A 121,688-nucleotide genomic window follows, 5' to 3' on the forward strand; every position below is an offset into this window, starting at 1 on the left:
TTGATAAAGAAAATGAGAAGTACGCTTAGCATGAATATATTTAGTAGGTATATTTATTTAATTATATACCTATGTCATAAATGATAAATATATTTAATAATGTCATTGACGCAATGATTTATGTGCCTCCTAGAGATGTAAAAAGTCGCTAGATCGATTCTGCCCAATTGGTTTATTGTCGTACGCCCTCCTAACACATAAGTGATAAGCTTAAAAAGAGGGGTAAATAGGAATATTAGCAATTTCTAAATTAATTTTGAGGTATTAAAAATTGTATTTTTAAATACGAAAACAGTTTGTTGGATAAAATACAGCCGTAGGTCACCTTATTTTTATTAAATATTAACAAATTATATACACAAACCTTCTTCGTTGATTCAAAATCAGAAAATTACTTTTTGAATATCATACTTATAGAGATTACATTTGCACATGTTTAAGATGCAATTTATTATATAACTACATTACAAGACGTTATAAACCGCTTGATAAATTTTAAAAAGTGCATTTATTAATTATTTTTTGTATTTACAGCACTCGATAGAATGAAAAGCAAATCCAATAATAGTCAAGCACATACCGAGTTTATAAAGTGCAATAAAATTCAGACGAGTCGTTTCGAGTCTAGTTTAACAAATGTCACATACAAACGTACATAAAAATGTAGCACTATTTGTTTGGATAAACGCATTGTCTCGTTCGCTGTATTAGAATATATCTTACTGGCTTTCTGACTCGACTTTACCTGGGTTTAAACTGAGGAAATAAATAATCGTTTGTAATAAAACATTTTTATTTTCTAGACCATGATAACCCGGTTAACCCGGTAACAGTGTTGGAAATACGTGAATCTCAATCGAAAATCACAGTTTCAAGGCCGAGTGATTTGATATCTCATGCACTTGTTTTTTTTTGTATAACTAATAATGTTGTGTGTATTTGTATTACATATTAACAAATTATATACACAAACCTAATAATATAATTTGTTAATATGTCTTTTTGTAATTCTTAGCTTGTTTCATCTTATAACTTTGAATTAAAGTGTGAATGTGTTAAGGAAGAGCGACTTCTTCTGGCACGGGAGCTCACGGCACTCAAAAGAGGAAGTCAACCTTTGAGATTTTATTGTACTGTCTTGGTTATTGATGAAATAAACATTTTTTTTTGTGTGTCCATCGGAGTGGAGGTATACATTACTGAATCTTTTCAATAATGTTTGCAGTCAAAAGGATTGAGACCAGCAGTGGACATATACAACTTGTTACTTTACTTCTAAATATTGTAAATGAAAAATATCAAATGTGCATCTCGGGACTTATTAAAATTGATAACATAAAAAAATAATCTGTCCGAAATACGTCTAGCGAGGGTTGGAGTGAGATAGATGATGCTTATCGTTTCATATTATGCGGAAAAGAAAGGGACAGACTGTAAAGTAACGCGTTACGTAACGCAGCTATGTGTCCCACAAGAAGTTGTCATTTAAACAGAGTTTAGCAAAATAACATTTATAATATATTTTTAAAGTATAAATTGTAAAGAAAAATCTGAATTGTGATTCCAGAAGGTTGGTACTCATGGTTCTCGTATGTGTGTATCAGAATTTCAATCAATATATGCGGAGTCGAATGTTTATCTCCAGCGCCGAGCACTAGACTACCGTAAACATACTTACATTTGTAACAGTATTCCTTATAGATATAGAAAAGTATTACACTATAGCTATATTTCTTTTAGGAAAATTTAATATGGATTCTCAACATCTCGTACACACAAACATGTGATAACGTTTAAATGTGTGTGTAGATATAAATATATAAAAAGACGAGACCCTTTGATGTTCTACTGATTAAAAATCTCGTATTAAGAACGGTTACCTATCACGCGCGAGAAATTGCTTTAAGTTAGAAGACTAGTCTGAGTCGAGATGGCCCAGTGGTTAGAACGCGTGCATCTTTACCGATGATTGCGGGTTCAAACCCAGGCAAGCACCGCTGATTCATGTGCTTAATTTGTCTTTATAATTCATCTCGTGCTCAGCGGTGAAGGAAAACATCGTGAGGAAACCTGCATGTGACAAATTTCATAGAAATTCTGCCACATGTGTATTCCACCAACCCGCATTGGAACAGCGTGGTGGAATATGTTCCAAACCTTCTCCTTAAAGGGAGAGGAGGCCTTTAGCCCAGCAGTGGGAATTTACAGGCTGTTGTTGTAGGAGGCTAGACCTAATAACTTATAACAGTTGTGATACTTTAGCTTTATACCGGTTATCATAAGATCGCATATTAGTAGAATAGGAGAACAAATGAATAGCACGATTTTATTTCGTTGCCAAAGTGATTATTTTTAATAGATGCATGACGACCTCCGTGGTCGAGTGGTGTGTACACCGGTTTTTATGGGTACGCCGCACCAAGGCCCCGGGTTCGATTCCCGTCTGTCGATGTAGTTTAACATTAGTTTTCTATTTTGTCTTGGGTCTGGGTGTTTGTGGTACCTTCGTTACTTCTGATTTTCCAAAACACAAGTGCTTTAGCTACTTACATTGGGATCAGAGTAATGTATGTGATGTTGTCTCATATTTATGTATTTAATAGAATCGACGCCTTATTTCACTTACCCGATTCAGAAACCAGAATTTTAATGACCAATAAAAACAATCTATTTTAGACTTTTTATTTTTATCAAATAGTTTATATTTCTTCAGTACAGCTCTGATTTGACTGCACTGTCGCGGAATATTTGTCATATTCACGCGACGCTACCTGGGGATTCGGATTTACGTCTAAACTTATAAAGGAAATGTCATTTGCATAGCTTACTTTAGTGCAAATAAAATTTAATGAGAAATAATAAAACGTACCATTTGTGTGACTACGAAAAATTTCCTTTAAAATATACTAAAAAAAGAACTTTGATAAATATAGTATGATACTCAATACGAGTTTTTATCAATGATAAAAAAGGGGAATTAGAGAAGAGATATATGAATTTAATTTTTCTTTATCTAATTTGACAACTACTAAGTTTCTTGTCAGTTATTTTTCAGTAGAATCTAATTTCCGAACCATTCATAGCTTTTAATTCATTCAAAATTCTAATAGGACTATTCAATAGTCATTTTATAAAATGAAATTAATTGCAAATCAACCATTTAATCTGGCATTCTGATAAAATGACCAAACATTATTTAATTAATAATAATTAAGAGTAATTATTATTTAATTAATACTAAATAATCATTTATTAATTAAATTACACATGTGCATTCCATATATACAATTTATATACCACACAACGAATTCATGCCTTTATGCTTAGCTATTTTTTTATAGAATATTAAATTAACTATTGAATATAATATGTAATTATCCAGTTCTTAAACTTTGACGTACAAGTATATGGAAAAATCAATAGCAAATATCACACATCTGGGTTAGACAAGCGCGGTGTGAGTATTTTCTAATTTTTATTTAAAGTATCTATAGTTTTCTGCAGATAAATATAATGTAGAAAGAAAGTGATAAAATAACATATATAACCGATGAAATTGTTTTGAAGACCTCAATATAATACTCGTCGGTTGTCATGGCAACGCGTTGATTAAAATTTTGTTTAAGATTATGATTATTCATGAATTTCACTTGTTATAAAACATGCAGCTATGGGACTTTTAATAGAATATAGTTTCAACAAAAGCAGTAATTTCAGTGTGCGAACAGGTTCCACGTGATGTATAATAATAAATGATTCTTGCTTTTCCCCCTGGAAGCCTCGAATGAAAGTCACCATCTGTAGTGAACCCCTATCACACCGTGTTCGCTCCTACGATTTTTAATTTTATTATATCTATAAAACATAAACATCTAAATTAATTTAATTTTAATTAACATTATTTTACTATATATATAAAACCTTTTTATACAACGTTCAAAAAGGAAAAGTAATGTGTAAAAATCGAATGTTCGGTGATCTTCATTTTGTTTTTTTTTTTTTATTCACTTATTAACTACTAATGACAACGTAAACAATGTACAATTATATTGCAAGAATATTAATATAGACTGGTTTGAAGGCAATTTTTTGTTTAACTGACTTCGGATTATTTGAGTTCGAACTCCAGTGTCTAAGTAATAGACACACGGTATCATTGTTAAAAATATTTTTTACTAGTAGTCGCCCACGGCTTCACAAGTGTTTTAGAGGGTTGATTGTCATTTGTTAGGCAAAATAGTAGCCTATTTCCTTCCTTAAAGTTTAAGATTTATTCACACCAAATTTCATTAAATTCGGTTCGGTTTGGTTATTATTATTTTTTTTATGTTAAAGGTAGGCGGACGAGCATATGGGCCACCTGAAGGTTAGTGGTCACCATCACCCATAGGCAATGACGCTGTAAGAAATATTAACTATTCCTTACATCGTCAATGTGCCACGAACCTTGAGAACTAAGATGTTATGTGCCTTGTGCCTGTAGTTACACTTGCTCACTCACCCTTCAAACCGGAACACAACAATAATGAGTACTGTTATTTGGCGGTAGAAAAACTGATGAATGGGTGGTATCTACCCAGACGGGCTTGTACAAATCCCTACCACCAAGTAAATATTAGTTATAAAAGAGCGACAGACAGACAAACAGACACAGTTACTTTCACATGTATAATTTTAATAATATAGATTTACTTAAACTTCTCAGAGATGTATAACATTACTTGTAATTGAAAAGACTTTTTTTCGTAACACTTGAGTTTACTAACATGCCTGACACTCTAAAACTAAAATTTTATTTTTACCCATAAATTTGGCAAAAAATATATAACGGTAATAATTAAAATAGTTTTAATTAATTAAATATAAAATATTGTTACAAAACACATGAGCTGAGATGACCCAGTGGTTAGAACGCGAGCATCTTAACCGATGATTTCGGGTTCAAGCCCAAGCAAGCACCACTATGTACCTATATGTGCTTAATTCGTGTTTATAATTCATCTCGTGCTCGACGGTGAAGGAAAACATCGTGAGGAAACCTGCATTTGTCTAATTTCATCGAAATTCTGCCACATGTGCATTCCACCAACCCGTATTAGAACAGCGTGGTGGAATATGTTCCGAATCCTCTCCTTAATGTAAAATGAGGCCTTAGCCCAGCAGTGGGTAATTTACATGCTGTTACTACTACTTACTTACAAAACACACAACATTCATAGGAAATTTATTAAAGTTTAGTGTAAAAATATTCAAGACAAAAGAGACAATATTTGTCACAAAGCGAAAAAGAATTAATATTTTTTCCAAAAAAAGGTAGTCGGTGTACATTGTATCCATGTTTATTTAGTAAATGTGTACGGAACACCCACGTGCTTCGAAGACAAATTAGGACAATTTTTTGGGTCCGGGTTGTGGCGTTGGTATTTAATACTAAGTAATATTGTGGGACCCTGTTAATATTTATATAAGTTATTACCTAAGTGGGTTTCAACATGAAATGTATATAATCATAAGTATTATTTAAAATCAGACTATGACATTTATTTATGAAATAATTTTTTATAAAGAAATATTTCGATAAATTCTATCATATTCTATATGTACAACTGTAACACTGAAAAATAAACATAAAAAGGAAAAAATACTCGTTTTGTTCCGGATACGATGGTTGAAATTCTCGACTTTATTATGCATATTTTAAAGAATATACCTACCTTCATATAAAGTTTTCTCTCGAACCTCATACATTGAAGAAAACCGCATTAAAATCCCTTCAGTAGTTTATAAAATCTAAGCGTTTAGACGACGGAAAATGACTTTTTTATTAAGTTGATATTATATAACAGTAAATAGAAAACTTTTTTATTGCTTTTATAACAGACTACACTAAAATTTTTCGGTTTGTTATTTGTTACTCATTTTATAACACAAATATTAAACACTGTGTACGACTAAGTTAAGTGGTACTCCTATTAATATTACTAAGCGACGAGTTTTATTTTGTTTTTACGTCCTTTCTTCGCGTAGCAACTAAGCAATGGGATCGACGTAGTTTTTTTGCCTGTGGATAGTTAATGGACCGGCAAGTGACAGGCTTTGTATCGCGAGAAGACGCAGGTAAAAGCCATTTAAAAATATATATCATTTTATAATTGTTGTGCAAATATATAATTTTTCAAAGTCAGTCAGTCAGGTCAGTTTTTTTAAGAGTCGAGATGGCCCAGTGTTTAGAACTCGTGCATCTTAACCGATGATTGTGGGTTCTAACCCAGGCAAGCACCGCTGATTCATGTACTTAATTTGTCGTTATAATTCATCTCGCTCTTGGCGGTAAAGGAAAACATGGTGAGGAAACCTGCATTTCATAGAAGTTCTGCCACATGTGTATTCCACCAACCCGCATTGGAACAGCGTGGTGGAATATGTTCCAAACCTTCTCCGCAAAAGGAGAGGAGGCCTTTAACCCAGCAGTGGGAATTTACAGGCTGTTGTTGTCATATAATTTTTATCAACACTGTTTCTTTTTAGATCTGAGAATTTTAATTCCTGGGCACTAATATATGTTACGTTTCCAATACAAGTAACTATACTGGCTCACTAACTCTGTGATGATCGTATAAAATGAGACAAACAGCATGCACATGCACAAAGCTGTATCATCAAGTCGTACATTGAAACGTAATGAATTTAGCCTTGACGCTAAAAATTCAAGGATGACGACGAAACACAGTACGAGGCGGAAGAGGGGACCTGTGTAAAGAAATGTAGGATCGTTACCCCATTTTATTTTTATTTCAATATTTACATTAATATTTAATTATTATTATTATTTTAAGTATATATGTAGGTATCCCTCATGTCTCATTTTACGCTTTACTCACACTGATTGCCAAATACGACTTTTTCTTCGAGGTTTTCATTGTTAATATTTAATCTTCGTAGACATATCGTTGCCTTTTGATTTAGATTATCTATATTCACTTATTCGCTTCACTTGGTGAGAAATCCAAAACAAAAATACGCATAATACGAAAATCGGGAACTTACGAACTTACGGGAAAGGGAACTATTCTTCATGAGCGAGGATCAAATTCGATACCATTTCTTGCATATAATTATATGATCATTGCGCTAAAGATCCAAGTTAATTAATAATTAACACTTTTTAGATACAGCTAATTAACAAAAGTGTATAATATCGTATTGTATTGAACTGAAAATAAAATCGATAGTACAAATAAATTTTTTAAAGATATTTCTAGAGACATGTACTTCAACGTTGTAATATGTTTTACGACGTCATAATACCAGATTTAGTATCGCCATAAGGCTTTTACGGTCGTGATTCCATTAAATGTGATAGTTCCTAATAACCCTGTTACGTACTCCGAGATTGAATACGTTCATGGTGTTTGGAAAGAAATGTACTTTACAGAAATTACTTCCCATACCATTACATGTAATGTACATGTCACCGTAAGATTACAAGATTCGTTAAATGACAATCTGACGGGACAGATTGTTATCTGTCGAAATATTGTGAACCGTGAAATATGTTTGAAATTTAACGCATTATTTTTCGCTGTTTGCAATTGTAATATAACAAATTTTGCAATCTTAGGGTGACATATATAACAGTTATAATATAAAACAAAATTTCGCATGTCTTTCTGTCTGTCTGAACGAAAAAGGCGAATATTGATAAGGTTTGCATCGATAGATGAAGATATTGTAGTATAATTAGTTATAGATTTCATGTTAATTGACTTATTGACATTAATTGTTAAAGGTGTTGGAAACTGTCGAAGGAAGGAAGGTGTTTGAAAAACGACCGCGATCTTCAATGAAGCGCAGCCTGTATAGCGATAGTTATTTGAATTATGATATTAACATTTTATACGCCCTATTATATTGTACCAGTGTAATGCTAGCCCATCCCATACCTGGTAGCTAATTAATAACCACAAGTAGTATCAACCTGTAAAAGGCACACCCTCCTCTCTTTTGGTACATACGTTTATGAAGTATTACTTATAGATTATTATCTATTACTTATTATGGAGTTTGAATATATTATTTTAAAATGAAAAATAATAAGTCAGTGTGGGCCACGTCTTCCAAGAAGACGACGAGCTAGAAGTCCAGCGAAGTGCTGCTAATGTTAAGTAAAAACATAAAATACCAATATGTATTTATTTCACACACAAGTTTTGTTTACATTATTTAATGTCAGCCCTGATTTCCAAACTAGCTTTCGCTGTGTTATGTACGATTTTGCGTGTTATGAGTGTGTATTTAGTAATATGTGTATATAAGCAACAATTATTTATAATTCATTTCAGCTCTCTAAATTACAATAGTCTTGAGTCAACAACTGCTCATTTTCCTTAAAATCATAGTTCGTAAGCCATTCTTTAATTCTTTTTTTAATTTGAAAGTATGCATAAATGTATAATGTATACTCTACAAGCATTTTTGAATAAAAATACAATAAAAAACTAATGTATATTTGTGCTGGGACTTAGCAGCCCACGATAAATTTTAGTGAGATGGATGTTCCGTGATCGTCTTTTGTCAGAACGCGCCTTAGCATTGAACGTTGTCGATATGAAGTGCGCTATGCAGAACACGTGCGGTCTATATGTCCGTCGACGATATACCGCTAGGACCCGTTTCCGCTGCCAATATAATAATATGAAGTTTTATAAAAGTCTATAATACAATTTACTTTAAAAAACTTACCTAGAGGCTAGAAACTCTGTATGTCATCACTGCTACTGCGTTCTATACACTACAGTACAGTAACAGCCTGAAACTTTCCCACTGCTGGCCTAAGGCCTCCTTTCCCATTAAGGAAAGGGTTTGGAACATATTCCACTACGCTGTTCTAATACGGTTTGGTGGAATACACAAGCTGACGATGTCTGTTCACACTTTTTAGTTTTTTTTGAGTAATAGCTATACTCTTTTAAACTAATATATTTTTTAAATCGCATTATATTACGAAATTTCAATCAAGAATCCTAGTTATTTTTTTGTACATCTACAGCTGGTGCCCCTCAAAATCACCATAACCGATATTCAACATGCTGCTATCGTCCCTTAATCACATCATTATCACATCACACGATGAGCCCATTTTTATCCACTGATGGACATAGGCCTCTCCAAGTGCACGCTACTGTGATCTCTCTCCCGCTACTCGCATCAAGTTCCTGCCTGCCGCCTTGCGTATATCGTCAGTCCCCAACTAATTTCGTCCCATAATCACTGGGACAAAAATCCTATGCTATTAATATAATGTATAAGATACAAAACTATATACATATATTTACTTTATACACACTATGTTCGAGCGCAGGCTATGTTGCAGATACGACCAGGTAAGTCAGGCACGCGTCAAGCTGTCGCGCTGGAGCTGTATATGAAATGTGGTCGTGTACGCGTCGAACATCTGCGGAATGCAAATTATCTATTTTACCGCAAATCAAAGCAACTGCCAGGCCATGTTAATGTTCATTTCAATCATTTTCAAATTTAACTACATGCTGTTTTTCTAATATCTTCATGATATATTCTGGAAATGTCCTACAAAGGGCTAAGGAAGTCTTTTTGAGAAATTTCTTAAAGTTTTGGAACTTATGTCACCAGTTCGTTCTAATACAATTTGTTCTACATAAGTTGACGACCTCCGTGCTCGTGTAGTGTGTAAATCGGTTTTCATGGGTACGCCACTACGAGGTCTCGGGTTCGATTCCCGGCCGATAATGTAGATTATCATTAGTTTTCTATGTTGTCTTGGGTCTGGGTGTTTGTGGTACCGTCGTTACTTCTAATTTGTCCATAACACAAGTGCTTTAGCTACTTACATTGGGATCAGAGTAATGTATGTGATGTTGTCCAATTTAAAAAAAAAAAAGTTGGATAGATTATTACTTTTCTCATTAAGGTTTCATATGCACTTAGGAGCGCAAATGACCATGCCATTTCAGTGGTACTTACACGACTGTCTTTACGATAAGGGCATACTGGTTACGTGTCCAAACTTAGGTGCCCCCGATAATCATATTGTATTTTTTTGTGTCACTTTACTGGCGGTGTGTCGCACATGGGGCAACTGTAAGATAAAAAAGGATCCCCTAAGGACACGCAGGACACATACGTTAGATACGGCAAAAATAATTTTGATATATTATATCGTTACGAAATTATACGTAAAGTTGAGAGAAAATTTTAGTATACTTTTTAATATATGTTGTCAAATTCATTGCAGTTTCATTATTTCATTATTTGTATCTAAATTCTAAATCGTCATAGTTACTATTTATTTATTTTGGTTATCATTATTTACAAAGATTTAACTTTAAATACATGAATTTAATTTTTGTCCTTTTTTTTAAATTTTATTTTAGATTGATGGCAAGCACTAAATAAAAAAATATATAAAACATAATTAAGAAGAAAACACAATTATAAGTATGACATAAACTTTATTTCAATACAATATATAGATATATACATAAAACCATGAAGTTGCAACAATATTAAATGTTTGAATAATTAAAACAAAACAAAGAAACGACAACGAAGTGTATTAATAATTACAACAATATCAACAATAATATAAAATATGAAATAATTAAAATTCGAACGACTAGATTGTAAGAGTGTTTCACACGAGCGAAACGGAAACGCGGCGACAGACGGCAGTGCTTTCATGTTAGTCGTAAAACAATCGTCAAACATTACATCTAAACTGATAAACGACAGACACATTTAAAGGCAAAACATTACGTAACATGAAGTCCAGAACACAATATTAAATACGATTTGATTATCCTTTATCTAGATATGACTACAAGATATGCTATAATAAGAAAGTCGATAGTGAAAAGATTTCATAGCATACACTCTAAGAGTCGAAAATTTCTAAACTTTGAGCTTCAATATGGAAATCGAATATTCATATGATTCTATTAATGACAAAATTACTATTACATCTTGAACACACACCCAAAATTAGATTAATGTGACGTTGACGTGAGGCCTATCACACGATTGATTTGATTTCTCGTCCATTTAATAACATGTTTTGCGTTGAATTTAAACGCAGCGATTTTTCGTTTCGTGTGTTAAACCTTGATGCCAAATTTCGTATTGATGGAATGTACTTTGCCCTTTAAATTTTGGGCACTGTCAATAGGGACTGGGTTTAGAAGCTGGTTCTTCCAAATATGTAGTTGCCAGCTGCATTAGGATCTTCGGTGGAGAAGTACTCCTTCCACAACTCCTGGAACTCTTCCCAGGAAACGCTCGCCTTACCCTGTGTAATAAAATAAAATAATTTTAATTGAAAAATATAAGTATTGGAAGAATATGTAAGGATGGAGAAAAATTACAAAATCATTGCCAATACGATAATGTAATCGATGGTAAAAATAAGTATGACTCTTGTACATGTGGCAAAGTGGTAGCTAAAGACGTAGGCAACAGTTAACTCAAAAGTAACCTTAAAATTAGTGGGTTTATTATATATCGTATACATGTTTGTCTTAGGCCCGTAAAAACCACTGTTAATGTTTTTAGAGTTGGTCAAGAGATCGACAAATCCAGTATCCAGCATAATTTACATATTACGTCAAAAAATGAGTGAGATTGGTGAATCATAAATTATTTACAGGTTTCGCTTGCTCACCTTAGCCATCTGACCGAAGGCCACCTTGCATTCTTGTGGATCGATGCCATAGGAGGAGCAAACGGTTGTGAATTCGTCACAATCGATGGTGCCATCGGCGCTGGCATCCTCGAGTTGGAACATGAACTGGCAGTACAGTTGCTGCCATTTTAAAGCAGCTGAGGGATTTTGTGCATAATCATTCCACATTGACACCCATTCTTCAACTGATACCTGTGGCAAAAAACAAAGATTGTAACAAAAAATCGAATACCTGAAACAAATCAACACTTCTGCTTTGTATCATCAGTCCAGATTTTGGAATGGTCACACCTCGGTTCGGAGTTGAAAGCTTCAATATTAGGTGATGTTTGTATAGACATAGTTCCGTAAGGTAAACATAATGTCTGAAGAAAAAATTATAATAAAAGAGAAATAGAAAATGTTAAATAACAATGAGAAAAACTACGCATTAACAAAGATACAAGATATATTAATAGTCTCTGTTTTATTTGCAGATTTTTTCAATTCGTAAGATGTTTAAAAAGTAATATCATATAGGAGCGGTAAGATCGAATAACATAAATACCGGTATTCAAATTAAAGACAAACAACTCGAAGGTAACCCTTATCTGTTTGATACCGTAATTGAATCTTTGTGTACAAGAAGCAATATTGCAAACAAACACGAGAAAGGGTTAGACTAAAAATAGGGGTTTCATAAAAATGCTAATACTCAACCCGAAGGCGTGCATTAAAATGTCAGCTTTATAAAAGGCTGAGTGTCCTCTGTGACTGATATAGGAAAAACAAAGGTCAACCCTTTATACGGGGTGTTGATTTAACAAATTTGTAACTTAAAATAATAAAAAAGACAATAGCTAATGTTCGGTATAATAAAATATAACAAAGATCTGAAGCGTATCACGTTACAATTCTGTTTTAAAAGAAGATGTTGATTTGGGAAGGCTATGACTTCTGTAACGCGATCTAAATCATCTTTTAATAGTTAAGGTAAGCTATGTCTAGAAAATATATACAAATTATTATTCCAAGAATTTGATTACAATTCTTATCATTGATAAGGATTGACTTAATTGATCTTTGTACCAATTTAGGAATGCCATTGTTAATTGCCTAAAACACAAAACGTTTTGCTTAGACTATATCTTCGCATCCTGTTATTATATTTATACTTATATAACATGTATTAAATATAATAATATAATAATAAATATAATCTAGTAAGAGCTAAAAGTATAAAGTTGCCTTAAGTGATATTCTCTTAACTAACAATGAAAACCCTGACGCAATAAAACCGTCTTATAGGGTTGTGGCAACATAAAAACACTTGCTTATACTGCGAAAGATATTTGTCCCAGAAAGGCTCAAAAATATTCTCTAGAGGCAGTAGGCATAAAAACTGCGAATACAAAACGATATAACAAATAATAGATACGATCAACTTAATGTTTGATATCTGTAAATGCCACTTGATGCCAATGTTTATAAGTCTTCACGTAAATAGCCTTTAAAAAATTGGCAAATGTATGGAATGCATTTCATAAAAAATGAGCCACCTGATGGAATGAAGGCACGAATACATTGATTCTGTATTTGAGTCGTTCCTCTTGACATACTATATAGACTATAGTAGAATAGACCTTGGGAACTGAGATGTTATGACTTTTGTGCCTGTACTTACAACGGATCACTTGCCCTTACTAAGAACAATATTAAGGTTTGATGGCGGTTGAATATATGAGCTGGTTTTAGAAAAAAGCCTATACATGGAGTTTTATTGTGCATTTCTCTCGAAATTCCTACTGTTTTTGTTCCATTAATGTCGATATTAAATAACTTATAAGCAGTTTCTGAAATTTTAATCAAACTAGGATTGAATAATCTGATTAAATATTCAGTGTTCATTGATTGACGATTGCGTCATAATTAGCCACCAAATTCAAAATAATTACTGACATGATATGTTGCTTATATTATAATATAAGCAAATTAAGATTTATACAGTAACTAGTTTTAGTTCCTATTTGTATATATTTGTTTATTGATTATCCAATATGTAATGTAATGAGAAAATGAGCGTTAAAAAGTAAGATATTATATGAAATATTTTTGTAAGGTATCATTAACAATCATTTAAGATTTAAAACGGCTTGGCAGCAATCGTTTCATTCCTAAGGTATAACGGTTGGCACAAGAAATATTGAAAGACATGAGTAAAACCTGTGTTAAAACCTGAGTTGACATTTTATTAAATGGTTGGCAATCATTTGATTTCAATGATATGATTTAACAAATTTATTACTTTACTTTTAAAATGGGCTGGGATCCTTTTCAAAACCATTGGAAAACAATCAACAATAATTTGGATTGGCGTTAAATAAGTTCATCAAACTTTGATCAAGGTTATAAATAAATAACTCGCAATTTTAGTAAGTTACATGTAAACTTAGTAGTTCGTCCTTGAACTTTGCGAATTATTTCATTAAGGCAAAGGAAGATACCTACAGCTTGAAATCTCTGAGATGTGACAGTTACTCAGTAATTCTTGTAATGTCACTCGACTAATGAACTTGATCTGAGTGAGAGGCATGACAAATGCTTAATCCATTAAGGAAACGCTTCACTTACTATGTAAGAGATGAGTATGTTTTACTAATTAGCAAAAAATCTCTCAGGTAATGTATTGTTACTTATCACGCTGCGCTATTTTGTTGGATGTATTTGTTGCTTTTACGTCACGTAAAAGCGTCGTCTAAAAGTATTAGATGTATAATCTTTTTTCTTGTGTAAATGTTCTTTTCTATTCTAGTGAAAGTATTATGTCTTTTTGTATTATGATAATTTTCCTTCAATAATTAATTATTTTGGATCGATAGTTATGTTTATATCGTTGCTATGTTTGTTGTATTTCATTTTTTATATTGAGCAAACTTACAATTGTATAAGAAAGTTATACTTAAATGTAGTTCCTCCCCTTCATTATATAGATTCATAATTATATACGTGTGTACAATAAGAATAATAATATTTGTTATTAAATAATTTTTATTTTCATTTATTTAATTGACTACCCTTTCAATAAATGAATATACTTTCTTTTACTTTTCGGATCTATATGGGCAGGTTTCAGTAAACTTAAGTTTATATTAGTAACCTAATAAAAATTGTTCTATATAGAATATACGGATTAAAAATAGTTATATTTAAATATAATGAAACCATGGACGAAAATATATTGGTTAATAAAACTGAATCATAATTTATAATTAAGATTTTGGGTTCAAACGAGTACCTCTAAATTTCTACGTACTTAATTCGTGTTTATAATAATTCAACTCACGCTCGTCGTCGAGTATTATATTGTGGTGTAGCCTACATTAAATCTGGTATATAACCGCATTGAAGCGGCTTGGTAGAATTACCTTTTCCTCTAGCGCAGTAGAGGGTCGATCCCAGTTACTTACAGACTGTTATAATGTAAATATTCAATCCACCCTAAGAGGCCCTAAATTTTAATTACCGAATTAATCTTCAAAGGTATTGTATGACTTGTAAATCGATCTAATTACTTTAACTTTGTTCTTAGCTTACCCTCATCTCCTGAGAGTGATACGATAGATCTAAGGGGGCTGAGAGCGCTGTGAGCTTTAGCACCTTTAATGGGTTTATATTAGCTCAATATATAATGTTAAATTGTTAACTAAACGATAGGACGTTATACTGTAACAATGAGTTTCAAGATTAAATAAATGTGACATTTAAATTGAATTATCGAATTTTTGAATTACAGAAGAATACATTAAAAATAATTTTTTATCATGTAACCATAAAAATTTTGGAAAATATTTTATTTTTAATAAAAATATTGTATTTATCATTTTAAATATTTATCGGTTTTTTTAACAAAATATCGATTTTTGAATCGTCACCGTCGTTATATTTATTATATCATATCAGAATTATATGACAAATGACATGGAAACAATATACCTTCAAAAGAAAAATTTGGGATGTTTATACAAAATTTGTAAATCTTAAAAATTCAAAGGTTTGTTCTTATTATACTTGCCTGTCCATCCTTATTGGAGTCAGCCCTCTTCCTCAGACCATCCCAGATCTTAATCATGATCTCGTGTGTCTCTGTATTCTTCGCATCTCCGGGTTTCCAGCCTCGAAGGCTGCAGATTTTCTACGAACGAATTACGATTAATTTTATGATTTTGTTAAGATAATCAAGAAAATTCTTAATGTAAGATGAAAAGGCGAAATTCTACAATGTAATTATAATGATAACATTATTGGTGCAATGTTCAACACTTAATCAAATTGGTTTCCACAATATGTACCTTGGTTGAATTATAATAATGAGATATTTATAGAACTAAATTTAAAGAGAAGGTTACACCCACGTACATCGATTACACATTAGACCAATATTTTTATTTTAAAGAGTCTTTAATTTAAATTATTTTAATTTATTCTGCTTGTATTATCATGTTATATGTCCTTATATGGGACAGATTTTAAAATTCGAACCTTCAATAACAAAAAAATTGTACGAGTACAATTCTTTGCGAAGAGAGCTTCGGAAGTACATAGATATACTAAAAAAAAAATAACAACGAAATTACTATACACTGTGGAATAAAATTCTTCAAACTGTTTTCATATTTAATTTGAAACTATTTGATCCTAGTAAAGTACTAAAACTCTTTGATCTATTAAGCTAGAAAATACCTTCGTCAGCTTAAAGGAGCGGCGATTCCGATCTGAGCTACTTTGAAACTAATTATCGAGAGAGAAGTTCCATCGGATAACTTCGGAAAATCCGGAAAAGACTGTACAAATATTTGACGAACAAATTCCATTTTGATGACTTATGTCATCTTCCCTATACTGGCTCAGAGACCATAAGGTAACGAGTACGAATCTCGGACCCATAATATCCTTTTTATGATATTGTTTGGCGGGCGAGCATATGGGCCACCTAATGGTAAGTGGTCACCATTAACTCTAGACAGTGATGCTGTAAGAAATATAACAATTCCTTACATCGTCAATGTGCCACCAACCTTGGGAACTAAGGTATCATGTCCCTTGTGCCTGTAGTTAAATATAATTATTTATTTTTAAAAGACAATTATTGCCAGAGACATGTTTTCAAAATTGAGGTACCTGTACCTTATGTTACTCTAGTCGTGGGGAATATCATCTGATTGATCAAGGAGATTTATGTGTGATAGTGTGATGGCAGAAATCATTCATCTATTACTTTACTCTCTGACCAGCTATCTCGGTAAATAGTAATTTATTACAACATGTAAAGTTTCGCAAAAAGGAACGGGAACTTTTTAAATTTACTTAATTTATGAAAATATATTGTGAGCGTTAATAACAATTTGTTGAAATTGGATCTTTAGAGTTATAGAAATAATTAATGCACCAACCTCGATAGCTAGCTCGAAATCTTTCCTTTCAATGGTACCGCTCTGATTGACATCTGAAAAAAAAATTGCTTTAATTTTTTGTTTAATTGGTGGTTATATTAATAGTGCTGTCTTTGTCTTTTAAATGACCAATTAATGAAGATAGGTAGAGATAAAACTTTGTTTAACGACTCACTCAATGTATTTAAATCTCCGTTGATATTATAAAAAGTCTTTAAAAAAGACATTTTTTTGGTTATTATTTGTGAAACGACACATGTAATTATATGGCCGAGCTTGGATCTAGATGCAATATATATGTACTTTGCAGTTGATATTACAAAAATTTAAATTTAACTTGAAATTTTAGGTTCTAGCTAAAGGATTTGCGGAAGTTGAGGCAAGATCAATATCTAAATTTATTCTAGCTACTTACAAGCAGTTATGTATCGCTATTATACGAGATTATATCAAATTTATAGTTACCAACAACAGAATTTGAGAAGCCTTTATTGCCTAACCAAGCTTACCCGAAGTTTGGGGCTTGCACAAACTTTACTACTTTCGTTACTTTCCGTGTAACTGTGCATTATATACTAAAAATTCTTCTGGAGCAGTAAATTTAATCCAAGGAGATTTTACCTAAAATTGTTGCTAAAATAGTAAGCATCGTTCGAGTGACGTCATCGTAGGCATCAAAAAAATAACACGCTCGACTTTCATACTATCTATTGATCATATGTTCTACCAACGATTTGCAAGATATATCAGAAGCGCTAGAGCTAAATACCGAAATAATAATTATTTTTCAGGCATTAAATAACATCTACGTATATTAATAATTGATTAATATACTTACCAAAGAATACATTGAAGACATATAGCAGCTTCTTACGTCTAAACGCAGAGATAGACATATTTCTCTATCTGTAACAATAAAGAGGCACAATTGGAAAAATTGCATTTGTATATGGAAGAAATATTACAATGGTAAAGAACTTTATCCCATCTTTGATCTCCTTTGAGATATTTGGTAGATGTTTGTCGTGCATTCGAAGCGTAACTGTGCGAACAATCTTTACGTTGTGCCAAAGAAATATCTTGATTGCTTCAATTGTGAATATTACACATTTTCTTTACAAATTCTTATAATATTTTCTCGAAAATATTATCTTTTAATACATGTACGTAAAAGGCTGTTATCATCAAGCAGTCTTTGTATAATTGGGGTCTTTCTGTTTGCCAAGGTCTAGCGCCTACTCTAATTAGTGCGAATACAAATTGTCTTTACGTGGTACACTATGGCGCAGGAAATAGGGTAATGCAATGTTCCTAATGAGCATTGGGCATGGGGGGGAGGGGTTTGAAACAGACAACTAACTACGAAAACATCATAACGCACTTTGTCATTAGTGAGAATTTACTAGCCAGAATACATAAACGAATTAAAATCGTTTTCTTTTATACACAGAAAGTATTTTAGCACGAAGTTAACAAAACATTTTTCAGATTATAATGTTATTTAAAGATTAATAAAACTTAATTTGATTACGAATGTTATGGGTAATCTTCGCAAGTAATGATGAAATTGTAAAAATGTTTACGGGTAAAATTAGTCCTAAGGTAGTGAGGGTTTGAGGTTACATTATTCCTTTATTATAGAGTATTATGTGTTGTTGAGGATGAAAGCTATATTTAGTAACTTAATTTGGGCTAAAACTTATTAAATTTCGAAATTATGCAATATAGCAAAATGTTACTATGTATATGACACAATTTATTAATCTCAATCGAATTTACGAACATCAATTTTTATACATAAAAATAAGGTTTAACAAAACATTAAATAAATATATAACCATTGAATAAAAATAGAATTCTATGCAATTTTGAAACGATTCGATTCGACGATTCGAGAGAAATAAGATTTCTTTAAGCACACCAATAAGAAAATACGGTAAAACGAAGTTGGCATTTTCTTAATTAGCATTTTTCCAATATAATGCCAGTATTGGTCTGAAAAATCGTGGCTAGAAAAATTGTACTGGAAAGTCCCGATGGAAAATTGCAAAATAATTAAAACCACAAAAGATTTTATTTTCTACACGGCGCGTTTTTATAATACATATTATGTTCATATCTATACGACAAAGCTAGTTTAATTATAATTAAAACTGATTATTTTTTTTCAATAAAATACCAGAACCACTAAATAGTTCAAAGAAGAGAGGTTGATTTGACACAGTACTAACTAATACTTACTTACTAAAAAGTGAACAAACCTGGGACCTAATCTAATAAAATAAAATCGTTTCGGAAAGCGAGAAGAATCGGCAAGAATCTCGATACCGCATTCTACCTATGATACCACAGTAAGGCATGATATCACCAAAGTATTACTATTAGGTATTAAATGAGTAGTACTAAAATCGAAACTGCTTTGCTGATCTTATGACTAGCCGCTGAATATCAGTCAAACCCCCAGGTCGGACTGATACAAAGTTATTGGGTTTCCGTCAAAAGAGTGTCAGATCCTGTCGAATCTGCTATATCAACATGACATTTTCAAAATTACTGTACTAAATTCTGGATTACAATCTCAAAATGGTTATCCGTAGTAATTAGGTCACTATTATGGACAAATTGCTCAAATACAATCAGACTAGCCAATAAACCCAAAATCCCACTCATAATACTAAGGAAGATTATTCAATAAAAACAAACTCGTCTATGAATAAGTCTTCATCATAAAGTTCGATCCAATTGTCATTATCCCAAGTCCTTATCCCAATTTTACTTGAGATCTGCGCAGCATGACTTCTTCTTCCATAGTTTTTTGTCAGACGTCATCTTACAACTAACTTCCTTTCTAACCATATCGTCTTTCACACAATCCATCCATCGTTTCTTTGGTCGTCCCCTACCCCTATATCCATCCACATCCATGCTCAAGAACTTGCTCACATGGTACTCATTCCTCCATTGTCATAAATTTTGAGTCCAAAAATTTATTTGTGTGTATGGCAATAAAAAAAATGCAAGCACACTTAAATAACATAAATATTACAAATAAGATACAACAGTAATAAGTAACATCACTAAGATTCAACAAACATCACTGAAGTTGTCAAGAAGAATATGTACGAGGCATTTGTTTCAAATTCTAATTAAGTTCCCATCGCGATGTCTAAATAATTTATAGAATTAGTTACATTTCGGATTTAAATCTAATTTAGAACGTGTTCTTGGTAACTGCACAAAGTAATTAGTAAATAATGTTATTAGAGTAGCATTTGATAAGTTGCAATAATTAGTGCGTCAACCACAAACCTCGAGGGCGGCAAAATCCAATTAAAATATAATTGGGAATAATTAACTTTGGTGTGATAAAAAACACGCAATAAATCTCCTTCTTTTATTTATCTGTTCTAGTTAAAAATAATTACGAATAATTACAGACTTTTATTTCCGTTTCTTGGCTGTATTGATGGGAGAAAACTAATTTGTATAAAAACGATTTAAGAGCCTTTTAGAATTTTTTTTTTGAAGGATGTCATCATAATTGATTGACATGTAAATAATTATCAAATATTACGGATGTAGGTGCGGTCAAGTGTCATTGAATTTTTGCGTGATAATAATCTCATCATCATCTCGTGATGGAAAATATCGTGATGAACCGGCGTGGCTTGGATGAAAATCTACCACGTTTGTATTCACCATCATATCAGTAAATCTTTATGAAATAATTTTTCAACGTTCTCGTGGTGAAATGGTTAGTTCAAGTATTGGGATATCTTAGATTATAATATAAAACAAATGACAGATGAAGCGCGCGGACAATTACTTCAAATGAAAAGCAAATTGATAAATTCAAATTTCCGGTAGTGCGAAAAAGGTTTTTTTTTATTAATACGTTAAAAGTTCTGTCACCTTTATTATTAATGTTATTGAAGTATTAACAGAAACACAAACTGGTTTCGCACTACGGGGAATCAAAATATATTTTATATTAACAATAACGGTATCCCAAAGTAATACAATACATACTTAGTTTCAGAAGAGCCCGATCAGGGAAGATAAATTCTAATTATATAAAATACAAGCGCAAATAGGTATCAGATAGCGGGACTTTAATTAAATTTGATAAGCATCCATTCATAGAACTTAATTCTTTACAAAATACGCTGAGAAATTTATAAGGCCGCGGTAAAATTTACTGATAAAGATTTACCATTAATAAAACAATGAAAATTCTTATTACTTGGAAAATTTATAACTTTATTGGGCGGCTGACATCGGGCCCTTTTTTAGCGTACTGAAAGTACGAGTATTAAATATAAAATTATAGTACGACACAACTTAGATGTAGCATCGGCAAAATTCGTAAAACCGATCACATCCGAATTAAGTACGCTAGTCCAAATTATCAATATCTATTTCTCATGTGAATATGATCTTTACATAAACGTAATAACTTATAATATCATACGACTTAATATATTCGTCAATTTCACACGTCGATTTACATGCAGTTGTTTTCTCGGGTTGAACTGACGCGAGAATCTATAGCGACGAATAGCGTCGAATGGCGCGATAGGGAGCTATTTCTATTTGTCGTGTAAATCGGCATTAATACGTTTTATATTCATTTCATTGCATTTTCCGATGCTACATCTAATTTGTGTCATAATATAAAAGTGGCAAGGTTCAATTTAAAGTATGGTATCACTTTTGACATATGACCAACTAGCTGTCGCCCGCGGCTTCGCGCGCATTTAAGAGTGTTGGTTGTCATGTGTCAGGCAAATAAGTAGCCTATCTCCTTTCTTGGAGTTCAAGTTTGCTTCATACCAAATTTCATCAAATTAAGTTCAGCTGTTTGGTCGTGAAAGAGCGACAGACAGAAATAGTTGCTTTCTCATTTATAATATTAATATAGATTGTGTTTAGTATTTGAATAACATTATGTAATTTTTTGGAACATCTCGACTCTAAAATTTTTTTAGAGTCGTAATGGCCCAGTGGTTAGAACGCGTGCATCTTAACCGATGATTGCGGGTTCAAACCCAGGCGAGCACCGCTGATTAATGTACTTAATTTGTCTTTATAATTCATCTCGTGCTCAGCGGTGAAGGAAAACATCGTGAGGAAACCTGCATGTGACAAATTTCATAGAAATTCTGCTACATGTGTATTCCACAAACTCGCATTGGAACAGCGTGGTGGAATATGTTCCAAACCTTCTCCTCAAAGGGAGAGGAGGCCTTTAGCCCAGCAGTGAGAATTTACAGGCTGTTGTTGTTGTATGTAATTTTAGTTAAATCAATAAACATACTAATATATTGTTAGTACTTTAACTTGGTGGTAGGTCTTTTTGCAAGTCTAACTGTGTTGGTATTACTTCTCGACATATTCTACTACCAAGAAGCAATACGTATTGCGGTGTTCCGTTTTATGAATGAGAAATCCAGTTTAAGCAACATTACGTCTTATTTCCCATGGTTCGTTGATGGTTCTTATGGCACCAATGTCTATGACATTGGTTACTTACCATCAAAAGACTTACCATGAGTTAAAAAAAAATCATAATTGTTATTTTTTTATAATTTTCATACCCATATAAAAACAAATGAATATAACAAGTGATTAATAACGAAAAATACTAACAACTATATTAGCAGGCGTTAATTCATAAACATGTGACTCTTTTCGCTAACAAATGTTCGGTCCGAATGATTGATGTCTTTAATAAAACCCCATTCAATTCCGGACACGCTGCTACAAGTGAGAAAGTACTACGTGACCCAAATAAAATGCCATTAAAACATTCTGGAACAAGTGCAATGTGATGTTATGCAAAAATATGTCCTAAGATCATAGTAAAACACATATCCGAGTTTATAAGAACTGCGTACGTGATATAAGGACGTATAGAGAACTTATTCCTTTATCACATAATAATATTTACTGTTTTTACTAATTTAACAAATGGTAATACAATGATTTTACATTATGTTACAATACAGCGATTTTTAAATATTAATAATATAAATACCAATATTTATTACCTTTAGTAGTACCACAGACATTTTTAACTTTGAAGTTTCATAAATTTAAATCATTTGTACATAATACATTGGTGAATAAGGCATATTAGTCAGTACCAGATTATGCAGACGATAAAAAAGCGTAGAATTATTTGGGAACTTCCAGGCAGGATAAATTAATTTAAATAATTGTATTAACTAAGATGACTTTGTATTTTTTAAATGTTGAAAAAGAGCAACTACTGATTTTCTTGCCGGTTCTTATCGGTAGAATCTACTTTCCAAACCAGTGGTAGATTCTCTTAAAATAGTTATTAAATGACGTTTATAAAGTGTTTGTAGAAGCCTACTTGAATAAAGTATGTACATATATTTTAATTTTGACTATGTTTAACGAATCGTTATTGTATACTAGCAGATTATTTTAAGTCACATTCGAGGGACTTCAGAACTTACAAAAGAATTTATATAGGACGCTTTTAAATTACATGTCCTAGAAACTTTTATCATCCGCGAGGAAAATCAAATGTTTCTTGTACAAAGTCAGCGTTTATTTAATAACTAGCTGTGCCCGCGACATCGTGCGTGTTTTAATTTACGAAAAAAGTTATTGTTGTTGCCTACGTTACTCCTTATTACATCAGTTATTGTACTATTATTATTTATGCTATCAATTGTTGGCAAGTTTATTTATTTTATTTATTTATTTATTTATTTGGGAAACAAACAGTAACATGATACACAGATATATGATTGAAAAAGATAATACAGATACCAATTAAGTTTCCACTTACAAATAATACAGAATTAGAGCAATTTGAATACAATGATATGAATTTAATTAAATATATTAATTAACTAATCTAACCTTATATAAAATCTGAAGAGAAAAACATTTAATCAAAATAAAATAATGTTAACAATAATAAATTAATAAATAAAATACATCAAATTACATCCTCTTTAAAAGTAACTCTAATTACGATTATCTAAAACATGTTTAATTAATTTTTTAAAATAATTTAGTGAGGTTACAAATAAGTCAACACTAGAAAAGTATTTGTTATAGTTCCTACAAGATCGGAGTATAAAACTGTTTTGTGTGAATTTGGTTCTTGTAGTAGGTACATCAAATAGCCACTGGTGGCGAGAACTTAGTCTTGGACATTTAAAATTTATGTTATATAAAAGGTAAGGGGAGTCAACTAGATTCCTTATAACTTTAAATAAGAAAACCTGATCTCTCAATATGCGTCTGTCGGCCAAAGGTGATAAATTATAGGAACAAGAATCGAAAGCACTTTGTTGTACTTTAAACTCAAGGTGTTTAACAAATTTTTTTTGAACTTTCTCTAACTTGTCAGTGTAGATATTATATTGAGGATTCCAGATCACGGACCCATACTCGAGAATTGAGCGGACATATGCATTATATAAAATAATTAACGTTTCTAAGCCTCTGAAGTCTTTGCCAATCCTGAGTACAAATCCAAGCATCCGATAAGCCCTTGCAACAGCATGGTTGATATGTGCATTAAATGTGAGTTTACTGTCAAGATATATCCCCAAATCTCTCACCTCGGATACCCGTCTTAGACTTTTACCATTTATGTGATAGCCGAATTCTATCGGTTTTCGTCTTCTCGAAAAAGATATTACATTGCATTTATCAATATTAAGAAGTAACTGGTTATCACAGCAATATTGAAATAATCTATTGAGGTCTTCTTGTAGATACAAACAGTCAGATTGTGATTCAACCTCAAAAAATATTTTCATATCATCAGCATACAAAAGTGTAGTCGAATGCTTGATGATGCTCTGGACATCGTCAATAAATAAATTGAATAGTAATGGTCCGAGGTGAGAGCCCTGAGGAACACCTGAGGAAATCGGAACAAATGAGGAGCAGTAACCTCTTACCGCAACCGCCTGACTTCGATTTAATAAATAGGAAGAGAGCCAACGAAGCAGATCACCGTGTATACCGACCTCTTCCAATTTACGAACGAGAATGAAGTGTGAAATTTTATCGAAGGCTTTGGAGAAGTCGGTATACACAACGTCTACCTGGTATCCTCTGTCCATACTGGTTACGACGCGGTGGATTAATTCTGTCACATTAGTTTCCGTAGATCTTTTATCAATAAAGCCATGCTGTTCTTTAATAATAAAAGGTCTCAGCATAGGGTAGATGGTGTCATATATTATTTTTTCAAAGAGTTTTGCTATTGTGCAAAGCTTAGATATGGGCCTGTAATTTTGGACAACGTGTTTGTCACCAGACTTCAATATGGGAACAACGTATGAGCGCTTCCACAGCGCAGGCATTTCCCCCAAGTTTAAGGATTTGTTAAATAATAAATAAAGGGGCATAGCAAGAGTTTCAGAGCATTCCTTCAAAAATATAGGAGGCAAACCATCTGGCCCATAGCCTTTATTAACATCAAGCTTTTTGAGGTATTTCTTAACAGCTTGCAGTGAAATGCTTATTGATCCTATATTTAAGCTATTAAGAGACAAAGCTTTTAGGTGATTGTTTGAACCTCCAGCATTCGACGTGGTGAAAACCGAACTGAAATATTCATTGAAGGTGTCGCATATATCAGTGCCTCCGCTAACAGTCCTACTTCCGTAAGTTAGGGTATCGGGAATACCATTCGCTGTCTGTTTTGACTTCACAAAACTCCAAAAAAACCTGCTGTTACTTTTAATTTTTCTTTCGGATGCAGCAATATAATCGTCATAACACGTGACTTGTGCTCTCTTTTGACGCTCACGTAATGTACTGAATGTATCGTAATCGTATAACCTGCCATATGTCTTCCATTTGCGATGAAACTTAAGTTTTTCGGCTATGACTTTAATTAAAGATTTGGAATACCAAAATGGATATCTATTGTCATATTTAATGGTTTTTGTCGGGATTAAGTCTGTGATAACAGTATTAATAGTTTGATAAAATATATCAACTGAAGAAGATATATTAGTATCATTTAATAAGTCTAACCAATCAATATTTTCTAATACCTTGTTAATAGCTTCATAATCCGCTTGTCTAAATAAGCGTATAACGCGATTGGCACTACGAAGAATCTTCGATGTGGTAACATTAATCCTTACATTCAAAGCAGGATGATAATTATCTTCAGCTACTAACGGAGAAATTTTAGATATTTGACACTCACTATTGCTAATAATTAAATCGAGATACCTATCATCCTTATTGGGAACGCAGTTGAATTGTTTAAGATTATTAAAATTAAGAAAATTATATAAAGTACTGATAAATATATCGTCCTCATAGCAGTTTGATAATTTCATAAATAAACCTTCATGAACCCAAGACGCTGTAGAAACATTAAAATCGCCTACAATTAGGATTATATCATTAGGATTTGATAGAAGGTCTTCGGAGACTAATTCAAAATATTCACACAAAGCTGCATAATGGTTTTTACCATGAGGTGCGTAACAACAGTGTATATGAAGTAATGCAGAGGATGGCTCCAAAGACAGAGGCATAGAAACCCTAACTACATCAGCTGCAGAATTTAGTAGAGAGAGAGAGGCGGTTGATCTTATTAACAGGTGAGCTTTTACAGCAATTAAAACACCACCACCCATTTTACTACCATGCGCAATGTAGTCTCTATCGCTTCTGTATACGCTGTAGCGCGAGTCGAAAAGTTCCTCATTAAAAATATCACCATGAAGCCAGGTTTCACTAAGACAGATAATGTCATAATCTTCCTGTATTAAGTTCCTAAAAAAAGCATTGGTTTTAGTTCGCAATCCACGAACATTTTGGTAAAATATATTAAGATTCATATTGATCGTGGTAAAATATTATAACACATAAAGATATAAAAATCACAGTTTAAGATTAAAATAATAAGACCCTTAAAGAATACATTAAAATGTCCAAAAATAAATTCTACATTGATTAACAAAGTCCACCAGTGTAAGCTCGATTGGTTAAAAAAATAATATAGTAAACAAACACAAACCTTATAATAAAATAATAAATACAAATAAATATCACCGTCTCGATCAACATGCAAATAAAATTTAATAAAAACTATCTTAATTAGGCACTTATGCATTAATAGAATAATACTTAAACAATTTTTTTTAAATCATTACAGTCGGTAAAATACAATACAGAGCTAGAGTCATTTCGACGCGCCATTATAGAACAGTTCTTAACCCACACGAATCTGTATCCCTTTTCTTTAGCCGCTTTTTTCACTGATTGCAGGAGAGCTTTATTGGAACTTGTTAAGTGATCATTGAAATAAATATAGTTATTATTAGAAGTAAATCCAATATCACAGCCTTTTAGTTTTAATTTTCTTACTCTCGCTAAAAACTCATCTTTCTTCCAACGGCAAAGGAACCGTATAATAACGGGCTTAATTTTTTTATGTTCTTTATTTTTGGTAGCTACTCTGGTTACAAAGTCAATATCCGTATCACAGTTCAGTTTGAATTCAGCCTTATCCGCTATTTTTTGCACAAGGGATATTAAGTTTTCATCCTTTCTCTCTGGTAGACCATATATTTCAATATTCGATTTTCTTGCCCACTGCTCACGATTATTATTTTCCTTCTGTATTGAATCTACTACCGTTTTAAGCTGGCCAAATTCTGAGCACTTGGTTGACAGTATTTTAATGTCAGATTCACATTTATTTATTTTATTGCTAAAATCATCGAATTTATCGTTAACAAAATCTAAACTATCTTTTATTTTGAGGAATTCATCCTTTAATGCCTTTAGCTCGCTTTGTAGTGGGGTTAAAGACAATTTGAAATCGGTTTTTAAATCAGCGATTTCGGCAGAGATTATTAGACGAACTTGATCCAAGAAAGAATCACCATTAGTGTCTGGTGTGAATGCAACCGTTGACGAACCGCCCCTGCGCACGGTGATATTCTCGTTACTATCGTGGATCTTTGAACCGTAATTACCGCGTACTGGAGTATTATCTTTTCTAGTTTGTCTTGGCATCGATAATGAGCACTGCGGGCAAAGCCATTTAGTTTTAACATCGTGAGGTAGGACCACATCGGACTCAGTCGGATATAAGCATTTGTAATGATAATTATTTCCACATTTTGTACAAATCATCCTCACAGTGGCGCCTTCTGTTGTTAAATTGCAGCACGAATATTTCATTCTTACAATATTAATGAGAATAAATAAATATAGAAACGAAAAATTGTCGGTTCAGCTGGGGATTGAACCTGTACCGTACTGCGACGATAGGGTGTAAAAATCAAGCCCCTATACCACAGGGCCAGCTCCGACTGACTTGATGGGTCGAAACTTGTCAACTGGTTTGTAAAGTAAGCTCACTGGGTTAACGCTCTTGATCAAGATCCTTTGTTTCAATAACACACGCAAGGTCACTTCAAAGTCACTCACAACTCAAAAATTAAGTTATTTTACGTAAAAACAAAAGAAATCGTGAAATTTAGTCTAAATTAGACCTTAAATCGGATATGTTACACACTTAAATCACAATGACAGCATTTAAAAACATTTTACATAGGTTTATATATTAAAAAATGAATTTTAAAGTGGAAAGGAATTATAACACGTTTGCTCTAAGTACCTGGTACTGACTGAATGAAGTTAATAAAGATAACTAAAAATAATATATAAATATATATTTGCATATTATATAAATACATACATACATATAAATATTATCTGGGTTTCAATTCCTAGCTTACTTCTTAACTTAAGAAGAAATTCTTAACGTCACAACAATTTGTATTGTTGTGTTTTGGTTGGAATGATTTTATTAGTGTATATTCGATCTCATGGTTGGTTAGGCTAGCATTAACAGCATAAGAAATGTTTTTTCTTAATATGTCCATTTGCTTATCTGTCTTTCAAATATAAATTGAAAAAATTATCACATATATTACTTAATTCTGAAACTCATTACCAGTATGCGCGATAAGGAACATTCAACTCCATTCCATAAGGGTACATTTCGATCCTATATACCTAATATTAGGTACATAATATACAATGTTAAATGAGAGAAAATTCTATGTAAATTAAATACCAAGAGGATGTAAGGGTTTGAATGGACCAGAAAAGGTGATACCCGAAAGGTATTTAAATTTGGCTGGTATTTTTCTCTACAAAACTACACATTGAAAACAAATATTGTAAAATGTACTAAAAAGAAGTAGTTTCGAGAAAGACATTTTTCTGTAAATTGACTCCCTCAATACATATGTTTAATTAGATCGTGATTAAAATCTTTGAGTAATGGGTAGTACGTGATATGAATAAAAAACTTGCGTGTCCTTGTGTACGCGTGAGAAGTTCTACTTCTTCGACTTCATTAAAAATAGTTTTTAATTGCATGTCAGTAATGAGTTACAAATAAATAATATTATTTATTACGTTAAATGTTATTTCTTTTTTCTAACATCGATAACAGTCACAAATTTGAGCATGCTCGATTTAAAATCGTAATAATTTAAACAGTATAATATATAATGAGGTGTGAAGTTATTTATTTAAAGCGACTTTGCACTTAATTGGAGGCTTAGCGATCAAATCCATCGTATAGATTTCCTGTCACCGTGTAGCATCATAAAAATTGACTCTTATTAATATTTTGTCGAAAGTCAAATGGTCGAGTGGTGTGTGCAATGGTTTTCACGGGTACGCCACTCCGAGGTCCCGGGTTCGATTCCCGGCCGAGTCGATGAAGATTATCATTAGTTTTCTATCTTGTCTTGGGTCTGGGTGTTTGTGGTACCGTCGTTACTTCCGATATTCCATAACACAAGCTTTAACTACTTACATTGGACTATTTAAAAGATATGCAAAAAATAAACTTGTATATCAAAATATGCTTTATTTAAGTAGATTAGTTTTATTATTATAAATAATTCATCATCTTCATTATTTTATAATGACTTCAAAAACGACCAGTTTACAGTTTCCAGCATTACATTACTGATTACAAACACAATTTATTATCAGAGGAACTGCGATCAAAAACCAATTTGTAAACGGGTCAAATTTTGGCCAGATAGTATTATTTCGATAAAACATTACGAAGCTACTAACTCTTGAGCGTGAGAACGAAATTTATAGCCTGTGTCATTGTTTGCTTGTCGATTATGGGCTTAAGTTGAGCCGAGGAGTGGTATCTAAAACCGAAAGCAATTTACTGGGGATATTGCGATTATGAACACCTGACGCGGCCGGCTTTTAGGCTTTTAAGCGAAAATAAACTACCAGAACTAGCAATGTCCAAGCTTGATTGGCTTTACTGAACAATATGACCAAAAATTTTGTGGAGAGATTTTGCAGTATATTTGCAAGTATCGTTTCAAAAGATCTCTTTTTAATTTATAATGGGTGATAGCAATTGGAATATGTTCCATCTTTCTCCTCAAAGAGAGAGGAGGCCTTAGCCCAGCAGTGGGAAATATACAGGCTGTTGTTGTTGTCATTGATTGTAATTCGTAAAATAAAACCCACTGTCCTCTCTTGGATGTATGAAATTACATTTATGATGTATTTGCGCCATATCATCTTATCATTATGAGTTCTGTTCGTACATCGGAATATATATTAACATAATAAATTATATTTAGGTAATAGCGTGTATATAGCCCATTGCTGAACTAAGGCATGATATTCGTTTTGAGAGGATTAGGGCACGTGCTGATCCCAAAGTAAGTAATTAAAGCACTTGTGTTATGGAAAATCAGAAGTAATGACGGTACCACGAACTTTTCCTATACGAACTCGGCCGGGTATCGATTCCGTTAGGTGCCATAACCATTACGTACCTATGAAAACCGGTGTACCTTTTGAAAGGATTGTAGTGTAATAGACAATGCTCTTCCAATGTGATAGATATGTGGCAGTATTTCAGTGTAGTTAAAGACATAAAGAAATCCTGGATTAGCTTCTTTGTTGAACGATATAAAAGTAGATGAGCACCATCTACCACAAATATCAAGCTACAGCAAATTTAGTACCATAAAAATCTCCTTAGGAATAAAATACATAGCTATATTTTTCATGATCATTCAAATATTGTCCACTGATGTACCATATTTTGATAAACATTGTGTAATATTTCAAACAACATTTATTGGAAGTTCCCAAGAGAGATTTACCCATCAACCATCAACAAGATTTTTATAAGTGGTAGTGCCACGCTGTATACCTTCGGGTTACAGCCGAATGGGCCGGCACGCCCGGGGAAGTACCACTCTCTCACTTAAAATCGGCGTAAAGTGGTAGCTATGCTACCGCGTTTCGTCCGGTAAGTGAGAGTTCCGGAGGCCCAATCCCCCTCCCCCCCAAAACTTGATGGTTGTGCAGAATTTGGTTAAATTACCCCAGGAGGGTACCATCAGCGACAGCGGTGGAGAATCCCTCTCTGGGCATCCATGCTCAGGACATACACCACCTGAGCAGGGATGCCCAGGCTGCCCTCCGAATTCTGGGGGGGGCAATTTTGCGCTCGCCACTGTTCGGGGCAAGCGGAGCAGGCATCATAAGGCAACCCCTACCACCCTCGCTGTGGACTTCTGCAACATAAGGGGACTCAACTCCAACCTCAACGCCGTTCACTACCATCTGGAAACGGCGAAGCCGGCCTTGCTCTTTCTAACCGAGACCCAGATATCTTCTCCTGCTGATACGACTTTTCTCTCGTACCCTGGGTACAAATTGGAACATTCCTTTATACCACGAGCTGGGGTATGCGTTTACGTCAGAGATGATATCTGTTCTCGACGCCTCGGCAGCCTTGAAGGACAGGACCTATCGATTATCTGGCTGCGTGTAGACTGCGCTGACCATCCGCGAATCTATGCGTGCCTTTATAGGTCCCATAGCGGTAATGCCGAAACCGACCGACTGGTTGAGCACGTCCAAATGGCTACAGATTCCGTGCTTCAGCAGGTTCCATCCGCAGAGATCATTATTCTGGGTGACTTTAATGCTCACCACGCAGAATGGCTCGGCTCACGCACCACCGATCATGCGGGTAGATCTGTTCTGGACTTCGCTCTAGCATATGATCTGACACAACTGGTCAACTCGCCAACGCGAATACCGGATGTGGAGGATCATACACCTTCCCTGTTGGACCTTCTGCTGACTTCGCATCCGGATGGCTATCAGGTTACCGTCGATCCCCCTCTGGGCTCGTCGGACCACTGTCTCGTCCGGAGTACAGTGCCGGTTGTGCGGTACTCACGGCCTCGCTTTGTTGGGTGCCGCCGAGTATGGCACTACAAGTCAGCAGATTGGGATGGGATGCGGTCTTTTTTTGCATCTTACCCATGGGGGCAGATTTGTTTCTCGCCGGATGATCCGAACGCTGCTGCTGACTCTGTTGCCGATGTGGTGCTTCAGGGTATGGAACTATTCATTCCTTACTCTGCAGTACCCATCGGTGGCAAGTCCCAGCCTTGGTTTGGTCGCTTCTGCAAAACGGCATCACGCCGAAAGTGGGAACGCTATCAAACCTGGGCTAATGCATCTGCGTCTCGTGATGTAAATACCAGCGCATTTAAAAAGGAATACAACTCTGCCTCTAGGTCCCTCAAAAACGTGATTGCTAGGGCGAAGACGGAGTATATTGGCAGAATTGGCGAGAGACTGGTGCGTCTCCCTTCAGGATCACGAGCGTTCTGGTCTCTCGCTAAGGCTGTCTTAGGGAATTTCTGTCAGCCATCTTTTCCATCTCTGCACAGAGACGGTGAGTCATTGGCCCATACCGCGAAAGAGAAAGCTGATCTTTTAGGCTCTCTCTTCGCGTCGAACTCGACTCTGGATGACCAAGGAAAGTCTCCACCAACAATTCCGCGGTGTGATACCACGATGCCGGAGGTTAAATTCCGGCAAAGTGCAGTTCGTAAAGCACTTCTTTCCTTGGACATTCATAAGTCGAGCGGACCCGATGGTATCCCTCCAATCGTGCTACGGACATGTGCTCCCGAGTTGGCACCGGTCTTAACGCGTCTTTTCCGGCAATCCTACACATTAGGCGTCGTCCCGAATTCCTGGAAGACAGCTTTGGTGCATCCGATCCCTAAAAAAGGCAACCGCTCAGACCCGTCCAATTATAGGCCTATAGCCATCACCTCCTTGCTCTCCAAGGTAATGGAGTCCCTTATTAACTGCCAGCTCCTGCGGTACCTAGAGGAGAATCAGCTGATTAGTGACCGCCAGTACGGTTTCCGTCGGGGTCGCTCAGCCGGTGATCTTCTAGTTTACCTTACTCACAGGTGGGCTGAAGCAGTTGAGAGCAAGGGGGAGGCATTAGCAGCCAGCTTGGACATAGCGAAGGCCTTCGATCGTGTATGGCACAAAGCGCTTCTTTCGAAGCTTCCTTCCTATGGGCTTCCCGGGAAATTATGCAATTGGATTACCAGTTTTTTGGCAGATCGGAGCATCAAGGTCGTTGTCGACGGTGCATGCTCTGACTTAAAATACGTCAATGCTGGTGTTCCACAAGGCTGCGTTCTATCACCCACTCTGTTTCTTCTGCATATCAATGATTTGTTGCAAATCGGGAACATTCATTGCTATGCAGACGACAGTACCGTTGACACCTTATACACCGGCCGCGCTAATATTTCTCGGGAAAACGTCGAAGAGAACCGGAACAAACTTGTGTCTGAAATCGAGTCTTCATTAAACGAAGTCTCGAATTGGGGCCGGCTAAATCTAGTCCATTTCAACCCCAAAAAGACGCAAGTTTGCGCGTTAACCGCTAAAAAAACACCATTTGTCGTATCTCCACGATTTGAGAACATTCCGATAGCCGCTACAGGTAGTATCGGAATACTTGGCGTTGATATTTCAAGCCTCGTTCAGTTCCGCGGTCAATTGGAAGGCAAAGCCAAATTGGCTTCAAAAAAGCTGGGCGTGCTCAGCAAGGCGAGGCAGTATTTCACGTCGGCCCATCGCTTTAAACTTTACAAGGCGCAAATTCGGCCTCGCATGGAGTACTGCTCTCACCTCTGGGCGGGTGCTCCCCAGTACCAGCTCCTTCCATTTGACCGCATCCAACGTAGAGCGGCTCGAGTTATCGACGATCAAGCTCTTTCCGATCTCCTTGATCCTTTGGCTTTGCGTAGAGATGTCGGATCACTCTGCATCTTCTACCGAATTTTCCACGGGGAATGTTCCGAGGAATTGTTCGGATTAATCCCGGCTGCTGAATTTCACCTTCGGACATCTCGCCAAAATTCTAAGTTTCACCCGCACCACCTTGATGTCCGAAAATCCACAACAGCGCGATTTCTCAGACATTTTCTGCCTCGCACAACCACTTTGTGGAACCAGCTTTCGCCGGCGGTTTTTCCGAACCGATACGACATGGGAACCTTCAAGAAAAGAGCGTACTCCTTTTTGAAAGGCCGGCAACGCACCTGCAAGTCCCCTGGTGTTGCAGGTGTCCATGGGCGGTGGTAGTCACTTTCCATCAGGTGAGCCTCCTGCTCGTTTGCCACCTATGCCATAAAAAAAAAAAAAAAAAAAAAAATACAAATGCGATTGCTACAAAATCTCAATCGTGACGTATATTTCTGAATATAAATTGTACATTTGCCAATTCCGTTCTTGGTCGAATATATATTATTAAATTTGTATGTATTTGTTTTTTATTAACTAATTGGAAGTCAAAAAAGGTATACGTAAATCGAATTATTAATTTGTCCAAACGAACTTGGTACATGGAGTGGGCGAGTTCAAAAATCCCGAATCATAAATCCTTTTTCATGCCCTTAATTTGTTTTAATAACTTATGTTATTCTCAGCGGTGTTAAACCTTGTCACAATATTTGCTATTTGAATGAATGTTATGTACGTATCTGTGTGAAATTATCTTCCTCAACAAGAGAGTCCATATAAATATCCCGGGATAGATCCTATCCCTGTTTCCAACAATGTACAATTATGTATAATGGCCCACTAGAGTTTATACAATACCATTATTTGTTACGACTTCGTAATAAAAAAGGGTTAAAACTATAAATAACAGTGGGTCACGAAATACAAATTAATTTAAGGATTTTGTAAAGTTTCGGGATATTGTTCGAAGTTATTCGTTTGGAAAATACATCTGAACGTGATAAATATTCTTATGCTATTATATGTATCTGGGTATTTATTTTTAAATTTTCATGAACCTAATAATTTTTTTGACACTCCTTATTACTTCTTGAAAAAACGCATTTATGTGATTTCCCTGGTCTTCTCCGGCGGAGTGAGTCAGCGGCACTTTTTCTCACGCACTCTATCCTCGGTTTCCTTCTGCGTGATAACGTTTCGTAGAAGGAGCTAATCTTCTCCTTCATATTCCATACAATGCCATGGAATTCATCACACCGGTGTAAAAATGCCGGCATGTTGATTCCGGCCCTCCCATGTTGGGTAGGACGTATACTTATAGCTACACTATTGTATATGGTTAGAACACAGGAAGACAATTAAGACATGGAGATGGGCTAATAAGGCCAATGTCAAGTTACTATGAAAAAACTGGTGGTAGAACTTTATAAAACTTTTTATAAAAGTATAAAAATACTAGTTATGTTAGTTAGTTGCATTTCTATGCAATTTATATTAGAACTGTACTATATATTTATTATTTTAAATCAAAACATAACAGTTATAATACAAAATCAACTCCCATAAAAATGTCTTTTTATTTAAATTCATTCGTAATAATGTCGTAGAAGCATTTGCATATGAAGGGAAAGAATTTCTTCCATCCGTATTTTCCCAAGAGCCTCGCGACACTTTATTTTCCTCACAACTTAAAGGTAATGAGATATTTTAAACAAGCATTGAGGAGGCGGATGGAGTGATCGCCCGCCCGGAACGCGGACCTGACGATGAACTGCCAGATATATACTAGAGTTTAATTAACTTTGAAGTTGATGTATATTTTAATTAAATTGTTTCACTTAAATCGTCTTTCTTTAAGAAGATTGATTTTTGACTGGTACGAAAAAAGTTGGCTTTATAAATACTTTTATTTTTAATGAGATATTTACTTTGCGTTATATTGTTATTTGTTGAAGTAATACAAAAAATATTTTTGCTATAATGACAAATGTTTTTTTTAATTGTGAATACGTTTACTATGCCAACAGCTAAGGCCTTCTCTAATCTTTAAGGCGAATGCTTGAATCTTACTTCACCAGTTAGGTTGTTACCACCCATCAATAAATACTCTGATTTGAAAAGACGAAACTTCTAAAATTATCTGAATTATTTTACTAAATTCTCAATGTATTATATACAAAAACCTTCCTCTCGAATCAATGCCGGCGTTAGAGGGACTGATATCCTGGGCAAGAATATTTTGACGCCCACTCGGCCCACTTAAGGAAATCAAAATCAGGTGTTAAGTTTTTTTTTATGACCCTTAAACCAATGTGAGCTTGTATTAAGAATTCTATCTTTCCTTTAGCGTGACCCAGAGCTAACGACGTGGACATAGAAAGTTATATAGCTCTTATTTTTTTTTTAATTTAATATTTTTTATTGTTTGGACGAAGTATTACACCAGCCCCATCGCGCCTCTCCCTAACGGCGACACTGTCATCTATAAAAAAACCGCAACAAAATCCGTTACAAAATTTTAAAGGTCAAACATACATAGGGACAGAACAAGCGACTTCGTTTTATACTATGTAGTGAAATATAACAGCAAAATAAAACCTTGATGGATTGACTCGCTTTTCTCAGAACATTCGACGACCAATCTGCGTGACAGGTACAGTTTTAAGTCTCGCATGGCACATGCAAGCGATTCTTGATTAAAAATTGTGTATAATCGAAGTCTGTAACCTTTTCTGTGCCATGTCGCCGATCCTATCAGGCTTACGAGAACTAACAGTTCAACAATAATTTAACTATATCTTACTAAATTAATGTTGCTATATTAAAATTAATTTTGAATATTTTATTTTTATAAGAATAAATATATATCGTAAGATTGGTATTTTGATAATTAATATTATCAAAAAAAAATTATTTTAATAATATTAAGTATTCCTTTATTTTTTAAATTAATATGCAGATTAAAAATAAAAAGTCACAGATTAAATACGATTATATTAACAATTTTCAACACGATTTTCTTCAAGTAATCTTATAGAATAATATACTTAAATAATAACTTTAATAATATCGACTTAAAATTCATGTTTTATATATAGAGACAAATATTATGTTTCAATGCGTATTTATATTGTAATATATTTTACATTTAAATTATATGTTACAATTATATGAATACAGATCGAATAATACAAATCCATGTTGGCTGTACAGATTATACAGCGCGTTGTAATAATTTAAAATTCGAACAGCAAAAGTATGTGTGCGTTTCCCGCGTCCAAATATTAGACTCTCCGTTGCGTGAGCTCAATACGGCTTAAACATATCATTATTATGTAAACGAGTAAATAATATAGGGTTAGGTTTTTTATTCGTAAATTTTTGTTTCCTTCTACGTTAATATATCACGCGAAATGTTAGCACCAAATATATAATCTTTTTTTTTCAGCTCAGCATTTTATCTACCTGATTGGAAGTGGTCACCACTCACCACCGCCCATAGACATTCTCGGTAAAGCATAAACAGGCGATTTTGGATAGCTACATTTTTAATCAGTGCATCTGTGCTATCTATTGCTACCAAGTTACGTATTTTTTAATCGGCCCTCTTAACAGTTTCTTAAAAAAAATCAAACCAAATCAAATCATTTTTTTTTTCAAGTAAACTTGACAATGAAGCGTTTTTTAATTGTCGATAATTAAATACTACCATCGTTTCAGAAAGCAACCTCTAGCGTGAAGAAACGGTAAGAAACTCGCACAGTTGCTGTTTTTAAATAAACAGATTGAAAAAGTTATTATTTACAATGATTAGTGTCCTGTGATGGCACTCGAACCTAAAGAAATTGTATTGAACAATTAATTAAAATTTAGTAAATCTATACATATAACGGAATAAGATATACAATTAAAATAAAATACAGTATGAGAAAAAGAAGTAGTTTTGAAGAAAACTGAGCTCCTGGTGAGCCCTAATACCTCTCCTGGCTATACTGCTGACATTGCAGAACCTCTTCTTAGGTACTTTCTAAGAAAAGATATAACTACACAATGATAAAGGCGGAGTACTAAACGTTTCATATTAAACAACGTATATCAGTTAGTTTGCAAGAATTTTAAATTTCAAGTAAAAATGATTTTAAGGTTAATTATTAACTAACTTAAAAACTCTGTTTTAATATGATATAAAAATAAGTAACTTTACCTCGTTGAAGTTTAACTTGAAATTCATAATTCGAATTTTTCACATGTTGAAAATATTTTAAGTAAGCTCAAGTATGCTGTAAAAATTCACTTTACGCCGCTTAAAATAATAAAGAGCTTCGGAATTATGAATTGGCGGCTTTGAAAAGGATTTAAATAAAAAATTCAGCATCTATGTTATAAAAATGAAGATTGAATTTCAAAAATAATTTGAAATTCAGCGCGCGTTCTTTCAGACTAACTGTTAGTTACTTGATTTAAATAGAGAAGTAATAATTTGTTAGTACATTAAATCATTGTATATATTTACGATTAGTTACAAGTTGCATAATAAATGGTCGTATGATTTATGTATATAAATTAATACATAAATATCGATAGTAATAACATGAATGGGATGACTGTGAAGCTTTCACCTCTAAACCACTAAACCGATCGTGAAATTTGATTTGAGAGCTTTTATTGCAATTAATTTGAAGTATATAGAACACGTGATGAGAGGATGGTCTCCATACGTGCTGGTACATAACCATAGTCCGTTTATTTGTTGAATTTGTTACGTATGTTATTTATATATGCAGATACCAATACCTGGCGGATGTCCTGTGCCACAGCGCCATCTAGCTGTAAGTTATACTGATGTGTTTGGTTAAATAACCTTTCCATATATTTATATTTTATTATTCACCTTTACATAAAACGCAGTTTTATTTCTGTATAATGCATGTTTAATAATTAATACAGACAATACTTTTATTGTAATTACTTTCTAGGCTGCCAGTTCACAGACCTTCATTAACGTAAATTCAATTATAATAAAAAAAGAAAAAACTGACCTTTTGTTCTTATTAAAGGTAACTCAATTAATATATCAATTCGAAGGTAATTTATTCGTACTAAATTATAAGACGCCTAAAATAACAGCAAAACCTTCGTAAAATATTGTTTTTTGCTAATTGCTGATAAAAGGGTATTATTTTATTATACAGCTAAAATGGTTGGTTAGTAAAGGCTATAAATATAGGCATAAAATATGTAGTCTAATTAATCTGTCGCGTTAAGTTAGTCCCTACGGCTTTTTGGACAAAATGTATCAAATTATAAAATTAGACTAGATTTATGTATTATTTTCTCATAATATTTGATACATATGTTACACATTTGTAACTTACACTTTATTTTTTTCTTTGTGGCTTTTATTTGTGCCAAAAAGACACAGATTATTTCGCTAATGTCACGTGCGAACGTAACTTACACGTATAATACCTCATTTATTAGAATGACAATAACCCACTGCGTGATTAAGTTTTATAGGTCAGTTGAGAGAAGTCAATGGTAGAAAATATGTCAGTGTTACTTTGTTGATCAGGTCTCTTGGTCTTGGGACAACTGCAGAACCAGACGTGCGTACTGACTGAATTAGTAAAATCAATATATCGGACGACAATAGTGATCATTTAGATGTGCTATCTATGTCATTCTACGACATATGTACACCAAATCGCAGTTTAAAATTCTGATATTATATGTTATAACTAATACCTTAAACTGAGGTGAGTTTATATAAAAACATAGCTATGTGTATAGTAATATTTGGAAGGATTGATCACTTTTATTATTAGATAATTATATCAATCAAAAATATCATAAAATAACATGCGTGTTTTATATACGAGTGTCACCTAAGTCTTACGATACGGTCATCGACTGTCGACGGCTTTGCTGAATATGTTTGAAAGCATCAATACTTGGGCTATCCAAGCCATAAAGTCGTTGGCAGCACGTCTAACTGCCACTTGGTCTACTGGAGCTAAAAGCGATACAAGTCCAGGTCAACAGCGAAATGGCGACTCACTTTGAACTCAAAACGATGCCGATGTCATATTTTTCCCTACAGCTGACGATTGTTTAAATGCAGAGATGATTCAATACCACTATACATAAATTTGATATATTTTATTAAGAAATAATATTGTTTAGATAATTTTGTGTGGATATGTTTGTTGATTTTTACGAAGGAAATAAAAAGTAATAATTTTGGTGTCACTAATAAACACCTAAGCAAAATAATTGTATACAAATAGTATCAAATGTTGTTACATTTTAAGATCTACATTCTAAGATTTTTTTAACTTCTTTTTGTTTAATAAATTGTAAGTATACATATACATACGCTGACACACAGATGCTGTAAAATATATACTAATCATTCCTCATATCAAAAAATCTCCACTAAACCACGGCGCTATTATATTCCTTTTCGCTATACTTCCACTGGCATACTCACCATTTTAATCGAAAAATAATATTAAATATTATTATGTGTAGGGACGTAACTTTTTGCTGAACGTATTACCCTTTTTTAAATTATATTAACAATGCATGTATTTCTTGCTATTTAAATTCCATTATTCATTGTTATATTAAAAGCAAAATAAAGACGATAAATCTATATCCAAACCATACATAGAATGAAGCGTAGGAGCGTAAGTTTTTAATTATTCTTCGCAACACAAATAGTAGCTTCTCGTACTTGAAAACTTTTAACGAAACACTATCGTTCGAAATTAACCTAATTAGACTTTCAATGATCAGAATAATTAAACAATGCAATGAAGAACAAATGAGAAACTTCAAAACATTCCTTATTAGTATTATCTTAAATTCATTTGTTCACTTCTCGACGAACAGAATAACGCGGTTTTGTTTTCGGGCCAACAACGTTACCTTGTTTGAGTTGAATTTTCAATTTCAATTTTATCAACATTTCATTTTCACCAATTTTTACATTATGATTTTATGTTTCATATAATTTTTTTTTTAGACAACATCACATACTCTGATCCCAATGTAAGTAGCTAAAGCACTTGTGTTATGGAAAATCAGAAGTAACAACGGTACCACAAACACCTAGACCCAAGGCAACATAGAAAACTAATGACAATCTACATCGACTTGGCCGGGAATCGAACCCGGGACCTCGGAGTGGCGTACCATTGAAAACCAGTGTACACACCACTCGACCACGGAGGTCATCAGTCGTCGTATTATGACAGACATATTTATGATCCAGCAATATACTTATATGTTGCTTGATGTTAAGCATCTATGAGAAACTAGATTGCCCTGTCGTTAGAACGTATCTTAATTGTTTAAGATTGCCAGTTCTAATCCTGGTAAGCACCATTGAGTTTCCATATGATTAATTTGTTTTTATTAATTCTTGTGTTCGACGGTCAAAGCATCGTAAGGGGACGTGCTTGGCTCCAATTTCTGAAATAATGCTACACGTGTATCTTTCAACTCGAGTAGGATGTTGCAATTCTCTACAAGCAGCTTTCTCTTAAATACAGCAGTGGTTCATTGTCGGATTGTTTTTAAAAGTTGTAAGGTTATTTTGAGAGAAAAGTATTGTAATGAATCATATTGCTTTAATTACTTTGGAATCAAAATCTACACGTCTTACAGCGTGTTACGTTCTATGCCAGCTGTTTAGTGTCAATACCTTACAAAAAATAAATACTCTAGTAAGGATAACTTGGTGGTAGGGCTTCTGGGTAGTTACCACCCACTCACCAGTTATTCTACCGCCAAATAACAGTACTCAGTTGTGCTCCGGTTCACAAGGGACATAACATCTTAGTTCTCAAGGTTGGTGGCACATTGACGATCTAAGGAATAGTTAATATTTCTTACAGCGTCATTGTCTATGGGTGATGGTGACCACTTATAATCAGGTGGCCCATATGCTCGTCCGCCAACCTATACCATAAAAAGGAGGTGTACATACAAAAATTAACCTAGATATCATAATATAACCTCAGGGGTAAGACCGACTCATGCATCAAGAAGACAAACGCCATGTCGCTTTCATTTACCATCATGGCCCCTATGTTTGCTTGATACGTATCGTGTACTGACCATTCCATAGCTGTATATTATTATATGAATAAACAAATATATATTATTTACTTAATTAACACAACTGTAATATACGTTTTTTTTTGCTGCTTTATTTACAAACTAGCTAGAACCTGCGGCATTACCTGAACGAAATTTATAAAACAAATACCACAAAACCCGCCACTATTTTTGCGCACTCGAGGCGTGAATCAAATAAAGTAACCAACATCCCTCAGGTTGAAACGACCTCCGTACGTAATTTTATCTAAATAGGTTTAGTAGTTTAAGCGTGAAGAGATAACATACAGAGTTACTTTCTTCTCTCTTTTGTAATATTAGCATGGACTAATACAATATATCTTTATATATTTATAAGCGTAGTCATCACGAAATGCCTTTGCATTTCGTGATGACTACGCTTTTTCAATGACTTAGTAATTTGAAACATTATTCCCTACATTCCGTTTTACGATATTTTATTTATGATCCGAGCCTTATCGACGGCACTCGAAGGAGCGAACACGTAAAATATTTACGCACAACTTATACTGTATAAAAAAATTATCTCACTGGTATATACAATGAAACAAATAATAATGTATAGTAGTTACTGTACATAATAACTTAAAAAAACCGGATATTTCCATAAAAAATAGGATAAAAATCGTTTAATACATAAATTTTAATGTATATACAAAACATGTTCACGTAAAATCAGGGCTGAATTAAGGAGAGGGTAAACGTCCTGGGGCCTCCACATGAGGGGGCCCCGCAATAGTGATTGTGACATGTTAAAAATTTTGATGTAATTTGTGTATGCATATTTTTATGTGTTACATATATTGTATCTAGGTATAGTCAAATTATAAGAATATTACTAATAATTGTTTCAAAAGTTATCGATACCACAACAAATTATAACTTCTGTCAGAAATTAAGATATTCAAATTAATTAATAATATAATTATAAGGATCTGCATGCCTTTGTTGCTCTAGGGCTTTTATCCTTTTTGGCCTCAGGGCCTATAGACCTTTAAATACGACTCTGCAAGAATATATAATTTCCAAAATGAATTCCATTTTTAATTTTCTGAACTAAATAATAATCTTTCGATTTTCCAAATGCTAGAAGTCAAGACATCGGAGTTTTATAATTCCTCTTAATATAATATTTTATAAATTTTTTGTCGAAAGGAACATGTTAATTTTTTGTCCAAGGAGTTTTCATTTATCGCCATATACGCTGCCAGCATTATATATATATACTGTAATTATGTTCAAATCTTGATACGTGAAATGTATTTACCGTAAAAAAACTTTATATTTTCAAAAGATCAGAGAACACAAATATATATTCTAAAAATTCGTTTATTAATGTAGTTCATCTTTCTTCATTTTTACGAAAGGACCGGCACATTTTTCGACTAAATAATCGTAATTTATTCGGCTGGAAGGCTTTCTGCCAAAACGTATACGTAATATACGCATAATGGCTATCGTTAGATCAACAGAAAAAATATATTATGCGAATGAAATTATAGGTTATTTTATATAAAGCAGTCCTGGCAGCACATTTGCTTAACGGGGCTCATCAGCTAAAAATGCTGGTGTCATTTTGGAGTGAGATTGGTAAGCAAAATTAACCAAATATATTACGACGTATCTTAAATAAATATCGACGAAAGCAACCTTGACCTATTTATTATATTAATTTATCGATTTTAATTGAGTCATATTATTTTACATAAACAAAAATAATATCCTGTCAATTTCCCACTGCTGGACTAAGGCCTTATTTCGTTTTGTGGAGTCGGTTTGGAGGATATTCCACTACGCTGCTCCAAAATGGGTAGGTGGATCATATTATTTTAATAAATTTATATGCTAACAAGAGCTGAGATAGCCCAGTGGTTAGAACGTGTGCTTCTTAACCGATGATTGCGGGTTCAAACTCAAGCAAGCACTACTATATATATGTGCTTAACTTGTGTTTATAATTCGTCTCGTGAAATTCTGCCACATCTGCATTCCACCAACCCGCATTGGAACAGCGTGGTGGAATATGTTCCAAACTCTCTCCTTAATGAGTCCAGCAGTGTGAAATGTACAGGCTGTTACTTTTATTTTTTTTTTTGTTATATGCTAAATACTAATTTTCTTTTGCTTTAGCTTTGAAAACGCAATTTACGGTTCACATTCTCGAGTTTAAACTTAAAACAAGTAGCCTATGTCCTTTCCTGGAGTTCAAGTTTGCTTCGTACCAAATTTTATCAAATTCGGTTCAGCGGTTTTGTTTGTAAAAGAGCGACATACAGACAGGCAGGCAGACAGAGTTACTTTCACATTTATAATATTGATAATAGAGATATTTTCCCGCACCACCTTGATGTCCGAAAATCCACAACAGCGCGATTTCTTAGACATTTTCTGCCTCGCACAACCACTTTGTGGAACCAGCTTTGGCCGGCGGTTTTTCCGAACCGATACGAGATGGGAACCTTCAAGAAAAGAGCGTACTCCTTCCTTGTTGATGTCCATGGGCGGTTGTAGTCACTTTCCATCAGGTGAGCCTCCTGCTAGTTTGCCACCTATGTCGTAAAAAAACCTACGTATATATAAACATGGGAGCTATTGTTATTGTAACTTAATTAAATACGAACAATTTAATTTGACGTTATCAATTTCAGCAGAAATGCAAATTAAAGTAAACTGAGGAAGTTATAGGATCTACGGAATAACCCGACCCTTTGTATGTTTGTGGCAACACTATAATTAAGAGGGACTCATTTGAAATGTAAATAGAGGCGAATGTCGCTTTGGCCTTTTGTGGTGGAAATGGAATCACATAAATAACTTACAGATTGTATATGTTCCTCTAAATTTATATAATTTCGAAGCAAATTTTAATAGATGATGTTTCATTTTGTTAATGTTTTGTTAATTACAGCTCGTGTAATTCCCACTGCTTGGCTAAGGCTTCTCCAATGGAATTTGGTTTGAGTTTATTTCACCAGGCTGCTCCAATGCAGGTCGCTGGATACACGTGTGGCCGAATTTCGTTGAAATTAGACACATGCAGGTTTCCGTACGATATTTTCCTTCACCGCCGAGTATGAGATGAATTATAAACACAAATTAAGCACATGTAATACAGTAGGTTTGAGCCCGCAACCATCGCTTAAGATGTTCGCGTTCTAACCACTGGGCCATGTCGTTTCTGTATTTGACTCACCGTGTAAATTGCACAATATAAATTAAAAATAATCAATGAATAAAGATCAATGCAGTTTACACTATATCACTTCGCCTTCAAAGCAGAACACTTAACTCAGTATAGCTCTCGGTAATGTATGTGTGATGTGTGGTTACCTACCCAGAGAGGCTTGCCCAAAGTTCCTAAAATACTACTATACTACTACTATTACTTAGTGTTATACTAAGTAAAAAATATATATATATATATAGAAGGATTTAACGAAGAAAAGGGCACTCGGTTTATATAGCACAATAATCATTTTAATATACATGTGTTATATTTATAATGATTTGTAGCAGAAAATAAAAATGTAATTCAATCTGAATTCCACTGAATTAACTTGATATTACTACAGACATATTTTGTTTACGTTTGAATTTGTAATCTTTTTTATCGAAGTACACAAAAGTTGTTACAATCCGAGATTCTTAATTTGAATGTTATGTAACATCTAAATTCCACTTCACACCGAAAATCTTTTTCTTCTCGACTATGGTGACATTGAAATTTCAGCTTTATTAAAGTACCTATACAGTTCTTTTTTAAGTGCAATTTATTTCACTTGACTAATCTATTCCAACACACGACTGTTTTCTCAATATTAAACAGTACGCGTGAAACAGTTTCAGGATCCACATTTGAGATTTTTGGTTTTAAATTTGATTATCTATTTCTTTGAGCGTTGATGTTGTAATACAGATTGTTATATGATATTAATATGATTTTAATACTTATAGAATCGTCCGACTTTTAGGATTTATTGTTGGGTTAGTTATAAAAAAAGCTATATAAAGTAAGTAAAGTAAAGTAACAGCCTTCCCACTGCTAGGATAAGGCCTCCTCTTCCATTAAGGAGAGGGTTTGGAACATATCCCACCACGCTGTTACAATGCGGCTTGGTGGAATGCACATGTGGCAGAATTTCGATAAAATTAGAAACATGCAGGTTTCCTCACGATGTCTTCTTTTACCGCCGAGCACGAGATGAATTAGAAACACAAATTAACCACATACATATATATAGTGGTGCTTGCCTGGTTTGAACCCTCAATCATCGGTTAAGATGAACGTGTTCTAACCACTGGGCCATCTCAGCTCAAAAGAGAAAAAAACAAAAAAAAACAAAGGCTATATACTTTCTTCAAATTTCATCAAATTCAGTTCACCCGTTCGTTGATAGCATAAAATACGGCCAGTTACTTTTGCATATATAATAATACTATGCGAAAGTAATAGCAAAATGCATTTCCATATAGATATAGAAACGTTTAGAGTGGAACTAGTAATAATTAGGAATCGCTTGCATCCTAATGACCGAACACTTTAAATATGCATTTGCAGAGAAACTTCTCGAATGTTGGCAAAGTTTGGGTTAGTATTATCACAGATAATATCCCTCAGTTAGATATTTGAGTAAAACTTTCTCAAGGTAAGTTAGGTGAATATAACGATTTGTTATTATATAAATGTTCCCTGATTCAATCTGACTGATCAAAGTTAATATTTCCATCTTTTCTCTAGATATAAATTTATCAATAGATCTTGCTTATAGCGTTAATATTTTGAATAAGGCTTTAATACAATACTCTATGTTTTTATTATTAAAAGTTATTTATTTCGGAATATTTACCATGTTTTTTTTTTTTTTTTTTGACGACCTAACGCATTGACGAGAAAATAAACTTCAGTCTCGTGAACAAGACATTCGTAGATAATATCGAAATATCGAGCTCCTCCGAACAAAAATAAAAAACATGGTAAATATCCCGAAATTAATAACTTTAATTATAAAAATAACCATGTTAATTTAAAATATCTATGTTTTTTATCAGTAAATGAGCAGAGAATAATGACGATATACTAATGTGCCTCAAACATGGGATCTATACGTTAACTTATAATCGATTCAATAAGTGGAACGATTCCAAAACCTTAGTCTTTTACACCAATAGAAGAAGGAATAAAGAAACCTTAGATTTACGTATGTATTTTTATTTAATTTGTTTATAATTCTTCAAATAGTATTCTTAATGTATTATGCAATACTAATCCATTAAACAAATTACATCAAATTCAATTTACTTCCGTAATCCGATAACATCTTCATAGGCGTTCATAACGCAACTTTTTCGAAAATCGATAATTAATGACATATATAATATTAAAGTTTTCGACCAATAATATCGCGTCATGACTTTTTCCTCTTATGGCTGGAATAACCTATAAGTTCTTAAGTACTTTTTAAATAATAATATTAAATTTAAAATACTTTGGTTCAAAATTTAAATTCTGACTGAAGATTTTTTCACCACTTAAAGATAGGTATTGTACGACACAACTATGATGTAGCATCAGCAAAATTCGTAAAACCGATCACATCCGAATTAAGTACGGTATCTTAAATTATCCACTTCGTCTTATGTACATGCACTTGCTTTCTCGGGTTGAACTGACGCGAGAATCTATAGCGACGAATTAGTGTCGAATGCCGCGATAAGGATAGCGATATTTCTATTGGTTGTATAAATCTTCAGTAATCGGTTTTATTGAATTTGCCGATGCTACATCTAAGTTGTGTCGTACTATACGTTCATAATGCGACAGTTTTCACATTTGTCTCAAATTCCATTTAAACAATATCGTTAAACGTCTTCAGACAATCCAGCCCAAATTAGCTCATCTGATTATCGCTAAGTACTCTTGAGTGTGTAAGGATTTGTTTAGTAAACATAACTAAGAAGATTACGGACTGTGATGAAATCACAAATATAACTCCTGTTTCGCGCCCGGATATTCAAATTAAGTTTTAAAATTTGCATATTTCTGGATTGCAGCTATTATTTTAAATTGTACCCTTGTGCGAGTTCCTTAACAAAATTGGATTCTGTAGGCTATGGAATTCTCGGAAATTTTGAACGAAATAATTTATTGTTATAGGGTGTAGTACTGTTATATTATTTAATATAATTTAATTTGAAGAGAGAATAAATAGCTTGTTAATCGTAATTTGTTTCTTTGAAAAGTTTTTTTTTTTTTTTTTTTGATATAACCAAAAATCTAAAATCTGTTTTCTAGAGATGCTGTAGATTTCTGATGTAAAACAAATATATAAATTTTTGTCAAAGTAAAAACTACAAAAAAATTGGAGAAGATAAAAAAAAGGTGTATTCTGTAATTTCTCAACATTTTTAATAATAAAAACAATTAGGCAATCATTAGAATTTCGAATCAAAACGTGTATCAATGTATTGAAAATCTGTTCAACCTCAAACATTGAATGGTCTAAAATTTAATTCAGTTTTCGGCTGACGGTTTTACCACGAGGCTTGTTCGTAGTGTACGATTACAAGGTTATGTAACATTGTTCCGCCTTGCATAAACTGGGCAGATCTGGTTACGTAAATCGTGCAGGTGTACCATAGCTTTTGCATCGATGCAGATACCTAGATCACTAATGTCATTCACTCGACACAGTCACTCAATTTTGGCCTTTGTTGTCAAACATAGACGAACAAACTTTGAAAGATTTTTGTATGCAAGAGCAACTCATTCATCAACATACACTGATATTACGAACATTTTGCGTGATCGTTATTCAGGTCCAGGATTTACCCTTAAATCACACTCTGCTGCACAGGATTTAAATACCTTCATAACTCAAAGCTGTATATTGACAGGTTTTTGTCAATATATAAAGATAAATATTGAAGAACATCACATATGGTACATTACTCTGACCCCAATGTATGTAGCTAAATCAATCGTGTTATGGAAAATCAGAAGTAACGACGGTATCATATACACCCAGACCCAAGTAATAGCAATGAACTTTTTCTACATCGACTTGGCGGGAATTAAGCCTAAGACTTTGGAGTGGCGTACCCTTAAAAACCGGTTAACACACTACTTGAGCACAGATTACTTGAGCACAGAGCGTCAAATTATCACGATCAACGAGTTATTTATATAGTTCCTATATTATTGACTGCCTAGTTCTAATAACTGTATATATTAAAAGGCCACAGAACCCGAGGCTTACAGTTCCAACCCGAGGATGGTAGGATCAAAAGTTTTTTTTTTATTTATCAAAATATTTTCAGTAGCAACCCGGTGTCGAAGATTGAATTGAGACTTCCGTGACTCTGAAAGAACGAAAACTCTTTTAGGTCGTGTCGGATTATACCACCTGATTATTCGTGAGGAAACAAGTATGTTTGCGTACATAGTTGTACACTATAATAAGTACCTAGTAGTTTACTAGGTACTTATTATAGTGCACACTTGTGGCTTGAGAGTGAGTGCCACGGCCAACAGTCAAGACGACAACGCGAAAATTATGAGATCTTGGCATTTTTTACGATTATAATTCATAAATTCAATGGTATATACTTTATAACTTATATCATGGCGCAGATGTATTATTTTACACGATTCACATATGATTACGTTTATCAAAAGCCGTGAAATTTTACATGACATGAATAATTTACACGAGGGCGAATTTATCGCGGTCATAAATCTTGTGAATATCGTCAAAGTTTCAAACGGAAGGGTCGATCACAAGAGTTTCATATTGAACTACATTGTTACCGAATATCGTAGCTAATGACTTTATGATAGCAGATCCTGTTTAAAATGCTTTGGAGCACACGCTGTATCTCATACACGTTTAATTATTTAATAGACTTTGTAACTAACAATGTATTTTATATCAATGGAGTTTGTCATGAAGTGGGTTTTCGAAGAATTCAATACTTGTTAGTTTGGTAGTAGGATATCGAAATAGCTTTGCTTATATTTGAGAAATGTCAATAATTATAATACATATATTTGTATATTCAACGTATTGTGGTATATTCTCTTTGTACAACCTTTGATAGAAACATGAGTACATAACAAAATCTAAACAATGTTATATCCAGTAATTGTTCAGTGTATATATTGTTTACGTCTCACAAACCTGAAGCTAAATCAATCTAAATAAATCATGTTACTTTATTCATTAAAGACGCATTACATTTACTTAGGTAACAGTCAGTAAAATTCCCACTGCTGGAAAAATGGGCTAAGGCCTACTCTTCCATTAAGAAGAGGGTTTGAAATTTATTCCACCACGCTGGTCCAATGCGGGTTGATGGAATGCACATGTTGCACAATTTCGATGAAATAGCAGATGTTGACACATGCAGGTTTTCTCACGATGTTTTCCTTCACCGCTGAGCACGAAATTAATTAGAAACACAAATTAAGCACATATATATAGTGGTGCTTGCCTGGATTTGAACCCGCAATCATCAGTTAAGATGCACTCATTCTAACCACTGGGCCATCTCAGCTCTAACACTTACTTAATAATGATGATGAATGATAGTGAATAGTAAGAACTGGCGAAACAAACTGGTGTGTGTGAGTTATACACTGTGATCACTAACCATCAACTGTTATTTTTTATCTTCTAATTCTGATGATAAGTAGCTACTGCATGTTTCACAGTGCCATACCATTGGCACTGTGAAACATTTTAAATCTTCCCTACACCAGACCATAGCATCGTTGTCCTTGAAAACTAAGATGTCATCACACTGGCTCACTTATACTTCAAACTGGAACACAACAATACTACGAGTAAGTATAGCTGTTTTTACTGAATATATTATAAATTTGGGCATGCACAAATTTCCGTTGACCTCCCCATTATTATGTAACAATAAAAAGAATTCTAATTATGTTTACGACAGTTAAGATAAACTAAAAAATCACTATAAGTCAAATGATAAATGAAAAGAATAATGCCATCACAAATGATAAATATTTATATGAAAATGTCCAAACATTCGTCCTGAATGACAATTCAAAGAGAATCAACGTTGAAAACAAAACAACATCAATTGCATTTTATATTTGGTCGAGAACATATGAATAAATTTCGACGAAATGTTAATTATAAATACGTTTTAATTTCGTAATAATGTACGTCCACGGGAATCTCATTATATTTATAACGAACTACAAAGTGAACAATAGTGATGACGATGTATACGAGTATGACTCAGCTTATTGGACATGTTAATTTAAACCGATTATCGCCTTTTAAAAACATGGTAACACTGGCGAGCTTTAATGAGCTCGACTTGTGTTTATAATTAATCTTGCTTAGTAAAGGAAATGATTATTATGAGATAACCTACATGGATTGAATTAGCTCATATTTATATAATAATGCTTTGGCTGGTTTCACATAATAGGTTTTGGGTATCACCCACCTCTCATATATCTGATAGTCTCTATAACAGAACACAGTACACATAGCATGTTCTACAGTTAATAATGCAGAATTCTATTATTACTATTATCCTCACGAAGAAGTCCCTAAAGGGAAAGTTGCATTTTTGACAAAAATGGTTCACTTTTGGATATGGGGGTTAAAATTATTGCAAATAGTCACATCTTTCACCTCCTAACGGATATACGTCGAACTACCAATAACCCTGTATAACGAACCACTACCATTTCCCATCAGGTGTCCTGTCCAAACCAAAATAAATCAATGGTAAAATGGATCAGTGGTAAAAAAAAATTAAAACCGTCCCCCATACTTAATAACTTTATATTGGAGAATATTAAGACATGTGCGTTACAGACACATGTTACCACATTGTATGTGTTAACTGTATTGCTTCTCTGTGACTCAAAGCGCCGATAGTTAATTCAATGCTACATGCAAATTAAGGAATAAATTTGTTTATATTTGATGCTGATCAGGCAGCAAGAGGCACGTTGACGATTACTGCCAAAAATCTTGTTTATATCTAGGCGATCATAATAGTATTTGGTAACTTCTGAGTACTGATATTGAGAATACATGAGGTTAAACTCACACTGTGTTAAATGTTTCCTTCCCCAGAATTCAAAGTATTTTCATCCTCCTGCCCTCGTTCCAGACTTCTCTGTCTGACGTCATCTCACAAGTAACATTCTTTCAAGCCCTGTCGTTTTAACACAACCCAACCATTGTTTCTTTCCTCTATATCAATATATATATATATATATATATATATATATATATATATAAAACTCTTCCGTTACTGAGTGACTGACAGACAACGCACAGCCTAAACCACTGGACCTAGAGACTTGAAATTTGGCACACGTCCCAGGGGTGCACTAAGAACGAATTTTTCAAAATTCCCGCGGGATAGCGAATAAATGGGATTTATATTTTCGAACCAAAGTAGCTCTATCTCCATAAAGGGATTTTGGAAATTAATGTAATATTTTAAATCAGTCTATTAAGTTATTTATAGCCATATTTGACGCGAGCAAAGCCGCTGGCAACTAGTTTACATATAATCTGATTAATATGTAAATGTAATTTTTTTTCTGTATATATTTGTTATTTAATATTTCAAATTTTTTATAAGAAATACTATAGTGTACAATAATAAAGATTCGACGCTAAACTTACAACGTTAATGCAAGAGATTCCAACCGAATTAACGTTATAGCTGTTGAACGGGTTAAATTAAATGTTTTTACTCATAGCCTCGCTCCGAGACATTTGTTTACACAAACATTCGTAATGTAATCGGAATTGCAATTTGCGTTGATGATACTATCAGTTGAAATTGTGTAAACACTGTCGTTTATTTAAATTAAGATATACATTTGATAATGATGTTCGAACCATTTCAGTCATGGCTACTAATCCCAAACAAGACCAGCCAACTACGCATGCCATGTTATAATGATACAGTCGTCAGAGTAAGAAAACCTTCGTCAATTTTCAAATTAATTCCTTTATCAAGTCTTAAACTCTTAGTACCTTTTGAATCTAAGCATCGAATCATTGCGACGCAATATGTCATTTTCAATCTGTAAAGCAGATTATCGCTCATACTGAGCACACGAAAATAGATCTTAAGACGAACCCTTTCTTACCCCGAATGTGCATAAAAGTCTAATCTTGCTGACTTCCAGGCAGGATTTATTACATACATATATAATTGTATTTAACTAACATGACTTATATTTTTAAATGTTAAAAAAGAGTAACCTACAGACGGTTTTTATTCGGTACTTTTAAGTTGTATTTGCATTCTCAACCGGTGGTAGCTTCACTTAATATAGTTTGTTAAATGACTATTCATAAGTCCTTGAACAAAGTACAGTGTAGATTTAGAATTGCGAAGGACAAAAAGGTGGGAAATTAATGATATTAAATCGATGTATAATTTATGGCATTTTTTATTATCGAATTTACTGAATTTACTTCTAATTTTTATTCGAGATTTCGTTTACTTCGAATTTTTCTGTCTACATAAATAAATAGAACAGAGGCACAAGAAACAGAAAAGTAGCTTTCGTTCGAAGTACCTAAGTCGTAAACCCACACTGACAGAATTATCCTCAAGTAAATGCCCTCTCCAATTGGACCCATTAATTCCTAGAATAGAGAAGTTCTTTATCTTACCCAAACTCATTGTTTAAACATGTTAGACTAATAATGTCTATTTTTCAATCCTTTGTTACTTTGCCATCGGTTCAAATGAATAGTTTTCTAGGGAGACTTGGAACTCTGTCTCCGGTATCAAATGGATGGTTTAAATTGAAGTCATTTTTGAAAATAGATATTAAATTTAGTGGTTATTTTGCTTTCCGTCGTGTTTATTTCTTTGAAGCTAAATTGTGCTTAATTTTTAACGCATTAAGGAAGTAAATTACTTAAACATTTATTTCATATGCGCTCTTTTGTCTTCAAATTTTACAACTATATGTTAGGTGTAATTAATTTTTTTAATTTCAATGAATTTCCAATATTTTAAAAATATGTTACTTTGTGTTATATAATCAGCTCAGCTCTACATAATTTTTTAACATTGGGTTGACTTGGACCTCCGTTGCCTAATGGTCTAAAATTCAATTTATTTCTCTAACAAAAAAAAAAATGTTTCAAGCAAAAATGACGCGTTACCAAAAGATGTTAATGAAGGAATAAAAATTCAGAGGCTTTTATTAATTCCATACTTTTTACTTTTAAGGATAAAAGCAACTTTAAATGAAACGAATAAATTAATTTATTTAAAGACACCCAACGGACGAAATTAATTTATTCCGAAACACTTTTAACACCATTCCGAATAAAACAATTAAATAATCCTTTAATCCTTAGCCTGCCATGAGATCATTTTCATTTCACTGTAAAAATAACATTTTCGGAACTGAAAAGTGTAAAAAAATATTACAGCTCTATTATTTTTAAAGAATAAAATGCTGAACCAATGTAATATCTATTCCGTGGAACATATATGGGAATAATTTACTTATTTCAAAAATAAATCACATAAAATATCGTTCAAATCCACACGTACATGTTGTCCGTATCTTATCTTTAATTTTATTTTTTCTTCTTTCTTGCATTTTTTGTTATTAATAGTCAGGACATTATCCCTACTAAATTGTTAGGCTTTACGTACTTTCTTAGGTACGCGTATGTACACACTTCTAACTTTCAGACTTCGGTTTGTGAAAAACTGTTTATTGGTCTGACCTTGGTATTCGAACCGAGAACATCAGGATCTGTGGTCTTATATCAAGCCAATGTTTGAACAAAATACTACATCAAAAGTTATGAAAGGTGTCCTTCTTAACCACTCGAATAAAAAATGATTGTCTGATTCATTAATATATAAATATATAATAATTAATAATTATATATAATAATTAATTTAACATGAAAACGTTTTACATTCAGAGCATTTCAAATATATAAAAATTTAAAAATCGAAGTTTTCTAAATAAACGCTTTTTTCCATCCTCTAATATTTGTGTTATCAGATAAAGCCTACTTTCTTTTTAATATAATCTTTTTAAAATTTATTAAATACTAAAGGCTCGTCCTGACTTCGCTTAGGTATATTGCAGATTCTGCCACAAATTGCAAAACTTTAACCGCTATTCGCGGCGCATGTAACGGAAGCTCTCCAAAGGAGGAATGTTCACCGTTTTGCAACATTTTTTATTGATACTCTGCTCCTATTGGTCGTAGCGCGACATAAAGCCTAGAATTTTTCAAATTGGACCAGTAGATCCTGAGAATGGCGCAGTCTACCAAATATCAAACGGTTCAGCTTTAAAATACTAGTATGGATATACATATGTACATAGGTACATATAAAGCAGTAACATATCTGTAGGTCTAATCGAAATACACCCGAGGTTGTCTATAATAGATAACTACTAGTGATAAGATTGCCTTAGCATGTAATTTATTCGTAGTAAATCTTGTTAACTTGAGCAACCTACCTACCTATCTTCAATATTACGTTTGTGAGTTTCAAATCTTTTTAAATTGACATAAAAAATTCCATTTACAGGTAATCTTACCAAGATATATAGACGAGCTACTCTGAATATCTATGCGTTCCTGGTACTAAATTATAATAAATCTCGGAAAGGTGATAAATCATACAAATGCTCAATGTATATGATACATCCCGAAATTGGATTTCGCGATCCCAACGATCCCCTGGATAATTCAGTGAGGGACTCGAATTTGACATTTATCAAAAGGTATATATGCCTATGAGATTAAATTCGTAAATATTCGAAATCTAATGAATTCATCTATATTCAATGACTTCTAACCGAAGTGTTTGTATTGTACGATTATACTTAGTAGCTTTTGACGACCTCAGTGGTCGAGTAGTGTGTACCAAGGTACGGTAAGTTTATGGCTACGCTATTCCGAGGTTCCCGGCCAGCTCGATGTAGAAAAGGTTCATTAGTTTTCTATATTATGCTGGGTCTGGGTGTTTATGGTACCATCCTTACTTCTGATTTACCATAACACAAATGTTTTAGCTACTTACATTGGGATCAGAGTAAGCGATGTTCTCCGATATAAAAAAGAACATAATTCCTAATTCCTTGACCGTCTTATTTATTTGTTCTAAATTATTTGTTTAAGTATTTCCTGTATTTAATATACTAACACTTGTAGTTATTTTACTAACGAAATCTAAAACATAAACATACATACATTATGTATACATACATTCAAGTTTTATGTAAACAGACAAAGATCTAATATCTAATCCAATTTATTGTTAAGTGAAATTCGAACTTGATTCTCGTCGATGGCATTTCTATAGTTCATTAAAGAAGTTTTATTACAAATTGGAAAGCGAATCTAAATCAGGATGTTCCAAAACAATTGGATTACCGAATTCCAGTACGTAATTACTGGAATTGTTCCCGCAAGTACCAGATTAGGTTAATTGAACCGGTTCGTTGACTCACGATTTATGTTTAACTAGAAATTTACATATATTGAAATTAAATTGAACGTTCACCTCGCGAAAAGATGGAATGCTGAATAAAAATGGATTCGGACCAACATATATATAAAATTGACGTAAGAACTATTCGAATACCTAAATGTTTGAAGATTTGAATTGACTTTGTGTAGCAAATGTCACCAACTAAGTATCAGGTTGGTATTTAGCTGTTCCGTTTGTTTCGAAGATTAGGCTTATGCTTAGACATTGAACAAATTTTCAAGAATTATACGAACAATAACGGACAAAACAAGGTATTTATAATTACAATGTATAATACCCATAATATAATATTTTATAGTTCCAAGCATGTAGGTACTACTTCGTTTCTTGATATTTATTCAGAGGACACAGAATCAATAGCTTTAAGTGTTTTAGAAGACGTTGTATACACTGTTTGCTACTGAACTCTAAACTATAACAATAATACTATATTACCCTGGCCCAGTATTTTTTAATGCAATTAATAAATTTTCATGGAATCTCCTAAGTAATTGGAACTTGTTTTGATTTTCATTGCTCACGACTATTTAAGAAAAGGTAACAATGAGAAAACGTATCTTTCATGCTACAAGAATTAAAGATACGTATTCTATACGAACCGTGGCTTAGGAACTACGATTGTAAGCTAGACCAATACTTTATCAGTATAAATGGTATCTTTGGGAATTGAGGTTTAATTCTTAACTTCAAGCCTCATTTCTTAAAAGCAACGTTTTGGTGCTTAAGCCCTTCTTCCAACGACGAAGTAATTATTCTGAACGATTCGATTTTGTTTTTTTTTTTGTTCGAGAAAGCTCTGGAAGATATCCAAGAGTTTTTTTTAACGAAAATAAATTAAACAAATCTGCTAGAATAATATAATTCTAGTTAAAAAGGAGACTAATACTATTAAAGTGTTGAATAACGAAGCATAATTGTTCCCACGCAAACATGGATGAGCTAAGGCTGCTTTTAAACATACGTGTGCAAACATTTCAACGTTCAAACAGACTGTTAAACAATTTACTTATTTTCAGCTTACTGAACAAAACAAATGCCTATTATATAACCCTGAGGTTATAACACGTGAATCTTAAAACAAGATTATCACAGAATTTTCATTTGGTGTATTGCTGTTTATAAATCATTTTATGCTCGCCGTTAAAGGAAAATATTGTGAAGAATCCTGTATACGTTTGCTGTACATCTACTTATGTCTACCAACTCATATTGGAGAAGCATACTCTTGATACTAAATCTATCTCCTCAAATCAGAAAAGAGGTCTTAGTCCAGCAGGAAAATTTACATTTAGCTGACATAACTATGAAGGATATATAATGTTATAGATACCTTAGGAGGATGTATCTATGGAATTCATTTTCAAACGTTTCTTGTTGCTTCTTCTTCATATAATCTACGTTCAAAACTGGTAGATATTTAAATTTAATATTACGATTAAAAAGTCTTCGTAAGAATCTACAAAATAATAGTTACATTTCAGTTTAAAAGATTAAATTTGAAGAAGTGTTTCTTTTGTTATAAACTATGTATAATAAAATTGATGTTTGATGTTCTTAAGACAGATTTATGTTACGGTAGCCTTTCTTACGAGAAGCTAAGTAATTGCTTAGGATGTGATAGTTCAAGAGCGTGTACCGCAAACAAAGATGCACTCTCTATTTAATTACTCTCCTAATCCCATGGGAAGACACTTTGACGTGATCGTTAAGAGCCCTTCTTGTGAGTTTTTAGACAAATAAATTTTCGTCTATGTTTGATATCCTTTTCTTCAGACATTTTTAACTTTACCGTTTGGTAAATTCAAATCGTTTATAAAAAATACATTAGTAGAAAAGGGATATTTGATACAAGATTTTGTAGATAATAAAAAAGCTTGGAATTAATACCTGTTGACTTCCAGGCAGGATAGATTACATACATATATAATTGTATTTAACTAATATGATTGTATTTTTGTGAAAATGTTGAAAAAGAGTAACTACTGCGTTTCTTGCCGGTTTTTCTCGGTAGAATCTTCTTTCCGAACCGGTAGTAGATTCATTTAATTGTTCAATGACGATTCAAAAGTGCTTGTAAAAGCCCGCTTGAATAAAGTTTATTTTGATTTATTTGGTTTTATAAAACACGAAAATTGTCTATTATTTTTTGACAAATGTTTAATACTTACATTAATAAAAAATGTCACGATTCGTTTATTTCTATTTATAATATATTTTATTTACATAACGTTGTGTAATTTTATAAAGGAAAAAGAATAACTACTCAATAACTACTTAATTTGTAGGTAAGTCTCGGTAAAGTCCACATTCCAAATCATTAGTAGGTTTCCGTTCATTTTAATCCTGGTCACATGGTTCTAAATTGCTTAAAATAATATTTTGATTTTAATACTAAACCATTACGCTTATCGTTTTGGCGATGGCTTATGTCGTACTCACGCCGTTATATTTGCCAATTCTGAAGTTGGCAAGCGTTTCCAAAACTTGTTTGTGAATGTTATCTTTAAAATATCCTGAAGTTCAGTACGTAAAAGTAAAGTATGCACTTTGAGATAATTCAGTGGGAGCTCGGCTCCAGAAACAGGGTTCTAAGTGAAACTGCTAACGACGCAAACTTTATTTTCTTTGAGCGAGCTTTGATGTACTGTGGTTCAGATTTTTCAACTACATTTTAATGCTCTGCAAGAAATATTTTGATGTATACAGGGATGGATCCAAGACTGTCGTTTTGGTGAGGCTTCACCTAGTGGAGGAACAGTTTTAGCAAAGGAAACCTTAAGAAAGCAGGCACTTTATTATATTTTAGGTATTATGATGCTTCATATATAGAGCCAAGCCTTTTGGAAAACCTAGAATAAGCTGATATTTTTGATTAATGCTAAAAAGTTTCATTGGAATAGATAGTTATAAATTTCACTTAAAGGTTTATCACAGAAAACCTCCGATGCCCTTGGAAGTCTTATGTAGGGAACATAACACCTTACTTGTTTGGTGGGTGGTTTAATGGTGATTTGAAGTATAATTACTATTTCTAAGAGTATAAATTATCATATTATATATTATAATCTACGGCTTGTGACCCCTTATCATCAGGTATCATTTGTCAGTCCACCTAACTAAATAAGACATAAAAATATACAAATTATATATATTTTCATTCTAAATAAGCTTTATATATAATTTTATACATTAAAATATTACAGTCGAACTTATCCTTTACTTATCATATATATGTATATATAATTGTTCCTTCTCCTTTTATTATAAAAAAGGAGAAGGAACTACAAAAAAACTAAGTACATTTTTTCATTATCATTCAAAATTTAATAAATAAAAAACCTCAAAGAGATCGTGTATTTCCAAGGCGTATCGTCTTTAAACTCACTATTATTGTAATAGCCTTTACATAATTTAAAAATAATGAAATATAAATAGAAAAATCCGGCGAATCCCTTGAAACAATAGCATATTTCAGATCTAATATAGTAATCAAGAAGTAATAAATTTAGTTAACACATTAAAGCAATTAAAAAGCTGTTTATACAGGGCATATTAAAAATTAATCTTGATAATTAAGCGCCTTTAATTTTTACTGATAGATTTAAGTCTTTAGTTTTCTATTCGAAATTTAAATCAAAAAATCTTTTTTAACACTTTAGGTCACACTTAAAAAATAAAGTACTGGTCTAATAAAAAAAAAAAAAACTTGTAATCCTTTATCGGTGAGAGACACAGTTGACATTTGTAATATTTTTGGTTTTTACATTAGGATGTACACTCGAAGAAAATGAGTCTGGAACGTCTACATTGGTCTGTGGAGATCGATTTATCCAATAAGTCTCATAACTATAAAAACGTGCCCAGAAAACAAAATTGGTCTGAAGATTTTTGATATATCGGTGGAACATCTTTTAGCCAAAAGCGACGATAGGCGTTGCTTTTGCACGGCGAATACTTTGCGCAATATCGACCAGACTCGGTTACGAGAAAGTTTTTCTTAATAAAACTTGTAAGGAAGTATTACAATCTTAGTATTACATAAATGTAACAGATTGGGTTATTTAAGAATGTTATTATACTAATGTTTTAACGTTACGGTAAAGGAATTTGTGCAAACATAAATAACAGGTTTCACTAATTTTTGGCTGACATATTATCGGGCTTTGATCATACGAAAAAAAAAACATTTGTCAATTTCAACGTGTGTTTATAAAAATGTTTTACTTCTATATAAATAAATAAATATTGGACAACATGACATACATTACTCTGATCCCAATGTAACTAGTTGAAGCACTTGTGTTATGAAAAATCAGAAGTAACGACGGTACCACAAACACCCAGGCCCAAGACAACTTAGAAAACTAATGAATTTTCTATATTTTCGACTCGGCCGGGAATCAAATCCTCGAAAGTGTATACACTACTCGAAAGTCGTATATATCTGTATTGTAACTTTTATATCGATATGGTATGACATATTATAGCAAGCTAAAGTGAAAATGTATAAGAATTCGAGAAACAATTTCGCAGAATCGGTAATTCAACCGCTCTATTTCGTGAAATCGTGGTAAGAATGTAATGTGAGGTAAATGCTTGCTTCGATAAAATGTTGCCTTCATTTCTTTGTGTTTGATTAAATTTTAAATCGTTTTCGACGTTGAAAAATATTTTATTAAATGTCAAGATAAATAATAACCAATTTATTTTTGTCTAAACTTTTTCCTTTTTAAAATAATGTGTCAAAAATTCACGCAGTAAATTTTCTTAAGAAGTTTTAATTTATCACAAGTAATGAAATTAATTACATAGGGACGAGGCTGAGAATTCATTACGGGTTTTCGTTTGAATAAGGCTCAAACAATTTATATAAGAAAATATCAATGCTGTGGAGGCATTCTGCAAGAAGAAAATCGAACTCACCGCAGAAAACAAACGTCAACTGTTACAATTTTATATGCGATATTGACTATGCCTAATTATTATATAATGTATACGATACCACGAACAGCGTGATGGAATATGTTCCAAATCTAAAAAAGGAGATGAGACCGTAGCCCAACAGTGGGAAGTTTACAGTCTGTTGTTGTTGTTGTTGTATACGACACATGAATCTAAATCGTGTATCATCTTGCGTCAAAATGTGTCGGTTGAATTTTTTTTACAGAATCACTCTGCTGGACTCTTGACATTATTGCTATTACAGTACGTGTGTTTGTGTGTTTACAAGCATAGGTATGCATGTATGGGTGTATGTGGCGTATGACTTAACTGTATTGGTGTATGTGTATTGCATATGTGTTAAGCCATTAATTTTTTATTACCATTCTTTATTTTTTTATCGTCCTTTTATTACTCACAAACGATGTTCATTTATTTCATCGTGCCTATTATGTAACATATAATATATATTAATAGGGAAAGAAACTTCGTTTCAATATAATTCTTAAAACTTTTATTTTATATTATGAGATTAATTGTTATTGGTATATACCTATATTTACCTGCAAAGCCGTACTAATTCTATCTAAACAACAGAAATCTTTAAAAAAAACATATCTATATATTTTTGGTCTATGTTTAATCTTATGTTACGCACGGTAAATATAATAAATAAATGATAAATTTAACCTTCGTAATAGATAAATAGTTTCTTTGAAAAAGTATTTTATATCTAGAGAGCTGAAAAATATTAAATAAGAAAGAAATAAAATTAATACATACATATAATTAATAATACTTATGAATTTATCATTTAATTATTTCATGACGACTTAGTTACGATATAATAATGAATAGATAAGGTATTTTTTTTTCATCGAATCATGTATGGGTTGTGTGTGTATGTTTATAAAAAATCTCATTAGTTGTGAGATGCTATAATTGCATTTTTCTGTATAAGATGTGCTTGTAAAGTCTAATTCGTTCGTTAATTAAGTACCGGATAAAGTTGTTAAATAAAAATATTTCAAGACTTATCATACTAACCAAAGCTATGTTAATATATTTAAATGTGTGGGTCTTTTATAGTTCACTAGTTTTCGGAAATTGTCTATGTGTGAGTGAGGAGAGAAGACGTATATTAGATACATTTTTCAGAGACAAAATGTTGTACTGTTCCAGACAGAATTTCGTTTCAATTAGTCACATGCAGGTTTCCTCATAATGTTTCTTTCACCGGCGCGCTCGTGATGAATTACAAGCACATGAAAATTTAGTGGTGTTTGCCTAGGTTGAACCCGTAATCATCGGTTAAGATACACGCGTTCTAACAACTGGGCCATCTCGGCTCTAATTGCATTTATATTTACTAAATTATAAACTAACCCAAAAAAATGTCAATTTAAATTAAATATTCTGTTAAATGTCCACGTCAGAATTGATTCTTATCTTACATCAAGAAATGTTGAAGTCCGCCGAGGGAAAGCTAAACTCTAAGTGCCTTCAAAACTTAACCAGACGTCTGATGTTTCCAACTTCTATCGTTGATTAAACATTTGTGTTTATAAATCTGCGTCTTAACTTTTCCGGTCTTGAAGATTTTACGTCCATTGGATTACAAGAGGAACTTTTGGATTGGACGGCTCCGTCGTATTATGAGAGAGGAAATTGAGAGTGCATTACTTGTTGGATATAGTACTTGTAGAATTACTTTCCGCCGTATCACCCGTGTTTGAGTAGAGATTAGGGAGGGGGACAAGATGTGATCCATCTCTGAATTCTTTCTAATTTCAGGGACACAATAGAAATTTGCAACACTTAGGAAGAATTGATGATATTGTTTTGGTGCTTTCGGTCACAGCACACACTTCTCTCCACAGGAAACCGCACAAGGATTATATTACAAATGTGTTTGTTTTGTTTCAGCACACGTCGATTTCCATAGTGTGCTGGGACAACAATCCAACGTGAACGAAAAAAGAACAGGCATAGAATCAACTTATTTACTTACTATCCAAAACAGAGGAGATATCTTGAAGATTCGAATACAGGAACACCAAAAAATAAATTGATATACAATCTGTAACTTTTTGAACCAAGTCAGATCAAATTTGGAACGACAAATCCTCAGCCTGATAAACTTGTCATTGATACGAGACTGTCAAATATTAATGGCATATTTGACTAGGACTTATTGACTAGTAATATTATAGTTTATGTTTGTACAGAATACTATTCAATCGAACTATCAGCGAAGCTTAGTATTCGGACAAAGCAAAACACTCTAATTGGAGAAGCAAATAGCAGTGATTTCTAAACAAGTCTATAGTGGGCAAACTTCAATCAGGCTTAAGCTGGATACCGTCCAATTCTCTGTAGGTATAGCTTTTGAACGGAGAATTCGTGGACATTTCTGATAAAGCAAATATAAATATATGCTTCGTAAATGTTTAAAGGTAGTTTCTCTTTAACTACGAAGATACAATTAAGCTCTTTGGTAATTGTATAATTTCGAAAGTAGATTGTTGCATTCGGCTGGTTTATTGAAACTGTCAACTCCCTTTTCCCGTTCGCTTGGCGTAAATGAAATTGAAGTAGTATTTTTAAATTCAATTTTACCATACAAGCTGTATGTTAGCTAGTATTACATTGTTCATGGCTTATAAATATTAACACAGCTTTAAATATTTAGAAGTAAATAGTAATTATAACTGGCAACAAGTAGTTGTGATCGTTGAAAAAATGAGTATCATAAGAAACTTTGAAAATTTTCCTTGGTCCTTTGAAAATACTAAACTTAAGAAAAAAAATACACCAGAGACGAAACATTGATCATTTTTATAGTAATATAATAATGATTATTACTGTGCTCACCAATCGATGTTTTTAAACATTTATGCACAAATAAAGGAAATTTAGTATTGATACTTAAACATATATTTGTTTAATTCTCAGTAAATGCTAAAATAATTTGAGAGATAGCTCTCTTACCAATTAAATCGCCTTCGTATTTCTTACTTTTTTCTACTTTATACTTTCTTGTACACTACAAAGAGAAAATAAATAAATAAAACATGGATACAGCCTAAATAAAAGAAGCGTAAAATTTTCTTACCTCATTACAATGTTATTTAAAAAAAAGAAATATTTTTATTTTTTACTGTCACTTATCTACAGATGTTATCATTATTTTTTTTCTAATTTCCCTTTGGTTTTACTAAAATGATGTTAACAATACTGTTATCTTCTTTTAAGTGTGAAATCATGGAAGAGAGAAAGAGATAAATCATTGTTTATAAGTTAAGTTAACCGTTTGCGATTTCGAGAACATTGTAATGGCTTCTTTTTAATATTGTTTTATTTGAATCTTCACAAAAATGCTTTCCATTCAATCTATGTACATTATGTAAATTTTTCTTTGTTATTTATTGCACATACGTATTTTTTTACCAGACAGCGTCACATTTTAAGTTATAGGACCTTTTTTGCATTTACTGCCAATGTATTAATTAAGTATTCCATATTTAAATATGGTATGTAGTAATATAATCGTACAAAGTTAAATATAATAGAAAATAAATCTTTTGAAGTAGAATATAATAATTCTAGACTTACTTGATTTGCGACGACTTGCTCGAAGGAAACCTGCAATCAAAAAATCATAACATTAATAACTAGAATTTAATCGCGGCTTTGCTTGTATTTTATCAGTCGGCAGTTGTTAAAAATAAAATTATAAGTATATTCTTGTAGTTCAAGATTGCCTTGCCTTGCTTGCTTGTAGAATTATATAGTAACAGCCTGTAAATTTCCCACTGCTGGACTAAGACTCACTACGTTGCACCAATGCGTGTTGGACACACATGGCAATTGACAAAAAAATCTTTGAAATTAAACGCATACAGGTTTTTTCACGATGTTTTTCTTCATCACCGAAGTCGAGATGAATTATTAACACATATTAAGCACATTAAAATTCAGTCGTGCTTGTCTAGGTTGAACCAGCAATCATCGGTTAACCACTTAACAATTGGGCCATTTCGGCATTTATAGTGTTAGTATACAATAAAACGTCCGTGAGACGAATGAAAAAAATCATAAATTTAATTACAACTGTAACCTACATGAAGCACTCCCCAGCGGTCACAGTTATCCTGTTTTTTATTTATTATAGTTATTTCCCCAAAATACGTTAAATGAATACAGAATAAAACATTAGAAATTTAAATATGTATATAGCGTTCCCTAATACTGCGTCCACAGCATTGTTACATTATAGTAATACTCGTTATTTTTATATTTTATTTTATTTATTTTATGGAATAGGTTGGAGGATGAGCATATGAGCCACCTGATGGTAAGTGGTCATCATCACCCATAGACAATGACGCTGTAAGAAATATTAACTATTCCTTACATCGTCAATGCGCCACCAACCTTGGGAACTAAGATGCTACGTCCCTTGTGCCTGTAGTTACACTGGCTCACTCACCATTCAAACCGTAACACAAGAATACTGCGTATTTTTGTTTAGCGGTAGAATGACTGATGAGTGGGTGGTACCTACCCAGGCGGGCTTGCACAAAGCCCTACCACCAAGTGAGTATTAGTATAATACTAATAGTCGCCCGCGGCTCCGCTCGCATTTTAGGGCAATGTATCATATGTACATGTATCAGGCAAAAAGAGTATCCTATGTCCTTTCTTGGAATTCGATTTTGTTTCATACCAGATTTCATCTTTTTCGGTTCAGCGGTTTGGTCGTGAAAGAGCGACAGATAGACAAAGTTACTTTCACATTTCTGATATTAATAAAGATTAATTATAAAAAAAATATTGTTTACATAATTTAATTGTGACTGTGCAGGATTATGGGCAATATCCTCTATATGAAGCACTCACACAAGCCACGGCCCCCAGTTCCCGGCAGCCCCGCTATTCCTCGTCATGGTGGCGATGATGGTAACGGCGGGACGGGGGGTGCTAAGAATCACCGGGCTACGGGAGGCCACCACAACCGACTGACCCTTGCGACGTACAACGGACGCACGCTACGGCTTGACTCGCATCTGGCGCAACTTGAGGTAGAACTTGGGAAAATTAGGTGGCACATATTAGGGTTATGTGAAGTCCGGAGAGAGGGAGAGGACACCGTAACCCTCGATTCGGGCCACCTAATGTACTTCCGAGAGGGAGACCAACAATCCCAAGGTGGCGTTGGGTTTCTGGTAAATAAGTCCCTAGCTGACAACGTTGTGGAAATCTCCAGTGTGTCGAACAGGGTTGCGTACCTCATAATAAAGCTCACCGAGAGGTACAGCCTCAAGGTAGTGCAAGCGTACGCACCGACCTCGACACACTCGGACGATGAAGTGGAAGAATTGTTCGATGATATATCGAGGGCCCTCCACTTCACCACGAAAACCCACTACAACGTTGTCATGGGGGACTTTAACGCTAAAGTGGGAGTACAGAATTGCAGCGAATCGGTAGTAGGACCCCATGGATTTGGAAGTAGGAATCATAGGGGGCAAATGCTTGTCAACTTCCTCGAACGGGAGGGGCTCTTCTTGATGAACTCCTTCTTCAAGAAACAGCCCCAAAGGAAGTGGACGTGGCAAAGCCCCGACACTATGACCAAAAATGAGATAGACTTCATCATGACAGACAAGAGGCACATATTCAGAGACGTCTCTGTGATCAACAGGTTCAATACCGGTAGTGATCACCGACTTGTCCGAGGCTCTCTGAATATCGATTTTAGGGCCGAGCGCGTCCGTCTGATGAAGTCCACGCTCCGACCAAAGCTGCTCCAACCCATTGCGGGATCTGAAACGTTCCAGTCAAACCTGGAGAACCGATTCGCTACCGTGAAAACCACAACAGACGTAAACCAGACCCTAGAAAATGTAGTTCGAATTCTCAGGGAAGAAGGTACAAGATTTTGTGGCATGCAGCGTAAGGGCAGGAAGTCCAAACTTTCAGAAGAGACCTTAGGCCTAATGAAGAAACGACGTGAAAACCCACCTGTCACTTCGTCAGAGAAGCGGCAACTAAACCGAGAGATCAGCAAGCGCGTACGACACGACCTCCGGTGCTCCAATACTCTTACGATTGAAAGAGCAATCGAGCAGAATCGGGGGTCTAAGGTGTTCGTACAATCTCTTGGAAGGAGCCACCTGACGAAGTTGACCACATCAAGTGGAGAAGTCGTTTCTTCCAAGACGGCAGTTCTTTCGGAAGTAGAGGACTTCTACGGCCAATTATACGCATCGCATGCACCTCGACCTGATCCCGAAAATGAGGATTCTAGAGCTACATTAACACGCCATTTCTCAGAAGACCTGCCTGAAGTCAGTATTGGCGAAATCGAGATTGCTCTTAAACAGCTTAAAAATGGAAAAGCCCCTGGAGAGGACGGTATTACTATAGAGTTATTAAAAGCAGGAGGTAATCCGGTACTCAAGGAACTCCAAAAGCTTTTTAACTCTGTCCTCTTCGAAGGGAGAACTCCGGAGGCGTGGAGTAGGAGTGTGGTCGTCCTGTTCTTCAAAAAGGGAGACAAAACCCTGCTGAAGAACTATCGTCCCATATCCCTACTGAGTCACGTCTATAAGCTGTTTTCAAGAGTGATCACGAACCGTCTTGCACGAAGATTCGACGAATTCCAACCCCCAGAACAGGCCGGGTTTCGGACCGGATACGCCACCATAGACCACATCCACACAGTGCGGCAGATTATACAGAAGTCCCAAGAGTATAATCGGCCCCTGTGTCTTGCATTCGTGGACTATGAGAAGGCCTTTGACTCGGTTGAAATCTGGGCTGTTCTGGAGTCCCTGCAGCGTTGCCAAGTGGATTGGCGATATATCCAAGTGATGAGATGTCTCTACGAAGCCGCCACCATGTCCGTCCGAGTACAGAATCAGCAAACAAATCCCATACCATTGCATCGAGGAGTGAGACAAGGGGACGTTATTTCCCCCAAATTGTTCACTAATGCAATGGAGGATATGTTCAAGACGCTGAACTGGAAAGGACGTGGCATCAACATCAATGGCGAATACATCTCTCACTTGAGATTCGCGGACGACATCGTCATCGTAGCAGAAACGCTGCAGGACCTACAACAAATGCTGAACGATCTGGCTGATTCTTCTATGCGTATCGGCCTACGGATGAACTTGGATAAAACCAAGGTCATGTTCAATGAACATGTTCTACCGGAACCGATTGCGATACACGGTACTGTCCTCGAAGTTGTTCAAAAATATGTCTACCTTGGGCAGACTCTGCGATTTGGTAGAAACAACCTTGAGGACGAGGTGAATAGAAGAATTCGGCTAGGTTGGGCAGCGTTTGGAAAATTACGTCGAATCTTTACATCGTCGATCCCACAGTGCCTTAAGACGAAAGTCTTCAACCAGTGCGTCCTACCCGTCATGACATACGGAGCCGAAACGTGGACACTCACGGCAAGGCTGGTCCACCAGTTTAAAGTCGCTCAGCGTGCTATGGAAAGGGCTATGCTCGGCGTTTCTCTGCGGGATCGCATCAGAAATGAGGCGATCCGCCAGAGAACCAAAGTCATCGACATAGCCCACCGGATTAGTAAGCTGAAGTGGCAGTGGGCTGGCCATATTTGCCGCAGAACCGATAACCGTTGGGGGAAACGTGTTCTAGAGTGGAGACCGCGTCTCGGCAAACGTAGTGTAGGACGTCCTCGGGCACGGTGGAGTGACGACTTACGCAAGACGGCTGGCAGGAGCTGGATGCGAGTAGCCCAAGAACGATCTCAGTGGCGTGCAATTGGAGAGGCCTATGTCCAGCAGTGGACGGAAATGGGCTGATGGTGCAGGATAACGACGACGTTGCTATATAATTGCTCAGTTGATTTGAAAAATAAAAGTAATAATTTTAAATATTATTTATCTACACACAGTTATATAAATATAGAATATTCTAGAAAGATATATTTGATGTACAGAAAAAGCGCGTTTGAATAGTATGATAAAAATAGATTGTACGAAACATTTTACATTTTTTCTCAGAGAAACGGCTTATCTTGGCAGCCGAAAATATTTGCATAAAATATAAGTTTCCCTGCGGGCCTCCTTTTTGATATTCCTATTAAAAGGACAAAGTGAAAGCGGGAAGGTGATACAATTTGAATTATTATTATAATTTATCACGTGAAAGATTTTTTTTCATCGTACGGAGTAATAACAGGAAAAATCCGACGTAATGAGGACGATAGAACACATATCATAATCATATCATCCTCATAATTTTAATTTTAATCGTATATTTTAATGTATGTTTTTATTTTCTATTATATAAATTAAGTTTTAATAATGTTTAATTTATATTTTCAATAATATGCACGTTGAGACTACCTGTAAATGGTAGAACTTTTACTATGATAATTTTAAAGTGTTATTAATTTTTCATGTGATATTGTATCTACTGTTGGTTGTCCTAATAAAAATAAAATAAAATAAAACACGGAACAAATCAAATTATACTCTTTGGCGGTAGATAACATGATGGTATAGTACCGATTCAGTATTTAGAGAGGCTTGCACAAAGACCTACCCTCATGTGACGTAATATAACCTCTAGAATACGCTACATTTAACGGAACAAAGCTTCTTGATTGTAAAGTAAAGTCGGAAACAATGCCATTTATAACGACAATTGCCGAATGAGAACATTTATATTTTTATAATAATTTCGAATTTCGAATGTACCATTTAAGCCTGTTTCGTAAAATTAAGGAAAATATTAAAAAAATAAACATTTCCTAACTCCCATGAACATACTCGTAGTAACGAATTGACGAGAGTCTGCGAAGTTTGAATGAGTTTTGTAATAAATTTTGTTTCTTTTTTTTTAATCCGAATCTCGTTTGAAAAAAAATCAAGAAAAGAAATAAAAACAAAAGCTGTGGTCATATAATTTTAAGGACGTATAAGTTTTTATTTTTTAAAACATTTGGATGTGGTTTTTATTGTAATTATTTTTGCACATATAACTGTATTCCCTGAAGGCACTTACAACGTTTTTAACAGCAAGATATATAATTCTACATATAGAAAATGCTTGTAGGTTATTTTATCTTAATTGTAACCAATTATAAACAGTATAAGTATCGTGAAAAGTGAGTTTTCCTTTAAATTATTTGCATTTATTGCGTTCTGTTGGCAGCAAAGCAAAATATTGTGAGGTAGCCTACATCTATATGATGAAATTCCATCAAATATTATTCACCAACCCGCTTTGGAGCAACGTGGAACCTTATAAATGCAATTATATTAAAGAGTGTTTTTTAAATAGTTTTATTTTGAAATTAACCTATTTCAATTTCATAATAGTAGCGGAGATGGCCCACTGGTTCGAACACGTGCATCTTAAACGATGATTTCGGGTTCAAACCCAGGCAAGCACCATATGTGCTTAATTTGTGTTTATAATTCATCTCGTGCTCATCCGTAAAGGAAAACATCGAGAGGAAACCTGCATGTGTCTAATTTCGTTGAAATTCTGCCACATGTGCATTCCACTAACCCACATTGGAACAGCGTGGTGGAATATTTTCCAAGCACTCTCCTTAATGGGAGAGGCTTTAGCCCAGCAGTGGGAAATTTATAGGTTGTTAATTTTTTTTTAATTTCATAAAGAGCGTATATACCAACAAATCAACCGAGTTTGTTAGTATATTTTTGCTATAAGCTGTTGAAGTGTTTCTCATGTTGTTCTAGTCTATTTATTTTATTATTAAATTTACTTCTGCAATCTTGTAATCGTTTTGATAAATTGTTTGAAGTTTAATGCTAGAGAAAAGGAAAAAGAAATCCGTAATTTACCAAAGTTACCTTTCTCTCAGTGTTTTAAACTTACGAAAAAAAAATAAGCAATAATTACTGCTGTATTTATGTACTGAAAATGTTCGTTACATTGATGAAACTACACTTTGAGTTTAATTAATACAACCTATCTGACTACAGAAATACATCTACTAAAATACTTCGAATCTGAAGTGTTGTATTTACATTTAATTTGATTTTGTAACGATCTACAGTCTACTTGAATTTTGATTTTATTTTATAAAGTATTTAAGGAAGTCTAACGAACAAATAGGCATGATGGGAATTATTTAATATTGTCATTTAATTGCCTCTTATTGTCAAGGAGTCGCCAATTTATTTGGTAGCTTCACTTAATATACATAGTTGTTAAAACACGATTCAAGAGTACTTGAAAGAGCCAAGTCGAATAGAGTACACTTTGATTTCTGATTTTGAATCATGGGACTTAAAATAGCAATAGTTGATGCTGATTTATTTGACATACTGGCATATAGTAGTACTGATTTATATAATATAGTTGTCGTCTATTTTCTATAACAGTACATAACTACTTAAGTGACATATTATTAGTCAGCCGTTCTTTATTTTATTAAAATACCAAATTCTGAGTCTGAATTTTAATGGTATAGATACAATTTGAATTAAATACGTTAAGATTTGAAACTAAGTATTTATAGATTAAGCTTCGTTTTAATATTTTTGCTATTTTTTTTAAAACTATTTTTGTATTTTATAATAGGACCTATTTTGGATATATAGTTTATATTTTTATACTTATTAAATACATTTTTGTCTTTATATGAACAAAGGATCACAAAATAAAAAAATAATATAGAATACGTTCGATTAACAATTGTTCGGAGCTAATAATACATTGTTTTAATTAAAATGGCTGTATGTGATAGCGCGAAATACTACTACTCTACAATTCTCAAGAACTAAAGTCGCTTCAATACTTGAAACGTTTCCGTTAGCCGACATGTGCTTACGGAGAAAGGATTTTTAAAATGGATGTCAATTTCCACGAACAATCAATAACGGAAATTTGAACGGAACTTCGACAAAGCGCTAAATATACCATATTTAATATCAAAGACTAATGATAATGGATGCATCAAAATGTTTATGTTATATTAAACAGAAAAAAAGGAGAATAAACGATTTATTCAAATATTTTGTAACTACAGGCACCAGGGGCATAACATCTTAGTTCCCAAGGTTGGTAGCACATTTACGATGTAAGGAATAGTTAATATTTCTCACAGCTTCATTGTCTATGGGTGATGGTGACCACATACCATCAGGTGGCACATATGCTCGTCCGCCAACCGATACATTAAAAAAACAAATAAATTATTTTCAATCTAAGTCTAAAACAACATTCTCAATATTTTTACTTCGTTTTAGGGCTTTATGCAATTCCGTCTAGCTAGGTAACCTGACTAGGTAATCTGGCTGGGTTATCTATCAGTTATTTTGCCTTCAAGTAGCAAGACTTGATATTATTGTGTTTTGATTAGAAGGGTGCTTGAGCCAGTCTAACTACAGACACAAGGGACATGACATCTGAGTTCAAAAGGTTGGTGCATTGGTTAAGTAAGGGATGGTTAATATTTCTAACAGCGCCAATGTATATAGGCTTTGATGACTTATCACCGAATGGCCCATTTGCCAATACAATCTTTCATTTAATTTTAAGCAATTTGGATTTCGGTTCGGAATGCTGATGCCACCGAGAAGAACTACATAAGAACTAAGCTACGTATTTTCCAACGATTAAATATTATACATAGATATTTTAATAAAATACAATGAAGTTTATACATTATTATATGAACAGATACTAACTCCATTTTACGGTTGTTATCTTGTATTGAACAATACGCTTGATATATTAATTATTAATTAATGTTAATAAAAAATGTTGTTCTATCACTAATAAGTAACTAGCAAAACGTCCTGGCTTCGTAGGGTTACATTAAGGATCTACACACGTTTCATTGAAGGATAAGCTTACAAATAAAAAATGTATTTTTGCTTCGCCGCCGTAGAGAGAACGCTTAACAAAGTTTCATCTCAATCGGATGAATTGTTTCATCACCATCCACCGTTAATTTTATTTTATTAAATAAATGAAAAATTTGAATATTTTTATTTTATTATATATTCACAATACAATCTTATGCATTAAACTCTACAATATACATTGCGCGGATATTACATATCTTTACTAATTATATATGAATTACTGTATATGTACTTTGAAAAGGGCGGAGTAGTGATTAGTATATATAAACATTTAAAATGAATGTTATTTAGAATATTTATGTATTTTAATAAAATAACGATAGCACCTACTTATTCTCATTACATAAAAGCATAACAGAAGTTATTTAAAAAAAGGTTTTTATCGTCGGTAGTGTGACGTAACCATCCAAGTGTGTTGTTTGACCCATGGGGTCTCATGGGATTTATTACGTTTTTTGTTTAATCTATATTTATTTTTAATAAAACCCACACGCCACATGTAGACGTAAATAGTTGGCGTATTTTTTTTTTTATTTCTTTAAATTTTTTTTTGTAATTATTTTATGCCTGATCTAAGACGAAAGTTATTTATTTCATTATTTAAAATGCTATGTTTTGAATATAGATTTTTTTCTAATATAAGTTTGTTTGAAATATTTTCAAACAAAATCTTTTCTAAACATTAAAGAAAATCCGCATCGAACTTCTCGACGATATAAACGCGGAAAACTTCAAAAGGAGTTATTTATTACTTCGGAAATTTTAAATCGAAACGTTTACGGCGAATATCGCGTTGATTTCGAAAGTTTTACAACGTACCGAACTTCAAGAGCGTCAGTTAAAATTATACGAAACGTATTTCAAGAAAAGTTTCAACATTACATAGATCAGTTACGAATTTTACATAAAAACTTTTTTATTTGATGCGGGCTTTGTGAAAAAAAAAGAAATCCTACGCCTACATAAAATATCGCTTTATTCGAATTCGAAAAAAAAAATTAAATTTCGAATTTCGAAGACTGAAATTATTGGTGGCACTTACCTTTCGGGTAGGTATTAGTAGGCGTTCGGCAGCGAGCGCGGCACAACGTGGAATGCCGTGCGGCGGAGTGAGCCGATCCACTATGTCTCGTCTACATACTGCAGTTCAGAAGGAACCGAAGATTGATCGTTCGTATTCCGAGCCCGAGGGATGTTAAGCCTGTTTATAACTTTCAATTTACAACGAAAATCGACTTTTTATACAAGTCGAATCGATTAACAACAAAGTCTCGCTAATATCACAATACAACTAAACATTTATGAAAAATATTTGTCATATTTATAGATTAGAGAACGAGTTTAATACATTTAAACTTCGACATTGTCATGTATGGCTCCTAGAATTAACAATATTTTAAGCACTTTATTTAAAGAATTTTATTAAAATATCTTGCGTTAAAATATTTTGATCTCTAGTTTTATAAAATATATACTTTTTTATCAGATTAAGTCTGTTCTATTTACTAAATATTGGTAAAATGTAGCTGCTATTACCAGTAGCTCGTTTCAAAGCTAATATTCATTTCATTATATTTCTCATTCCGTACAAGAAACAAAATGAAATACCCATCAAAAAGTATTTCATTCTACAGAAAGTAAATTAAATTCTAATAAAGACCGGCCCATACCAAGTTCAGCATTATAAAACATAAAATTAATGGACGCTAAGAAATTATTTTAAATATAATTTTTAGCTCTTCTAAAAGCAATACACGGCTTGGGGAAACTTAAAACTTTTTGCAAGAAAACTGGATTTCTTTGAAAGCATAAATCTCACCAGAATAAACAGTGAGGAAAATATTTTCAGTCTTTAGTTGAGCATTTAAACCCTCTTAAATGGCCATAAATCCAGTTAAACTTTACTCCAAAATACTGAAGCATTTAATAGACCTTAAAAATATATAATCGTGCAATACATTTTGTTTCCTAGCAAAGGTTATTTAATATATTACAATGATAGTACATAGGAAGTTTAAAAATGTCACCGGTAACCGAGAAGCTATGTGAAAACTGGAAAAAAATGATATGGACATATTATGCGGAGAAATAAAGACCAGGTTGTAACAGAGGTCTTAAACATGGATGTGGAAGGATATAGAGGTAGGGGACGATCAAAGAAACGATGGATAAATTGTGTGAATGACGATATACATAGACGTTTAAGGCGTCAAAATGACCTTGGAAATTAAGCTTGTACGTGTAGTACTGGTTTACTAAACCTACCAACCGGAACACAACAATTAAAACTATTGTTGATGCTCCTCATAAAAGCAAAACTGTGATATCACGATACAATAAAAAAACTCAATAAATGAAGACAATAATTTACACTCGTAATATGGTACCTAGTGTCTTTAATGGAAATAACTATTATTTATTGCATCTAGTGTATTATTATTTTTATTAGAATAAGTTTCATAAGTATGTATTATTTGTTTTTATCTGTTTCAATGAACAGCGTTTACAATCGTGGTCAAGCTACATACAATATTTATACCGGGATACGAAACGGCCCCCTCGGGTCAACCCAAAACTTTAAATACACATTTGACATACACGGGAAACAGTCGTGGGAATCGAGTAGTGTGCTGTAGAGCCTTAAATACAATGTAACTGCGTATTGTAAAAGTAAGTCGTAGCGCTACCTTGATAAACCACGCCCTTAATATTTTAACGTTGATATTTTCTATATATTTATTTATATATTTATAAATAGTTCCTGTAAAGCCTTTACTTATACACATATGTATAGACGAGTGTAATTTATTAATAAGGGTAATGAATCAAAATATATTCTTTATTCAATTTGGCTTTTACAAGCACTTTTGAATCGTCATTTTACAAATTATTTTATGTGAAGCTACCGCCGGTTAGGAGTGTAGATTCTATCGAGAAAAACCGAAAAGAGACTCAATAGTTACTCTGTTTAAAATACAAATTTATGTTTGGTAAATACAATTATTATACAAGTATATGAATCGGCAAAGTTATAAATAATTGCGGGATTTTATTAAAGGAACGGATACCTTGCCCCAAGAAGGATTTATTGTCTTCGCGGAGTCGGAAACCTGGCGTCATGAGCTTGTGTCTCGTGTACACACCATGATTATCACTGATTCTATCAGAATGATCAATGTTACTGTGAATGTACCTAATATTGTTGTAAATATATTGTAACGCAATAGTGAGTTCAAAAATTGTCAAAAGAATCCCGAAGGGCGTAAATTTTGCGTATGTGTATTTAATAACATTCATTTATTAGTTTTTAATTTAGGTGGGATACGTCATAAATGAAAAATATGAAGACTAAAAATTGACTAGATTCGTGATTTTACTATGAAATAAATCAGAAATTTTCAACGGCTTAATATTTCTAATTTGCTTCATTTTATTCTCAAGGTCAGAACTTTATTATAACCGCTACCCGACCGCCCATTTCGCAGCGAGCGATTTATTGGTTGCTCATAATTTGGAATCGATAATGTCTAATAGAGTCATTATGAAAGAAGGTGTAATATAACATGAACATATTGATATGACATACTGTTCGGGTCTTGTAAGGAGATCTAAAATTGACAAACTTTATCTTAAGCGTCAATAGCGCAGCGGTGTTGTGTATGGAATAACATCGCCGGCGCCGTGAGTCTCGGGTTCAATCCTCAAGCGAACCAGAAATGCTTATCTTTTCTGATTTTATTTTAAGATTGTTTTAAAATTATTGTGAATTTCTAATTATTCAAATATGTACCGACATTAGGTCATTTGAGGTCGTGCACTTTCTTTGTTCGGTTGTGTGTCTCTTGAACTATAAGAAACATCAATGTACCGACAATAATGTAATTGTGTAATGCATTAAAAGAGTTTAAATTGTTAAAAATAGTGTTAAGTGGTAGCGGATTATTGCATGGGGTGAGTTTTTTATTGTATAAACTTACATTAAGTCGGTTTTGAACGCTGTTAGGCACATAGTTAAACATTATTTTTTTCTTTTGTTGACTAGCCTAACGACACGCCTTTTTGGTCACCAAGCATATCAGTATATAACCGAAATCCATCTCCGATGACTAGCCGTGCAAGGTGTGGTAGGGTGCCTGCTTAAGATCTGAATGCAAAACCCTCCTGGCGCTCAACAATTCTTTGACTGATTGAATGCAATAAAAGGATGTGTGAACAAGTACTGTAATTTAATTGACGACCCGTAACAAATAGCGCCCAACGGAAAATAAATTAGGAAGCAGCAGCATAACATAAAGAACATCGTAATCGCCAATACTGTAATTGCATCAGCATCGGAAGATAATAGTCACTGTCTTACGGCAACGGTGTTATACGCGACGCGTCGTATTTTAAATGTGGATGATGTTATACAGTAATGTAGAAGTTAATTTGTAAATGAACGGTTTTATGCAGTAAAGTGACAGCTGGTATTGAATTGTATTAGATTTAGTGTATCTTATTTATCATTAATTTTGGCGAGAAATTAATTATTTAGTATTGTTTTAAAAATTTAACGGAGAAGGATGACGGTTAAAATTAAACATTAATCATTGGTAATTAATATAATTTTACATAAATAATATTATGCAATATTGAAATTCTAATTAATATAATCAATAATATTAATCAATATTTTAATTCTAACTAATATAATAAATAAAGTTAAAATTTAAAATAATTAATGTATTTGTAAATAATTTGTAACATACTGGCAAATTTTTACACATACCTACATTTTGTTATAATATAAATGTTATGAATTTATTTGAGAAATAATTATATTTGTATGAAATTGATAAATTGCATTAATAAAATCAGTTAGAATAGCAAAGAGGAACTCTTAAAGATAAAGTAGATTATTATTGTTTTTTTTTACATATAAAATGGATGTAAACTTTCTGTTAAAGGATGAACTTGAGTTTGAACTCGCGACTCGTGGCGTACATATTAAAAGTTTCGTTCCTGTTATGAAAAAATTACTTAAGGAACTCATAGATTCCGAGCAGACTGGTCAGTACTCGCATCAAGTGAAACCTCCTAAGCAATGTCTAGATAATCCTTCGCAGGAATTAATATTATGTTCTAAGAAAGTTAATATTTTGTCGAATTATATTTCAGAAATAACTGAAAAGCCAGATAAAAACTTGTTTAGACGATTAGTGTCCCGTCTGTATCACGTAAAGTCTAGGTTAGATTTTATAGCGGCCATGAACGAAAATGACAATGAACTTAAGGAGACCTTAAAGAATAAAGTGGAGAATTTACTATCACAGCTCGAAGAACAAGATGACAAAATAGAAGAAGAAAATCTTACGATCGATGACAGACGAATTATACAAGAAACGTTAGGTGAAGTAGGTGAAAAAATTATAAGAAAATTAGAGGGTCTGGAAAATGAAAATTACAAAAACGTTAACTTTGCACAAAATTTTGAAAATTCAAATTTCAACGCAAGAAATAAGTTTTCAAGGATGTTTCATACATCGACGTTCGAAGAGGATATACCTGTACGTAAGCTTGTACCAATTAACCAGTGGGGTATAAAATTTTCAGGAAATAATGAAGTTAGCATTAACGCCTTCCTTGAACGGGTTGAAGAGTTGAAAGATGCTAGGAACGCTTCTGATAAAGACTTATGGCGTTACGCAATCGATTTCTTTGAAGGAGATGCGTTAATTTGGTATAGAGCTAATAGGGAAAATATTTGTAGTTGGGAAGAATTAACATTGCTTTTGAAAAGAACATTTCAGCCTCCATGTTATCAGGAGGAATTGTTAGATGAAATTATGGCAAGAACTCAGGGTAAGAATGAATCGGTCATCATATATGTATCCATAATGCAGAATATGTTCAAAAGACTACCAGAGAGCATTTCAGAGCAGAAGAAAGTCATGATCGTTTTAAAAAACCTTCAACCTTACTTTCAAAGAGCCGTTTGTAGAGATCACTTTTCTTCCATTAATGATTTGATGAATGTTTTGCGGGTCATAGAAAGAACTAAAATACATTGTGAAAATTTTCGGGAACCTATGTGTAATAGAAATAAATTAGAACCGGATTTAGCTTATAAAAATAAAAATGTAGTCGAAGGAAATCGTGAGATAGGGGAAATTAAAAATTCTATAGAAGTTAATCAAAGACGTTGTTGGAATTGTAGGGAATCAGGTCACCTGTTTCGTTCATGTAGATTACCGAAACAACGATTATTCTGTTACAAATGCGGTCGTTTTGGCATAATATCGAAAGAATGCTCATGTAAGGGAAACGAGGCCGGGGGAAGCAGCGCTCCTGCCAAGTAGGCTTTCCCCTGGATAGGAGTAGTAAAGAATGGCAGGACTGGTTAAAAGTTGTAAGCGATATGTGCTGTGGTCGCGAATTAAGTCCTTTAGTAGTAACAAAACGAAACGATAACAGATCCTACGTGGAAATTAACATTTTGGAGTATACATGTGTGGGTCTTTTGGACTCAGGAGCCAATCGTACCGTCATGAATATGGAATTAGCTCAAACATTTAAATATTTAGGATTAAAGTCATATCGAAGTAGTAAATTAGGCTTGTCAACGGCTGATGGGACTAATCATAATATAACTGAAGCAATTGATGTACCTGTAGAGTTTGATGGTCAGTTTCATGTTATCTCGATGTTGATTATGCCTGAACTGGTTCAAAAGTTGTTATTAGGTAAAGATTTCTTTGATATATTTGGGATTGCATTTCAATTTAAAGGGGACAAGGTGTTAAATCATGGTGAAATCAATACAGTGTGCAATAATGACTTATCAATAATATCACAAAATGAATTAGATAAGTTTCAAAGGAATGAACTAGCTGATGTAATCGAAGAAATGAAAAATACTATTGGGAAAGGATTAGGTCGAACAAAGTTGTTAAAACATAATATAGATACAGGTGATAGTAAAGCAATATATCAAAAACAATACCAATTTTCTCCGGTTATAAAAAAACAAATAGAAAAAGAGCTAGACGAGATGCTTGAAAAAGATGTAGTGGAGCCTTCAACAAGTTCCTGGTGCTCCCCGATTGTTATTGTCAAAAAGGCTAACGGAACAAACAGGCTATGTTTAGATAGCAGACAACTTAATAAGGTTACAAAGAGAGACACCTATCCATTACCTAGAGTGTCATCCATACTAGACAGTTTAAGAAATGCTAAGTTTTTAAGTACGATTGACTTAAAATCAGCGTTCTGGCAAATACCCTTAGATGATACTAGTAAAGAAAAGACAGCCTTTGCAGTTCCAGGTAGAGGCCTTTTTCAATTTAAAGTTATGCCATTCGGGTTGGTTAATGCCTCACAATCCCAACAGAGACTAATGGACAAGCTGTTTCAAGCTAAAAGCGAGAAAGTATGGGCATACTTAGATGACATTGTAGTGTGCTCTTCAAGCTTTGATGAACATGTAAGCCTATTGAAATGGGTTGCCTCGGTCCTTAGAGAGGCTAACTTAACTGTTAACATGGAAAAATGTCAATTTGCTAGGCCATCTTTACGTTATTTAGGATATATTATAGATAAGGATGGACTGAGAACTGATCCTGATAAGGTTTGTGCAATCTTAAACTTCTCCAAACCAAAAAATATTACAGAACTCAAGAGGTTTATCGGATTAGCTAGTTGGTATCGTAGATTCATCAAAGATTTTTCATTAGTAGCGGCACCATTGCATGACCTTACGAGAACAAAAGGGCAAAAACGATTCTGTTGGACAGAAGGTGCAGACAAGGCGTTTTTGGAATTAAAAACCTTGCTGACTACAACTCCAGTTCTTAAGTGTCCGGATTATAATAAGCCATTTTATATACAGTGCGACGCATCAAAGACTGGAATTGGAGCCGTCCTCTGCCAAAAATGTGAAGACTCAGATCAAGCCATTGCATATTTGAGTAGAAAATTAAATGATCATGAAAAGAAATATTCTACTTCAGAAAGAGAGTTATTGAGTGTAGTGTATGCGGTAGAAAAGTTTAGACCGTACATAGACGGTACACACTTCACAGTGATAACGGATCATAGTGCATTGCAATGGCTTCATAAAATGAAAGATCCTCATGGTAGATTGGCGCGTTGGGCAATGCGATTGCAACAGTTTGATTTTGACGTTATGCATAGACCAGGTTCATGTAACGTGGTCCCAGACGCATTGTCTCGTTCCTTGGAAATAAATAATATCAAAATATCCGAAAAACATAAAGATAAATGGTACAGGTCTAAAGTAGCGAGTATATTGAATGGTAAAGAAACCGATCTGACATGGACAGTTGAGAACGGCATTCTTTTTAAATCGATCGCTTTAAAGCAGTTTCCTAGTGTACATCCGTGGAAAATATATATCCCGGAATGTTTGAGGAAGGATGTATTAAAGGAATGTCACGATAACTTGACTGCGGGACACTTTGGTATTCGCAAAACGCTTTACAGGGTGAAACAGAAATATTATTGGCCTAATCTATTAAGGGAGGTCAAGGAATATGTAAAAACATGTGAAACGTGCGCTAAAGTGAAGGTGTCCCAGAAACCAGCTTTTGGCAAAATGGGTGACCATAGAGAGGTCTCTGGTCCGTGGCAGATTGTTTCATTAGATTTGATGGGACCATTTCCGAGAAGTCGCCGTGGTAATACAATGTTACTGGTCATTAGTTGTTGGTTCAGTAAGTTCACGCTCTTATTCCCATTACGTTCAGGCAAGGCGGACAAAATATGCGAGTTAGTGAAGAGACAATTTTTAATTTTTGGTGCGCCAAAAGCAATAATATGTGACAACGGTAAACAATTTGTTTCACAGACCTTTAGAGATACTCTTGATAAATTCAATGTTAAAATTTGGTATACACCTAATTATCATCCTCAAAGTAATCCAACAGAACGCGTTAATAGGGTTATAGGAACAATGATTGCATCATACGTGAAATCTGGAAAACATTATGATTGGGACATTTGCCTGGACGAAATCAGCCATGCAATTCAAACAGCGGTACATGAAAGTACAGGGTACACGCCTGCTTATTTATTTTTTGGAAGGGAAACGACTACTTCACCTATCAACGGCCTGAATGATTTAGAAGATTTTAAGGACATGTCTTTGGAAATAAATAAAACACCCTACATAAAATTAAAGGACTGTCATGACCTAAGTCGAAAAGCTTATGATACTAAAAGAGTACTAGCAGATTTTCAAGAAGGAGATGTAGTATGGAAAAGGACAAAGTATTTGTCTAACGCAAATAAAAAGTTCATGGCAAAACTAGCTCCTAAATTTGAAAAAGCGGTAATCAAAAACAAGTTAACAAATAATATTTATCGTTTAAATAATGCTTTCGGTAAAGATATTGGAATATGGCATGCTAAAGATTTAAAACATGTCCAGAACTATAACTAAAAAAAAAAAAAAAAAATTTTTTTTTTTTGTTAGGTTGGAGGCATTTGATATGACATACTGTTCGGGTCTTGTAAGGAGATCTAAAATTGACAAACTTTATCTTAAGCGTCAATAGCGCAGCGGTGTTGTGTATGGAATAACATCGCCGGCGCCGTGAGTGTCGGGTTCAATCCTCAAGCGAACCAGAAATGCTTATCTTTTCTGATTTTATTTTAAGATTGTTTTAAAATTATTGTGAATTTCTAATTATTCAAATATGTACCGACATTAGGTCATTTGAGGTCGTGCACTTTCTTTGTTCGGTTGTGTGTCTCTTGAACTATAAGAAACATCAATGTACCGACAATAATGTAATTGTGTAATGCATTAAAAGAGTTTAAATTGTTAAAAATAGTGTTAAGTGGTAGCGGATTATTGCATGGGGTGAGTTTTTTATTGTATAAACTTACATTAAGTCGGTTTTGAACGCTGTTAGGCACATAGTTAAACATTATTTTTTTCTTTTGTTGACTAGCCTAACGACACGCCTTTTTGGTCACCAAGCATATCAGTATATAACCGAAATCCATCTCCGATGACTAGCCGTGCAAGGTGTGGTAGGGTGCCTGCTTAAGATCTGAATGCAAAACCCTCCTGGCGCTCAACAATTCTTTGACTGATTGAATGCAATAAAAGGATGTGTGAACAAGTACTGTAATTTAATTGACGACCCGTAACAATATGAACATTTAAGAATAATGTAGCTTATCAAAAGTTAAAAAGATAATCCGAAATAAGGCCTTATTTTTTTATGGTAAAGCTTGGCGGACGAGTATATGGGCCAACTAATGTTAAGTTGTCACCATCACCCATAGACAATGACGCTGTAAGAAATATTACCTATTCCTTACATCGTCAATGTGCCAATAACCTTGGGAACTAAAATGTTATGTCCCTTGTGCCTGTATTTACACTGGCTCACTCACCCTTCAAACCGGAACACAACAATACTGAGTACTGTTATTTGGCGGTAGAATAACTGATGAGTGGGTGGTACCTACCCAGACGGGCTTGCACAAAGCCCTACCACCAAGAAAATAGAGAGTATTACAAATACACTTATAAAATGAGTTTAACGTCATTAGACAAGAAGACAGTTTCCGTGGGAGGAATGATTTTATCATACAATGTTAAATCAATAAAATGTTAATATAATTTGATTTTATATATTTCTTTTTTTATGACATTTAAATTAAAATATTAACAATGTTTTGTAGATCATTAAACGAAACCGCCATTGGTTTTCATCGTCGACCGAGAGTTTGTTTGGATTTCCGAACCGAATTTTAATATGTAATTTTTATGATTAAATGAAAATAACAATATAAGATTTTAAATTAACATGGTTATTTTTATTATTAAAGTAATTAATTTCGGGATATTTACCATGTTTTTTATTCATGTTAAATATCCCGAAATTAATTACTTTAATAATAAAAATAACAAGTTTGGAACCTTTCCATAGTATTTATTTTTATAGATTTGAAGTCAAAATCTATTAACATACGATACTGGTGCTATACATATCAAATGCTTTTAACATATACGAGTATATATAATATTGAGCATATTAATAGCATTGTTATGTAGGCTTGGTTCCGGACATATATGTAGATACATACAAAGGTGGGAAAATGCTTTCCTTATAGTACCCATGAAAATTGATACGATATGCGATGGCAACCACAGTACAATATAAGATAAGAAATAAGACAGAAAACATAAATGTGTAGATAGGTAAATAGATAGATATAGAGACATATGAAATAATCTCTAGCGAATTGTCAAATTGGCAGAGCTTACACTTACCCAAAGAATGCCCCAAAACCGGGTCCCTAGTTACCCGCAGAGGCCGCAGTACATTTAAAAAAAACACTCACCACACTTATCAAAAAGTTGGAAAGACTATATGTAAAACCCTCTATTTTACAACTTTGCGGTCTTGTCAAAGTGTCTAAGAGAACAGCTTGCGTACGTGTGTTTACTAATCCTTCCTAGCTAACTTTATCGAGGATGACTGCAATGCCATAAAGGGCCAACATGACATCATGATACCATCAATATTCGAATATTCTTTTTCCTTACATTAAATATTTTGTCAAATTAAGTCAATTATATGGCATTAAAAACAGTCCTGGCAGTATAGAAACTATATGAAATTAATGACACTAATATTTGGTAAAGAAGACACTTTAATGATTGTTTTAATCTTGCTTGTAGAAAACATTACAATTTTACGTAACACAGCTCTTAAATAGTGTTATTCATTCGTTCGGTTAAATTTTTTTATGGTAAAGGTTGGCGGACGAGCATATGGGCCACCCGATGGTAAGTGGTCACCATCACCCATAGACATGCGCAGTAATAAATATGAACTATTGCTTACAACGTCAATGTACCACCAAACTTGGGAACTAAGATGTTATGTTTCTTGTGCATGTAGTTACACTGGCTCACTCACCCTTCAAACCGGAATACAACAACACTGACTACTGTTATTTGGCGGTAGAATAACTGATGAGTGGGTGGTACCTACCCAGACGGGCTTGCACAAAGCCCTACAACCAAGTGAATATGTCGAAATACAATTACTTTTTCAAATTTCATACGTCTAAGAGCCTTTATTGAATTTGAGAATATTTTCAGAGCAATCAACGCACGATCCGAGCCTTGTTATTCTAAAATATTAATTTTCTCGTACAACGTGATTTCGTTCCGATAATTTTGCGCCTTACACCACAGACGTATGAGGTACAATTACGTTATTAAATGGGGCACTTTTATAACTTTGCCTGCATCACCATTAAATAGTGATGTCACATAATACATCGATAAGCCATTGAACTATTATATTTCACATCAAAATGTCGATAACGGCTTACTATTATAATGCTCGTTCGATGTCACATTTAGAAAACAAATAACTCAATTTATTGAACGCTATTGAACGCGCTGTAAAGCAATGTTTATGGATAATTTCCTACGTCTCTATTGGCCATTTCAAATACAACGACTATTTTTATTTTCAATAATAATAATGAAAATAGTTACAGCACTCATATTTGCACGGAAATATATTGTAGTATTATATAGCGGGATTCGAAGCTTTCTCTTCGCTTCATTACTTTTATTTAGCGAATAATAACAGACCAGCTTAATAATGTAGTTTCCTTTTCAACATCTTCCTTTCGTATTTACTCTTAAAGAATGAAATTCATCACCCCGCATTGAAAGAGTGGGAAATTAATACATATTATTTTACTTTTTTCGTGTGAAATAATATTATAACTTCAGCTATCCATGTTTTATAACAACTGAATAATGGTATAATCCGCGTTTTATAACAGTTTAATAATGTAATTTCCTTTTGACATCTTCCACTTGTATTTACTCTTAAAGGATGAAATTCATCACCCTGCACTGAAAGAGTGAGAAATTAATACATATTACTGTTTTACTTTTTTCAAGAGAAATAGTACACGTACTAGTAGTGTAGTACGTAATAATAGTCTACTTCACGTTTTATATTCTCAAAATCTAATATAGTGGAGCGGTAGATCAGTACTTGCGTAACAAACTATACATTATAGTAAGCCCATAAGTCCTGGCCGAATTTAATATATGTCATAGCGAAGGCGGTATACGGGTTTAAGCACTGCAGAGGTACCTATCGGAGAGTTACTAAATGTACAGACACATACTCCATAGAGAAAATTTTTAATGTAAAACTTTTACGGTCAAACATTTCCAAAGATATCATTATGTTATTTTCAACTAACGACCCGACCCGGTTTCAGCAATGCTGATACTAAATATACTAAAGCATTTGTTTATTAATATTAATTTATCAATTTTTTTTTTTAATATATTGACCAAGTATTTTATACAACTTAGGGGGGGTCTCAGTACCCCGGGAATCCCTCCTAGGTATTAGAGGGCCGACCGTCAGGGCGTCACGGTAGCATGCGTAAGCGATCCCGTGGCGTCCACCGAAAGATGGAGAGGGTACCGCTGGTTTTTTAGTGGGTAACCCGGCGTGCCTGGGCGCACTCGGCGTCCTGGGTTCCGGGGAGTCCCACACCCCCCCCCACTTTCCATCACGTGGGGGAAGCGCGTAATGCGTTTTTCCAGCGAGAAAAAAAAAGTGTTATATACAACATTCCACTTGAATCACGGATATTACGCGTAATTTTAAAGATCTACTCGTAAGCATACATAGAAACTGACAGCGGTAAGCGAATTGGTCTTGTACTATGTTATGATAATGAAGAAAAGATATACCAAGGTATACATTTACATGTTTTTCTTTTTTTTTATTTAACTTTATCCTTGAGTGTATTTATATATATATATATATATATATATATATATATATATATATATATATATATATATATATATATATTATTTGCCGTTTCGTAAATTCGAATCGTTTATAAAAAATACATTGGTAAAATAGGCATATAGGCGATACAAGATTTTGTAGTTGATAAAAAAAGCGTGGAATTAATACCAGTTGACTTCCAGGCAGGATTATTAATTTAAATAATTGTATTACCTAACATGACTTTTTATTTTTTTTAAATGTTGAAAAAGAGTAACTACTGAGTTTCTTGCCGGTTCTTCTTGGTAGAATCTACTTTCCGTGCCGATGGTAGCTTCACTCAATTGTTAAATGACGATTTAAAAGTGCTTGTAAAAGCCCACTTGAATAAAGTTTATTTTGATTTTGGATATGGGTCCAAAATGTTGGGCTAGTTCTACTCAAGTTATTGAGATAAATTTTTACACATATTTTCATTCAGCGATAGTAAAATCTATTACATTTTTAGTGCTAAAGATAAACAAGGAGAAAATAAAACTGGTTAGTTTGGTCTGTTATACATATACAAATAATAAAAAATACGCGTCATCAAAAAGATTGTCTTGGGGCAATGTACCCAAGATGGCGCTATTACGCCGCAGTATTAAGATTTATTTTACTGTTAGTTCCATACTTTTATTATATTTGTATTGTATTACTATATATGTTTATATAGGTACATAGCAAAATGAAAAAAAAAACTTATTTCATTTTAAATATGGAAATATATTTTGAATATAATTTCTTTAGTGAAATGCCTAAACAAATTTCCGTCTAACCTGTAGTTTGAAACGCGCTGTGACACTTCAATTTGGTGGCAAGTGTTGAAGTAATCCTATTTTAAAGAAAATGTCGGAGTACAAGTCCTGTTTTATAAAACAGCAATACGCGTTTGTAAAGTTATATTAAGTTTTATGGTATCTTGTAGGAATTTAAACTAATTTACTTTTAAAGAAATAAATAAATATGGGACAACATCACATACATTACTCTGATCCCAATGTAAGTAACTAAAGCAATTGTGTTATGGAAAATTAGAAGTAATGATGATACCACAAACACCCATACACAAGACGACATAGAAAACTAATGGTAATCTACATCGACTCATCAACGAACCCCGGGACCTCGGAGTGGCGTACCCATAAAATGCGGTATACAACCTCTCGACCACGGAGTTCGTCATTATTTAAATTTATCATCAAACATAAATTATATAATAAGTATTATTCCTAATACTATAAATGAGGGATTGACTCGGTATTTCTGTATGTCTGTTTGTTACGCTTTATAGATCAAACTACTGAACCAAATTGATTAAATATAGTATAAAGTAGGCTACAACTCCACGGATGGATATAGAATTGTTTTATATTTAACATCTAATTTTTAATTCCTAAAGCGTGAAATAATGCCACGGTACCTTAAGTCAAGTAAATTTTATACTAAATAGAATTCGCCGTAATCGATAAATTTACTACAATATGTATTAAACGTACATGTGTGTTACAACACTAACGTATCGGTACGTGCAACGTCGATAAAAAGTTCATTTATGCTGTCAAAAATGCTTTTAACTCCAAACGTTACCTAATGATATGAATTTCTCACTCAAACTCAAACACAAACTCAAATAACTTTATTCAGTACAAAAGTATTACACTTTATTATTGATGGTCAATTGAAACGTACCACCTGCACCGGTTCGGAAAAGAAAATACCCTGACCAGAGAAGAACCGGCGGAAGAAACTCAGCGGGTTTATTTTTGTCTCATTTTTAAATAAACAATTTAATATGAAATGAAATAACCAGGAGGCGATCGTTTCATTCCCAAGGTGTGCTATCAATTATAAACTAATTAATTGTATAATAACCTTTTGCACACAAGCGTTCTTCAAGCAACTACTGGAAAAACCATATAGCGCCACGGTTTCACTGAAGAAATTCAGCATTTTCACTTACAATGAGATATGTATAATCAATACTCTATACTAGGATGTGACAATATTTATACCTCTGGAACGTTTAATGTAAATATTTTTAAACAGGTTGTATACACATATTTTTTAATTTTGATTTAAAAACATCTATTCTGTCCGCACCTTTAAAATGATTAGGTAAGTTATTACATAGCTGCACTCAAGCAGTATGGATTTTTACCCGACTTTGTCCGTACATTTACGATGGGTTACGTAACTTGTTTTATTTAAGTCATTCTTAGTAGTTAGAGTAGGAAGGTAGGTAGGTAGGGTTGGAGTAAAATTATGAACACCACAAAGAAATAAAAAAAAAAAGAAACGACTACTTTTATGAATTGCCAAAGAGCAAAAAGTTTTGCTTTTGCCGAAGTATATCTTCTGGTACTTCATATACAGTTTTGTGTGTACAGTTAGTGTGAAGAAGAAAATCGTTTTTGGAGTTGCATTTCTGTTAACGATCTTAAAAACAATGTCATAGGTTGACATCCAATTAACGTACACGCTACAGTTGTCATCAACGAACCGCTAAGATGGAGCGATTCCTTGAGTTTGTATGTATAATTTTGGTTTCTTCGAGGGGAAAGTAAATATGTACTTTCTAGGTATACTTCAGCCTATCCTGCCACATCCTGCCTTGCAGCAAGTTGGAGTTTCAGTAAAGAATAAAACAATGAAGTTCTTTTGACACCAAAATTATTAATAATTCAAAATTAAATAAGACCAATAAATATTTTTTTTTTTTTAGGAAAAACGTTTACAACTTTAAGGAAACCTTTATCAGTTTGTATAAAAATATTATTTTTAAAATAACACACTTAATTTACACGAATAAAATAAAAACTATATCACAAAATATGCTGTTTAGAGTATTACTCAAAAGTTAAGTTATTTAATGAGTATATACAAAATAATTTTCATTAATTATACTAAGATACAAAACTTTTCGTCACGAATATTGTTTTTGTGACCACGATTCCCATTTTATTAATTAAACAGGGCTTGTAGCTTCGGCTACATAAATACAAGCACTTTAAACTTTTAATAGGAAATTTTGGATGGATTCACGAAAGTAATACTAGAATTTATTCGTGTGTCCGTAATAAAGGCAGTATGGCGCCATGTCGTGGAATGAGAAGGACGTAACTTTAATATATTTACGCAGATAATAAAACTTAATACTCAGATAAGAAATAATAATTACTAGCTTTTCAATCTATACATATAATAAAATTGGAGTGTTTGTATTATTAAAATAGCCCTTTTTTACTCAATATGTAGGTATGTATGTATACACGGTGCATCCACAATTTTTGTCTATTTGTCTGTTTGTCTGTTTGTTCCACATAATCTTTGGAATGGTTGGACCGATTTTGACGGGACTTTCACTGACAGGTAACTGATATAATAAGGAGTAACTTAGACTACAATAAAATTATTTTTGTTAAATTCAAAAAGCGTACGAGGTCGCGGGCACTGCTAGTAATGAATAATCGTAAGCGCCATTGTACGGAATTGTTAACATTACTATTTAACCATAATGTTTGAAGCTTGTGTTGGAAGCAGGGACGACAACAGCCTTGGGGTTGCCATCGTTCCTGCCTTCCTTTCAGTGGACCACTCCTAAACGATGTTTTTTTTTATGGAATAGGTTGGCGGACGAGCATATGGGCCACCTAATGGTAAGTGGTCACCGTCACCCATAGACAATGACGCTTTAAGAAATATTAACTATTCCTTACATCGTCAATGCGCCACCAACCTTAGGAACTAAGATGCTATGTCCATTGTGTCTGTAGTTACACTGGCTCACTCGACCTTCAAACCGGAACACATAATACTGCGTACTACCCAGGCCGGTGGGTGGTACCTGCCCAGGAAGGCTTGCACAAAGCCCTACCGCCAAGAATGTAATATGAATTTTAATTTTAAACATGTAATATGTTATTAAGTATTAAAGATATAATTCGAAACTATTCGCATTAAATGTAATTTCCTTCCGCGTTTTGATATTTAAGAAATATTAATAATACTTTTAATGAATTTATTTATAACAAGCCTTGTTACTCTTTGATATATTTAATCAATTTCTTAAACGATAACCACTGCTAAATCTATTACTTAAAAGTAAATTATTCATATACATGATATAAATGTTATATACAGGGACTAATTATAGTAAAAGTGTTTCGTATTAAACCACACTTGTTTTAGAGTGTATCTTACAACCGGTTCCATGGTGTAATGGTTAGCACTCTGGACTCTGAATCCAGCGATCCGAGTTCAAATCTTGGTGGAACCTGATTTTTGCTTACAGACTACCTACATAATCTTTACATGGTATAAAACAAAGTCGCTTTTTCTGTCCCTATGTCCCTTTGTATGCTTAAATCTTTAAAACGACGTAACAGATTTTGATGCGGTTTTTTTAATAAATAGTGTGATTCGAGGGGAAGGTTTGTGTATATAACACATGAACAATATAGTAAAGAAACACTGATGATTTTAGAAGTTTGCAATGTGATGTCGTAAAATAACAAATTCTCTAATATATTTAGTATCAGTATTACATGTGTGCGAAGACGGTGCGGGTTGCTAGTTACACTATAAAATTATTGACGCTTCAGAAAGCAATACTTAAAGTTAATATATTTTATTAACACAAGAATAAAAAATAATGAATGCTCAAATATATACAAATATGAATTAAAAATAGTTACTCTAATCTTGACCGCGTGGAAAGAATGAAGTGGTGGCAAGAATGCTAGCAGTATTGCCCCGTTAATAATCGCAATTCTGATCCTCTGAGCAAAAAACGAACCAGCACTCCTGTCACCAGTGTAGGCAATAAGGCGAGTTGTTATACTATTGATAAAACTTTTTACACCACTAATCTAAGATCCACGTTCTTTTTTATAGAATAGGTTGGTGAACGAGCATATAGGCCACCTGATGGTAAGTGGTCACCATCACCCATAGACAATGACGCTGTAAGAAATATTAACTATTCCTTACATCGTCAATGCGCCACCATACTTGGGAACTAAGATGCTATGTCCCTTGCGCCTGTAGTTACACTGGCTCACTCACCCTTCAAACTGGAACACAACAATACTATGTACCTACTTTTGTTTAGTGATAGAATATCTGATGAGTGGGTGGTACCTATCCAGGCGGGCTTGCACAAAGCCCTACCACCAAGTGAACACCTTCGACAGCAATACTTAATATACATATAATATATAATGTCGTAGTGCTTTAGTTGGCCACATATTAAAGACTATACACTACAAACATTAGTGACTATAGTAAATAAAGTCTTTATTGCACACAAGAAAGTAAAGTTAATTACATATTAATTGATTAAACTTACTATAAGCCGGCATTATTGCTTTAAGCGATCTCTCAGAAAAAACCTTTAACATATGAAAACATCCGTAATATAAACATATGTAGTGTTATACACAATCAGGACCTAAAAGTTAATACACTCGTAAAAACTGCAACCACGGACTAGAAAAAAAAACACAAAATATGCACCTATATATAATATGAATATACATATGTATGTACACAAATATATATAATATTACATAAAATGAATTTTAAAATAGATAGAATATAAATATTAGTCACTGTACAAAGAAAAACCTTATTGGACAATTTACAAAATTAAAAAGTTATTCAATATATATACTCGTATAAAAACATATATAAATTTATTGGCACACAAACACACATATTTAATATTAGAATGAGTTTCACTAAAGAGAGACCTATCTTTGGTACTTACACTAGATAAAATTTAAGCAATACATTTTTTTTATTCTTGATATAATTATTTAGAAAATTTTCAACATACATGCAACGATGGTGTAATGTTGGTATTATAAGTATTTATGAAGGTGTGGTTTACTTGCAGTACTAAACGTCAGCTTAGAATAAAGAGCATTATTAATAACATAGCATAGTTTCATTAGCTGGTGGGAAATGAGAAATGTTCAGGAAATTCTTTATCGCAAACTACCTTTGTTAGTTCAAAGCGACGTGTCTAATTTGATCCTGAACACAGGCACAGATGCGAAATGTACAATGCGGACTGAAACCTTTGTTAACCGTTATAGCAATTCTTAGACGTTCTATTTTTTAAAAAAAATGATTTATGAATTACTTTTACTTTTTCTTTAATTTCTTGAATCACACTTGTCTATACTAATACTCATGCCATTAAACCTATGTTCAGCAGTGGACAGCGATAGGCTGAAGATGATGATGATGATGATGATACTATAAATTTGAAAGTAATTCTGTCTGTCTATTAGTCGCTCTTTCACGACCAAACCGCTGAACTGAATTTGATGAAATTTGGTATGAAGCAAACTTGAAATATAAGAAAGGACGTAATCATCAAATATGGCAAATAAACAATATTTTTCATTACTATACTATACGCGCACAGAAGCTGAGCTGTTAATTAAAAGAACAAAATATTTTTTTCATTATAATTATTATTTTAATGTATTAATTTCCAATGAAAAACAATTTTTTATTTACTACTGAAAGAAACAATCATCAAACCCTTGCAAATCTTCTGTAAGAATTCTTCTAAGAATACTTTCTAGAAGATATAATAGTACAAGATTACTTCAAAATATTCAGGGAAGAGTTTCATACCGAAACATCAACACGAGGTCACCATAATCTAGCGGTAAAGGAGCGAATCACGTTCAAGCAATATTTATTTACGACAAAGATATAAAACGGTACAAGAAGAAGATTAAGAATAAAAAATAAAATATACTTTAATCGAGTACACTACACTCGTACACTCGAGTAAAATACTTTATATTTTTGATACCAAACTAGAATTTGCTTGGGTATCCACTCATCAGAGCTACCGCCATGTAACATTTAGTATGTTATGTATGTAATATTTAGTATGTTTTTGTTTTGGTATGAAGGGCGAATGAACTTTGCCACACTGCACAGTTACACTAATGTCAATCAGTAATTCAGACACAACGGATATAATACATTAGCTCCCAAGTTTGGTTCCAAGGTTTGATGTTTGTGATAGCAGGAATGATTAATATTCGTAATATTAATAATTCCTGATATAATTAAATATGTGTGTTTGTGTGTTAATACATACATGCATGAGTGTACACGAGTGCCCACATGTATAGGATTACTTTTTAATTTTGCAAGTTTTTGGGTAAACTTTTTCCTTTGTCACTGTACTTATAGCATTTATTTATAGTTTATATTTTGGTAGGATGTTAAAGGTTTTCTATAAGAAATCGGTGATGGCCAGTAAAAGTAAGAAGTAAATTAACAACCTGTAAATTTCCCACTGCAGGGATAAGGCCTCCTCTAGCATTAAGGAGAGGGTTTGAAACATATTCAACCACGCTGTTCCAATGCGGGTTGGTGGAATGCACATGTGGCAGAATTTCGATGAAATTAGACACATGCAAGTATCCTCACGATGTTTTCCTTCACTGCCGAGCTCGAAATGAAAAATAAAAATGATGAATGAAGTATAATATAGAAATAAATATCACATCCAGCATTTATTTATCTTTGTATGATGACACCACGAACAATAATGAATAGACCACGTATATAGACATATATACCTCCGGATAAATTAATCTCACATGATACACAGTTCTGACCGCTATCACCTTGTAATTAAGATGTTTTTTCCTAACATTTATTACAAGATTAATGATGTGAAAATGTTGAATCGTACTAATGATGATTTTATTATTATATTAGTAAAGTTCTTCCTTATACGTATATAATGGGTAGATAAAAGCATTAAAATGACGTCATCAAAGATAAAGTGGCGATTTTTTGTCTATTTAACAATTTATAGAGCGTTTGATCTTTGGGTCCGTAGTCTCGCATCTCGAGTCAAACTAATCTAAGTCAAGTATTGAGTTTTGTGTACCCAGAAATACTAAGTTTCGACCCATTAAAGTAAGTAAAAGGCCTAAATCAATATTGAAGCAACTTTAGTAACAACTTTAAGAGATTAACAATTGTCCTCAGTATTAAGTTTTTTTTTTAATATGATGGTAAGTGGTCATCAATATAGGCAATGGCGCTGTAAGAAAACCTTGGGAACTAAGATGTTATCCCTTGTGCCTGTAGTTACACTGGCTTATTCACGTTTCAAAATGGAACACAAGAATATTAAGTACTGCTGTTTGGCGGTATAATATCTGATGAGTGGGTGGTACCTACCCATAATAGCTCGTACAAAGCCTTACCACCAATTAAACTACTATAGTTTCATTTTTAATTAATGAAGGAATCATCGTTCGTTTTGTACAACGGTCTCTGTCACTGGAGCTGTTTTTATTTATGTGTGTGTGAAGGATACTTATTGTGCTGATATTCTTTCCTACGGCTTAATTGATTTTCAGATAAATTTCCTTCTGCTTCACACAAACACACACACACACACACATACACATTGGATTTTTTTTTGCGAAAATAGGATTTTGTTCATTGTGAACAAACGTTGATCTAAGTCATTAGAATTTCTGTTAGTTATTTTTAACATAAGAGGTGAGGTCCCTTTTTTACGCCGTAGAAACCTTAAGACTAATATTTGGGGCCCCCGGGGGTAGGGTGTAACAGGTTATGTGACATTCCTAACTGCTAAAAATACGGCGATGGCCCCCTTCGGCACGATTCGGAGTATCTATGGGATCGTGTCGATATGGCAATACGAGGCTATCAAACCTGCCATCCCCTTTAAGAAAGAGGTGATTTTCCTTTTGTATCGCTATCTCGTGAAAGAAACCGTGTATTGGATACAGATTATTAATGCTAGGTTAGTTGAAACTCAACTAATTTCCATAAATTACAGTTGGATGAAATAACTGCCCAATTGAATCTATAGTCTGTACAAATGTTTGTGAAGATATTTAATTAAAATATTAGTATAGTACTCGCGCAAGACAGCGTCCGGCTGGGACAACGGCCTTTTCAGATGACGCCGTACTAAAGAAGTATCTTACATTGTACTTATGTCAGTAGGCTACTAAAATCTGAGAGCTTTATTTTTTTATAAATATTTATACTGAACTCAGTAAAACTCGGCAAAGGCTCAAAATAAAATGATCACATAAAAAATAATTATTATTAATTTCAACCGTTCGCCTTGTTAACTGTTCTAACCAAAAAAAATGTTTATTAACAATATTGACACATTCATTTTTAGTTTTTCATCCACGCATAGTTATTAAACCGATATGTTATGGTCCTTAATTTCAATGCACGTGAAAAACCGGTTAAAGGTGATGCTTTTATAATAAACAATGTAGCATATAACTTTCGAGATGATTTTCGAGTTTGTGCTTCAAAAAAAAGTTGATTTACAATATCGATACATTAGTGTATCCCAAATTTATATCGTAATGGTATATGACTCTTCTTTTCTTTCACAAAGATTTTCCTGCACCTTCTAAAATTATTCTTTTACGACATTCATAAAACAGGCTCCTTGTGCAAAATTCGAAAAAAAAACTCAGTAATAACATTTAATGTCGAATCGCAAGTCGCTCTAATGAAGCAATTTTGTTCTTCGGGAAAATGACCAGGAAATATCTTTTCTTTACAGCGGACTATTTGAAAAGAGTTTTTAATATAAGCTTATTTCGAAGTATTTTTTATTTTAACTATTGTCTTAAAGATACTTTGTACTAAAAGGATTAAATAATACTACATTTAGTTTTATTATACTAAGCAACTAAATAGCAAAAAAAAAAAATTAAAAACATTCATTTTATTTGACAAAAAATAATTTTGTGTCAAAATAAAATAAACTACAATGTTAACATGTAAAAAGAAATCACTCGCTCGAGTTACAGACATATTTTTACAAGAGATGGTTGCTATGTACTTCCAAGTGTATTATTATAAATGTATTCAAAATATGAATCATAAAAATCGATTTGTCTAACTCACGTCTGATTTACATAAATAGGTTTTATTTTATTGTGTGTCCAATGTTCTCGCTAAATTTGATTCGTGTCAGACTCAGAATACAAATGGAAGCAAACCGCATTTTTCAATTTCATACAATTGCCTGTGTAGATTTCAGTTTGAAATGTCAAAAGTCATTTTCATTGCATACAATTGTATAATACGACAAAATGTAGATGAAGCATCGGCAAATTCAATAAAAACCGATTACTGTCGATTAATACAAGCAACAGAAATAGCTCCCTATCGCGCCATTGATCCTGCGTCCTTTTCGTCGCTATAGATTCTCGCGTCGGTTCAAGCCGAGAAAGCAAGTGCATGTAAATCCACTTATCCAATTGGCAAATATATTAAGTCGTATGATATTAAAAGTTATTAATTTCGTGTTAAGATCATATTCACATAAGAAATAAATATTGATAATTTTGGATAGAGTATTCAATTCGAATGTGATCTGTTTTATGAATATTGCCGATGCTACATCTAAGTTGTGTCGTACTACACCTATATTTGTCTCGAATAAAAGCACTTACAAGGAGATTTTTATTTAAATTTACATGCTAATAGGGTAAAATAAATACAACCATAATTTTAAGAGTTACACTTTTACGACGTAACATCTTAAAGTCCACGGTTTGCAGAGAGTAATAGCTTTTATTTCTGTTTTGTACAGTGACTAACTGTTAGGCAATTATAGTAGAGTGGTGACCGTCATTCTTACAATTTTCATGATCAATCATTATTTATAAACTTGTAATCCCTACTTTCTTTTTGCATACGGTGCATACTACTCCCCGAAACCGTGATAGTGTTTAAAGAACGATTTTAAAAATCAAATAATTAGAATTTTTAATATGTGGCTACACATTCTCCGGACTGAAGTAAATATTTACAGACAATATAAATAGTTGGTAGGTACGGGTTTGACAAACTATTTATTTGTCCAACCCCGGGTTGTGGTTCTGCCTTGTATATACTAGACTAACAAGGCGGTGATGTATACATAATACACTAATTGCTAATGATATTAGACACATTCTTTTATTATGAGGTTTATAGTTATTATCTGCTGATTACAATTTTTTCAAAAATGGAAACATACTTTTTTAAAAAATTTCAAATAAACATTCATAGAACTCAGCCAGACGACCTCCATGGTCGAATGGCGTGTACACCGGTTTTCATGGGTACGCCACTCTGAGGTACCGGGTTCGATTCCCGGCCGAGTCGATGTAGATTACTATTAGTTGTCTTGGGTCTGGGTGTTTGTGGTGCCGTCGTTACTTCTGATTTCCATAACACAAGTGCTTCAGCTACTTACATTGGGATCAGAGTAATGTATGTGATGTTGTCTCATTTATTATTATTATTATTAGCCAGAAATTAAAAAAAAAAGCTATTTAACTACAGATCTGAATCTATAATACATTGAATGTACGGAACCTTAAGAATGTTACCTAACAAAGTAAAATTTCCTGCTCTCCGTCCGCAGAACCTTCCGTAAAGTGAATTGGAAAAGTTGGCAACTCTTTTACCTGTTTCATAAAGACATTTTTACATTTAAATTTTAAAAAGAATATTCTTAGTTCCGAACTGTCTCTTAGCATCTTTTAAACTTAGCAATCACTTAAAACTATTATCGTAATTAAATATATATTGATTGTACATATTTTACTAGAGATCTAGAAGATCTAGCTTAAACCAAGAATATGAAACGATCAGTTTTCTTAATTGTTTTTTCACAACCCTTCTAAGCACAATTGGACAAAACTCTTTGTTGATCTGTCCACCCATCGTAAGTGAATGTAATTCTATTCTAGTCGCATTAAATCTTATTCAATAGCATTGATACTTTCTCGTGTTATTTCTGAAAAATGATCCAAAGTAAGAAAAATGTAAAATTTTATATTGCGAATTACTTCTATATAATTGAAAATAACAATGAAGAATCGGCCGTTATCGTATACATATGAGTATATTTATACTGAACACAATGATCTGTAACACTTAACAATGAAAATATTTTTTTTTTGTCAAAAAAGAAAGTATTTTTAAAGACGAAATGAAACCCGTGAATATACGATTTAAAATCTTTATTTTTTTTTATAAAAAGATGCAGACGATAAACATAGTTAATAAGAATATTAAACCTCTTTTTCATAAGTGTATTTCGAAGCACTATTCTTATATATTAATTGAAAAAATATTTAAAAATTACATATTGATGGGAATGTTTATTTTGCATAACAAAAAGTTAATCTTAAAGATATGAATTTGAATTAAACAATCCATTTGAAATTAAATTCTTGTAAACAAATATTCACGGCTGGACGAGATGTTTGTTTCTCAGCGAAATGTTGGCCGTTGCCCGTAGAATGGCATTTAAAATTAAAATTCTTCCGCCATAATATAACAGTTTGTGTTCGAAATTTAAATTTAATAAAGTACTATAATAACAGTCAGATTGGTACTAGTTATTACCGAATTCAAAAACGAATTCCAAATTTGAAAATTTACCACAACCTAATATGACCTAGCAGCCTAGTCAGTCTTAGAAAATCCGTTACTGGCATTGCTGTGTTCTGGTTAGAAGCTTCAGTGTAACCACAGATACAACCATTGTAACTTAGTGCCAAAGGCTAGTGTCGCAGTGAGATTTGAGGGTTAATATAATTGTTATTATTTCTTAAAATACCACCATAGACGGTGGTTACTACTTACCATCAGGTGGTCCATTCGTGACTGTGCTTTCATCTTAAACGTATTTTATTAGGTATTTAAGTTTAATGAACCCAAAGTTCCGCCAATTACGTCGCCATCAAATTTCCCTTAATGGCTCTTGAAATTCATTTTTATTACGTATCCTTTTACGTCATTCTTTTCTTAAATCGAGGATTTTTTACTACGAAAAATAAACCATCAAATATAAAATATATCCATTAAAAATAGTTATATCACATAATATAATGTTGGCATAACTATTCTCTCTTTAAATCAATTGAAAATGTTTTATTCGAACTCAAACTCATGTAAATTAAAAAAAAAAAACCAGCCATGTGCGAGTCGGACTCGCGCACCGAGGGTTCCGTACAAACCTGCAAGGTTTACAAAGTTCGTTCATTACGACAATCGAGTCATAACTATGGTATTTTTATTGCAAAAAAAAATATATATTTTGTAATGTAACTAAAAATTTAAGGTTTTCGGAATTTTTCCTTTATGTGTGCTATAAAACGTTGCTTCATGCCAAATTTCATGATTCTAGGTCGACTGGAAGTACCCTTTAGGTTTTGATTTCCTTGCGAGTACTTGCGAGTTTCAAAATATGCAGCTTAAATTGCTGTTTCTTTTGATTTCGTTGACATAGAAGTTTGATTTTGTTACAGCTTAAAGGCATTATAGACCTGAGTATTTGGTATGAATTTCAATTTAATACCTCTACGCGTTTATGAGGAAATGGGTAAGTAAGTTTAAAATTATTAAAAAAATATATATTATGTGATGTAACTAAAAATTTATGGTTTTCGTAATTTTTCCTTTATCTATGCTATAAGACGTTGCTTCGTACCAAATTTCAAGATTCTGAGTTCACGGGAAGCACCCTGTAGGTTTTGATTCCCTTGCAAGTGTCGAAAATTTGTGGCATACCTAAATGGTTGTATCTTTTGATTGCGTTGGCTTAGAAGTTTGATTTTTTTACAGCTTCAAGGGACAGTAGACTTGAGTAATTGATATAAATTTCAGCTTCATACCTCCACGCGTCCCTGAGAAAAAGGGTCTTGACAGACGGATGAACGGACGGACAGACGGACAACAAAGTGATCCTATAAGGGTTCCGTTTTTTTCCTTTTGAGGTACGGAACCCTAAAAATTGGACCAAGGTATTAAATGTTCTGACAGTGAAGCTATTTATATGATAAAATATTAATTTGACAAGTTAATTGTGATTTATGTTAACGTATGGATTTATAATTACCTTTCAATGGTTATCTATAAAAGAGTCAATTATTTTTTCAAATGTAACATGAATATGGAACCATTTCGTAACGTACATGTTGTTTACATATATTCTGATTAGTTACGTTACGATCTAGTTTAGCAAATATAACCAGTATTGCATCCTAATTTATTTGCAAATCAAACAGTAATAGTAATCAACATTGTACAAACCTGAGTGACTAAACTAACTCGTGAAACGAAATATATTCATTGGTTAATAAAAAAACATTCTCACAGACATTTCGAGATTCTAAAGATGGCTCATTTTTTATTATTATTTATTAGTGACCCACCCCGGTTTCGCACGGGTGCAATGCTGATACTAAGTATAGTACAGATTTTTTCTTGTTTCTTTATTTGTTACTTTATTGTCCCTGTATTATATATACAAAAACTTACCCTCGAATCACTCTATCTATTAAAAGACCCGCAACAAAATCCGGTAAGCGACTTTGTTTTATACTATGTAATGACGACTGATAAATGTAGTTATAAAAAATACAAGTACCTCATAAGGTTACAATAAATATTATCAATATTATAATAAACTAATGAGTCATCTTAGCACGTATGCAATTTATTAATAAATAAAATTATGTGATATTTTATTATACGCCCTATGGTACATAGGAATAAAGTAGCTTTTCACCAATGTGTTTTTTTAGGTTTCGATTATTAGGTCCCGAAATTAAGGAATAATTTATGTAAATTATGTATGTACATAAAAACAAGTAAACTTTACCTCTTTATTAGTCAGATAGATTATGTAATCATGAGTATATAATATAGATGTACTAAAATAAATATGATGAAATCATAATTAATATATTACTATATTGAGCTGAGATGGCCCAGTGGTTAGAACGCGTGCATCTTAACCGGTAATTGCGGATTCAAACCCAGGCAAGCACCACTATATATATATATATATATATATATATATATATATATATATATATATATATATGTGCTTTATTTGTGTTTATAATTCATGAAAGGTTTCCTGCAGGTTTCCAGGTTGCCAGAATTTCATAGAAATTCTACCACATGTGTATTCCACCACCGTGCATTGAAACAGCGTTGTGGAATATGTTCCAAACATTCTCCTTAAAGGGAGAGGAGGCTTTACCAGGAGTGGGAAATTACCGGCTGCTGTTGTTGTTATTTATGCAAAAATGGCATTGTATGGAGATGTATATTAAACATGTCACTGGATAAGCAAATTAATTAGTCTACAAACAATATATTTAGCTGAGACAAATGCAAATGCAAAATGTAATAATAAAAGAAAATAGCTTAAATAAAAGATCTTATTTCCTTTCCTCTGTAAGACGAAACATGGCATAAATTTATGATTCGCAAGTGTCTTTTGTAACAGCTCAGCACATTACTTGTAACAATACAATCATTTCTTATTTCTGTTAGAGCAGATCTGAAGTAATGTAAGGAGACTCGACAAGTTGGAGTTAATTAAAAAGTTGTACGGAACCACGCGAACTACAAAAGTGACGTGAATTGTTAAAGTTTAATTAATTATTTTCTTGAATATTGAAACTAAAAACTACAATCAACTGTTTTTGTAATCTGTTTAACTAAGAAAATACATTTTAGTATAAAAATCATTCAAATATAGGTAGTATAGTATAAATAGAAGTACAACAACAGCCTGTAAATTCCCACGGCTGGGCTAAAGGCCTCCTCTCCCTTTTAGGAGAAGGTTTGGAACATATTCCACCACGCTGTTCCAATGCGGGTTGGTGGAATACACTTGTGGCAGAATTTCTATAAAATTTGTCACATGCAGGTTTCCATCATCATTCAGGGTTTGAACCCGCAATCATTGGTTAAGATGCACGCGTTCTAGCCACTGGTACATCTCTCTCGACTCGACTCAATAAATAGAAGAACCTAATATTATAAAAAAAAACTATGCACTTGTTTTATCAAAGTAGGAGAATAAATTAAAGCTAACCCATAAAATCTTATTATAATGCAGAAATTTGTGTGTTTTGATATTGGTTTCTGAATTTGAATGGAGGATTTTGACGAAAATTTTCATGTGGAAATTAATAATATAAATTAGGGCATGGGATACACTTTGTAGGTCAGTTGTCTGTCTCTCTGGAAATGTTTGACCGCACGTCGTCTAAAAACTACAAATAATATGTTAAAATAATTTCCACTCATGTTTTCTTGGAGATTCTTCATCTATGATATTGTGTTTGACGACCTCCGTAGTCGAGTGGTGTATACACCGGTTGTCATGGGTATGCCACTCCAAGGTCCCGGGTTCGATTCCCGGCTGAGTCGATGTAGACATTTCATTAGTTTTCTATGTTTTCTTGGGTCTGGATGTTTGTGTTACCGTCGTTACTTCTAATTTTCCATAACACAAGTGCTTTAGCTACTTACATTGGTATCAGAGTAATGTATGTGATGTTGTCTCATATTTATTTATTAGATATTATACAGTCTCTGTGTTTTTTTATTGTTCGACGATGTCTTTGATATTTGAATAGTTCAATTAAATCAGATTGATTAACTTTTTTTTTTAATCTAGATTGTCACGCAATTATAATTTTTTTAAACTGTTTGCTCACAAATTTGTAATGTTATTAGTATTTTGTTTAGTATAAAATTTTCAAATACAGAAGACGAAATTTTAGGTCTTAGTAAAACGTCCAGTTGTCACTCGTTGGCCAAATGAAAGTCCTACAAATTTCGTTAAGGAACGCTTAAAATACATTATTTTTGTAACCAGCGCAGACTTTAGACAGACAGACATAACAAAAACTAATTATAAGAAATCGATATTACCCAAAACGAAGAGAAAATTGTTACACTTTGATTGGAATATCAAGGTCAAATTTGTTTAAATATATTTTTACACACATATTGTACGTATTAAAATAAATATGCATTTTTATGTTTCATTCATAAAGTTTAATTGATCATTTTTTTACACCAAAAATATAATAATCAAACAAAACCATTGCACGCGGTCAAGATTTATAGAGCAACTAGTTTTAGTTCATATTTGTATATATTTAAATATTCAATGTTATTAATTCTTATGTTAATAAATCTATATATAAAATAAAATAATTTATCCGTAAAAAAAACAAAACGAAATGAATTAGTATATCGTTTGCTATATAACTATATAACATGACAGCTTATTGAGAAATACAGTATTATTCACATTTTTACGCCAGTTACGTTATATTTTGTCGCAGGAATAGTCGTGTGTCTGCGCTAACCTTCAAACACTCCGGCACGTACAAGTACTGGCGTATCGCCAGATGCGCTGTTATTCGCCTACCCCCTTCTACTCCCGTCATCGCTTAATTATAATATGACTTGAAATATTTTGACAAAGTAGGTAGTTTAAATTATATTAACTTATAATATGTACGAACAGCGTGGCTTTAAATAATATAAGTCCTTCGTATGTCACTGATAAGATGAGAACTGACTTATGAAGAGGTGCTTTTATAACGCGTATATTTTACAAGGGTGTTTTTTCTTATATGTGTCAGTTTTGTGGTATATCGATTTGAAAAGTGAAATAGTATAACTAAAGACATGTAAGATAACACCTTAGTTCCAAAGGTTTATGGCCCATTGATATTCGAAGGAATGGTTACCATATATTGGCCCATTTGCCTATACGAATTATTTGATTAAAAAAATAAATTATAAAAATAACGAACCGGATTGACAATCAGAAATAGCTAGGAAATAAAAAATAACAAAATATATTTATGAAACTACTCGACCGATTTTGATAAAACAAATACTTTTCTCTAAGTTAAGTGTAACTTAAATTAAAAATTTTCATTTCATTTTAGTTTTCGAGAAATTCGTGGATAAACATGCAAAAATATATACAAACGTACACTTTCGAATTTAAGCCCACATGCTTGAAAGCCTAAATGAATCATCATAGTCAAATATAATTAAATTCTAACATGTTACATTCATACACGTCCATTGATAACCTTCTTTTCTAAAAGTCGTTTAAAAAGAGGTATATTGAAACAGCCCATTTATCCGAAGCGATATTCAGAGGCACATACCACGACATACGCATAGACCAATGTAACGATTATGGAAAACGTATTTTCATTTAGCAGAATCATAGAAATAACCCAGGTTCTTACTATTTACAGATAGTAAATACGCCGCTGTCCATCTTGTCAAAACCCTCCTCTCCTTTCTAGACAGATTTGAGCTTTCGAGTTTAGCAAGCTTCAATAAAAGTCGGTAGGAACAGGCGGATTTAAATTTCTGTTGTGCTCTGTTAGGTGAATAACTTTGACGGATCCTAAGTAGTAACATTGAGGCTTTAACCATAAATACATAAAAGTTAAAAATGGTTGCCATACAAATATATATGACGCGTAAAATGATGGCAACACTGCTAACAGACATTGAATCGCAATTAATACTCTAGGCATAAAATGTCCTCAGACAGGAGTACTCCTGTCACTAGTGGTGTCCATACTACGAAGTGTCCCGCTTTTAATAATGCACTTTAACTCTAAGGCTCGATCGGTCGATCGTTTCGTATCTCAACTGCAAATGGGACAAAGATTTGGAATAAGAGACAAATATTTTAATCGTTTTATTGATTCTGATTTGAGACGGGGCCAGCACGTAGCGTCCTTGTTCCCTGGGAATTGATGTCAGTCCAAGAGCTCTCTCGTCATCCTCACGAAATAATAATAATAAGCAACTTATCGTGATATATCATTAATTCGGATCATTGTAAACCTAATACAAAAATGTACCCAAGTCGTTACACATTGGTACCCTAGGGAGGACCAATTCAAGGAAATCATCATATTCTAAAAGATTATATTTAACTTTGTAATTTATTAAAATATTAATTAGTTTTCCTAAGAAGAGTTGGGTTTAAATAAATACTTTCTTGCGGACATGGAAACTTAATGGTACAAGTTTGTCTTTACTTTTCGTGCTTCTAATATAATTAATATTATTGATTTTTTTACTCATATTGTATTCGTAATATTGTACTAAAAATACAATGAATACTGAAGTATTACTATTTCATTATATTAAGTATATTATTTTTTACTAACATCCCAGAGGTAATTTCAAAGGGAATATCTGAGATATTAGAGCTCTAAATCAGAAAAGCTCCATTTTTACAAACCCATATTTAACTTTCAACGTTATAAATCATACTTATTTATGTGTGTATAATTTTTAGCCTTGCGGTATTCCAAGAGATGCCACTCTACAAGCTACGTAGCAGTTCGCTACGTTGCTACGCGCGTAGTGGATTTCGTAGTAGATGTAAAGTATTTAGTTTAACGTCTAATGTGTAGATGGCGCTTTTTCCAACAATGATATATAGTGCTTCTCTTGGGATAGCAGTATTCACTAATAACAATAGAAGGCGTTAGGAGTAATTTTAATGTCTTCAGAAATCATCAACATTGAAAATAAAATTTATAAGTAGCCTACCTGGTGACTTCGAAGCAGAATATATTTATTTAAATAATTGTATTAACTAACATGACTTCGTATTTTTTAAAAGTTGAAAAAGAGTAACTACTGAGTTTCTTGCCGATTCATCTCGATAGAATCTACTTTACGAACCGGTGGTAGCTTCACTTAAATGTAAAATTACCATTAAAAAGTGCATGTAAAAGCCTACTTGAATAAAGTTTATTTTAATTTTGATTAATCTCTAATTAAACAAATATATTATTATTGTTTAACAAGTCATGCTAACTTGACATTGGCACTGTAAGAAATATAAATCATTTCTTACAGTGCCAATTTGTCGCCAAACCAACCTTGGCAGCTAAGATGTGCTTTCTGCCTTTAGCTGACAGTCTCACCAGGAACCCAATAATACCCAATTATGCTTAGGTGGTATAATTTCTAAAGAGTGTGTGAAATAGACCCAGATTGGCTTGCACAAACTTTAAGTAAAACTTCTCTTGTTTATTCTAAATATTTCTACGCTTATTACTATTTAAATGCAGTGAAAGCATTGTTATGTACCGGTTTTAAGGGTGAGCCAGTGTAACTACGGACCTGGTTCTATTTGGAATGGTCTATATTTCTTACAGACCTATTGGAACTTAGACGGCTCAGTGGTTAGAACGCGTGCATCTTAACCGATGATTGCGGGTTCAAACCCAGGCAAGCACCACTATATATATGTGCTTAATTTGTGTTTATAATTCATCTCGTGCTCGGCGGTGAAGGAAAACATCATACTTTTTCTTTTTTTTTTTACCGACCTCTTGTCGACGGTGTTGGCTATTATGTGGTCAATTTGTTCTTATATCATAAAAAAGTTCAAGATATATTTATAAGTAGTTTGTTATAGCATTTATTTCCATTCAAGTAGTAATAAAGTACAATAACAGCCCGCAAATGCCTCATGACTGAACTATGGAATCCTCATAGTGTTAATAATCTACGGAACTTATACTAAATACTTTTGTCATATATATACAACCCCTTAAAGGGAGTTTGCGCTTTGGATATTTATATAGATTGTCAATATGTATCACTTTGAATGTTATCCATATATATATTAATAAATCTAGAATCCAAATTATAAAAAAAACAATATTCATGTGACTCGCGGCTTTGAACCCGTTAATGTTTAGGTATTATAATTACTGAGCCACCTATGTTCTTGTAGTAATAAATAGTCTTAATTTGATATAAGTTAAACATTAATACTTCAACGATGTGTAAAATACCGTTTCACGCCCTTCACACGTAGAGAGGTCGCGTCGTAAAATCGCCAATGTATGCCCAATAAATTGGTTTTCATTAAACCATTGTGAGTGTTTAATCTGACATTTTATAGCGTTGGGACCGTGAGTGGGATGACGTTTAGGGATCAGCGAAAATTCTTTTCTAGTATAGAAATACTTAAATAAGTTACGAGTTAGTCTGTCAATATTATTTCATTGCAGACATGATAGTTAAATATTTATAAGTAATAAAATATGACATTATTTTTGTGCTCTATATAGTTATAAATTAGGGATACAATTTTTAATTAGTATCTATATTATTCCATGACCTTGAAGTAATATTGCAAAACCTTTAATTAAAAGTCATCATCAACATCTAGTCTTATTACCTATTACTTAGAGTTGATAAAATTTTACGCCCAGTCGGAAATTGGGATTCAACAGAGAAATTGGGTAAGAATGGGGGGTCCCATCTTTTCCCCATTTGAGATTTATACAATAGCTATTTTTATAATTTATTTGTATATAGAGGTCTTAACACGTCGGCTGCGGCAACTTTTTTTATTTTTTTATTGGTTGCGATACGGGGCGTTTAAGAACTCGTACGAAAACTATCATAATACAAGTACGGCGTTTATTAGACCCCTTTTGACGTTTAAAAAACTAAAACTCGATGTGAATTAATGATATGATCGAATTTTATTTCTTTAGTGCGATACGTTATCAAAGACTCCCCGGAATAAAGTAGGTACCCCGTAGCATTCGGTTTTCAATAGGCATCATGTAAATACATTTATTGCATTCCTTATATATCAAATAGATGTTACCGCCCCCGTATAACAAAGCAATCTATATTTTTCTTAGCCGGATCGCTAGGGAGACACATACGAGGCACATAAGACCTAGGCTCCACATTGAACGTGTTAATATAAATATTAGTATGCCTTGTAATAAATTTTAAGTAAGTGTGCGTTTTAGCAGTGACAGTAACGGCAATTAATTATTGAATTGCTTTACTCGTTTCAAAACGCAGACTCAAACGATTCCTATGTCAACCCGTTTCAGTTCAATAGCTGATTATTATTATTAATTGATATTGTTGACTTAAGATATTTGTCCAGCACTAATATTTTAGTGTCGCCTTTACGATACTCGCAAATAGCGTATCTGAATGCCTGCACTCAAAAATAGGATGGACATGTCCCACTTGACGTTAAAATAGTTATATATTCTTCAATTAGGGTAGAAGGTAAGGAATATATTCTGATAAATTTTTCGTTAAACTTAACTGAACTAACTTCAAACATATGATTTAGACCAAAAAATTTAGCGAGTTTTGAAAAAAAAAAACAATATTATATGATAAGAAGTACGTAGATGAATCGCAGTTTCACTTTTTCAGTTAATGCGTAACAAGTATATTAACGCTCATGTAACTTTATACTCTTGTTTATCTATATCACTAAATAGTAAAAAACTCGCTTTCAGCCCCTGTTTGTATTTCCGCTTCTTTCTTTACTTTTGATGCGATTTTCACGAATTTAAAAGCGATAAGGAGGATATTAATAAGAATTATAGCTATACTATTAAAAGTATTATCTAATATTCCCATTAATTAAGCTTAAAACTTGTTTTAAGAGTGGATGATGACAATAGTCTTAGGGGTCAAAATCAATCCTGTGACTCTTTGCATATAAATAACAACGATAAAATACACTCCAAGAACTAACTTTCAGATAAAATCCACAGTACATCTATTTTTTTAAGGTTGATGTTAAGTAAAAATGTCAATGTCCAATCACTTCTAATTACGAGTTGTTAGTTGAACAGAAGTTCACAGAACGCTACAGAAACGTCAAAAGTTATTGGCGAAGATCTCCACAACTAACAGTGTTTTTTTTTGTAAAACTTGTATGAATTTATTTTGTCACTTTTATTTTTTCAAATCGATGTAGCGTAATCAAGTCTATCATATATTCCAAGTTTTTTTATGTAATAGGTTGGCGGACGAGCATATGGGCCACCTGATGGTAAGTGGTCCCTATCACCCATAGACAATGACGCTGTAAGAAATATAAACTATTCCTTACATCGTCAATGCGCTACGAACCTTGAGAACTAAGATTCTATGTCCCTTGTGCCTGTAGTTACACTGGCTCACTCACCCAGCAATACTGCGTACTGTTGTTTAGCGTTAGAATATATGATGAGTGGGTGGTACCTACCCAGGCGGGCTTGCACAAAGCCCTACCACCAAATTTATCGAAAGTTAGACAAAAATATATAATTTTACATAAATCCTTCATTTTCAATTATATTACATCTCGGTGACCTAAAATTTATTTCTTAATATTTCAATATCACTTTTTTTCATTTATTTCAATTGAAATTAAAATACTTTTGTTCAAGTAGGCAATGAAAATTCGGCAAGAAAATTTGTAGTGTTTCCACAAATTAGATACATATTCAACTATGTTTGTATGTATATATTTCGGAGTGCCACGTATTGTTTTGGGAAAGAAAATAACTTTTTACTATTTTAAGGTTGGCATAGTCTAAAACAAAGCAAGTTACATTGTCTTCCAGGCACAAAAGGCTGAAAATATTTTGCATTTAAGAAGCATATATACACTATTATAATTTAAGAACCACTAATTATTATAACGTATATAACTCGCTTTAATTTTACTTTAATTACACTATTTTAAGAGCAAAAAGAATACTTAATCATCACAAATATAACACATATTATCAATTTGTCAATCAAGGAAAATGAGATGAAAACACGTTTTTTGCAATGTCTCGGAAACTATTAATCTTACAAAAAAATTATAAAAATATTCTTGCCTTCAATAATATTGATGTAACTTTCTTTTTAATTAGAAATTGAATAAGTGACGAGCAAAACAGTTAAAAAAAATCATCAAAAATTTCCTCTTTAGCGTAATATGTTTTTCCAAGATGATGGTCGGGGGAAAAAGGTAACCCCACAAACTTGAGGTTAAGCTATTATTGACCCCCCTATATGATCCATAAATAAATGTCTTCCAAGCAATGTGCACCCTTTGTAACATTTCAATGGACTTAATTGAAAATATTTAATTAGATTATCTAAACAAGTTCCAGATCACACCGATACATCAACTGCTAGATCACGGTAACCATGCTATGGTTACCGTGATCGATGAGAGTCGTGATTGAGATCGTGACGAAAAGAGTTGAAAAACAAAAGAGGTCTGTGGTTATTGGCTGGCTTTCTTCGACAACAACAATAACAACAACAACAGCCTGTAAATTCCCACTGCTGGGCTAAAGGCCTCCTCTCCCTTTGAGGAGAAGGTTTGGAACATATTCCACCACGCTGTTCCAATGCAACCCGCATTGGTGGAATACACATGTGGCAGAATTTCTATGAAATTTGTCATATGCAGGTCACGATGTTTTCCTTCACCGCTGAGCACGAGATGAATTATAAAGACAAATTAAGCACATGAATCAGCGGTGCTTGCCTGGGTTTGAACCCGCAATCATCGATTAAGATGCACGCGTTCTTCCTACTAGGACATCTCGACTCACTCTTCGACATCTTACTTTATACATATATACTTTATTATTTTTTTAGTACTACAATGATAGAACCAGTCACAGACCGCTTAGAACGTCCACGCATTTTCCACAAGTGGAACCTTGTGTAAGAATTATTTATTTAGGACTTAGGACTTATTTTTCTTTGCTGAATTATCCTGGTGATCGTTACATACTGTATAATTAAACTTCATACGTCATTATTTATCTGATAAGTCTGTTATCAAAGTGTCTCTCTACATTCTTTAGCATTGACAATTTTCGAACCGAACTTGTAAAATAATAAAAAAGGTTGTATTTGCTTAAAGCGCGTCATATATATAAACTAGTATTTCGCCTGCGAAACTTCACATTTGTTCAAAAATTTTTTTAGGAATTCCGAAACCTTTTAGAGGTTTTGTTTTGATTTTCATCACATTTGACTCCAAAATCGTTTTAGTTGTTTTAGAAATGGAGTTTATTTACAATTTTATTTTATTTTCTTGTACTCTAACAAAACTCAAAACTCAAATATCTTTATTCAATATAGAAGCATTACACTTTCTTATTGATGGTCAATTGAAACACTACCACCGGTTCGGAAAGAAAATACCCTGACCTGAGAAGAACCGGCGAAAGAAACTCAGCGGGTTTTTTTTTTTTGTTTGTCTTATGTATTATATAAATAAACAATTTAATATGAGATGAAATAGACAGGAGGCGATCGTATCATTCCCAAGGTGTGCTATCGATCATAAACTCATTAATTGTATAATAACCTTTTGCACACAAGCGTTCCTTAATAATTTTTTTAAATTTGGCAACAGAGGCATTTTGAACGCTTTCTGGGATCCTGTTGTAAAACCGTATACATTGCCCCACAAAGGAGTTACTGACATGACTCTATGTAGTCGAGTAACAGGAGTAACAAGTTTGTGTTTGTTCCTTGTACCAATGTTATGAGTATCACATTTTCTCATGAAATCATTAATATTTTTTCGTACATACATAACATTAGAGAATATATATTGAGAAGTAACAGTCAATATCTTGATTTCTTTAAATTTATTCCTTAACGATTTTTTAGCTCCTAGGTCAGGCCAGTAACATTTTCCTTTTCCTTCAAATAATCCTTTTTTTAAATTATAACAATTTAGTAAATTGCAAGCAAGAATCTTTTTTATGTGCAGCTATCGTCCCATAATTACTTGAATAAAAATCGACTCACGCTAATAGTATATGAGATCTTCATACTCAAATTATTCTTATTTAAATATTTTAGCTTTTTAGTTTTAGAATAAATAATTCTCTACTACAACTGTAATGAATGTGTAAAAATATTATCATTAAAAGTATATTACTACATACTCAACAACGCGGAAACAACTCTATATATGATAATAATACATAACAATATAATTAAAACGTACTCAATCTTTATCGTAGAGAGATCAATCGTTTCAATATAAATTTCTTCGGATATTTAAAGGATGAATAATCAATTAAAACGCGGGTCACTTAATGCCTTTTCTATTTTACGAGAAATGTGTCGAAAATTCCTGCTGATTGAAGTTCAGAACAAAATATTTATCAAATAAAGTTATACGTTTGTTTTCTACGGACTACATCTCATTTAAAGCATTTGCTATATGATATTGAATGAGTTACATTACATGGATTATGTTCCAAAACCTTCTCCTCGAAAGGAAAGGATTCCTCAGGCCAGCTGTGGGAAATTTATAGGCTGTTGTTATTGTTGTTGTAAGTTTCATAAAAAAAACTACTAAAAAACAGGTCTAACTAACATTGTTGTGATAGGAACTAATCCATCAGAATGAATATATTTGGCCGATATCGAAACGTGATGTAAACGTTGAAGCAGCACACGTAACCGTGTTGCATCCACACTGGAAATCTTTGAGCAAATAATGTATATAGATACAGTTGCATAGGTGATGCTTGTACGTGTTGCATTTATTAGGATAAAGTTGCGAGCATCAAATTTTCATCATTTAATAGTTTACGTATAAATATATCGATAATATTAAAACATACATTTTACATCAGTAAGATTTAAAAATGGTAAACACTTTTCGATATATTTGAATCTTAACTTAAAATTAAAAAAAAAAAACATTTCAGAATCTTAAACTTCAAAGAATAATAGTGAAAATGAAATTTAAAAAAGTATTTCAAATTTATATGTTTTTGTTAATTTTCTACTACAACTAGCTTTCGCACTCTGCTTTGCATGTGTGTTAAACCAGAGTAACAGCTATCTTCTAAACATCCAAATCCTTACCTATAATTAAGTAACAATTATCCAAACATACAAATCTAAATAAGTAAGACTAGCTGATATGTGTACACGCTAATTACGAGTATGATATTATATGTACATTCAACACATATTCTACTTCTAAAATTTACATTAAAATTCGTCCAAATTTACCTTATAAATATTTAACAGTAAATAAAGGTATCTAGGTATATATAGGCCTTTTAAATAAATCATTGTAGTTTCACAAAATGACGGCTAAATATATTTAATATTAATATATTAAATATATTTTTTTTTTCAGTATGATACTTGCCGAAGCTTCTGGTTTCTTTGGAGCTTCTTAAGAATATCCAAATCAGTCAGATCAGAGATCAGGAAGGAATTTCTCATCATCTCTAGACTGACTCGAATAAATATAATTAAAAAAAAAAAACAAATTAGGCAGACATTATTGAACATAGTTCAAAATTGAATTGAAACCTGATTTTGTATACGACTTATATAGCCACGTCAAATGATTATTTTATATTTTCACCCTACCACCTAAAATGCTTAATTCCACATGAAGAAAAACCTCTATATTGTATGAACATCAATTATTTGACAGGCGTCCTTAATAAAGTCGACATTTTAATTTTACCACCACTAACTTTATTGGTCCTTAGTTGTAATAAAAGCTTTTTGTGAGCTGCGGAGGCGCCTCGCACTCATTATAATGTCCATCACTTATACTTTTAACGTTTATAATTCATATACGATAGCACATAATAACGCGTATGATAGTGTTTTTTCAATAATAACATCGACTTTAAATCGAAACAAACACAGTTTATATATTTATAGAATTTTGGTCGTAAATTCAGTAAATAAACGTACATATTCAATTGATATATCATCATCAGCAAACTGCTGTCCACTGCTGAACATAGGCCTCCCCCAGAGCGCACCACGATGCTCGGTCCTCTGCATCTCTCATCCAGCTTCTACCGGCGATCCTGCGAATGTCGTCGGACCAGCGGGTCGGAGGTCGTCCTACGCTTTGATATATAAAAGATAGAAATTCAAAATAAAATGAAGTTGACAGCAGATGGTCAATGTTGGTTTCGGTCATCTGTCAGTGATGAAAGGTACAGGTACTTTATCCATTAACTTTTGCAATTAAGATTGTCGAAATAATCTATGCCCTCTTGACAGAAAAAAAAAACAAAATAAAAAAATATTTAAGCAGTGAACGTAATATATACATCTTAAACCTTCAATGAGTCAAACGGCCGTAAGGTTTTCTTACACTAGAAGCACTAGCTCACACACGATTAAAATCCAAAGAAGTAAACACAAAGAATAACTAAAACACAAAAATTAACAAAACTTATGGTTCTGAGATCAAGCTTTGTTTAATTTTCATGTGCTTAACTTCTTCAGTATTTTTTCATCCATTCATCATTCTCTTACTAATCCCGTGATAGATGATGAAGGTAAACAACGACACATTTTTTTAATCCGACGTTAAAAAAAGGAGATTAAGAGTTTGATATGTATGTTTGTAACATTGTTCGAATTAAATAATATTTGTAGATTACAATCTATTTTCTTTTTATATAGACCAAAACTTATCATAAATATCTGTAAAGGCTTCCTATAATCGGAGAGATTTGTTACTCATTCCAATATGACATATTTCATCCGATATAATATGCAATATAATCACTGTAATTTTTTTTACGAAGAATAGTAGCAATGCCTCACCTTAATTAAGGAATAAGTAATACTCCTATCTACCCCTCCTTTTAAGCTTATCACTTGTGTTAGGAGTAGGGACGGTATTAACAAAAGCGCTATCCTGACTTTTGACATGCACTATAAATTGACGCTCAATTTTTTTTATGGTATATGTTGGCAGACGAAAATACGAGCCACATGATGGTAAGTGGTCACCATCACCCATACACAATGACGCTGTAAGAAATATTCCTTACATCGTCAATGTGCCACCAACCTTGGGAACTAAGATGTTATGTCCCTTGTGCCTGTAGTTAAACTGGCTCACTCACCCTTCAGACCGGAACACAACAATACTGAGTACTGTTATTTGGCGGTAGAATAACTGATGACTGGGTGGTACCTACCCAGACGGGCTTGCACAAAGCCCTACCACCAAGTCAATGAATACATTATTCCAATATAAGTACATTAATTCGCGGCTTCTTGCACTGGACTATCCGACTTACATTTACCACTTTCGCTTAAAACTTTTGTTATTCAATGAAAGGTTAATTCAATAAGGTCTTAAATGATATTTATTATTGTTATTACGAGGAAAGCAATCTCGATCCCATCGCGATCGGATCGTTAATATTCAAAATTTCGAGTTATTACTTCGTTTCGAACTTAGAAATAACAAATAAAGTGAATAATTTCGTGTAGTTTCGATTTTAAAGGGTAACTATCCAATGTTCGTGACTTAGTTAACTATTTAAGAAAGTGAGTAAGAAACACGATAATTACTCTATACTTGGGATCTGCGGCCTATAAGTAGGTAACTTACCTGGTCTGTGTAAAAGGAAGTAAGTTAAGTTCTGAAGGTCCCCACTGCTACTATATAAGGTTACTAGCGACCCGCCCCGGCATCACACGGGTGCAATAATGCTACTAAGTATAATACAGAATTTGTTTTTTTATGTCATCACATTAGAAACTTCTAACATGATCAGTGTTTCTTTACTATATTTCCCATGAATTATACCCAAAAACCTTCTTCTCGAATCACTCTATCTATTAAAAAAACCGCATCAAATCCGTTTCGTAGTTTTAAAGATTTAAGCATACTCGTATAAAGAGATACAGGGACAGAGAAAGCGACTTTGTTTTATACTATGTAGTAACTTTAGGTTAGGTCAGGCTAAGTTTCCATTGTGGTTTGATAACATTCCATTTTTGAAATATTACTGTAAAATAGCGGTGTTATATGAAGCAGTGTCCCGATATTTTGGTGATAGTGGAAATTGGTGTAATTAATATAGTGCGATCGAAATCAACAAACGTATAAACTGTTTGCGATAGCTTCGTAATGTTTCATTAGTGTTGTTCAGTAACGCGAAAAATTAACGACACGGTGCACGCTCTAAGAGACAAACGCCGACAGTTAATATTTTCAAAATTCAAAGCGTTTGTTACATTCGCGGGATCACTTTATTTGAGAGTGTGATGTTAACTAACGAACATTTTTGTACTGGACATTCTATTAATGATTAACTCTATACAGGGTTATTGGTAACTCAACGTATATCCGTTCGGAGGTGATAGGGGTGACTATTTACAATAATTTTAACCCCCATATGCATCGGTCCAAATCACGAAGAAATCTCATTTATGACAAATTTTGAAAAAAGCTAAAAAACATGATAACTCAAAAATGGGTCACTTTTGGATTAAGCATATGGGGGTTAAAATTATTGCAAATAGTCACCCCTATCACCTCGAAACGGCTATACGTCGAGTTACCAATAACCCTGTATATATTTCAAAGATTTCTTAAGATTAGATTAACGTAATTCTGCCTCGTTTGTCTCCACCAATCTGCATCGAAATGGCACGGTGGAGAAGCTCCAAAACTTGTTCTCAAAGGCAGAGGAGGCCTTAGTAATACTGTATGAAATTTAGAGGCTTTTACTTTAGACTAAAATTTGTTTATCAATAAATCACTAGTTAGCTGAATCTAGTACTATCTACCAAGTAACTTCAAATTTATAAAACATTACCTATAGTAGGCAAACCGTAACCTTATAAGTATAGTAATTTTAAAAGTATCTTTTCCATGAAGAGGTAACAGACAGAGTTACTTTCGCATTTACAATTTAGTGTACATAGAATAAAAATATGAAAATATAGGTTAATATAGTAAAATTAATAAAGAGCAAAACAGTTATATATAGGTTATAATAAGTAGTTTTAGTTTTTATAAGAATAAGAGTACCAATTTCTATAAGCATTTTGTGCAACTCACTCACTCGTGAAATTTTGTAAGTTGACTTTTGTGTTAAGTTATTTTAACCGACTTCTAAAAAAGGAGGGTATAAGTTCGACGTGTGTGAGTATGAAGATCCGTTTAGACTTCCAAGCACGTGTGCTTAACTTCGTAAGTGTATGTTTGTCCACGAATTTCTCAAAAATACAATATCGTATTGAGATGATCATTTATTTTTTAGGTTAGTTACACTTTAGGGAACAGTGTAAGTTTCATTAAAATCGGTCGAATAGTTTTATATATATATATATATTTTATTCATAGTTCACTAGCTGTTTCTAATTTTGAAGTCTTATAAGAAGATTATTTTTTTATAAATTATTTTTATTTAATTTTAATACAAATATATACACATAAAATTAAGTATCCCGTCATTTGTATAAAAAATATTTCTTACAACAGATAAGAGCATCATCGTTAGGCTTATATCTGAGCTTTAAACATTAAACAAAGCGTCTTTGTATCCGGTTGGAACAAAGTTATTTTCGCTATATATCAATGACAAGAAATAAAAATGTTACTAAAAATTACGTCAGAATTAAAACAATATAAAACCGTACGAGTATATAATAGAAAGAGATGCAAAGAGAGAGAGAGAGAGGGGAATCTCTTACGTAACGATTTATTAATTACTTGGAACAGTTTAAATAATAAAATATTTTTTCTAAAAAATAACACCGAAAAATTACTTTTTTTGCTCTTATTAGTGTCATTTTCTCAAAATAGAAATTAAAGTCCTTATGTAACAAATGGTTATTTGTTGATTTTTTCAAAAAGCGCTGACCCTTTTTCGATTAAACTTATATGGGACCACTTCTGGAGCATGATATACTAAACAATAACATAACAAAAGAAATGTTTAGTGAATCTGTACTTCTCTTCATAAAAGCTACGAAGATGAGTATAAATCCATATATTATTGAAAGAACTATTTCCTAACTCCTAGTAATTGAGGACTTACACCTTCCATCGTCAGCTCAGCAGTATAACATTATGATTGCCAGAAGCAAATGCCAATATAACTTCAGAAAATATGTAAAACGCGGTACATGTACCTATAAAATTTTACACCAGGATCACATCATCAGTCTCTGATATCCAAGAGTATCTTTATCTTAAAAAAAATATACAGTTCGAATTGAAAATACTCCTTTTTTTGGAATCGCTTAAAAATTGAATCTATTAAATGTATATTAATGTGATGTAAATAAAATATTACCAACGGAATTTCTTGCCTGTTTTCTCGATAGAATCTACTTTAGCAACCGTAGTAGTTGTATTACATTAAATTCAACAATGTAACATTAAAATTCAAAAGTGGTTTTTTAAGCCCACTTGAAAATAAATATTTAGATTTTGAACAATTTTGAAACCGTTAAATACTTCTGTACCCAAAGATTTTCAGTGCGTAGCGTTTCAATACATGCCCTACGTCATTTTTATATACGTTATTTCAAACATCCTGTACAACCTCTTAAAGGAATCGTTCAAATTGCGAAATCTAAAGGAAATTCTCATTTTCGTAAATGTTTAAAATAAGTATGTCAGTTATTTTTTGTTAACATTCATAATTTGCGACATTACGAGTAAATAATAATTAATTATTACTAATTTATAAATCAATGTTGAAAACATATTGTTTTGTGTATTTACTTTTATTAATTTATAATACCTATGCTCTCTTCCTAAATTTAATGAATCTTTAATGTACAGTCGCAGTAAGAAAAGGTTCTTCACCTTAAGATCTATTTTCGTGTGCTCAGTATGAGCGATAATCTGCTTTAGCTATCGAGAATGACATTATACGTCGCAATGATTTGATGTTTAGATTCAAAATGTACTATGAGCTTAAGACTTGATGAAGGAATTCATTTGAAAACTGAAAAAAGGTTTTCTTACTCTGACTGTACATAATTAAACTATTGCTTGTGAATTACGAAGAACGAGGCGTTATTATATTCTATACGTCACTAAGATAAAAATTCGTAGCTTATGAAACGGTTTTATAGGGCAGTTTTGGATTTACGATTTACTTCTACACTATTCTATCATCCAGTTACAAAAGTAATGGCTTTTTTATTGTAACTGAGCATTCGTTTATTAATTATAATTTTCGTTAGTTGTTAATTTGATTAATAAATAAGTATCAAATCAAATAATTAGAGATACTTAAAGATTTCTTGATGGTAGGGTTTTGTGCAAGCCCGCCTGGGTAGGTACCACCCGTTCATCAGTTATTCTACCGCCAAATAACAGTACTCAGTATTGTTGTGTTCCGGTTTGAAGGGTGAGTGAGCCAGTGTAACTACAGGCACAAGGGACAAAAAATCTTAGTTCCCAAGGTTGGTGGCACATTGACGATGTAAGGAATAGTTAATATTTCTTACAGCGTCATTGTCTATGGGTGATGGTGACCACTTACCATCAGGTGGCCCATATACTCTACCGCCAACCAATACCATAAAAAAAATTAAAAATAAATAGACAACACCGGTTCAAATTGATTATGACGATGAGAACTGTAACAGTTTAACTACTTTACACCATTTTTTTTTCAAAAACCTTCTCTTTTAAGAAGCAGGAGTCACAGCGATGGGACCTTCGAGACTGTTAGTTTACTTACTTTATTTTACATACACCAGAAAAGTTACTAATAGGCCGCAGATTTTCACATGCTGGATTGAAACTTCTCATCGAACCGTTAAAAACTTTGAATTAATTTTACCTGTGCAGAGTCGGGAAAGTCAGATAGTATTTATATAATCGTGTAAGCTACTTCAAGTTATACTAGGGATGAGATGGCTTAGTGGTTTTTTTAGAGATGATTGCGACTTCAAACCCGAAATATACAAATATATCTCTTGTTCGGTGAAGGAAATTATCTTTAACCCACATTCTGGTTTGTATTAAGAAAGCCTTTGTCCAGTGGAACTTTTGCAGGCTATTTCAATAAAAATCAATTAAATTTATTTCGATATTATTTATTTAATAAATAATTTTATCTTTTGTGTTTATAATTCATCTTATATTTGTGGTACAGCAGAACATCATGAATAAGCTGAACGAGTCAGTAAAAGAATTAAATACATAATATAAATATATTAACGTACGAGTTTTTGGTGATAAACTTTGCACTTACACCTTAAAATTATTATTAGCCCGTGTAAACTCGAGACGATCAACTAGTTTTTTTTATATATTTTTAATTAAAGGAAAAGTTCTCCTTTCATTTATGGGTTATCTATAGAAAGCTAGAACTTCCTGTATAAAAAAAAAACCTGAGCGATTTATAGAAAAACTTAAAGGTTGAAAACGTCTTTATAAAATGATACAAGCTAAATAGAAAAATATTTTTCCTTTACTTTGAATTTATTTAAAAGATATAATCTAAAG

The 121,688-nt window shown here is 33.2% G+C and overlaps 1 protein-coding gene and 1 non-coding gene across 2 annotated transcripts; one reads left to right on the top strand and one right to left on the bottom strand.

The window, feature by feature from the left end:
- Positions 1-10,548: 10,548 nt before the first annotated feature.
- LOC124535187 (calexcitin-1) lies at positions 10,549-74,980 on the bottom strand. Its single transcript, XM_047111288.1, has 7 exons — positions 74,899-74,980; positions 65,575-65,604; positions 17,984-18,051; positions 17,146-17,198; positions 15,768-15,887; positions 11,696-11,908; positions 10,549-11,323 (listed from the first exon to the last, which is right to left on the bottom strand). Exons 3-7 carry the CDS (start codon positions 18,039-18,041, stop codon positions 11,213-11,215), a joined length of 555 nt encoding a protein of 184 aa, XP_046967244.1. The 5' UTR covers positions 18,042-18,051; positions 65,575-65,604; positions 74,899-74,980; the 3' UTR covers positions 10,549-11,212.
- A 16,924-nt stretch (positions 74,981-91,904) lies between these two features.
- Positions 91,905-91,976, top strand: Trnaq-cug. The gene has a single exon. It is a non-coding gene; the product is annotated as a tRNA-Gln (tRNA).
- The last annotated feature ends 29,712 nt before the right edge of the window (positions 91,977-121,688 follow it).

The sequence above is a fragment of the Vanessa cardui genome, chromosome 14 (assembly GCF_905220365.1).
Source record: "Vanessa cardui chromosome 14, ilVanCard2.1, whole genome shotgun sequence".
NCBI classification, from domain to species: domain Eukaryota; kingdom Metazoa; phylum Arthropoda; class Insecta; order Lepidoptera; family Nymphalidae; genus Vanessa; species Vanessa cardui.

Coding starts and splice junctions, on each gene's coding strand:
- LOC124535187 (XM_047111288.1), bottom strand. CDS start 18,041: ATGTCTATCTCTGCGTTTAGACGTAAGAAGCTGCTATATGTCTTCAAT. Junction 17,199..17,983: donor TGTCTTCAATGTATTCTTTG/GTAAGTATATTA, acceptor TTTTTTTTTCAG/ATGTCAATCAGAGCGGTACC. Junction 11,324..11,695: donor CCTTCGGTCAGATGGCTAAG/GTGAGCAAGCGA, acceptor TTTATTACACAG/GGTAAGGCGAGCGTTTCCTG.